At 42.7% G+C, this 142014-nt stretch overlaps 10 protein-coding genes and 1 pseudogene across 20 annotated transcripts in view; 5 read left to right on the plus strand and 6 right to left on the minus strand.

The window, feature by feature from the left end:
- Positions 1-1641: 1641 nt before the first annotated feature.
- LOC118362376 (gap junction beta-4 protein-like) lies at positions 1642-5659 on the minus strand. The gene is made up of 2 exons (XM_035742655.2): positions 5456-5659; positions 1642-3486 (listed from the first exon to the last, which is right to left on the minus strand). Exon 2 carries the CDS (start codon positions 3358-3360, stop codon positions 2527-2529), a length of 834 nt encoding a protein of 277 aa, XP_035598548.1. The 5' UTR covers positions 3361-3486; positions 5456-5659; the 3' UTR covers positions 1642-2526.
- A 997-nt stretch (positions 5660-6656) lies between these two features.
- Positions 6657-13019, minus strand: LOC118362158 (peptidyl-prolyl cis-trans isomerase E-like; annotated as a pseudogene).
- Positions 13020-15359: 2340 nt separating this feature from the next.
- Positions 15360-29247, minus strand: LOC118362377 (polyadenylate-binding protein 4-like). Of its 2 annotated transcripts, none has more exons than XM_052486146.1 (14): positions 28605-29247; positions 22236-22429; positions 22019-22134; positions 20395-20534; positions 20142-20236; positions 19852-19989; positions 19600-19695; positions 19223-19492; positions 18920-19010; positions 18640-18765; positions 18442-18527; positions 16351-16441; positions 16025-16155; positions 15360-15928 (listed from the first exon to the last, which is right to left on the minus strand). In XM_052486146.1, the coding sequence occupies exons 1-14, from the start codon at positions 28768-28770 to the stop codon at positions 15827-15829; spliced, it is 1842 nt and encodes a 613-aa protein (XP_052342106.1). In that variant the 5' UTR covers positions 28771-29247; the 3' UTR covers positions 15360-15826. The 2 variants fall into 2 exon arrangements, with proteins under 2 accessions (XP_052342106.1, XP_035598549.1); XM_035742656.2 differs by having other exon boundaries at positions 18394-18527; positions 28605-29246.
- A 10781-nt stretch (positions 29248-40028) lies between these two features.
- tmem54a (transmembrane protein 54a) lies at positions 40029-56197 on the plus strand. Its single transcript, XM_035742659.2, has 6 exons — positions 40029-40228; positions 43098-43294; positions 43645-43704; positions 54350-54538; positions 54697-54840; positions 55212-56197. Exons 1-6 carry the CDS (start codon positions 40216-40218, stop codon positions 55329-55331), a joined length of 723 nt encoding a protein of 240 aa, XP_035598552.1. The 5' UTR covers positions 40029-40215; the 3' UTR covers positions 55332-56197.
- A 207-nt stretch (positions 56198-56404) lies between these two features.
- On the minus strand, positions 56405-65515 carry LOC118362379 (probable histone deacetylase 1-B). Its single transcript, XM_035742658.2, has 13 exons — positions 65347-65515; positions 63029-63141; positions 62783-62900; positions 62553-62627; positions 62249-62387; positions 61953-62094; positions 61670-61762; positions 61141-61390; positions 60650-60758; positions 60217-60347; positions 57107-57301; positions 56897-56948; positions 56405-56816 (listed from the first exon to the last, which is right to left on the minus strand). The coding sequence occupies exons 1-13, from the start codon at positions 65396-65398 to the stop codon at positions 56789-56791; spliced, it is 1497 nt and encodes a 498-aa protein (XP_035598551.1). The 5' UTR covers positions 65399-65515; the 3' UTR covers positions 56405-56788.
- Positions 65516-65764: 249 nt separating this feature from the next.
- Positions 65765-79482, minus strand: LOC118362378 (proto-oncogene tyrosine-protein kinase LCK-like). The gene is made up of 12 exons (XM_035742657.2): positions 79191-79482; positions 76327-76436; positions 74914-74974; positions 74712-74802; positions 74407-74508; positions 73965-74218; positions 73610-73762; positions 72035-72214; positions 69451-69527; positions 66946-67099; positions 66638-66769; positions 65765-66485 (listed from the first exon to the last, which is right to left on the minus strand). Exons 2-12 carry the CDS (start codon positions 76429-76431, stop codon positions 66280-66282), a joined length of 1515 nt encoding a protein of 504 aa, XP_035598550.1. The 5' UTR covers positions 76432-76436; positions 79191-79482; the 3' UTR covers positions 65765-66279.
- Positions 79483-92972: 13490 nt separating this feature from the next.
- Positions 92973-97442, minus strand: LOC118362381 (protein FAM167A-like). Its single transcript, XM_035742660.1, has 2 exons — positions 96964-97442; positions 92973-95440 (listed from the first exon to the last, which is right to left on the minus strand). The coding sequence occupies exons 1-2, from the start codon at positions 97282-97284 to the stop codon at positions 95177-95179; spliced, it is 585 nt and encodes a 194-aa protein (XP_035598553.1). The 5' UTR covers positions 97285-97442; the 3' UTR covers positions 92973-95176.
- Positions 97443-99156: 1714 nt separating this feature from the next.
- Positions 99157-105341, plus strand: zgc:154055 (uncharacterized protein LOC556036 homolog). 5 transcript variants are annotated; one of them, XM_035742662.2, is made up of 11 exons: positions 99157-99616; positions 99961-100044; positions 100527-100635; positions 100802-100927; positions 101767-101937; positions 102319-102536; positions 102703-102864; positions 103718-103859; positions 104073-104293; positions 104462-104613; positions 104818-105341. In XM_035742662.2, the coding sequence occupies exons 1-11, from the start codon at positions 99432-99434 to the stop codon at positions 104910-104912; spliced, it is 1665 nt and encodes a 554-aa protein (XP_035598555.1). In that variant the 5' UTR covers positions 99157-99431; the 3' UTR covers positions 104913-105341. The 5 variants fall into 5 exon arrangements, with proteins under 5 accessions (XP_035598555.1, XP_035598554.1, XP_035598559.1 ...); XM_035742661.2 differs by having other exon boundaries at positions 99158-99616; positions 101764-101937; XM_035742663.2 differs by having other exon boundaries at positions 99159-99616; positions 99961-100017; positions 101764-101937.
- Positions 105342-105433: 92 nt separating this feature from the next.
- On the plus strand, positions 105434-110938 carry LOC118362384 (L-threonine 3-dehydrogenase, mitochondrial-like). Its single transcript, XM_035742667.2, has 9 exons — positions 105434-105889; positions 106153-106360; positions 107110-107152; positions 107338-107408; positions 107797-107946; positions 108049-108221; positions 108546-108636; positions 108735-109004; positions 109301-110938. Exons 2-9 carry the CDS (start codon positions 106168-106170, stop codon positions 109444-109446), a joined length of 1137 nt encoding a protein of 378 aa, XP_035598560.1. The 5' UTR covers positions 105434-105889; positions 106153-106167; the 3' UTR covers positions 109447-110938.
- Positions 110939-111723: 785 nt separating this feature from the next.
- On the plus strand, positions 111724-125577 carry LOC118362385 (serine/arginine repetitive matrix protein 1-like). Of its 6 annotated transcripts, none has more exons than XM_035742668.2 (16): positions 111724-111936; positions 112901-112990; positions 113144-113266; positions 115273-115443; positions 115754-115836; positions 115946-116185; positions 116312-116614; positions 116746-116990; positions 117544-117624; positions 117733-117801; positions 117970-118111; positions 118216-118296; positions 118424-118912; positions 119011-119203; positions 119456-119641; positions 124466-125577. In XM_035742668.2, exons 1-16 carry the CDS (start codon positions 111916-111918, stop codon positions 124574-124576), a joined length of 2628 nt encoding a protein of 875 aa, XP_035598561.1. In that variant the 5' UTR covers positions 111724-111915; the 3' UTR covers positions 124577-125577. The 6 variants fall into 6 exon arrangements, with proteins under 6 accessions (XP_035598561.1, XP_035598562.1, XP_035598565.1 ...); XM_035742669.2 differs by having other exon boundaries at positions 111727-111936; positions 124473-125577; XM_035742672.2 differs by lacking the exons at positions 111724-111936; positions 112901-112990 and adding an exon at positions 113537-114718.
- Positions 125578-133041: 7464 nt separating this feature from the next.
- The window catches only part of LOC118362386 (chloride intracellular channel protein 4-like), a 27328-nt gene continuing 18355 nt past the window's right edge, over positions 133042-142014 (plus strand). The window contains exon 1 of the mRNA XM_035742674.2: positions 133042-133537. Within this exon, the coding sequence (XP_035598567.1) occupies positions 133469-133537 (69 nt within the window). The 5' untranslated portion in view covers positions 133042-133468. The remainder of the gene's footprint in view (positions 133538-142014) is intronic.

Genomic DNA, 142014 nt, shown 5'->3' on the forward strand with positions numbered 1-142014 from the left:
AAGACAGTCGTAAATAGGGCACGACAACACCTATTCCCCCTCAGGAGTCTGAAAAGATTTGGCATGGGTCCTCAGATCCTCAAAAGGTTCTACAGCTGCACCATCGAGAGCATGTCACTGGTTGCATCACTGCATGGTATGGTAACTGCTCGGCCTCCGACCGCAAAGCACTACAGAGAGTAGTGCGTACGGCCCAGTACATCAGTGTGGAAAAGCTTCCTGCCATCCAGGACCTCTGCACCAGGCGATGTCAGAGGAAAGCCTTAAATTGTCAAAGACTCCAGTCACCCTAGTCATAGACTGTTCTCTCTGCTACCGCACGGCAAGCGGTCCCGGAGCGCCAAGTCTAGGTCCAAGAGGCTTCTAAACAGCTTTTACCCCCCCAAGCCATAAGACTCCTGAACATCCAATCAAATGGCTACCGATGCTATTTGCATTGCCCCTCTCCTCTTTTACACCGCTACAACTGTAATAACTCTACCTACATGTACAAATTACCTCAACTAACCAGTCAACTAACATTGACTCTGTACCGGTACCCCACTGTTTATAGTCTCGCTATTGTTATTTTACTGCTGCTTTTTAATGACTTATTTCTTATTCTTACCCAGATTTTTATTTTATTTTATTTTTTTAGCTGCATTGTTGGTTTAGTTTCTCGTAATTAAGCATTTCACTGTTGTATTCGGTGCATGTGATAAATACAATTGGATTTGATTTGAAATCTTCTACATGAGAGTAAAATGGGACTGTTTCCTTTTGAATTGATCCTTATCTAAGTCTCTGAACCAAGAAAAAGCATTTGAATACTATCTGTAATGAATTAACACAGGTGCCATCATAGAAAAATTTACTGTATAGGGGCATTTCTCTCACAATGAGTATGGTCTCTTGTTTGTATGTTAAAAATATTCCAAAACATGCATCCTGTTTCCAACAAGGTACTAAAGTAATATTGCAAAAAATGGGGCCAATCAATTCACTTTTTGTCCTGAATACAAAGTATTATGTTTGGGGCAAATCCAATGCAACACATTACTGAGTACCACTCAGCATTTTTTTCAATCATAGTGGGATCTGCATCATGTTATGGGTATGCTTGTAATCGTTAAGAACTGGGGAGTTTTTCAGGATAAAAAATAAATGGAATGGAATTAAGCACAGGCAAAATCCTAGAGGAAAACCTGGTTCAGTCTGCTTTCCACCAGACACTGAGAGATGAATTCACCTTTCAGCAGGACAATAACCTAAAACACAAGACCAAATCTACACTTGAGTTGCTTACCAAGAAGACAGTGAATGGTCCTGAGTTGCCTAGTTACAGTTTTTACCTAAATATACTTGAAAATCTGTGACAAGACCTGAATGTGGTTTGTTTAGCAATGATCAATGACTCATTTGACAGAGCTTGAATAATTTTGAAAAGAATAATGGACAAATGTTGCACAATCAAGGTGTGGAAAGCTCTTAGAGACTTATCCAGAAAGACTTGCTGCCATAGCTGCTTCTACAAAGTATTGAATCAGGGGTGTGAATACTTCTGTAAATTGAATATTTCTGTATTTAATTGTCAATGAATTTGGTAAAATTTCTAAAAACATGTTTTCACTGTCATTATGAGGTATTATGTGTAGATGGGTGAAAGATAAAAATATTTAATACATTTTGAATTCAGGTTGTAACACAACACAATATGAACCAAGAAAAAGTGTATGAACTCATTCTGAAGACACTAAATATCCCCAAATATGTTTACATCCATGTATTTTGAGATACACAGTTTCCTCAACAGCTTACAGAAACCCACTAAAATCATCATCTCTACTGGCTTTATGCAGAGTGTATGTATTTTAGAATATACAATGTAATAAACATAAACACAGAATAGCCTACTAATTTTTCAAGCCATGTTTGTGCATATCTAATGGACTAACATCAGTATGACCAGAAAAATACTCTCAAAGTCCATAGAAGAAATTGCATATTTTTAATTGTCTGAAAATACTTTGCTCTTTGCTTCATCTTTTTCACAACAAAGCCTGATGCAGTCTCTGCCATTCGTAATGAAGGATGAGACAGGGAAAACAACTTCTCGAGGGCATAAGAACAGCAGTGGTATGGGCACAGTGTGGCAATGGTTGAGTCCTTTCATAAAAAATAGCACTGGTAAAGTTGTGAGGTGTGGTAGACAGCAAACAAATAACACAAGAATACATTACATTTCCCAGCCCTAGCGTGAAACTTTCCTCTGTAAATGATGGATATTTTATTTAAAGTGACTAATTCATTTGTTTAATTACCCGGTCAATGACAGAATGGTAGGTAAAAAATGTATCCAGGAATGTCAAGAGCCATCCAGTTCCATTGTACCTCAGGCAATGAGAAGACAGTCTTGAATGGCAGTGAGGTACTCTCTAGCCCAGTGAGGGCCTGAAGAGAAATGGAAGATATTTCCCATTGCCTCCATACTCATGTCTTCTTTGCATTCTCTCATTCAGTCTCTAATGTCTTTATCCAGTCTTTACCTCAGGCATACACGACAACGCTATAAGATGGGACTGAGGTATCCTTGCTGGGTAGCTTTATTGAGGGCAGCTTTAATGAGTTGGACTGCATTCCATTCTTGCCACCAACCACCAGGGAGGTAGCCATGGCCATCTGGCGTGGCTGAATGGTGGAGGAGGGTGAGTTCTTGTGCATAATACGGGTGAAGACCTCTTTACAGCGTTTCCCGACCAGGTACAGGATCTCCAAGAAGGAGAGCAGGATACAAGCCAGACTGGTGACCACCATGAAGATGGTGAAGATCCGCTTCTCAGTGGGGCGAGCAATGAAGCAGTCCACCTTGTTGGGACAGGGCTTCTGCTCACACTTGATGAGGGAGGGGAAGTCATAGCCCTCGTAGATATGGTAGATTAAATACACAAAGGTGGCGTCCACAGCTATCTTGAAGACCAGGGTCAGGACGTAGGTCCACCACAGCCCCCCGCGCTTCTTACCGGTGTTCATGTAGATTTTCTGGCAGCCCTCACCGTATTTTAGTGTGTGTTTACGCTCACGTTCATCTCTGTAGGCTACGTGCATTACCACCAGGAGAGAGGGACATGTGACGAAGATGAGCTGCAGGGCCCACAGGCGGACGTGGGACACAGGGAAGAAGTGGTCGTAACAGACGTTGTGGCAGCCAGGCTGGGCCGTGTTGCACGTGAAGTCTTTTTGCTCATCGCCCCACACCTTCTCGGCTGCCACGACAAACACCATGACCCTGAAGAGGAAGACAACAGACAGCCACACGCGGCCGAACGCCGTGGAGTACTTGTTCACCCCACTGAGGAGGCTCTGGAGGAATGCCCAGTTCATTGTGAGACTGACTCACAATCTACCTCCCTGACCAAAGTTATTACGGAATAATTAGTGCGAGAAACTATTTCAACTGTTGGTTGAGATCTCAGGTAAAATTCTGGAGTGTTCTTCACTTTCAGCGATCTTTAGAAAAAGAGAGAGGAAGTGGAGAAAAGATTAGGCCTTTGAGTATGAGTGAACAAAAGGATGCAAACAACTGGTGTCACCTGTTTTCCCAAGTGTAAAAAGTAATTCCCAACCAAATAACTGGTAGCTATTTTCACACTTGCGGTCTTCTTTTAAAATTAAATTGAATGATAAAGTTAATATATTAAGGATGATAAAAGCCCCCATGTCCTAAAAACACATGACAGGATTTCTGTTGATTAGCAAGTTACAGTGCCTTCAGAAAGTATTTACACCCCTTGACCTTTTCAAAATGTGTTGTGTTACAAAGTGGGAATAAAATGGATTTAATTGTCATTTTTTGTCAATGATCTACACAATATACACAATAATGTCATTTATAAACAAAACAGAGTCAATACATGTTAGAATCATTTTTAGCAGTGATTACAACTGTGAGTTTCTGGATAAGTCTCTAAGACTTTTCCATACCTGGATTGTGCAACATTTGCCCTAAACAAACATTTTCAGGTCTTGCCATAGATTTTCAAGCATATTTAAGTCCAAACTGTAACTCGAAAACTCACAAACAATCACTGTATTTTTGGTAAGCAACTCAAGTGTAGATTTGGCATTATTACTTTAGTGTCTGAGTCTACCACTGAGGAAGTACAGTTCCCGCTCAGCCCAGTCAAAACTGTTCGCTGCTCTGGCCCCCCAATGGTGGAACAAACTCCCTCACGACGCCAGGACAGCGGAGTCAATCACCACCTCCCGGAGACACCTGAAACCCCACCTCTTTAAGGAATACCTAGGATAGGATAAAGTAATCCTTCCCACCCACCCCCCCCCCCTTAAAAGATTTAGATGCACTATTGTAAAGTGGCTGTTCCACTGGATGTCATAAGGTGAATGCACCAATTTGTAAGTCGCTCTGGATAAGAGCGTCTGCTAAATGACTTAAATGTAATGTATGTAAATGTGTCTTGTTGCAAACATAATGCATATTTTTTATATTTTTATTCTGTAAATGCTTCCTTCCTTTCACTCTGTCAATTAAGTTAGTATTGTGCAGTAACTATAATGTTTTTGATCCATCCTCAGTTTTCTATCACAGCCAAACTCAAAATTACAATTGGCCTCAGGGTGAAATCTCTGAAGGGTTTCCTTCATCTCTGATAACTGAGTTAGGAAGGACGCCTGTATCTTTGTAGTGACTGGGTGTATTGATACACCATCCAAAGTGTGATTAATAACTTCACCAGGCTCAAAGGGGTATTCAATGGATGTTTTCATTTTTACCCATATGCCAATAGTTGCCCTTTGAGAGGCATTTGTGGTTGAATCTGTGTTTGAAATCCACTGCTCAACTGAGGGACTTTACAGATACTTGTGTGTGTGTGGGGTACAGAGACGAGGTAGTCATTCAAAAATCATTATTATTGCACACAGAGTCCATGTTACTTATGTGACTTTAGCACATTTTTACTTGTGAACTTATTTGAGGCTTGCCATAAGAAAGGGGTTGAATACTTATAAACTCAAGACATTTCAGCTTTTCATTTTTTTTGTAATTTGTGAACTATCCTAAAAACATAATTCCACTTTGACATTATGGGGTATTGTGTGTAAGCCAATGACAAAACATCAATTGATTAAATGTTAAATTCAGCCTGTGACACAAAATGTGGAAAAAGTCTAGGGGTTTGAATACTTTCTGAAGACACGAACTATTGCATTCATAGTAGGCCTAAACATTAATACCGGACACATTTATGGTTTTTATAACACGGTTAGGCTGTGGAAACTCGTTTATTTCCTAATTTTTTATTCTAGTCAGTGCTCTGCGGAGAAAAATAGTCTCAAATGCAATCACTGCAATCCTCGAAAAAGAACCCAAACTTGATCTCTCGCAATCTTTATATAATAACCGTATAGTACAGCTATTGATTCTCAGGTGGGAATCTAAACAAATAAATGTACTTACACTTCAAAATGACTTTATATAGAAAGGATCATAAACTCCGCCGGGAAAGTTGCAGTTCGTATCGTAATGGAGACACATAGATTTTCATCTGTAGGGCGCAGTAAAACCATGAAGATTTCCCAAGGGAATTTACATAACGACGTTACCGTACAACGTTCCATTTATCCAGGTGTGGCTCGTGAACGAACCATCGAGCGGAGTGTTTTCGCCGGTCAATTAAATGTTATTCAGAGTGGAGCGGCTGGTCATAGGCATTATTTCAGACCGTTAGTCAAAAATATCGAGTTTTTTTTTTTTTTCATTGAAGACCCATAAACTTAAATTATTGAATATATAATGCAACCTCTTAGAAATGTTGGGGTACATTTCTAGAGGAAATGTAAGTATTTGTATTCACTATACAGTCCTATACTGTATCAACGAAGAAAACGTTTTATTTACAATTTGGAAAAGGTGACATTGATACAGCAGTTGTTTATGTTTATTATAAAACAAGTGTTTATTGTAATATTTGCATCACAGAGAAGGTGGGAAGAACAGGGAGAATCCATGTACAGGAGATGAGTCATGGACATGTGTAGTACATGATAAAAACTGAGCAGTTTACCATTCTTCAGTCTGACACTGCATATTTTTTTACACATACAGTAACACACTCAGCGACAACAGTCACTCTTCTGTGCTTCAAGTTAAACATAGTCTCCACAGTCTGAAATGATCACTTTCTGCTTGGTCTTGCCTTCTTTTGTTCCTTGTGCGTGTGGTGACAGACAACATGACATGAGTCTTGGTACACAACTTCTTGACAGTCTGTAACAACCTATAGGACCCTACTTCCCCTCCATGGGAGAATCTCAATTGCTTACTCCTCGCATCCCCTCTCATAGTCTCCTTCTCAAAACCCATTGGAGGAGAAAGTTAAAAGGGTAGGGACCTCTGGCTTTCTCATCCAATGGGTTTGAGAAGGAGACGAGGAGAGGACACGAAGAGTATGCATTTGAGATCTTCCCCAGCATGTCCATCCCCTCTTACAGTGCCTTGCGAAAGTATTCGGCCCCCTTGAACTTTGCGACCTTTTACCACATTTCAGGCTTCAAACATAAAGATACAAAATTTTATTTTTTTGTGAAGAATCAACAACAAGTGGGACACAATCATGAAGTGGAACGACATTTATTGGATATTTCAAACTTTTTTAACAAATCAAAAACTGAAGAATTGAGAGTGCAAAATTATTCAGCCCCTTTACTTTCAGTGCAGCAAACTCTCTCCAGAAGTTCAGTGAGGATCTCTGAATGATCCAATGTTGACCTAAATGACTAATGATGATAAATACAATCCACCTGTGTGTAATCAAGTCTCCGTATAAATGCACCTGCAGAGAACATCATGAAGAACAAGGAACACACCAGGCAGGTCCGAGATACTGTTGTGAAGAAGTTTAAAGCCGGATTTGGATAGAAAAAGATTTCCCAAGCTTTAAACATCCCAAGGAGCACTGTGCAAGCGATAATATTGAAATGGAAGGAGTATCAGACCACTGCAAATCTACCAGGACCTGGCCGTCACCTCTAAACTTTCAGCTCATACAAGGAGAAGACTGATCAGAGATGCAGCCAAGAGGCCCATGATCACTCTGGATGAACTGCAGAGATCTACAGCTGAGGTGGGACACTCTGTCCATAGGACAACAATCAGTCGTATATTGCACAAATCTGGCCTTTATGGAAGAGTGGCAAGAAGAAAGCCATTTCTTAAAGATATCCATAAAAATTGTCGTTTAAAGTTTGCCACAAGCCACTTGGGAGACACACCAAACATGTGGAAGAAGGTGCTCTGGTCAAAATTGAACTTTTTGGCAACAATGTTTGGCGTAAAAGCAACACAGCTCATCACCCTGAACGCACCATCCCCACTGTCAAACATGGTGGTGGCAGCATCATGGTTTGGGCCTGCTTTTCTTCAGCAGGGACAGGGAAGATGGTTCAAATTGATGGGAAGATGGATGGAGCCAAATACAGGACCATTCTGGAAGAAAACCTGATGGAGTCTGCAAAAGACCTGAGACTGGGACGGAGATTTGTCTTCCAACAAGACAATGATCCAAAACATAAAGCAAAATCTACAATTGAATGGTTAAAAAATAAACATATCCAGGTGTTAGAATGGCCAAGTCAAAGTCCAGACCTGAATCAAATGCTGCTGTTCACAAATGCTCTCCATCCAACCTCACTGAGCTCGAGCTGTTTTGCAAGGAGGAATGGGAAAACATTTTATTCTCTCGATGTGCAAAACTGATAGAGACATACACCAAGCGACTTACAGCTGTAATCGCAGCAAAAGGTGGCGCTACAAAGTATTAACTTAAGGGGGCTGAATAATTTTGCACGCCCCATTTTTCAGTTTTTGTTTTGTTAAAAAAGTTTGAAATATCCAATAAATGTCGTTCCACTTCATGATTGTGTCCCACTTGTTGTTGATTCTTCACAAAAAAATACAGTTTTATATCTTTATGTTTGAAGCCTGAAATGTGGCAAAAGGTTGCAAAGTTCAAGGGGGCCGAATACTTTCGCAAGGCACTGTACCTCCATGGCTTTTGCCACCTCCATGCCCTCCATCAACCCTCCAAACACCACATGTTTGTTATCCAGCCAATCCGTTTTGTCACAGGTGATGAAGAACTGAGAGCCGTTGCTGTTTGCTCCAGAGTTAGCCATGGAGAGCTGACCTATTACACACGAGAGAGAGGTGCATTTATCCTCATGTGATCAGAAACTATACTCATTCAAATCTGCATATTTTATTTTTATTTCACCTTTATTTAACCAGGTAGGCTAGTTGAGAACAAGTTCTCATTTGCAACTGCGACCTGGCCAAGATAAAGCAAAGCAGTTCGACACATACAACAGAGTTACACATGGAATAAACAAATAATAATACAGTTGAAAAAGTCTATATACAGTATGTGCACTGAGGTAGGATAAGGGAGGTAAGGCAATAAATAGGCCATGGTGGCGAAGTAATTACAATATAGCAATTAAACACTGAAATGGTAGATGTGCAGTATATATATATGCAGTGGGGCAAAAAAAAAGTATTTAGTCAGCCACCAATTGTGCAAGTTCTCCCACTTAAAAAGATGAGGCCTGTAATTTTCATCATAGGTACACTTCAACTATGACAGACAAAATGAAGAAAAAAATCCAGAAAATCACATTGTAGGATTTTTAATGAATTTATTTGCAAATTATGGTAGCGAATAAGTATTTGGTCAATATCAAAAGTTTCTCAATACTTTGTTATATACCCTTTGTTGGCAATGACAGAGGTCAAACGTTTTCTTTAAGTCTTCACAAGGTTTTCACACACTGTTGCTGGTATTTTGGCCCATTTCTCCATGTAGATCTCCTCTAGAGCAGTGATGTTTTGGGGTTGTCGCTGGGCAACACGGACATTCAACTCCCTCCAAAGATTTTCTATGGGGTTGAGATCTGGAGACTGGCTAGGCCACTCCAGGACCTTGAAATGCTTCTTACGAAGCCACTCCTTCATTGCCAGGGCGGTGTGTTTGGGATCATTGTCATGCTGAAAGACCCAACCACGTTTAATCTTCAATGCCCTTGCTGATGGAAGGAGGTTTTCACTCAAAATCTCATGATACAGGGCCCCATTCATACTTTCCTTTACACGGATCAGTCGTCCTGGTCCCTTTGCAGAAAAACAGCCCCAAAGCATGATGTTTCCACCCCCATGCTTCACAGTAGGTATGGTGTCCTTTGGATGCAACTCAGCATTCTTTGTCCTCCAAACACGACGAGTTTACTTTTTACCAAAAAGTTATATTTTGGTTTCATCTGACCATATGACATTCTCCCAATCTTCTTCTGGATCATCCAAATGCTCTCTAGCAAACTTCAGAAGGGCCTGGACATGTACTGGCTTAAGCAGGGGGACACGTCTGGCACTGCAGGATTTGAGTCCCTGGCGGCGTAGTGTGTTACTGATGGTAGGCTTTGTTACTTTGGTTCCAGCTCTCTGCAGGTCATTCACTAGGTCCCCCCGTGTGGTTCTGGGATTTTTGCTCACCGTTCTTGTGATAATTTTGACCCCACGGGGTGAGATCTTGCGTGGAGCCCCAGATTGAGGGAGATTATCAGTGGTCTTGTATGTCTTCCATTTCCTAATAATTGCTCCCACAGTTGATTTCTTCAAACCAAGCTACTTACCTATTGCAGATTCAGTCTTCCCAGCCTGGTGCAGGTCTACAATTTTGTTTCTGGTGTCCTTTGACAGCTCTTTGGTCTTGGCCATAGTGGAGTTTGGAGTGTGACTGTTTGAGGTTGTGGACAGGTGTCTTTTATACTGATAACAAGTTCAAATAGGTGCCATTAAAACAGGTAACGAGTAGAGGACAAAGGAGCCTCTTAAAGAAGTTACAGGTCTGTGAGAGCCAGAAATCTTGCTTGTTTGTAGGTGACCAAATACTTATTTTCCACCATAATTTGCAAATAAATTCATTAAAAATCCTACAATGTGATTTTCTGGATTTTTCCCCCTCATTTTGTCTGTCATAGTTGAAGTGTACCTATGATGAAAATTACAGGCCTCTCATCTTTTTAAGTGGGAGAACTTGCACAATTGGTGGCTGACTAAATACTTTTCCCCCCCACTGTACCTGCTGGAGCAGGTGCTACGTGTGGGTGCTGCTATGGTGACCAGTGAGCTGAGATAAGGCGGGGCTTTACCTAGCAGAGACTTGTAGATGACCTGGAGCCAGTGGGTTTGGCAACGAGTATGAATCGAGGGCCAGCCAATGAGAGCGTACAGGTCGCAGTGGTGGGTAGTATATGGGGCTTTGGTGACGAAACGGATGGCACTGTGATAGACTGCATCCAATTTGTTGAGTAGAGAGTTGGAGGTTATTTGTAAATGACATGGTCGAGGTCGAGGATCGGTAGGATGGTCAGTTTTACGAGGGTATGTTAGGCAGCATGAGTGAAGGATGCTTTGTTGTGAAATAGGAAACCGATTCTAGATTTAATTTTGGATTGGAGATGCTTAATGTGAGTTTACTGTCTAACCAGGTATTTGTAGTTGTCCACATATTCTAAGTCAGAACTGTCCAGAGTAGTGATGTTGGACGGGTGGGTAGGTGCGGACAGCGATCGGTTAAAGAGCATGCATTTAGTTTTACTTGCATTTCAGAGCAATATGGCAATGCACTTCCTCACCACTCTACACATTCATTCACAGACAGACATATTTACAGCTGTACAGGGACATGTCTCACCTGCAGCAGTGTGTTTGAGGACAAAGTTCACATCGTCAAACTTTCACCCGTAGATGGACTTGCCCCCAGTGCCATTGTGGTTGGTGAAATCTCCTCCCTGACACATGAACTGTGGGATGACACGGTGGAAACAGCTGCCTTTGAAGCCAACGCCCTTCTCATGTGTGCACAAGCAGAGGAAGTTCTCTACGGGAGATGTCAGGGCAGAGTAGTAGATTTTAAGGGATGCTGCTTCTATTTAACAGGCATGAAAAACTGCAGACTAGAGAAACTTAATTGGCTGAATCTTTCCAGCTTTACATATGATCTCTTTTGATACAGTCCAAATATTCCTCTAATGACAGGGTTCTATTTTCAAAAATGTCCCTGATACATTATAACAAGGAGGAACATGGATACCTGCGGTCATTGGAGCAATGTCTGCTCGGAGCAGGAAGCGCAGTCTCCCTGCTGGCTTATTGCCAATCTTGATGTCCATGTAAACCTGGGGGTTTGTTCTGCCCTTCTTGGCTGGGGGCTCGTTCTGCAATCAATGATAATATATTATTGTGGCAGGCTTTTTTACAATATAAGATGTTATTACACAATGTTCTACACTCACAGAGACAGACAGGAACACACACACAACTTGCATCTGCTGTTGTTGATTTGTCTGATTCTCCAGTGGACTCTGTCACCTCAGCCTCTTCGGCAGTCGTTCCCGAGAACTTTTCAGCCAATCATCATTTGACCAAACTGAGGAAATGGCATAAAGTTAGGGGTTTTATCACATCTATGGGGTTTCATTATAGGTCAAAGCCATAGGGCAGTTGAAGTATTTATAGAGAGACTAATGCATATCACTCACCTGGACGAGAAGAGCCCTCTTTGATCCTCATAGGTTTGGCGATGTTGACCCGAATGGTTCTTCAAAAGAACTCTGACTCATTCTGTCAATAAAACAGAGGGAAAACCTGCATGAAAGAGAATGGTTCAAACCACACCTTTGAAAAATGAGAGTCACTGTCTCAGAGTACATAGTACAAAAACAGGGGATAATGCAAAGGTCTATAAGTTAAACCAGACTGACTTTAGAAGCAGACAGTGTTTCACTCACCATGTTATCAATAGCAGCAGAAGAGGGATGAAATAATCACAGCAAATCAAATTGTATTAGTCACATACGCCGAATACAACCGGTGTAGACCTTACAGTGAAATGATTACTATCGAGCCCCTAACCAACAATGCAGTTTAAAAAAAATACAGATAAGAATAAGAAATAAAAATAACAAGTGATTAAAGAGCAGCAGTAAAATAACAATAGCAAGACTATATACAGAGTCAATGTGCAGGGGCACTGGTTAGTGGAGGTAATATGTACATGTAGGTAGAGTTAAAGTGACGATGCATAGATGATAACAACAGAGTAGCAGCAGTGTAAAAAAAAGAGGGGGAGAGGGCAATGCAAATAGTCTGGGTAGCCATTTGATTAGATGTTCAGGAGTCTTATGGCTTGGGGGTAGAAGCCGTTTAGAAGCCTCTTAGACCTAGACTTGGCACTGCAGTACCGCTTGCTGTGCAGTAGCAGAGAGAAAAGTCTGACTAGGGTGGCTGGAGCAAAACATTACAGCACAATCATTCTTGTGAGCATTTCACTGTAAGGTTCAACTGTTGTATTCGGTGCAAGTGACAAATAACATTTGATTTGATAGCCAATGACCACCCACCACAACCACTAGATAGATGGCGGTCCATGCTGAACCCTGAGCCATTACAATACACACACATTTGTTTGCTGGCCATATCCAACATAATATGGCATATTTGATTAGAGGTTGATTAAACTTACTTCAGCCAATTCAAATTCAATGAAGGCAATCCTCTGTGCTTCTCTGCAAAGCAAACAATATAGGGTGCATTCGTAAATTAACTCTGGCCATCTACTTCGATTTCAGAACACTCGTCTGAGCGTGCCAGAGCACAGAATAATGGATGAAATTACAAACAACACCCATTGAATATGGCCGGTGTCAGTAAACGTTGGCAAAACACACAATTAAATTGCCAGCAGCAGTTAGTCATCAACGCTCTGGATAACATGAAAACTGCCTAACCAGCTCTGCTTGGGCGGTAAAAATGGTCAGTGAGGTGTTCTTATTTGTGTCTGTAAATATCTAAGTCGCTAAGTAAACTATCCAACGTTAGCTTGGATGCCGTTGTGAGGTCTGAACGCCCGGATCAACCCTCCTCCGCCAAAGCTTCCAGTGTGCACTCTGAAAGTTTAGAGAGCGAAACGCTCTGAATTTACGAACGGACAATCTGACATCGCTCTAGATTAATATACACCCAGAGCGCACTCCAGATTGAATTTATGAACACACTCATGAGACATAAACTTCTGCTCTGACGTTAAGGTTTTCATCTTCAGTAGCAGCTAACTCTGGCTAAATAGCCAGGCAGGATGGATGCGTTTCTTTTCACTGTTGCGCTTTACGTTTATGCAAAACACTGAATGGTGAAGGTATTTCCTCTCACCCGTTTCATAGTCTATTGGAATCTGAATATAAGTGATATCCCTCCCGCATGCAGCACATTTTCGTCCACCTGTGTAAACACATATACAGTCACGTTAGCTAGCTAGTCAATCAAGGTAGTACATGATCAGCTAAACTAAACGGTTTCTTAAGTGTCGTTGACTTCGTATTAAAACAATGAATGGGGGCTTTAGCTACAACAACCAATAAGTTGCTTAACGTAAGGGGATTCGATCTAGCAACCTTTCGGTTACTGGCCCAACGCTCTAACTAGGCTACCTGCCGCACCAACCATTCAGTCACAGCCTGCCCACTGCCTGATAGTCAGCAGCGTTTCACAGTGAAATGTATATTTTTCAAGAGAGATGCCATGGCAGCCTTAGTGTAATTTAGCAGTAGCCACCCGCGTTTCGGGAAAATCACGAACCATTGACCCCTGCAAAACTAGTGATTGGTCCATTTACAACCAAAGCGCACTTTCTTCTGTGGATTTTATATGGCGGTAGGCAACCAACTTTAAAGGTACATCACCGCCACCGACTGGACTGTTAACCAGAGACAGGGAAGGTCTAATAACCCTACCCATTAATTCTAGTCTCATTAAAAACGAACTACACAATTCACTTAAACTTAGCTCTGGAATACCATTACTCCTTATTAAATCGAATGACAATCTCTCCCTTTCCCTCCCATTGAATAGTGCTGGCACTGAAATATGACATGTTCCACAGTTTCCATCTCCTCTTGACAGTGATCACACTTCCCAGTTGGATGATTTCCTAACCATTTCAATGTGCTGTTGAGCTTTGTGTGTCAGTCTCAGCCTTGTGATTACACTTTCTTCCCTTATCGCTTGACCCGAGGACATCCCTGTCCCCACTTTTTCCTGAATTGTATACAGGGGTCTTCCCTTTCCCTCCCTGTTCCACAACTCTTGACATTTGTTTTTAATCACAGTTCTTATTAACCCCTTGGCTTCTGAATTTACTGATTGACATTTCCATGTCAACATTAGGATGTTTGAGAGCCTGCTTGGCGAGAACATTCACCTCCTCATTCTCCTCTATATGAGTGGGTACCCAGAGGAACCTCACGAATACCCCCATCTGTCTCAACCTAAACCCGGCACTGAAAAATCTCAAAATACATTGTCTGCTCTGTGATACATTACATTTACATTACATTGATACAAATTAATTTAAGCTAATCAGTGCTGAACATGAGACAATGACTACCCCTGTCTGGCCTCACCTCCCCCACCCACTCTGTAGCCATGAGTATGGCCAGGAACACCTTTGTGTATACAGATAAATTACCCGTTGCTCTTTTTGTCACAGCCATCAGGAACACTAAAAGCTGCACCTGTGTTCCCCGTTTTAGGGTCCTTAGATTCATCAGTGAATATATTCAAGAAAGCATAGTACTGAGTTCTTAAATGTTTACTGAATCTACCCTTTCCTCACCAGCTCTTACCCTTTCAAGCAACCCTAGGTCTAACATTGGCTGAGGGAGAAACCAAGGTGGGATACCAAAGCCTGCCACACTGGTGATCCACTTTTGAGCTCTGGAGCCACCCAGTCTTGCCATTTAAAAATGCTGGTTTAGGCATAACCAGGGGTGTAATCATTATTCTAAATAGTTGTGAAACGTTCTGTTTTGCAACTAAAACAAGCTTTTCTATTGGACAGATTCAGGTACTGTAGGTCCCTCCCTGTCTGCTGAACCTGTCCAATAGAAATTCTAGTATTCATTGCAAAATGTACTGTTTAGCATGATTACACCCCAGTGACACTCCACCAAGCTGGAATCATATGGCTTCGTCAACTCATCAAAATTGTCATTTTTTTGTCACAGTTGGGTAGTTGGTATAATAGTGGTCTCAGTCCTCAATTCCCAAATTATATTTACTTTATGCTCCCTAGTCTGCGAAGGTAGCTAGTTTAATGTACCATGATCCTTTGGTTTTGTGAAATGAATTAATAATTTGACCAAAATTGAATATTTTTTCAAACGCTTCACTTGAGCAATGCAATGTGTAGACACTATGGGGCTAAGGTAGTATGCAAACTATAGTGGAAAAGAAAAAACAGACAATGTGGTAAACTTGATATATTAATCCCTTTATTGAGAATAACATACCAAACGTCCCATAACATGATGGGATAGAGGAATCCAATTTTTCAAATCATTAAACAAAACTTTCAAACAAAGAACTAAGAGCAAAGCTCATTTTCCTTATAGAAAAAGGTTCTGTCCTGGCCACAAAATAAAGGGACTTAGAATAAGTCCATTACTTTTGGTAAAGTTTAAAATTGTTACACAACTAGAAAAATTAAGTAGTGTAATATTTTGTTTATTAATGCTCAAGTACGTTAAAATGTATTCTTTATAACCTTGTTTTTTTTACATTTTTTTGCATAGGATTTTGTAGAAGACCCAGGCATTTGCGACCAATGTAGTAATCTCTACCCGTCTTTTCCCAGTTGCCTGTGTAAAAAAAAAGCAGAACAAGCATAGGATGAGAAATATTATTATTTTTAAACATTTAGTAAGCGGTCTTTACACATCAGGAGGTAGTGGCAGCAGCAGCTGTAGTGATGACTCCCACTTTCTGTGTGGCATCCTTCTTTGCCTGGTGGGCCTGGAGCACGGCAACAGCCTCCTCCACCTGCACAAACACACAGTGAAGTAGGAGACCGTCAGAGATTTGGACAAAACTATGACTCCTAGATCCCTTCTTATGATCTTAACCTGTTGCTGGTACCTTGGAGCGCAAGGATTCGTTGGACTCCAGCATGTGCAGCAGCTCAGAGTTGTCGATCTCAAGCAGCATTCCAGTGATCTTCCCTGCCAAGCTGGGGTGCATGGGCTGGATCAGGGGAAACAGGCGCTCCCCTGAGAGAGAGAGAGAGAGAGAGAGAGAGAGAGAGAGAGAGAGATGGAAGGTTAAGAATGGTTCTCACAGGTAAAATGATACTGTATAATTGCACCTTGTTGCATTGATGTTCAAAATCCCTCCAAAGGGTCTAGACTCTAGAACTTCCAAGGAACAATATGACACACCGCCAATCTGTTCCAGCACTCACTCACCAAGCATCTGCTTCTGCTCCTGAGGCGGTGCAGCAGCCAGCACAGAGGCTGTGAGAGGCTCCTGACCCTGCACATCTACAGCTAGTTGAGACTGAGAATAGAAAGACAGGCCACAAAGAGTTTAAAAACAGGGCAGGGATGAATATACAGTACCAGTCAAATGTTTGGACACACCTACTCATTCAAGGATTTTTCTTTATTTTTTACAATGTAGAATAATAGTGAAGACATCAAAACTATGAAATAACACATATGGAATCATGTCGTACCCAAGAAAGTGTTGTAAAATGTATGTTGTTTTTGTTTAGAGATTCTTCAAAGTAGCCGCCTTTGATGAATTAAACATAAACAAACATAAAATAGATTCAGATTTGTTGAACACTTGTTACTACATGATTACTTGTGTTATTAGTTTGTCTTCACTATTATTCTACAATGTAGAAAGTAGTAAAAATATAGAAAAAACCCTTGAATGAGTAGGTGTCCAAAATGTTGACTTGTATTACGTATGCATGTATGTATACAGTTGATGTCAGAAGTTTACATACACCGTAGCCAAATACATTTAAACACAGTTTTTCACAATTCCAGACATTTAATCCTAGTAAAAATTCCATCTTGGGTCAGTTAGGATCACCACTTTATTTTAAGAATGTGAAATGTCAGAATAATAGTAGAGAATGACTTCAGCTTTCATCACATTGCCAGTGAGTCAGAAGTTTACATACACTCAATTAGTATTTGGTAGCATTGCCTTTGTTTATCTTGGGTCAAACATTTCTGATAGCCTCCCACAATAAATTGGGTGAATTTTGGCCCATTCCAACTGATAGAGCTGGTGTAACGGAGACGGGTTTGTAGGCCTCCTTGCTTGTACACGCTTTTTCAGTTCTGCCATCTATTTTGTGGAGCACCCCCACAACATGATGCTGCCACCCCCATGCTTCACGGTTGGGATGGTGTTCTTTGGCTTGCAAGCCTCCCCCTTTTTCCTCCAAACATAACAATGGTCATTATGGCCAAACAGTTCTATTTTTGTTTCATCAGACCAGAGAACATTTCTCCAAAAAGTACGATATTCATCCCCATGTGCAGTTGCAAACAGTAGTCTGGCTGTTTTATGGCGGTTTTGGAGCAGTGGCTTCTTCCTTGCCGATCGGCCTTTCAGGTTTCGATATAGGACTCGTTTTACTGTGGATATAGATACTTTGTACCCGTTTCCTCCAGCATCTTCACAAGGTCCTTTGCTGTTGTTCTGGGATTGATTTGCACTTTTCGGATCAAGGTACGTTAATCTCTAGGAGACAGAACGAGTCTCCTTCCTGAGCGCTATGACAGCTGCGTGGTCCTATGGTGTTTATACTTTAGTACCATTGTTTGTACAGATGAGTGTGGTACCTTCAGGTGTTTGGAAATTGCTCCCAAGGATTTTTTTTCTGAGGTCTTGGCTGATTTATTTTGAGTTTCCCGTGATATCAAGCAAAGAAGCACTGAGTTTGAAGGTAGGCCTTGAAATACAGCCACAAGTACACCTTCAATTGTCTCAAATTATATAAATTAGCCTATCAGAAGCGTCTAAAGCCATGACATCATTTCCTGGAATTTTCCAAGATGTTTAAAGGCACAGTCAACTTAGTGCATGTACATTTCTGACCCACTGGAATTGTGATACAGTGAATAATAAGTGAAATAATCTGTCTAAACAATTGTTGGAAAAATTACTTGTCATGCACGTAGTAGATGTCCTAACCGACTTGCCAAAACTATTGTTTGTGAAGACATTTGTGAAGTGGCTGAAAAACTAGTTTTAATGACTCCAACCTAAGTGCATGTAAACTTCCGACTTCTACTGTATATGTTAAATGTGTTGTTTTACAGGGTCAGCCATGGTAATACGGCACCTCTGGAGAAAATTAGGGTTAAGTGCCTCGCTCAAGGAGACTTTTCACCTTGTCGGCTCGGGTATTTGAACCAGCATCCTTTCGGTTACTGGCCTTACGCTCTAACCGCTAAGCTACCTATCGCCAGGTTAGTGAGTTTTACCTGCTGTGAGGCGATGGGGTGCACCACCTGGGGGTTAGTGTTGCGTACGTTTGTGGTGTACTTGTAGGACGTCATGGCACGAGGGGCAGGGACTCCCATGGAGGGATGAGGACCCATGGCCTGGCCAGCAATTCCTAATGGTAGGGATTAAACAAAGTATGTATGAGCCAAGCATATGAAGTTTGATGAGGTATTATTTCGACAATGTCAATTGTAATCAGAAGTACTGAGGCAATCCAGACTTACCAATTCTCTGAGCTCCAGAAGGCCCCATGCTTCGGGGGCCCTGAGCGCTAGCATTGGGAGTCAGGTTTCTCGGGTTGGCACGTGGACCAGGCTGGCGCAGGGAGTTGGGCATTCCCTGGAACCCACCTAGGAAGGAAGGTGGAGGCAGGGTTATTATTAGACAGAAGTTAAAGTCCCCATAATACAGTATGTCACCAGGACATGTAGTACTTAAATAAACATTGCCTGGATATACAGCTCATGATAGATTGTCATTGTGTATGTCATCTCTAACCCTCACCTTGGCCTCTGCCACCCTGCTGCTGCCAGCGGGGGTTGTGCCTCATCTGGGCCAGCTGATTGGGTGCATAGTAGATGGTCCTGTTCTGGGCCTGATGTGCACACACACAAACACACGTTGCACAACATTTAAGTTCTCAATCTTACTCTACATTAAAAAAAAAAATACTGATTCTCACTGGCATTTGCACAGCAGTTTATCATATCAACTGGCAGAACCCTGACAGGGCTGTTGTGAAGGGCATTTCCAGTAAAGCACACAACCTTCAAACCCATTTGAACCCGCTCTCCTTTCAACACTAACCTGTGGCACTGCAGGCATGAAGTATCCGCTGGCGGGCTGGAACTGGTTGATGATGGCGTTAGCTGGCATGGCCCTCATGCCAGCGATGCGTTGCACATACTGGTTAGTGAGGTGGGCTTTGCGCTCTTCTTTGCGCTGAGCCAAGGCCACGTAGATTGGCTTGGAGCCCACGACGCGCCCATTCATCTCAGTCACAGCCTTGGTGGCCTCCTCAGGAGAGGAGAAGCAGACAAACCCAAAGCCCTTGGACCGCCCCTCCTCCAGCATCACCTGCATTGAGAGAAGTCAGTTGTGTTTTTCTGGATAACATACTCCAAATACAAAACTAAAAAGGGGTCATTGTTGTTGTACCACATTGACCTCTGCTAAACTCTCACCTTGGCACTGGTGATGGACCCGAATGGTGTAAACTCCTTTCGCAGTTTCTCGTCGTCAATGGTGTCGTCCAAGTTTTTAATGTAAAGGTTAACGCCCTGAAACCAGAAATACAGTCATGACCCACACACATACTCAGCCTGGCTTGTTGTCTAATGGGCGGGTACTATGAGACAATATGTCAGGTTGAATGATGGCATTTGTTTCTTATCAGTGTTCTATTAGACATAGTGGTGCCAGAGGAGGTGACTGACCTGGTAACGGCTGATCCTCTCCTGTTTCAACATCTCAAACTTTCTCCGTAGCTCTGTCTGCCGTTCCATCTTCTTCTGAGCACGCCCCACGAAGACGGTCTTCCCGTTGAACTCTAGACCGTTCATCTCCTCACATGCCTGAGTCGAGATTCATTCTTACAACCAGTGTATATGTAGTAAACCCATAAGTTAACAATGTGATGAGTGATTGTTTCAGTATTTTTCCAACAACCATGAAATCCCACCGACTTGTATTGACAACTGTTGTCATGTGGGTATAATATACCTACCTTGTTAGCGTCCTCGTGTTTCTCGTAACTCACAAAGCCAAAACCTCTGGATTTGCCACTGGGGTCAGCCATAACCCTCACACTGAGAGTTTTACCTGCAGGGAGGAAAAGGGAATAATTATGACTCCGGTATATTAGTTTGGAGAAAGGCAAGTTCATGTCTAGGTTCCTTGGGTGGATTTCAAGACTAATGTGAAAAACTAAGTGGCTCCACTAATGAGAAAACTCAGTATGAATCTGTGTCGCAGCTTACCGTATTGGTCAAACATTTCCTTTAGCTTGTCATCATTCATGTCGTCTCCAAAGTTCTTGATGTAGACGTTGGTGAACTCCTTTACTTTGGCCCCCAGTTCTGCCTCCCTCTCCTTCCGAGACTTGAATCGTCCAACGAACCTAAACACAGCGAGAGCAGCGACAACTCTTGTAAAACAGTCCTGAGCAGGAGGGAGAAAGGGACTGTGATCCATCTCTCATGTTTTTCATCTGAGATACATGTTTTCTGGCTTCAAGCTGGTGTTCCCAGCACTGACATTGAGGATGCCCAGACATGACTACTAAATCGAAGGAAGCACTTCGTACAACACAAGACCACATTGAGTCAGTCAAGGACCTCTCAGGAACAACATTGATCAACCTTCTTGCACGGTTTATGGCACCACAATCAGGAAAACAGAGCATTCATGCTATACACCCAGAACACAGCACACAAACAATGACATTTCCTGGTCCAAGACCTGAAGGATGGAGGGACAGAGGTTCATAAGGAGGAAAGCTGAGGATCAAACGAGCTTGTTGGATCATCTTCCTCACCTGAGACTTTACCTTGCTATGCAGACCTCTCCCAATCCGTGCTCCAGTATTGCATTCCTGCACTCGCTCCATCACTAAAACACACAAGCGTGGTTAGACACATACACACGCCAGGCAGGCAGGGTGGACAAACGTACAGACGGACATTCAGCTGACACGGGGTGTGAGGTGACCAGAGTGTGGACATGTTTTGTAAGTTTCAAAAAAGTAAGCGAGGTGGTAAAGTAAGCACTCCAGTAAGCACTGCAAAAAAAACATTCACTGTTAGTTGTGTAGTTCAACAAACCACACAGAAAGCCATGGTTTATGGGGACTGAGTGTGGGGTGTTATATCTATCTACAGGCCTTTTTGGTTCCAGGTAGAACCCTTTCCAGAGGGTTCTACATGGAACCCGAAAGGGTTCTACCTGGAACCGAAAAAAGGGTTCTCCTATACCTATGGGGATGGCCAAAGAACCCCTATTGAGTTCTCTCATTCACCTTCATCATCACCAGAAATGTTTTACTTCCCCCTTAACAAGTTGAATTGTTTTTTGCCTTGTCACAGTATAGGTAAACAGATGAGCTACTACAATCCTTATCAACATCCTAACTGCCCTTGATTGATCTTAACCAGGAGTTAAGATCAATTCCTATTCCTGGAGAGCTACCGTCCTGTAAGTTTTCACTCCAACCCTAATCTAGTGCACATTCTAATTACTAGATGATTGATAAGCTTGAATCAGGTTAGTTACAACTGGGATTGGAGTGAAAACCTACAAGAGGGTAGATCTCCAGGAACAGGGGCTGCGTTTCAAACTCATTAAAGACATACCCTCCTCCACTTACTCTCGCCTTATGCCCTTGGGGGAATCCCCGCAGCCATCTTTGTCATTGGTTCAAATGATTAACCAAGCAAGGGAAGTTGGCAACGTAAGCCCCTCAGCCCTTGTTTTTGATCGAGTTCACAAGTGTACAATTATGGTCACTCCGGGCCTGAAATTTCTCATAATTCAATTTGCCAAGAAAAGTCAGCCAAAACTTAAAACCAACATTCCCCACCCTCTCCTAGTTCATCAGACACTCACACCTTGCGATCGTTCAGAAGCATGCCGTTCATCTTCTCGATGGCGCGGTCAGCTGCGTCCTGCGTTTCAAAGTGCACAAACGCGTATCCCTTGGATCCATTCTCATCACATACAACCTGTTTGAGAAAAAAAATGTATGCCGTTTAAAAAATATTACATAGTAATAATGTGTATACATGGTCATACAGATGTCTGGCCGGAAACACTTCCATCTTACTTTGCAAGACAGGATGTTCCCAAAGGCAGAGAAGGTGTCATAGAGGGCCTTGTTATCAATGGTCTTGTCCAGGTTCTTGATGAACACGTTGCCCACCCCAGACTTCCTGAGTGAGGGATCTCGCTGTGACCACATGATTCTGATTGGCTTCCCTTTCACCACATCAAAGTTCATGGTGTCCAGGGCTCTCTCGGCTAGAGGGCAAGGGGAGAGGTCAGAGGGTAGAGTCAGGGTGTTAACTTACAACATTAAAAACATCTCAACCACTGGGTCCACTACACCATGTTGTTTATGCTATTTAGTGCCCACTTCGAATCATGGACACCAAATGTACGCCTCCCAATCATTCACTCCTTCAAATTGTGCCCTTGTGGACAAGACTAGAAGTTATTCCTGGTCATGTGGTCAGAAAAAAAACTACTGGCATCAGTTTAAGGCACATTGTTTTAAAGAACCCACGCTACTATTGGAGTGTCCTAACTACTAACTAGACCATGTGACTATTGAGTCTGAACCCCGCCTGCCACCACACTGACCAGCTGTTAGGGGAGGGCACACGGGCGCTCACAGACACATGTGGCCTGCAAGGCACTTCTGGTCCTAAGTCATCATTTATGCACACTCTCATAATGAATATAAACAATGGGATACATACTGTACATGTACGGTTATAATTCAAATGGGGCAAATGGCTCTTGAAAATGTGACATTCTTTAACAGGTTCTCTTTTAGAGGTTCTAATTAATACCAGCCACTATTCATTTTATTTGTCCAAACTACATTTGCTGCCAGTGTGATGTCACTTCGATTTACATTTCTAGATCTGCCGATCGTTATTTATGTTGTGCCAGTTCGCATTTTCCTGCTGCCTCTCTCATGTCCCCTCATGTCCATCTGGGCACACGTGCCAACCAGAGACCTCCCCTTTGTTCCAGTCACTCCACAGCAACACACACCCGGGCTTTAGAGCTAAACATGTCCGCTAAACAAACCAGAGACCTCCCCTTTGTTCCAGTCACTCCACAGCAACACACACCCGGGCTTTAGAGCTAAACATGTCCGCTAAACAAACCAGAGACCTCCCCTTTGTTCCAGTCACTCCACAGCAACACACACCCGGGCTTTAGAGCTAAACATCTCCGCTAAACAAACCAGAGACCTCCCCTTTGTTCCAGTCACTCCACAGCAACACACACCCGGGCTTTAGAGCTAAACATCTCCGCTAAACAAACCAGAGACCTCCCCTTTGTTCCAGTCACTCCACAGCAACACACACCCGGGCTTTAGAGCTAAACATGTCCGCTAAACAAAACAGAGCTCCCTTGCGTCTGTTGGCATCAGCAGTTAGCTGTGCAATTGTACTTCACACAAAACAGCTCAGAGATGGTGTGTGATGGTTTCTCATTGTATGTCAAGTTCTGGAAGGTTCCCATGGCCAACCTTGATGGAAAAAAAATGAGCATCATGTGGAGCTGGGATTGCTGAATCGATGAATAGCAGAAATAGATAAACACATCAAACAAGAGGTGAACTGAATGTAACACACAAAAAAACATTGAAGTGAACTTCACAGGTCAATGCGATATACTAGAAATGTATTTTGTCATAACTGAAAACTGGATATTTTATTCTAGGTGAGGCAGGTAGCAACCCTAATATATTCTGTCAAACATTACCCTTAAATTGAGACTTTATAGGGTTTTAGATATTATAGGCAGGGAATATTTAGGCTGCGTTAGAGATATTTAGAGAGGGGTCCTGAGAGTATGTGCTGGTGTGGAATGTGAGTTGACCATTATCTGCCTGCCATTGATGGGAGACACATTCAACAAGAATGTTGAGATGATCAACACCAGGTCTTGAGACTTAAATGCAGCGGTGACATGCTGAAAGTGGAGATGGTCAGCCAAAGTGACTTCAGACACATGAAGGAAGACTACTCTTCTCAAATGCACTGAACAAAAATAGGAAAACACAACCATTTCAAAGATGTTACTGAGTTACAGTTCATATAAAAAGGAAATACCTGAACTGAATTAATTGAAATCAATTCACTAGGCCCTAAATCTATGGATTTCACTTGACTGGGAATACAGGGATCTGTTGGCACCATTTGCCTCCCACACATCTCCTTTGCATAGAGTTGATCAGGCTGTTGATTGTGGCCTGTGGAATGTTGTCCCACTCTCCTCTTCAATGGCTGTGTGAAGTTCCTGGATATTGGTGAGAACTGGAAGATTGTCTTACTCGTCAATTCAGAGCATCCCAAACATGCAGGCCATGGAAGAACTGGGACATTAAGCTCCCAGGAATTGTGTACAGATCCTTGTGACAAGGGGCCATGCATTATCATGCTGAAACATGAGGTGAATGAATGGCACGACAATAGGCCTCAGCATCTCGTCATGGTATCTCTGTTCATTCAAATTGCCATCGATAAAATGCAATTGTGTTCGTTGTCCATATCTTATGCCTGCCCATGCCATTGCCCCATGGTGGAGGTGGGTTTCTCTGTTCACAATGTTGACATCAGCAAACCACTCGCCCACACATGCTGTCTGCCATCTGCCCAGTACAGTTGAAACCAGGATTAAGCCATGAAGAACACACTTCCTCAGCGTGCCAGTGGCCACCGAAGGTGAGCATTTGCCCACTGAAGTCGGTTACAACGCCAAACAGCAGTCAGGTCAAGACCCTGCTAAGGATGACGAACATGTAGATGAGCTTCCCTGAGACAGTTCCTGACAGTTTCTGCTGAAATTCTTCAGTTGTGCAAACCCACAGTTTCATCAGATGCCCGAGTGACTGGTCTCAGATGATCCCGCAGGTGAAGAAGCCAGATGTGGAGGTCCTGAGCTGGCGTGGTGAGGCCGGGTTGGACGTACTGCCGAATTTTCCAAAATGACATTGAAGACAGCTTATGGTAGAGCAATTAACATTAAATTCTCTGGCAACAGCTCTGATGGACATTCCTGCAGTGATCTTGCCAATTGCACGCTCCCTTTACATCGAGACGTCTGTGGCAATGTGTTGTGTGACAAATCAGAAAATTGTAGAGTGGCCTTTAACTGTGGATGGATTATTTTAGCAAATGAGAAATTCTCCCTAACAGACATAAACAAACTTGTGCACAAAATCTTAAAGAAATAAGCTTTTTGTGTGTATGGAACATTTTTGGGATCTTTTATTTCAGCTCATGGAACATGGGAACATGTGGCGTTTATATTTTTGTTCAGTGTATGTGGTAGTAGTTGTACTAGAAGTTTACTTCCTGACATGATGCTAGGTTGAAGATGACAAAGGTTAAAAGCCAACTCATGCTTGACCCAACAATGTAGTCGGAGACTTCGTCTGGAGAGTGTGACGGCATAACGAAGCCCCGGGAGGCATGCAGAGGTCAAATCATGCGCCGTACCGCATCGCCCCTCTCAAATGTTCAAACAATACGGAGAGCTCCGTATTGTTGATCTCAGGTGGGGGCGGGTGGTCTTGTATAAACAAACTCACTTCCTTGACAACTTACTTTACAATAGCTCTGCTCAGCGCAAGAAGTATGAAAGCCCTGACGTATGCATCACAGTAAACGCTGTACGGCCACTTCAGACGTCAAATTGACCATGCCTTTAAAATAACGGGATTCTAATATCCCATAACTCTTTGCAACAATGGGACTAGCTATGCTAGTTAGCAATGGTGCTGGTAACAGGTTTGTGATGTTGTCTAAACCTGTATATTCACAACCTAGACATGACGTTATATTGTGTTTGTGATCAAAATACAACCTCCAGGTAATATTGCCATGGGGTTCTCTCTACACTGGCTCAGACAAGTGATGGCAGGTGCAAAATGAAAACATCCCAAACTGCATAAACAGTCGGCAGACACAGACACCTTCATAGAACACAAATTATAGCTCAATCTTGCCAGGTCACACTCACCAACAAATACAGCATTCTACTGTAGATGATAACTCTACATTGGATAATGAGAAGAGTGATTGTTGAATCAAGTGGTATATCAAAGCATGAAATTCTGTTGTATTTCAGACTTTCAGCCACAGGATTGGGGCTTGGACTGACTGCAAATGCTGGAAATTCCTCAAGTGTGCACCCTTGTATGGCGTAAATTGGGAGTGGATTTGGGAAAGAAATTGTAAGCCCCTAAAACATGAGTAAAACATTACAGATCCACATGTAGAGAACAACATGGAGATGTGAATTACATGACCCTTCAACAATTACTCAAGAAATCCAACCATAAATAGGTGTTACATCCCAGAGAAAAGTTTCTGCTTCTACAAATACATTCCTGCTATCTATTCAGACTTATTATTTTCAGATGACATAACACAATCCAAAGAAAGCAGAGAAATGCACAAGTTAATGTTCAGATGTGCCTTTTCTTCCTCTCTGTGTGTGTGTAAGGCAGCAGGGGAGGCGATGGGAATTAATTTCACTGCAGAACAGTTTCCTGGTGGCCCTTTAAATAGGAGCTGAAATGGGTCACTTTGGGTTCCAGCGTTTCCCAAACTCAGTCCTCGAGACCCCAAGGGGTGCACATTTTGGTTTTTGCCCCAACACTACAAAGCTGATTCAAATTATCAAAACTTGATGATAAGTTGATTTGAATCAGCTGTGTAGTGCCAGGGCAAAAGCCAAAACGTGGGATCCTGAGGACAGAGTTTGTGAAACCCTGGGTTAGGCAGTGTGGAGCAGTACTCTGGAGCAAAACTGTAGCGCCACTTATTCAAAGGTAAATGCAGAACAGCCTGGCTACAACATGTACAAAGCAGGAGTCTTGGAGCAGATTCTGGTCAATCCTCCAACACTGTCAGATAGAAGTGGGCCATCATTGCTATATGGGTCAAGAGATACTATTCCAAATGTGTACTTCTCCACTCAACGGAGTTGGTCCATGCAAGGCAAAAAGTCGTTTTGAGAGTCTGTACAGTATGCTTTAGTAGACTGACTGTGCCATGCATGGTTCTGAGCAAGTTTACTTGAGTCCAAAGTGAGGGAAACATTTATCCTCTCCCATTAATTTTGTTAATTGCAGAGTTGGGGCTTAGCCTACACCTCTTAGATTGCCTTTGTATTGGTATGTTTGCACTAGGTAGTGGAGTCTGGAGGTAACAACAGAGCTCTATATAGGTAAAATAGGTGTGAATTATGTAGATATGATCAGAAGTCTGTGGACACCTGCTCATTGAAAATCTTATTCCAAAATCATGGGTATCAATACAGAGTTGGTCCCCGCTTTGCTGCTATAACAGCCTCCACTCTTCTGGGAAGGCTATCCACAAGATGTTGGAACATTGCTGCGGGGACTTGCTTCCATTCAGCCACAAGAGCATTAGTGAGTTTGGGTACTGATGTTAGGGGATTAGGCCTGGCTCGCAGTGTGCGTTCCAATTCACCCCAAAGCTGTTCGATGGGGTTGAGGTCAGGGCTCTGCGTAGGCCAGTTAAGTTCTTCCACGCCGATCTCAGCAAACCATTTCTGTATGGACCTCATTTTGTGCACGGGAGCATTGTCATGCTTAAACAGGAAAGGGCCTTCCCCAAACTTGCCACAAAGTTGGAAGCTTTAAGATTTCCCCTCACTGGAACTAAGGGGCCTAGCCTGAACCATGAAAACAGCCCCAGGCCATTATTCCTCCTCCACCAAACTTTACAGTTGGCACTACGCATTAGGGCAGGTAGCGTTCTCCTTGAACGGGACTTGGAATTGCACATGGGGATCTTAGGCTTGTGTGCTGTTGCTCGACAAAGGAAACCCATTTCATGAAGCTCCCGACAAACAATTATTGTGCCGACGTTGCTTCCAGAGGCAGGTTGGAACTCTGTAGTGAGTATTACAACCGGGGACCTGTTGTGAGCTTGTGTGGCCTACCACTTCGCGTATGAGACGTTGATGTTCCTAGACTATCCACTTCACAATAACAGCACTTAAGTTCACTGGGGCAGCTCTAGCAGGGCAGAAATTCACTAACTTGTTGAAAAGGTGGCATCCTATGACGGTGCCATGTTGAAAGTCACTGAGCTCTTCAGTAAGGCCAGTCTCTACTGCCAATATTTGTCTATGGACATTGCATGGCAGTGTGTTCGATTTTATACACCTTTCAGCAACGGGTATGGCTCAAATAGCCGAATCCACTAATTTGATGGGTTGTCTAAACCTTGGTATATATTGTGTACTTTCTAACGGGAAATCATAATTGATACACATTAAAAGCTAGATGTGCTTTACATTGTATCCTCTTAGACAGATGCACAGAATAACACGGACAACATGCTCAAATCAAAGATCAAATCAACTCTTCACCATAATGCAAACAAACACCGATTTTGAGGCATGCTTTTTTTCTTACCGTCCGTGGGTTGCGAGAAATTCACATAGGCATAACCCAGAGAGCGTCGGGTGATCATATCACGACATACTCGAATAGACAGCACTGGTCCAGCTGGGCTGAATTTCTCATACAGCATAGCTTCAGTGATATCAGGGTGCAGGTCGCCAACATATAGAGAAGCCATTGGACAACTCCCCTCATTCGCTGTGTTTATTTCTTGAAGTGCAAAAAAAAGTATGAATTATTCCCTCGCGTTAGCCACGAGAATTGTTAAGAATTGTTCGCCGGGGCAAAATCTGTGCGTAATGAGCCTAAGACGCTCTTCCAAAATGTGACTTGACCTAAAAGTATTCCACGACTCGCTGACGAGAAAAGAAAAGAGACAGCTAAAACAGAATGGAATTTCGGCGTATTCTCCTGAAAATTCGATTTGTCCTAAACGTCGGTTTAAGCCCGAGGCCCCCAAATTATTAACCCCCCAAATAATGTTTTGCGATTTAAAATATTTTTTAGATTACGACAGCTACTTATTTTATTTTTATTTTATGATTTTTTTTTTTTTTTTATATTTTAAAAGTTGTTAAAGAACGGTGAGTTACACTCACGGTTGTTTTGTTGCTGGGGAAAAGAGACTGCGTGGGAAAAGCATGGGCACTATATAGACAGTGCAGTGCGCAGAAGAAATAGACAGGGTCAAACTTGTGATAGGAAAAAAACTGAGCATGCGTTGTAAAAGGGAGCGCGGCGGGTGTTCCGTCACAACTACTCAACACAAATCCCTACAGCGACATCTGGGAGTGACCACAGCTTTTTGCCATTGACCAGGTTTATTAAACCCCCCCAAAAATCAGTACGACGTGTGTAGGGTAACATGGGGTAAAACTACCCACCTAAGATCAATTGCTGAAAAAAAGTTAGGATATTTTTAACATTTTATTTTTAGGTGGATGATGGTCATGCTTATGGTAACAAACTATGATGGAAAATGGCTGCAGTTAACAAAACATTTTTTAAATAAAATGTCATTTTTATGTAAGGAACATTTGATTAGTTGAGGACGATTTATTTGGTCAAGTGTGATTATATCTACAACAACAACAAAAAAATTATATATATTTACCTCATTGTTTTGATGGAATGACTTCAAACTGATGAAAACCCGGAATTACGGGTATTATCACACAGAGGGCGTCTCACCCTATTAGTGGTGGAAAAAGTACTCTGTTTTTATAATTCTACTTGAGTTAAAATTTCAAATTTCTACTTGAGTTAAAGTCTAAAAGTACTTGGTTTAAAATATACTTAGTGCATTCAGAAAGGATTCAGACACCTTGACCTTTTCCACATTTTGTTAATTAAGTTACATCCTTATTCTAAAATGGATTAAATAAATAAAAATCCTCAATCTACACACAATACCCAATAATAAAAGTGAAAACAGGTTTTTAGAAGTGTTTGGAACTGTAAAAAAAAAACAGAAATACCTTACAGTGCCTTGCGAAAGTATTCGGCCCCCTTGAACTTTGCGACCTTTTGCCACATTTCAGGCTTCAAACATAAAGATATAAAACTGTATTTTTTTGTGAAGAATCAACAACAAGTGGGACACAATCATGAAGTGGAACGACATTTATTGGATATTTCAAACTTTTTTAACATATCAAAAACTGAAAAATTGGGCGTGCAAAATTATTCAGCCCCCTTAAGTTAATACTTTGTAGCGCCACCTTTTGCTGCGATTACAGCTGTAAGTCGCTTGGGCTATGTCTCTATCAGTTTTGCACATCGAGAGACTGAATTTTTTTCCAATTCCTCGTTGCAAAACAGCTCGAGCTCAGTGAGGTTGGATGGAGAGCATTTGTGAACAGCAGTTTTCAGTTCTTTTCACAGATTCTCGATTGGATTCAGGTCTGGACTTTGACTTGGCCATTCTAACACATGGATATGTTTATTTTTGAACCATTCCATTGTAGATTTTGCTTTATGTTTTGGATCATTGTCTTGTTGGAAGACAAATCTCCATCCCAGTCTCAGGTCTTTTGCAGACTCCATCAGGTTTTCTTCCAGAATGGTCCTGTATTTGGCTCCATCCATCTTCCCATCAATTTGAACCATCTTCCCTGTCCCTGCTGAAGAAAAGCAGGCCCAAACCATGATGCTGCCACCACCATGTTTGACAGTGGGGATGGTGTGTTCAGGGTGATGAGCTGTGTTGCTTTTACACCAAACATAACGTTTTGCATTGTTGCCAAAAAGTTCAATTTTGGTTTCATCTGACCAGAGCACCTTCTTCCACATGTTTGGTGTGTCTCCAAGGTGGCTTGTGGCAAACTTTAAACAACACTTTTATGGATATCTTTAAGAAATGGCTTTCTTCTTGCCACTCTTCCATAAAGGCCAGATTTGTGCAATATACGACTGATTGTTGTCCTATGGACAGAGTGTCCCACCTCAGCTGTAGATCTCTGCAGTTCATCCAGAGTGATCATGGGCCCCTTGGCTGCATCTCTGATCAGTCTTCTCCTTGTATGAGCTGAAAGTTTAGAGGGACGGCCAGGTCTTGGTAGATTTGCAGTGGTCTGATACTCCTTCCATTTCAATATTATCGCTTGCACAGTGCTCCTTGGGATGTTTAAAGCTTGGGAAATCTTTTTGTTTCCAAATCCGGCTTTAAACTTCTTCACAACAGTATCTCGGACCTGCCTGGTGTGTTCCTTGTTCTTCATGATGCTCTCTGCGCTTTTAACGGACCTCTGAGACTATCACAGTGCAGGTGCATTTATACGGAGACTTGATTACACACAGGTGGATTGTATTTATCATCATTAGTCATTTAGGTCAACATTGGATCATTCAGAGATCCTCACTGAACTTCTGGAGAGAGTTTGCTGCACTGAAAGTAAAGGGGCTGAATAATTTTGCACGCCCAATTTTTCAGTTTTTGATTTGTTAAAAAAGTTTGAAATATCCAATAAATGTCATTCCACTTCATGATTGTGTCCCACTTGTTGTTGATTCTTCACAAAAAAATACAGTTTTATATCTTTATGTTTGAAGCCTGAAATGTGGCAAAAGGTCGCAAAGTTCAAGGGGGCCGAATACTTTCGCAAGGCACTGTAGGTATTCAGACCCTTTGCTATGGGACTCGAAATTGAGCTCAGGTGCATCCGGTTTCCATTGATTATCCTTGAAGATGTTTACACAACTTGATTGGAGTCCACCTGTGGTCAATTCAATTGATTGGATGTTATTTGGAAGGGCACATGCATGTTTATATAAGGTCCCACAGTTGACAGCGCATGTCAGAACAAAAACCAAGCCATGAGGTCGAAGGAATTGTCCGTAGAGCTCTGAGACACGATTGTGTCGAGGCACAGATCTGGGGAAGGGTACTAAAAAATGTCTGTAGCATTGCAGGTCCCCAAGAACATAGTGACCTCCATAATTTTTAAATGGAAGAAGTTTAGAACCACCAAGACTCTTCCTAGAGCTGGCTGCCCGGCTAAACTGAGAAATCGGGGGAGAAGGGCCTTGGTCAAGAGCCCAATGATCACTCGGACAGAGCTCCAGAGTTCCTCTGTGGAGATGGGAGAACCTTCCAGAAGGACAACCATCACTGCAGCACAACACCAATCAGGCCTATATGGTAGAGTGGCCAGACCATGAGAAAAGGCACATGACAGTCCACTGGAGTTTGCCAAAAGACACCTAAAGGACTCTCACAATTTATAAACAAGATCTTCTGGTCTGATGAAACTAAGATTGAACTCTGGCCTGAATGCCAAGTGTCACGTCTGGAGGAAACCTGGCACCATCCCTATGGTGAAGCATTATGGTGGCAGCATAATGCTGATTCACATCAATGCGCTATGTAGATATCAATAAGTTATATCTGTATCGCCGTAGACGACACCTGTCTTCCTTACCTCCGAGTGTTTATTCAAGTTGGATCATCTTAGGTTGCCTACAGCAGTCGCATCATTGGAAGACATAGTTTTCCCGCAATCCATCAAACACATTTGGTGTGTCATCATAGTGCTCTCTGACTTGTGGTCAGACTCGATCAGGTGGAACGAACTTGAACTTTCGCCTGTTTTCAATTATGATTTGAATGTCATTGAGAACAGAGAAGTGTCAAAAAAAATCTAACATCCTTTCTGAATTTCAAAGTAATCCTTGAAGTAATCTAGTTTTTCAAAAGTGTCTAATCTGATTACAATATTTTTGCTGGTAATATAACAGATTACAGTTACCATTATTTGCAATCCCTTACATGTAACGTAATACATGTCATCCGTTACACCCCAACCCTGACTGTGTGGATGTTTTTCAGCGGCAGGGACTGGGAGACTAGTCAGGATTGAGGGAAAGATGAACAGAGCAAAGTACAGAGAGATCCTTGATGAAAACCTGCTCCAGAGCCCTCAGGATCTCAGTCTGGGGCGAAGGTTCACCTTCCAACAGGACAATGACCCCAAGCACTCAGCCATGACAATGAAGGAGTGGCATCTCTGGAGAGACCTGAAAATAGCTGTGCAGCTATGAACCTGAACCTGATAGAGTTTGAGAGAATGGGAGAAACTCACCAAATACAGGTGTGCCAAGCGTCATACCCAAGAAGACTCGGCTGTAATCACTGCCAAAGATGCTTCAACAAAGTACTGATTAAAGGGTCTAAATAATTATGTAAATGTGTTATTTCAGTTTTATTTTTAATAAATTAGCAAAAATATCAACCTGTTTTTGCTTTGTCATTATGGCGTATTGTGTGTAGATTGATGAGGGGAAAAAATGAGTACATTTTAGAATAAGGCTGTAATGTAACAAAATGTGGAGAAAGTCGAGGGGTCGGAATACGATCTGAATGCACTGTATGTATATGCACAGCAGTGTTCTAGAATATTGGACTGTTGGCTTTCATACTTTTCAAAATTTCAGAGCAGATCAAGCAATTTCTCCAACTGTCAACACATTAAAATGAATAGAGGATGCGTACCGGTAGATGCATTGGTTGGGAATTGTGGGGAGGTGCTGGTTCAGGCTGTTTGTACCCTGCAGATGGTGGTCTCAGTGCCATGTAGCTACAATGGGATACTAGACTATTGCATCAGTGTCTTTGGACTATGATTTATGTAACCATAATGCTCACTCCACATTTCATTCTAAATGGCTAGGCTTGCTGCTTGCAATGTTTTTCAACTGTAAAAAAAAATGTATTTGCAGGACAAAGACTTAGAAGATTTAGAATGCCTGAAGTGCATCGCTTTGCTTTTCTGGTTAGCTAGCAAGTTTCACCATTCAATTATTTCAGATCTAGCCTACAGGAGTACAAGTTTCACCATTCAATTATTTCAGATCTAGCCTACAGGAGTACAAATTTCACCATTCAATTATTTCAGATCTAGCCTACAGGAGTACAAGTTTCACCATTCAATTATTTCAGATCTAGCCTACAGGAGTACAAGTTTCACCATTCAATTATTTCAGATCTAGCCTACAGGAGTACAAGTTTCACCATGGCACGGACTGCATACATTGGGACGTGAGAATTATTATAATATGTCAATTATAGAACTCTATAGGCTGGCTTTCTCAGGCTATAGGCGATCTGATACATGACACAGTTCGGTGTCATGTAAACCGTAACCAATGTATTCATGAGAATATTTGGCGTACATGGCTAATGGAAACTTCTATGATATCATGGTGGTCTGCAAACAAACGTTTGCATGTGCTCATACATAACAGCATGAACAGCATGTGCTCATACATAACCTAATCAGGTGTATAGCTTCCGTCCCTCTCCTCGCCCTTACCTGGGCTTGAACCAGGAACCCTCTACACACATCGACAACAGCCACCCTCGAAGCATCGTTACCCACCACTCCACAAAAGCCACGGCCCTTGCAGAGCAAGGTGAACAACTACTTCATGGTCTCAGAGTGAGTGACGTCACCGATTGATACGCTATTAGCTCGCACCCCGCTAACTAGCTAGCCATTTCACATCGGTTACACAGAATTAACCCGGTGTTCTCATTTAGGCTTACTTACCTTACTCCAGGACTCCATAGTCTCAGACTAACTAAGCCAAACTTAAGCCACGTTCATGAAAACTACTTAAATGCCCTAGTTTAACTAGTACACATTAAGGCCTACTCCTGACTTAATCTAAACCCTATCTGTGAAACCGGCCCGAAGTGTTTGTTGTCATTCAACAAGAGAAGACTAGTTTTCATGTAGATTTTTTATACTTGAGAAATACTGCACCAAACATCTTAGCTTGATGAAAGTTTGTGCGACTATGACCTCTGGAAAAATGTATAAATTAATGACAGATTACTTGATTTAGTAAGTGTTTCTATGTTGTTGCTACTGTGGGTCAAGAGAGACATACAACAGTAATATTATCGCTTTGTTCTAATTTTTCAAGCGAAAGTATTTTTGGGAGTATGAGAGAGGGGTGAGATAGTGAACATTTCGACTGTCAGGCGGACCGACAGCCCCGGAGACACCATTGGAAATGCACCAAGATCCAGGAATCTGAAGATTGAGCTGAGGAGGACGCTGCTCTCAGATGCAGAGTAGCCCACATTTTGCGAGCATGGAGAGGGTAGAGATAGTCAGACTAGTAAAGTGTGCTAAGGAACAGAAGCTGGGTATTGGAGAAAGGCCATCAGTTCTACCAGACAATACAGCTGATGAAGGTGCATGAACTTGGTGAACGGATAGACGTGGTTATGAGCAGTGAGGAAGAAGGTGAAGAGCCGAGTGCAGAGGGAAGATGCGTGTTGAGGAAGAATGGCACCAAGTACGAACTGTACTCTGCTGTCTCTGATGGCTCAGAAATGTAACCTGATGAGAATGAATTACCTGCAGTGGCAGGTGCGGTGAAGACCTCCGAGTCCAAACCTCGCCCCCTATGGTCATGCAAAGGATGATTCTGGCTCAGTGGAAGTGAAGTTCTTGGAGAAAGTGGATCCATGCCTTTTGGCTGACCCATATGTAGTATCAGGCTGGGTAGAAAATAATTTGAGTACTGTTAAATGAGTGAAGGTAACTCGAAGTGGACTGCCCAGAGGGAGCAGGCACATCGCGTCACGCACCTCAGAACAAGACCTGTGACTAGCTTTGCTCTCCGGAGCGTGGTGCCTTTGAAAGGAGTGATTATTGGGGTTGCGTTAAGTGTTGAGGTGGAGTAACTGAAATTGAAGATTCCCTGTATCTGTGACGCCCGCCGTTTGGTGCAACGCAGACCCGGTGGTGAGCATGGTGAAACTGAGAAGACACTGTCTGTCCTTTTTTGAGGTTTTGAAGCAGTCTTGTCAGTTAAGATTCTTATTTACAATGACGGCCTAGGAACAGTGGGTTAACTGCCTTGTTCAGGGGCAGAACGACAGATTTTTACTTTGTCAGCTCAGGGATTCGTTCTAGCAACCTTTCAGTTATTGGCCCAACGCTCTAACCACTAGGCTACCTGGCGACCCCACTAGGCTTCCTGTCACCCCTATATATATTGTATCCACTCATTAGTTACCTAAAATATAGATGTATGCATTATACAAACGTATGCTAATCCTTCGGGAGGGCTTTGAGGGAGATAAGAAAAAAGAGCCCTACTATCTTCTAAAAAAACCCTACCCCATCCCCTTCCAACATCAATAACCCTACACTTCTATATTTCCCTCTCTGCAACATACTTACACCAATATAACACATGCTCCACCGTTTCATCGACCCTGCAATTCAGACACATACCATTTACATGCTTGCCAACCAGATGTAATGACGAGTTCAATGTCCTAGGTGCAACCGAGCAAACAACACCTCTTCCTTCCTATTCTGACCTTTGAATCTCGGTCCACCAACATTTCTCTGGAGGGCATATAAATACCAGCCCTTGGTCTCAGTCCCATCTCTTCTGCCACACATCTATCAAAATTGCCCTGATCTTACATTTGGCCTCAGCTCCACCCAGTGGAGCATGAATATCAATTATATCTAGTTTTAAAGCCCCTTTGCCTATCTGGTCTACAATTATTTCACTCCCTTCCACACCCAGTCTCTCGATTCTCCTTAATAGTGTTAATGCTTGCAATAGTAGATCACTCCTATTAGATTTTCCAGAGGATAAACTACACAATACAGAAAGAGAATCTGAGCATAATACAATTCTGACAGGTTGAACGTCCTCCACCTACTGGAGGGCAACCACTATATTAACCGCCAATATTTCAACAGAGTACAGACAGTTAATCTGTTAGTCTTCTACATATCTGCACATAAAATTCAGGAATGTAAAAGCCTGCTCCTGTGCGCCCACAATCTGGGTCCTTGGATCCATCTGTGAAAAACTGTAAAAATGCATAAACTTCTACCAATGTCATTGTCAACCAGTTTCCCTATATCACTGACTTCTGACCAATCTTTTATTTTTTAATAGCTAGCCTTATTGTTTGGCTTGTTATTAGGCTATTATTACACAGGCAGCCCAATTATTTCTTCCACAAAATTGGTCTTTTGACCAATCACATTAGATATTTTCACATCAGCTCTTTTTCAGCAAAAAAAAAATCTAACTAAACTGTTTTTTCTCAATCTCTTCATTCAAAGACTCAATCATGGACACTCTTACTGACAGTTGTGGCTGCTTTGCGTGATGTATTGTTGTCTCTAATTTCTTGCCCTTTGTGCTGTTGTCTGTTCCCAATAATGTGTGTACCCTGTTTTGTGCTGCTACCTTGATGTGTTGCTACCACGTTGATGTCATGTTGTGTTGCTACCACGCTGTGTTGTCTTAAGTGTCTCTTTATGTAGTGTTGTCCCTCTTATCATGATGTATGTTTTGTCCTATATTTGTATATACTGTAAACGGCAGAATTCCAGCTGCATACCACCCTGCATACCACTGCTGGCTTGCTTCTGAAGCTAAGCAGGGTTGGTCCTGGTCAGTTCCTGGATGGGAGACCAGATGCTGCTGGAAGTGGTGTTGGAGGGCCAGTAGGATCCCAATGCCCCAGGGCAGTGATTGGGGACACTGCCCTGTGTAGGGTGCCGTCTTTTGGATGGGACCTTTAAACGGGTGTCCTGACTTTCTGAGGTCATTAAAGATCCCATGGCACTTATCGTAAGAGTAGGGGTGTTAACCCCGGTGTCCTGGTTAAATTCCCAATCTGGCCCTCAAACCATCACGGTCACCTAATAATCCCCAGTTTACAATTGGCCCATTCATCCCCCTCCTCTCCCCTGTGACATAGGTGTCTGGCTAGACTGCAAACTCTCCTTCCAGACTCATATCAAACATCTCCAATCCAAAATCAAATCTAGAGTCGGCTTTCTATTTCGGAACAAAGCCTCCTTCACTCACGCCACAAAACTTACCCTAGTAAAACTGACTATCCTACCGATCCTCAACTTCGGCGATGTCATCTACAAAATAGCTTCCAATACTCTACTCAGCAAACTGGATGCAGTTTATCACAGTGCCATCCATTTTGTTACTAAAGCACCTTATTCCACCCACCACTGCAACCTGTATGCTCTAGTGGGCTGGCCCTCGCTACATGTTCATCGCCAGACCCACTGGCTCCAGGTCATCTACAAGTCTATGCTAGGTAAAGCTCCACCTTATCTCAGTTCACTGGTCACGATGGCAACACCCACCCGTAGCACGCACTCCAGCAGGTGTATCTCACTGATCATCCCTAAAGCCAAAACCTCATTTGGCCGCCTTTCCTTCCAGTTCTCTGCTGCCTGCGACTGGAACGAATTGCAAAAATCTCTGAAGTTGGAGACTTTTATCTCCCTCACCAACTTTAAACATCTGCTATCAGAGCAGCTAACCGATCGCTGCAGCTGTGCATAGTCCATCGGTATATAGCCCACCCAATTTACCTACCTCATCCCCATACTGTTTTTTTTATTTACTTTTCTGCTCTTTTGCACACCAGTATCTCTACCTGCACATCATCATCTGATCATTTATCACGCCAGTGTTAATCTGCTAAATTGTAATTATTCACTCCTATGGCCTATTTATTGCCTACCTCCTCATGCCTTTTGCACAGAATGTATATAGATAATTTTTTTCTACTATGTTATTGACCTGTTTATTGTTTACTCCATGTGTAACTCTGTGTTGGTGTCTGTTCACACTGCTATTATTTTATTTATTTTTTATTTCACCTTTATTTAACCAGGTAGGCAAGTTGAGAACAAGTTCTCATTTACAATTGCGACCTGGCCAAGATAAAGCAAAGCAGTTCGACAGATGCAACGACACAGAGTTACACATGGAGTAAAACAAACATACAGTCAATAATACAGTATAAACAAGTCTATATACAATGTGAGCAAATGAGGTGAGAAGGGAGGTAAAGGCAAAAAAGGTCATGGTGGCAAAGTATATACAATATAGCAAGTAAAACACTGGAATGGTAGTTTTGCAATAGAAGAATGTGCAAAGTAGAAATAAAAATAATGGGGTGCAAAGGAGCAAAATAAATAAATAAATTAATTAAATACAGTTGGGAAAGAGGTAGTTGTTTGGGCTAAATTATAGGGGGGCTATGTACAGGTGCAGTAATCTGTGAGCTGCTCTGACAGTTGGTGCTTAAAGCTAGTGAGGGAGATAAGTGTTTCCAGTTTCAGAGATTTTTGTAGTTTGTTCCAGTCATTGGCAGCAGAGAACTGGAAGGATAGGCGGCCAAAGAAAGAATTGGTTTTGGGGGTGACTAGAGAGATATACCTGCTGGAGCGTGTGCTACAGGTGGGAGATGCTATGGTGACCAGCGAGCTGAGATAAGGGGGGACTTTACCTAGCAGGGTCTTGTAGATGACATGGAGCCAGTGGGTTTGGCGACGAGTATGAAGCGAGGGCCAGCCAACGAGAGCTATGCTTTATCTTGGCCAGGTCGCAGTTGCAAATGAGAACTTGTTCTCAACTAGACTACCTGGTTAAATAAAGGTGAAATTTAAAAAAAATTAAAAATATTCCCTAGATCGTTGCTGCAAATGAGAACGTGTTCTCAGTCAATTTACCTGGTAAAATAACGGATAAATACTTGTTTTTTACTTTTCTTTTTAATCCCAGCCTTTTGCCTTTTGGTAGGCCGTCATTGTAAATAAGAATGTGTCCTTGTGTTAACTGACTTGCCAAGTTAAATGAAGGTTAAATAAATCGGTCAAAAGACCAATTAGTGAAAAAATATCAAATCGAATTGTATTTCGTACAGTGTATTTCGTACACCTTACAGTGAAATGCGTACTTACAAGCTCTTAACCAATAACGCTTTAAGAAGTTAATAAAAAATAAAAATAAATAATAGATACGTTTTAAAAAATGGACTGCCTTACACTACTTGTTTACCCATATATGTGTAGGTAGGCTACGTCATTGGAAATACAGTACAAATTCCTTTCTGATCGGTTTTGAGAACTATTATTTCACAGGTAATAGCCAACTCGAGGCGGAGCGTAGCGTCCTCAAACTTGAAGCACGGGTTGGATTCCATGCAGGTGTGCGGAAAGAGAAGAGAACGAACAAAGCAGAAGCGGCGTTCGCTGTTTCAAGAGCCAAATGGCGATACAGAAATACCTTTAAAATGACTTGAGTGCAAACGGAATTCAACATGGGGAATTTAGGTGAGTTTACTTGTATTCATTGTACGGATGTGTAGTTTAAATGGAAGTGAATATACGTAGGCTACTTCAGAAGTGAGTTACTAATCTGAGCATTACTTTCTGGGTGGGGTCGGCATGCCGACGTTTTTTTGTTCTATTTTTTGTAGAGTGTCTGTCATCAAAGGAACTACCATGGGATGTCGTCGTTTCTAGCAATGTTGTTTCCAATATAATGCATAGGTCTACCTATGTAGTCTAACTATCTGGCTATCTGATTTAATATAGTAACATTAAACAGTATGAATAACAGAACGTGGGTCAATAACGTCATTTTACCAGTTTGGACAACGATTGCTCATTAGGCGGGCCTAAAGTAATAATATTGGTTGTGTATGCCTATTCGTAAACAATTGATGGATTAGTAGATGAGGAATAGTAGCGGATCGCAATATCATCACTTGCACTAAGGTGCAGGCCTGAATTGACCAATTGTATTTCGGTTTAGCTGGGTGAGAAGAGGCTGAACTTTAAACTACCTGGTTCAATTTGCTTCAGAGAAGGTAGCATAAAGTGAGTTATCTAGGCCCCTCTCTTTTATTTTCATAGACAGGGGCTGGTATCCTAATAGTCTTATACTTTGCATTGTTTAGCATACTCTATTTTCTTCTCAACAAATGCATAATTAACTTGCAGAGAATGGAAATTGGTCTTTATACTCACAACAGTTACCATTTCTGGTGTTGCCCTGGGTCAGATATGTTGATTCAGTTGTAATTACACTATACATTTCCTTGTTTTCAAACTGTCTGTAACCAGACTAGAAATGGGAGTGGGAGTCCCCGGTGCACAACTGAGCAAGAGGACAAGTACATTAGTGTCTAGTTTGAGAAACAGACGACTCCGGGATGCTGGCATTCTAGGCAGAGTTCCTCTGTCCAGTGTCTGTTCTTTTGCCCATCTTAATCTTTTCTTTTTATTGGCCAGTCTGAGATATGCCTTTTTCTTTGCAACTCTGCCTAGAAGGCCAGCATCCCGGAGTCATCGCTTCACTGTTGACTTTGAGACTGGTGTTTTGCTGGTACTATTTAATGCAGCTGACAGTTGAGGACTTGTGAGGCATCTGTTTCTCAAACTAGACACTAATGTACTTTTCCTCTTGCTCAGTTGTGCACCGGGGCCTCCCACTCTTTCTATTCTGGTTCGAGACAGTTTGTGCTGTTCTGTGAAGGGAGTAGTACACAGCGTTGTACGAGATCTTCAGTTTCTTGGTAATTTCTCACATAGAATAGCCTTCACTTCTCAGAACAAGAATAGACTGAGTTTCAGAATCAAGTACTTTGTTTCTGGCCATTTTGAGCCTGTAATCAAAACCACTAGTGCTGATGCTCCAGATATTCAACTAGTCTAAAGAAGGCAGTTTTATTGCTTCTTTAATTAGAACAACAGTTTTCAGCTGTGCTAACATGAATGCAAAAGGTTTTTCTAATGGACAATTAGCCTTTTAAAATGATACAGTTGGATTAGCGAACACAACGTGCCATTGGAACACAGGAGTGATGGTTGCTGATAATGGGCCTCTGTACACCTATGTAGATATTCCATTAAAAATCAGTCGTTTGCAGCTACATTAGTGATTTTACAACATTGACAATGTCTACACTGTATTTCTGATCAATTTTATGTTATTTTAATAGACAAAAAATTAGCTTTTCTTTCAAGAACAAGGACATTTCTAAGTGACCTTAAACTTTTGAACGGCAGTGTATTCAAAAGTATGTGGACACCTCTTCAAATTTGTGGATTTGGTTATTTCAGCCACACCTGTTGACATAAATATAAAATTGAGCACACAGCCATGCTATCTCCATAGACAAACATTGGCAGTAGAATGGCCTTATTGAAAAGCTTTGACTTTCAACATGGCACCGTCATAGGATGCCATCTTTCCAACAAGTCAGTTCGTCTCATTTCTGCCCTGCTAGAGCTGCCCCGGTCAACTGTAAGTGCTGTTATTGTGAAGTGGAAACATCTAGGAGCAACAACTGCTCAGCCACAAAGTGGTATGCCACACAAGGTCACGGAACGGGACTGCCAAGTGCTAAACCGCGTAAAAATTACCTGTCCTTGGTTGCAACACTCAATACACTTCCAAACTGCCTCTGGAAGCAACGTCAGCACAAGAACTGTTCGCCGGGAGCTTCATGAAATGGGTTTCCATGACAGTGAAGCTGCACACAAGCCTAAGATCACCATGCGCAACGGCAAGCGTCGGATGGAGTGGTGTAAAGCTCACCTCTATTGGAATAATGGTTTGGGCTAGGCCCCTTAGTTCCAGTGAAGAGAAATCTTAACACTACATTATACAATGACATTCTAGACGATTCTGTGCTTCCAACTTTGTGGCAACAGTTTGGGGAAGGCCCTTTCCTGTTAGCGCATGACAATACCCCCATGCACAAAGCGAGCTCCATACAGAAATGGCTTGTTGAGATCGGTGTGGAAGAACTTGACTAGCATGCACAGAGCCCTGACCTCAACTCCATCAAACACCTTTGAGATTAATTGGAACGCTGACTGCGAGCCAGGCCTAATCCCCTAACATCAGTGCCGACCTCACTTGAATGCTCTTGTGGCTGAATGGAAGCAAGTCCCCGCAGCAATGTTCAAACATCTAGTGGAAAGCCTTCCCAGAAGAGTGGAGGCTGTTATAGCAGCAAAGGGGGAAGAACTCTATATTGATGCACATGGTTTTGCAACGAGATGTTCGACAAGCAGGTGTCCACATACTTTGGGTAATGTAGTGTACATTGAAGTCAGTGTTTACTGTTTACCCACAGATTATCTACAGTGATGAAAGATATTGAAGCAATGTTTCTATCCTCTGCTCCAGGTGTGTGCTGTGCAGACCTGAAGGACAACAAGACCCTTATGAAAATGGGCCTAGGACTGGTGCTGGTGGGACACGTCAACTTCTTGCTGGGAGCGCTGGTACACGGCGTTGTGCTCAGGCACATCAACGTGCATGTTCAAGCCAGGGTCATGGGGTATGCCATCTACATCATCATCGCCCTGGTGGCAGGGCTCGTGGTGAGTGACTGGAGGCTGGCACAGATAATAAAAGCACTGATCATCAGCAGCCAAACTATTCCCTGTGTTGTCCTTACATTGTGTATTGCTCATTTGAGCAGTATATTGTGTTTTGGTTTTCTTTAATCAAGTTATGATTCTTGTTTTGTATAATTTTGTAAAGGTTGTGACCTTTTGGTGACATTCTGGTAACTTTATCATGTGACCTGATAGTAGTAGTATCTCCGTTTGTGGTCCTTTGGTAGACTGGAGCCATTTTAGTTAGTGAATTGTTGGTTGTACCATTCTAGCCTGTGGGCCAATAGGAACAGTGTATTAGCTAACATGTGACTTGACTTCTGTGTCTTCAGGGAATCATAGCTGGAATAGTAGCCATTGTCCTATCCAAAAACCTGAAAAACAGGATTCTGGTAAATATTGCTTCATTCTCTCCTACAGTAGTTTCTTTCTCCACCTATCAGGAACTAGGCAAAATACTGTTGTGTGTTTGTATTTGTCAGAACTTGCCCTTGTGTCTGGGCACGTTTTAGTATCCTCTGGTTCTTTATCTATGTGTGTGGGTGAGTTAAACCCATATTCAAAAATGTATTGGGTGCCATGTACATTCAAATAAAGGCAGGCATTATCAATACACATGCAAAAATGGAACCCACCCTCCATACGCACACATCATTTGTAACTTGTCAGCCAAGTCAAACAATATATACTGTATAGGCATAATATACACATTTACACTGTTTTGTTGCACTACAAAGTGGGATTTAACTATACTTTTATCATTGATCTACACAAAATGCTCCATAATATCAAAGTGAATAAAATCTGCAAATGTGATAAATTCAATACCTAAAATATATAGTCACTGCATAAGTATTCACCCCCTTGGTTTAGGCAAGCCTAAATTAGTTCAGAACTAAACTTTGGCTTAACAAATCACAAGTTGTATGGACTCACTCTGTGAAATAATAGGGGTTGACATGATTTTTGAATGATTACCCCTTCCTCTGTCCCCCATACATTCATTTGTAAGCACAGCTTCGACGACAAAGAGCAGGGAGCTTTTTTGAAAGCCTCAAAAATAAGGGCAGTGACTAGTAGATGGGTAACAATAACAAATCAGACATTTTAGCATAGTCATGTTAATAATTATGCTGTGGATGATGTATTAAACCACACATGCATCAAAGATGCAGTCCTCCTTCTGAACTAAGCCTTAGGACAGCAAGGAAACTGCTAGGGGATGTCCCCATGAGGCCATTACTGATTTTAAAACGGCCATTGGCTGTGATGGGAGAACTGAGGATGATTCAACGACACTGTAGTGACTACAATAATGATAAAATAATACAAATATTGAGAAAATATGCATATGTATTCAACAAGGCACTAAAGTAATACTGCAAAAAAACATGTCAAAGGTACTTTTTGGCCTAAACGCAACACCTTATATTTGTGACAAATACAACACATCATTGAGTAATTGCCTCATCTTCAAGCATTGTGGTAGCTGCATTGTGATATGGGTATGCTTGACATCTGCCAAGACTGGGGAGCTGTTCAGGGTGAAAAGAAACAGGATGGTGCGACGCACAGGCAAAATCCAAGAGGAAAACATGGTTGTCTACTTTGCACCAGACACTGGGAGAGGAATTCACCTTTCAGCAGGACAATAACCTACAACACAAAGCCAAATCTACACTGGAGTTGCTTAGGAGACAAGTGAATGTTCCTGAGTGGATAAGTTAGTTTTGACTTAAGTTTGCTTAACTCTATGGCAACACTTGAAACTTGCTGTGTAGCCATTGACCCAACACCTAGACAGCGCTTGAAGAATTTTGAAAAGAATGGCCAAATATTATAGCGAATAAGACACAGCTGTAATTTCTAACATGTTTTGAAGTGAATAATTATCTAATCAAGGTATATTAGAGTTTTCATTTTCATTAATCTTTAAATATAATACATTTTCTTCCACTTTGACAGTATTTTGTATAGATCATAGACAAAGGACAATTGTAACACAATAAGATGTAAGGAAATCCAAGGGGGTGTAGACTTTACAGTATATAGGCGCTGTACAGTGTGTCTATATATAAAATTGTGCTGAACTGCACCATGTGTAGCCACTTATTTTACTATCCAATAATATTGGTATATACACCTAGTACATCCTAGTCTACATGTCACGTGAGCTTTTTTGATGTTGGTAAATACGTTATGTGACAAAGTATATGGACACCTGCTCATCAAACATCTCATTCCAAAATCATGGGCATTAATATGGAGTTGCCCCCCTTGCTGCTATAACAACCTTCATTCTTCTGGGAAGGCATTCCACTAGATGTTGGAAGATTAATGTTGGGACATGCTTCTATTCAGCCACACGCATTGATATAGGGCGTTCAAATTCTTCCCAAAGGTTTTCGATGGGGTTGCGGTCAGGGCTCTGCAGGCCAGTCAAGTTCTTCCGCATGGATCTTGACAAACCATTTCTGTATAACTCGCTTTGTGCATGGGGGTTTGTCATGCTGAAACTGTTGCCACAAAGTTGCAAGCACAGAATCGTCTAGAATGTCATTGTATGCTGTAGCATTAAGATTTCCCTTCACTGGAACTAAGGGGTCTAGCCCAAACCATGAAAAACATTGCCACATCATTATTCCTCCTCCACCAAACTTTATAGTTGGCACTACGCCGTCGGGCAGGTACCGTTCTCCTGGCATCCGCCAAACCCACATTTGTCCGTCGGACTGCCAGATGGTGAAGCATGATTCATCACTCCAGAGAACGTGTTTCCACTGATCGAGAGTTAAATGGCGGTGAGCTTTACACCACTCCAGCCGATATTTGGCATTGCGCATAATCTTAGACTTGTGTGCAGCTTCTCTGCATTGGAACCCCATTTTATGAAGCTCCCGACGAACAGTTCCTGTGCTGACGTTTCTTCCAGAGGCAGTTTGGAACTGTGTAGTGAATGTTGCAACGGGTGTTGCTTAAATAGCAGAATCAACAAATTTTGAAGGGGTGTCCATGTGCTTTTGTTTGTGTGTGTGTATATATATATATATATATATATATATATATATACTGCTCAAAAAAATAAAGGGACCACTTAAACAACACAATGTAAGTCCAAGTCAATCACACTTCTGTGAAATCAAACTGTCCACTTAGGAAGCAACACTGATTGACAATAAATGTCACATGCTGTTGTGCGACTGGAATAGACAACAGGTGGAAATTATAGGCAATTAGAAAGACACCCCCAATAAAGGAGTGGTTCTGCAGGTGGTGACCAAAGACCACTTCTCAGTTCCTATGCTTCCTGGCTGATGTTATGGTCACTTTTGAATGCTGGCGGTGCTTTCACTCTAGTGGTAGCATGAGACTGAGTCTACAACCCACACAAGTGGCTCAGGTAGTGCTGCTCATCCAGGATGGCACATCAATGCAAGCTGTGGCAAGAAGGTTTGCTGTGTCTGTCAGCTTAGTGTCCAGAGCATGGAGGTGCTACCAGAAGACAGGCCAGTACATCAGGAGACGTGGAGGAGGCCGTTCGAGGGCAACAACCCAGCAGCAGGACCGCTACCTCCGCCTTTGTGCAAGGAGGAGCAGGAGGAGCACTGCCAGAACCCTGCAAAATGACCTCCAGCAGGCAACAAATGTGCATGTCTGCTCAAACGGTCAGAAACAAACTCTATGAGGGCCCGACGTCCACAGGTGGGGGTTGTGCTTACAGCCCAACACCGTGCAGGACGTTTGGCATTTGCCAGAGAACACCAAGTTTGGCAAATTCGCCACTGGTGCCCTGTGCTCTTCACAGATGAAAGCAGGTTCACACTGAGCACATGTGACAGTCTGGAGACGCCGTGGAGAACGTTCTGCTGCCTGCAACATCCTCCAGCATGACCGGTTTAGCGGTGGGTCAGTCATGGTGTGGGGTGGCATTTCTTTGGGGAGCCGCACAGCCCTCCATGTGCTCGCCAGAGGTAGCCTGACTGCCATTAGGTACCGAGATGAGATCCTCAGACCCCGGTTAGCCCTGGGTTCCTCCTAATGCAAGACAATGCTAGACCTCATGTGGCTGGAGTGTGTCAGCAGTTCCTGCAAGAGGAAGGCATTGATGCTATGGACTGGCCCGTTCCCCAGACCTGAATCCAATTGAGCACATCTGGGACATCATGTCTCGCTCCATCCACCAACTCCACATTGCACCACAGACTGTCCAGGAGTTGGCGGATGCTTTAGTCCAGGTCTGGGAGGAGATCCCTCAGGAGACCATCCCATCCGCCACCTCATCAGGAGCATGCCCAGGCGTTGTAGGGAGGTCATACAGGCACATGGAGGCCACACACACTACTGAGTCTCATTTGGACATGTTTTAAGGAAATTACATCAAAGTTGGATCAGCCTGTAGTGTGGTTTTCCACTTGAATTTTGAGTGTGACTCCAAATCCAGACCTCCATGGGTTGATTCAATTTGATTTCCATTGATCATTTGTGTGTGATTTTGTTGTCCGCACATTCAACTATGTAAAGAAAAAAGTATTTAAGAATATTTCATTCATTCAGATCTAGGATGTTATTTTAGTGTTCCCTTTATTTTAATTTTATTTTTTTGAGCAGTGTGTTTGTGTATATATATCAAATACTTGTTCTCCCCACTGTGTGTGTGTGTGTGTGTGTACACACACACACACACACACACAGTGGGGAGAAGTATTTGATACACTGTCGATTTTGCAGGTTTCCTACTTACAAAGCATCTAGAGGTCTGTAATGTTTATCATAGGTACACTTCAACTGTGAGAGACGGTAACTAAAGCGAAAATCCAGAAAATCACATTGTATTATTTTTAAGTAATCAATTTGCATTTTATTGCATTTTTTTATTTTTTATTTTTATTTCACCTTTATTTAACCAGGTAGGCTAGTTGAGAACAAGTTCTCATTTGCAACTGCGACCTGGCCAAGATAAAGCATAGCAGTGTGAACAGACAACACAGAGTTACACATGGAGTAAACAATTTAGCAAGTCAATAACACAGTAGAAAAAAATGGGCAGTCTATATACAATGTGTGCAAAAGGCATGAGGAGGTAGGCGAATAATACAATTTTGCAGATTAACACTGGTGATAAATGATCAGATGGGCATGTACAGGTAGAGATATTGGTGTGCAAAAGAGCAGAAAAGTAAATAAATAAAAACAGTATAAAAACAGTATGGGAATGAGGTAGGTGAAAAGGGTGAGCTATTTACCAATAGACTATGTACAGCTGCAGCGATCGGTTAGCTCGGATAGCTGATGTTTGAAGTTGGTGAGGGAGATAAAAGTCTCCAACTTCAGCGATTTTGCAATTCGTTCCAGTCACAGGCAGCAGAGTACTGGAACGAAAGGCGGCCAAATGAGGTGTTGGCTTTAGGGATGATCAGTGAGATACACCTGCTGGAGCGCGTGCTACGGATGGGTGTTGCCATCGTGACCAGTGAACTGAGATAAGGCGGAGCTTTACCTAGCATGGACTTGTAGATGACCTGGAGCCAGTGGGTCTGGCGACGAATATGTAGTGAGGGCCAGCCGACTAGAGCATACAAGTCGCAGTGGTGGGTGGTATAAGGTGCTTTAGTGACAAAACGGATGGCACTGTGATAGACTGCATCCAGTTTGCTGAGTAGAGTGTTGGAAGCCATTTTGTAGATGACATCGCCGAAGTCGAGGATCGGTAGGATAGTCAGTTTTACTAGGGTAAGCTTGGCAGCGTGAGTGAAGGAGGCTTTGTTGCGGAATAGAAAGCCGACTCTGGATTTGATTTTTGATTGGAGATGTTTGATGTGAGTCTGGAAGGAGAGTTTGCAGTCTAGCCAGACACCTAGGTACTTATAGATGTCCACATATTCAAGGTTGGAACCATCCAGGGTGGTGATGCAGTCGGGCATGCGGGTGCAGGCAGCGATCGGTTGAAAACATGCATTTGGTTTTACTCGTTTAGGAGCAGTTGGAGGCCACGGAAGGAGTGCTGTATGGCATTGAAGCTCGTTTGAGGTTGGATAGCACAGTGTCCAATGACGGGCCGAAAGTATATAGAATGGTGTCGTCTGCGTAGAGGTGGATCAGGGAATCGCCCGCAGCAAGAGCAACATCATTGATATATACAGAGAAAAGAGTCGGCCCGAGAATTGAACCCTGTGGCACCCCCATAGAGACTGCCAGAGGACCGGACAGCATGCCCTCCGATTTGACACACTGAACTCTGTCTGCAAAGCATTGGTGAACCAGGCAAGGCAGTCATCCGAAAAACCGAGGCTGTTGAGTCTGCCGATAAGAATTTGGTGATTGACAGAGTCGAAAGCCTTGGCGAGGTCGATGAAGACGGCTGCACAGTACTGTCTTTTATCGATGGCGGTTATGATATCATTTAGTACCTTGAGTGTGGCTGAGGTGCACCCGTGACCGGCTCGGAAACCAGATTGCACAGCGGAGAAGGTACGGTGGGATTGAGATGGTCAGTGACCTGTTTGTTGACTTGGCTTTCAAAGACCTTAGATAGGCAGGGCAGGATGGATATAGGTCTATAGCAGTTTGGGTCCAGGGTGTCTCCCCCTTTGAAGAGGGGGATGACTGCGGCAGCTTTCCAATCCTTGGGGATCTCAGACGATATGAAAGAGAGGTTGAACAGGCTGGTAATAGGGGTTGCGACAATGGCGGCAGATAGTTTCAGAAATAGCGGGTCCAGATTATCAAGCCCAGCTGATTTGTACGGGTCCAGGTTTTGCAGCTCTTTCAGAACATCTGCTATCTGGATTTGGGTAAAGGAGAACCTGGAGAGGCTTGGGTGAGGAACTACGGGGGGCGGAGCTGTTGGCCGAGGTTGGAGTAGCCAGGCGGAAGGCATGGCCAGCCGTTGAGAAGTGCTTATTGAAGTTTTCGATAATCATGGATTTATCGGTGGAGACCGTGTTTCCTAGCCTCAGTGCAGTGGGCAGCTGGGAGGAGGTGCTCTTGTTCTCCATGGACTTCACAGTGTCCCAGAACTTTTTTGGAGTTGGAGTTACAGGATGCAAACTTCTGCCTGAAGAAGCTGGCCTTAGCTTTCCTGACTGACTGCGTGTGGTTCCTGACTTCCCTGAACAGTTGCATATCACGGGGGCTATTCGATGCTATTGCAGTCCGCCACAGGATGTTTTTGTGCTGGTCGAGGGCAGTCAGGTCTGGAGTGAACCAAGGGCTGTATCTGTTCTTGGTTCTGCATTTTTGAACGGAGCATGCTTATCTAAAATGGTGAGGAAGTTACTTTTAAAGAATGACCAGGCATCCTCAACTGACGGGATGAGGTCAATGTCCTTCCAGGATACACGGGCCAGGTCGATTAGAAAGGCCTGCTCACAGAAGTGTTTTAGGGAGCGTTTGACAGTGATGAGGGTGGTCGTTTGACTGCGGCTCCGTGGCGGATACAGGCGATGAGGCAGTGATCGCTGAGATCCTGGTTGAAGACAGCGGAGGTATATTTGGAGGGCCAGTTGGTCAGGATGACGTCTATGAGGGTGCCCTTGTTTACAGAGTTAGGGTTGTACCTGGTGGGTTCCTTGATGATTTGAGTGAGATTGAGGGCATCTAGCTTAGATTGTAGGACTGCCGGGGTGTTAAGCATATCCCAGTTTAGGTCACCTAACAGAACAAACTCTGAAGCTAGATGAGGGCGATCAATTCACAAATGGTGTCCAGGCGCAGCTGGGAGCTGACGGGGGTCGGTAGCAGGCGGCAACAGTGATAGACTTGTTTCTGGAGAGAGTAATTTTCAAAATTAGTAGTTCAAACTGTTTGGGTATGGACCTGGAAAGTATGACATTACTTTGCAGGCTATCTCTGCAGTAGACTGCGACTCCGCCCCCTTTGGCAGTTCTATCTTGACGGAAGATGTTATAGTTGGGTATGGAAATCTCTGAATTTTTGGTGGCCTTCCTGAGCCAGGATTCAGACACGGCAAGGACATCAGGGTTAGCAGAGTGTGCTAAAGCAGTGAGTAAAACAAACTTAGGGAGGAGGCTTCTGATGTTGACATGCATAAAACCAAGACTTTTTCGATCACAGAAGTCAACAAATGAGGGTACCTGGGGGCATGCAGGGCCTGGGTTTACCTCCACATCACCCGCGGAACAGAGAAGGAGTAGTATGAGGGTGCGGCTAAAGGCTATCAAAACTGGTCGCCTAGAGCGTTGGGGGCAGAGGATAAGAGGAGCAGGTTTCTGGGCATGGTAGAATATATTCAGGGCATAATGCGCAGACAGGGTATAAGTAAGGTGACATAAGTATTTCATCACCTACCAACCAGTAAGAATTCCGGCTCTCACAGACCTGTTAGTTTTTCTTTAAGAATCCCGCCTGTTCTCCACTCATTACCTGTATAAAAGACACCTGTCCACACACTCAATCAAACAGACTCCAACCTCTCCACAATGGCCAAGACCAGAGAGCTGTGTAAGGACATCAGGGATAAAATTGTAGACCTGCACAAGGCTGGGAGGGGCAACAGGACAATAGGCAAGCAGCTTGGTGAGAAGGCAACAACTGGTAGCGCAATTATTAGAAAATGGAAGAAGTTCAAGATGACGATCAATCACCCTCAGTCTGGGGCTCCATGCAAGATCTCACCTTGTGGGGCATCAATGATCATGAGGAAGGTGAGGGATCAGCCCAGAAATACACTGCAGGACCTGGTCAATGACCTGAAGAGAGCTGGGACCACAGTCTGAAAGAACCATTAGTAACACTACGCCGTCATGGATTAAAATCCTGCAGCGCACGCAAGGTCCCCCTGCTCAAGCCAGCACATGTTCAGGCCCGTCTATCTGGCTATCTGGATGATCCAGAGGAGGAATGGGAGATGGTCATGTGGTCTGATGAGACAAAAATAGAGCTTTTTGGTCTAAACTCCACTCACCGTGTTTGGAGGAAGAAGGATGAGTACAACCCCAAGAACAACATCCCAACCGTGAAGCATGGAGGTGGAAACATCATTCTTTGGGGATGCTTTTCTGCAAGGGGGACAGGACGACTGCAGCGTCTTGAGGGGATGGGGCCATGTATCGCGAGATCTTGGCCAACAACCTCCTTCCCTCAGTAAGAGCATTGAAGATGAGTCGTGGCTGGGTCTTCCAGCATGACTATGACCCGAAACATACAGCCAGGGCAACTAAGGAGTGGCTCTGTAAGAAGCATCTCAATGTCCTGGAGTGGCCTAGCCAGTCTCCAGACCTGAACCCAATAGAAAATCTTTGGAGGGAGCTGAACATCCGTATTGCCCAGCGACAGCCCCGAAACCTGAAGGATCTGCAATGACTTTATTTAACTTATGTGACTTCTGAAGGTAATTGGTTGCAACAGATCTTATTTAGGGGCTTTCATAGCAAAGAGGGGTGAATACATATTAGAGTTAATCGGAATGGCCGATTTTTAAAAGGTTTTTTATTTATTTATTTATTTTTAATTCGGGCCGATTTCAAGTTTCATAACAATCTATTTTTGGTCGCCGATTTACAATAAAAAAAAATATATATTTTTATTTATTTAAATGTTTTATACCTTCTTTTTTTCACTAGGCAAGTCAGTTAAGAACACATTCTTATTTTCAATGACTGCCTAGGAACGGTGGGTTAACTGCCTCGTTCAGGGGCAGAACGACAGATTTTCACCTTGTCAACTCGAGGGATCCAATCTTGCAAATTTACAGTTATCTAGTCCAACACAATAACGACCTGCCTCTCGTTGCACTCCACAAGGAGACTGCCTGTTACACGAATGCAGTAAGCCAAGGTAAGTTGCCAGCTAGCATTAAACTTATCTTATAAAAAACAATCGATCATAATCACTTAACTACACATGGTTGATGATATTAATAGATATTATCTAGCGTGTCCTGCATTGCATATAATCTGACTGAGCATGCAAGCATGCAAGTATTTAAGTATCTGACTGAGCGGTGGTAGGCAGAAGCAGGAGCGTCAACATTCATTCAAACAGCACTTTCGTGCGTTTTGCCAGTGAGCTCTTCGTTGTGCGTCAAACATTGCACTGTTTATGACTTCAAGGCTATCGACTCCAGAGAAATGGCTGGCTAGTTAGCGTGCGCTAATAGCGTTTCAAATGTCACTCGCTCTGAGCCTTCTAGTAGTTTTTTCCCCTTGCTCTGCATGGGTAACGCTGCTTCGATGGTGGCTGTTGTTGCTGGTTCGAGCCCAGGGAGGAGCGAGGAGAGGGACAGAAGCTATAGTGTTACACTGGCAATATGAAAGTGCCTATAAGAACATCCAATAGTCAAAGGTTAATGAAATACAAATGGTATAGAGGGAAATGGTCCTATAATTCCTATAATAACCTAAAACGTCTTAACTAGGAATATTAAACTCATGTTAAAAGGAACCACCAGCTTTCATGTTCTCATGTTCTGAGCAAGCAAGTGCACATATTGCACTTTTACTTCTCCAACACTTTGTTTTTGCATTATTTTACTTGAGGCTAAATGGATTTTTATTGGTGTATTGTCAAAATAAGTTAATTCAGTATTGTTGTAATTGTGATTATTATAAATAAAAATTGGCCGTTTTTTTTTATTTAAATTTTTTTAAATTTTATTTATTTATTTTTTAATCGGTATCGGCTTTTTTTGGTCCTCCAATCGGTATCGGCGTTAAATCATCGGTCAACCTCTAATACATATGCACGCACTACTTTTCCATTTTTGAAGTTCACTTCACCAATTTAGAACATTTTGTATGTCCATTTACATGAAATCCCCCCCAAAAATCCTTTTAAATTACAGGTTGTAAATGCAACAAATTAGGAAAAACACCAAGGGGGATGAATACCGTTGCAAGGCACTATGTATTCCCCTAACCCTACCGCCCCTAATTGGAGTAAACTAATAGACTTCAACACTTAAGCTTCTACTTCCAGTTTTTACATTTTACGGAGACTATTTTACATTAGTTGTTTTTAGTCCCACCCTTCAGCTCCACTCAAACCCTCACAAGCTTTTTTGTTTATTGCCCCTTGCAGATGTGGGCGCTGTTGGTGGTCAGTTTAGTGTCAGGCCTTCTGGCAATCGCCTCCACTGTGGGGTTAACCATTTCCATGGTTAAGGCCATTATGAGTGGAGGTCGGGGCCTGCTGAAGAATTGCAAATTCCCTGACGCGATTGGCTACTCCAGTGTCAATGAGTGCCCCTTTGACCCCACAAGGATCTATGTAAGTATTTATCAAAAGCTATTAATGACATGCACTTGTTTTTTAACTTCAAATGCACACAACAGTAGAATTTAATATTAAGATAATTTTAAGAATTGAGGTTGTTTGTTTACATATACTCCTACAAGCCCGTACTAACACACCTTTGTTCTCCCTAGGAAACGACTATTATTCTGTGGGTTCCTCTCATTCTGATGTGTGTGGTGGAAGTGGTGTTCTCAGGCCGCTGTTTTGCTGTCTGCACCTCATTCCTCCGCCTCTGTACGTGCAGAAGACGAAGGAAGATTGTCAATGGCAGAAGGGTAAGTTAACTACACTTACGATGAGTTAGCTTGTTTGAGACCTGAAGATTTGTATTAGCTCTCAGATGTAAAGCGCTGAACCCTAGGTGTGGGCTTGTTTTATATACAGCTCTCTGGTGTGGGCTAATGCAGCCTTGAGGTGCCTGGATGACATTTGATCAAATCCAGGTTGCAAAGTCCTGTCTTCACTTACAAACGGCAATGCTAAACGTTTCACTGACCGTGTGCATATTCATTATGCCTGTTATGTTGCAAAACATTTCTCAAACAAAACAGGGGGTACCTACCTGAATTTGTCCAATAGAAAAACTTTGCTCTTAAGGTTTCATAACTAATGTGTGTGGATCATGTTTTAAACCCCTTTGTTGCAGGTGCGCATTCAGACTCCAGGTGAAATGTTACCGGTGTCGCCTTCTCCTGAGTCAGAGCCGGCAGAGCAACATGAACTGCTGAAGCCTGACTCACCGACCAAGAGGAGTGAATGGGTCTGAACTAATCCATCTGCACTGACTGTTCAGGACCCATGGTTCCTGTATGTTGACTGGAGGAAGTAGTGCTATTGAATGACTAGCCAAATTTGAGGTTCTTGTCACATGATTACCGTTTCTTGAAAGGAATATGTTCAAGACTAACCTTGATGTCACTGCAAATATTGTTTACTTAACCTGTTTCCCCTGCCATGGAAAAGGAGTAGGGTTGCAAAGGGTGGGTATATTACTGTCGAGGTTTACCAGAACTTTATCACATGACATCTAGTGGTCTTTTAAGTACTTCAGATGATCACAGGTAAATTACGAATAAAGTTTTTTTTAAAGTTGTAAAACAAGCTTAGTGAATACAATTTGAGGGTTTCAACATGAAATCACTTTGTAAATGTTTTGGCACATGGAAAGTCATATTGGAGCAGTTGCAGAGTTAATTGAAGATAATGCAATTGTTGATTAGTTCTCCATTAATTAGGCTATTTCCTCTTGAACATATGTTCTATACACTAGAAATTAATGTACATGATGGGACAGAATACACTAAATTAATCAAGGAGCAACTGAAGATGTTCTGGACTAAACAATTCAATGCATTCGTAGTATATAGCTGTAGATTTTCATAGCATTGGTTTCTTAATGTGTGGCCCTTCATATTTGTAAGCACTACCGGGAAGACATCTTCAATTTCATGTTTGCAGAATAAAATCAGTGAATGTGTCATGACATTTTTGCTTGGCTTAAAGGAATGTGCCCGTACCAAAATATAATTGCTGAACATCAATCCAGGAACGCTGATTTCATTGAAATTGGGTCCGAAATAGTCATTGGAACTAAACAATGACCTGTTTAAAAATAAACACATGAAGTATAAATGGAAGTCATTGGATTATTTCTGTTTTATCACATACTGTAGGCCTGGTGTAGTATTCAGGTTAATTCTATCCTCCGGACAATATTGCTCAGAGTAGCTTTAGCCGGTAACACAGAATGAATACATCTTTAAGAAGTGGACTTCATGTCATGCTTCAACTATGTTTCCAAAGACACAGGACAACAGCGGGACAAAATACAAAAGGGGGTACAAGAGATGTCAACATATTTATGATTTAAATTAAATCTGAAATTTATAAAATGCATAATATTTTGTGCCAGGCCTTTAATATACTGTAGACAACATTTGTTTGGGTAAGGGGAGCAGTATTGATAGGATAAATCTAAATGGGCTTAAAGCATACAAAAACAGCAGTACTTATAAAAATTGCAACATTAAGTATTCTAGAAAATACATGTTTAACCCATTTCAATCTGGAGGGGTGGGATTTTCCCTTGCAGCAGCCAGTAAAGGTGACTGGTCTGGCAAACAGGACTTCTCAACAGGGCCTGGTTTCCCAAAAGCGAAATAATCCATATCGTTATAACGAATTTAGCCTTCAGATGCTTTAAAAAAGATGGCTAGGAGCTCCTCACGGTGTCTTGGACTCCTCTTTTGGCCTGTTGAACAGAGGGAAAATGACTTCAAACACATTGACTATCGGATATTCCCGAAACATTTAAAATGAATGTTTTCTAACCCCTTTGTTGTGTCCATTTTCTCCTCCTCTGGCACCTTTTCTTCTTTAACTTCTATCATAACAAAGAAGCAACAAACAATTATCCTCAATGTACAATGGGACATGGTATAGAACTTAATGTTTATGAGGCTTCAAAATGTTAGATGACTGCAGTTGTGCACCACACAAAAAGCATGAGCATTCCACACGAATGAGAATTGATTGAGATACCTTTCTTGTCATCAGCTTTCTTGTCATCGCCTGCTTTCTTCTCTTCTCCCTCTTTTTCTTTGTCTTCTTCAGTCTTTGTTCTCTTGGCTTTCTTGAAGCTCGCAGCATTTCTCCGTCCGCCCCCTTGACCCTCAGCCTCGTCCTCAGAGTCTGAGAACTCCTCGTCACACGCTATCCTCTTGTCGTGGGCGCGAACTGCACAAGAGGACATGAGCATCTCAGACAATGATTTGCGTGGCGGGGGCATATAGAAGGTATATTTCTCATATGTTAATTCTGAGAAAAAGTAGGCATGCCAATGGTGCAAAGATTGTGTTACCAAGAGACGCATGTGTTGTGGCTGTGTTTGTCAGGTTTTAAAACTTGTAGGCTTGTAGCAGCAGATACCCTAGAGGATAGAGTGTTGTACCAGTAACCAAAAGGTTGCTGGTTTGAATACCCGAGACAAAGGTGAACAAAAATCTGTGTCCTTGAGTAAGGCACTTAAACCCTAATTTGCTCCAGGAGCACTGTACTACTATTGCTGACCCTGTAAAACATTTCACTGCACTTTGTGCATTCAGGAAGCAGACCCCTGGAATTTTTCCACATTTTGTTATGTTACAGCCTTATTCTAAAATGGAGTAAATCGTTTGTTATTATAGAGGGGAAAGTAAAAACAGGTTTTAAGCAAATGTATCACATTTACTAAGTATTCAGACCCTTTACTCAGTACTTTGTTGAAGCACTTTTGGCAGTGATTACAGCCTCAAGTCATCTTGGGTATGACACTACAAGCTTGGCACAACTGTATTTGGGGAGATTCTCAAATTCTTCTCTGCACATCCTCTCAAGCTGTCAGGTTGGATGGGGAGCGTTGCTGCACAGCTATTTTCCGGTCTCTCCAGAGATGTTTGATCGGATTCAGGTCGGGGCTCTGGCTGGGCCACTCAAGGACATTTAGACTGGCCCCGAAACCACTCATGCGTTGTCTTGGCTGTGTGCTTTGGGTCGTGGTCTGTTCGGAAGGTGAACCTTCACCCCAGTCTGAGGTCCTGAGTACTCTGGAGCAGGTTGTCATCAAGGAGCTCTCTGTACTTTGCTCACTTCATTTTCCCTTCGATCATTTACTACCGTAATTTCCGGACTACTTTATTCCCACGCTTTGAACCTCGCGGTTTATACAATGACGCGGCTAATTTATGGATTTTTCCCGCTTTCACAAGATTCATGCCGCCAAAAAACTGAGCACCATCACATAATGTGACGTAAATGGAGCGCGCTCCAACTTCCCATCGTTCTGATTACGGTAGTAATTTTGTCACCCTAATCATGGCAAAGACACGGAGAAATGCATATGATGCAGCTTTCAAGTTGAAGGCGATCGATCTGGCTGTTGGAAAAGGAAATAGAGCTGCTGCACGGGAGCTTGGCCTTAATGAGTCGATGATAAGACGTTGGAAAGCAGCGTGAGGAACTGTCTCAGTGCAAAAAGACAACAGCTTTCAGAGGGAAGAAAAGCAGATAGCCCAAAGTATTTGCAGCCACTCGACATCAGTGTAAATCTTGCATTTAAGGTGGCGCTCCTTGTTCAGTGGGAGTCTTGGATGACAAGTGGGGAGAAATCCTTCACTAAAACGGGCCGCATGCGAAGAGCAACTTATGGTCAAGTCTGCCAGTGGGTCCTGACAGCGTGGAGCATTGTCAAAAAATCCACTATCATCAACGGGTTTCGAAAGGCTGGACTGCTGCGTGTTGAAGGGGCAGCATGAGCTCAGCGGGGTATTTGCCTCCGGATGAAAGTGACGAGAGCGACAATGAAAACGATCCAACATCGGATGAAGCAATTCTGAGGCTATTCAACTCCGACACCGAAGGAGATGGCTTCAGTGGTTTCAGTGCACAGGAGGAGGAAGATAGTGACCAATGACTTTCTTGGTAGGCCACTGTTTCATTTTTGTTACAAGCCGTGTTTCGTTTAAAGGCTGTGTAAAGTTCATTTGTTTCAATGTACCGGTAGGCACCTGCGGCTTATTTATGCACAAAATACATATTTTTTAATAATTCAGTGGGTGCGGTTTATATTCAGGTGCGCTTAATAGTCCAGCAATTACGGTAGTCTCCTAGTCCCTGCCTCTGAAATACGTCCCCACAGCATGATGCTGCCACAACCATGCTTCACAATAGGGATGGTGCCAGGTTTCCTCCAGACGTGACACTTGGCATTCAGGCCAATCTTGGTTTCATCAGACCAGAGAATATTGTTTCTCATGGTCTGAGAGTCTTTAGGTGCCTTTTGGCTAACTTCGAGCAGGCTGTTGTGCCTTTTACTGAGGAGTGGCTTCTGTCTGGCCACTCTACCACAAAGGCCTGATTGGTGGAGTGCTGCAGAGATGGTTGTCCTTCTGGAAGTTTATCCCAGCTTTATAGAGGAACTCTGGAGCCATGTCAGTGTGACCATCGGGTTCTTGGTCACTTCCCTGACCAAGGTCCTTCTCCCCCGATTGCTTAATTTGGTCAGGTGGCCAGCTCTAGAAAGTGTCTTGGTCGTTCTAAATTTCTTCCATTTAAGAATGATGGAGGCCACTGTGTTCTTGGGGACCTTCAATGCTGCAGACATTTTTGGTACCCTTCCCCAGATCTGTGCATCGACACAATCTTCTGTCAGAGCTCTACGTACAATTCCGTCAACCTCATGGCTTGGTTTTTGCTCTGACATGCACTGTCAACTGTGGGGCCTTATATAGACGTGTGTGCCTTCCTAAACCATGTACAATCAATTGGATTTGCCATAGGTGGACTCCAATCAAATTGTAGAAACATCAAAGATTATCAATGGAAACAGGATGCACCCTAAGCTCAATTTCGAGTCTTATAGCCAAGGTTCCGAATATGTTATTAAGGCATGTTTATTTTTTATACATGTTAAAACATTTCCAAAAACCTGTTTTCACCGTGTCATTATGGGGTATTGTGTGTAGATTGAGGGGGAAAAAATATAATCAATATTAGAACAAGGCTGTAATGTAACAAAATGTGGAAAAGGTTAAGGGGTCTGAATACTTTCCAATTGCACTGTATTTGACCCCCCCATTGTCAGCTGGGTCTAAACATTTGGACAGGGGACTTACTGGATATCCGTTTGTTAGGGTCTTCCTCCTCCTCGTCTCCACTGTCCTCCTGCACGGCGTCTTCTGGGATGGCCTGCATCTGGACCCCCGGGGCGTGGGGCAGCATTCGTAGGTTCTCAAACAGACGCTGCCTGAATGGACACATACAAGTGAGATGCATTAACCTACGTGACATCACTTCAACTAACAGTGGCAAAAATACCATCAAATATACACGCGGCAAGGATAATATGTATAACAAGTGCCGTAATATGACATATGTGGTATCTGAAATTACCTTGTCAATAACTAGCTTACATAACGGTTATTGTTTATGACCCAAATCTAAAAACATTACTTCATTATGACTAATAGTATGATTGTGAACAAAAATATTGTTCTAATTATGTACAGTAGGTATAAAGAGCACAACAAAGTGTGGTCAACAACTCACTTGATCTTCTCCAGGTAGTCGTTGGTGTTCTGGTTGGTCATGTTGGAGGGACTGATGTGCAGTTTGAAGTCTGGCCCAAAGTACTCAAAGTAATCATTGTATGGAAGCTCTGTGGAGATAAATTCATGTTATCAACACAGTGACATACATCTACTGTAGTGGAATCTATCCTAAAACACTCATGCCCCTCTCGGACCTGTCAAATACTACTGTAAACATAGTAACGCTAGAAAGTAAAAGTACATAAATCAACAGTGCAGCAGGATGGCTCTAATAAAAAATGTGAGCTGGAGCACAGCCAGAGAAAAGTATTTAGTGTAGAGGTGCTAATGGCAAATAAACTATAACGTTACACTTTTTTAAGAAGTCTCACACTATATATAAACTCCCAGTAATTTATTGGGTAAAACCCCAAAACTGCTGCCTTCAGGGCCCCTCAAAAATGTGTGTGCAACCATTTATTTTTTATAGCTTGCAGCAGGAGAGCTCACCGTTTGGTATGGAGCTGTCTAGGGCCACGGCTGTCTCATAGGTCCAGCAGCGGGCCACGTTCCGGATGGTATAGCCTCCACCACCCAGCATCAGCAGGGGCAGGTTGAAGCTCTTCATGTACTCCACACACTTAGCATGGCCTTTGATGGTGAGGTTAAAGCAGCCAAGCCTGTCTCCCGAGAGAGAGTCAGCTCCACACTGAAGAACCACTGCACTAGGCTGGTACATCTCCATCACTTTAGTCATGATCTGCGCACACACACAGACATAAATTAACATTTTAGTCATTTAGCCGAAACACTTACCCAGAACGGCACAGTTGAATGCATTCAGTTGTACAACTGACTAGGTATCCCCCCTTCCCTTTCAGATGCTTCTGAAAGCTGGTTCCACCATTGGGTTAGCAGGACAGAGAAGAGCTTGGTTGGCTAAATGGAAAGTAGAATGTAGTCTATCTACACTTGGGTCTGTTTGAGTTACAGGGAGGAGAGATTAAATACAGCCAAGATAAGAAGTTAGTATACTTACAGGCTTGAATATGGCTTCGTAAGACTCGTCATCTATCCCATCTCTCAGAGGGTAATTCACAGCATAGTACTTGCCTTTCCCTGCGCCAATATCCTTGAGAAATAAAAAAGCAGACTCAGTCAACTACAAATGTGGACACAAGCTCTGACCAACAAAGCAATTATGAAACTACAATCACCAGGCCGTGAAGTTTTCTAAGTATGAATTAAATCTATCCTTTGGACATCATTTAATAAACAATGCCACCAAATTGCATCCCCCGATGATGACATGACAGCCTCACCCTCAGGTCTCCAGTGCCGGGGAAGTACTCTCCGTACTTGTGGAAGGACACGGTCATGACCCGGTCTGTGGTGTAGAACGCTTCCTCCACTCCATCTCCATGGTGAATGTCAATGTCTATGTACAGAACTCTCTGGTGATATCTGGGGGAAGAGAAGATTTACCATCAACAGGTTGAATAAAAATCTCCTAAATAATATGGTGTACCAAAGTGAAGTTACTATTGAGATCCGTTAAGGTATATCATTCCCTACATTTCACAAACTCGATGAACTGCAGTGGAGAGGTTGTACTCACTTCAGTAACTCTAAAATGGCGAGCACAATGTCATTCACATAGCAGAAACCTGACGCCTCAGACTTCTTGGCGTGATGGAGACCTCCAGCCCAGTTAATAGCAATGTCTGTCTGCTGTTTGTTCAGCTTCACCGCTCCAGCTAAAACACAGGGGAAGAGAAGCCAATCAGAGAGCATGAAACTATGGCTACATTCTTGTAATGGACAGTCACAGAAGAGGCCAAGTAAGCCAGAGAATATTCCATCTATCCAGGCAAAATGTGTCTCACCTAAAAGAGTAGACCTACACCTGTATATTAACTTACCAACAGAGCCTCCTGTTGAGAGCTGGCAGAACTCAAACAGGCCATCAAACACAGGGCAATCCTCACCAACGTTAACTATATGAGAATTGCAGAAAATGTGTTATTCTCAAAAACATTAGGACAAAGCTGGCCTAGAGGCTTTTCAAAGTATTTATTTCTGACTTTTCATGGGCTACTGCTCAATTGTATAGGTATATTGAGACATGATGTCCTCTTTGCCTAAAACTCACATCTCTGCATCTGTTTGCTGTACTCCGACATGTTGTCAGGCCGGATGGAACGCAGGAACTTGATGTAGTCGTCACTGTGGTACTTGGTCATCTCCTCTCCACTGGCTTTGTGAGGTCGCTGAGACCGACAGGGAGAAGATCAGTTACTGAGACCTCACTACCTAGGTATTAACCTTTCAATTCAGAACTATTGAGTTTGCAGGATTTCTGCTGCTCTTATAAATAGTTCCAGGATTCTCAACATACGTATATCTCCATCTTTCTGTAGAGACCATAGTTCAGCAAGAGGTTGTGTGTCATGCGGATACGGTGTGGCTTCATGGGATGCCCCTGGCCATAGTAGTAATTCCCAACATCACCTTTGAAGGAAGAAAGTGGACATCAGCAGATGTCCAATGAATTAATCTTAGCTAATGGTTCTGTACAGCCTTTTATCTACTGTTGTACTTCATTTGATTATAAAAAATATATACAGTACCAGTCAAGTTTGGACAAACCTGCTCATACTTTTTTGCTATTTTCTACATTGTAGAATAATAGCGAAGACAACAGTATTAAATAACACATATGGAATCATGTAGTAACCAAAACAAGTTTAACAAATAAAAATATTTTATACTTGAGATTCTTTAAAGTAGCCACCCTTTGCCTGGATGACAGCTTTGCACACTATTAGCATTCTGTCAACCAACTTCATGAGGTAGTCATCTGGAATGAATTTCAATTAACAGGCGTGCCTTGTTAAGACATGAAGGTCAGTCAATCTGGAACATTTCTAGAACTTTGAAAGTTTCTTCATGTGCAGTCGTACAAGAGTTCAAGTAACAGACATATCAACATCAACTTTTCAGAGGAGACTGTGTGAATCAGGCCTCCATGGTCAAATTGCTGCAAAGAAACCACTTCCAAAGGACACCAATAAGAAGAAGTGACTAGCTTGGGCCAAGAAATACAACAATGGACATTAGACAGGTGGAAATTTGTCCTTTGGTCTGATGAGTCCAAATTTGAGATTTTTGGTCCCAACCGCTGTGTCTTTGTGAGACGCAGAGTAGGTAAACGGATGATCTCTACATGTGTGGTCCCACAGTGAAGCATGGAGGTGTGATGGTGTTTGCTGGTGACACTGTCAGTGATTTATTTAATATTCAAGGCACACTTAACCAGCATGGCTACCACAGCATTCTGCAGCAAAGCACCTCTCATCTGGTTTGCACTTAGTGGGGGTTATCATTTGTTTTTCAACAGGACAATGACAATGTAAGGGCTATTTGACAAAGAAGGAGAGTGATGGAGTGCTGCCTTAGATGACCTGGCCTCAACCCAATTGAGATGGTTTGGGATAAGTTGGATCACAGGGTGAAAGAGTGGAAGATAAGCAGCCAACAGGGACTCAGCATTTGTGGGAACTCCTTCAAGACTGTTAGAAAAGCATTCCAGGTGAAGCTGGTTGAGAGAATGCCAAGACTGTGCAAAGCTATCAAGGCAAAGGGTGGCTACTTTGAAGAATCTAAAATATAGTTTGAATTGTTTTACACTTTAGTTACTACATGATTCCATGTGTGTTATTTCATAGTTTGTGTCTTCACTAAAAACAAGTGTCCAAACCTTTGACTGGTCATGTTTTTTTTTTGTGTACTGTGTACTTGTTTTACATTTACTGTATTTATTGATAAACATCAGAATTTCACTGCACCCGCCATAACACCTGCTAAACGGTGTATGGACCGAAAGTGATTTGCAGTAACAAACCATTTTTCATTGATTGAAGAGATACTACCTAGAATTACGGCAGTCATATCTACTTGGGAACCAGCATGTCAAATTCATTCAAAAATTTTAATATTTTTTGTTGTTGCGTTTTAGCTAACCCCAACTCTTTTCCAAATCTTCATCTGCTACGTGTATTCTCCTAAAACTGCTATGAAAAGTCAATTCTGACAAAAGTTCTAGATGACCATTTTGGAAATGAGGCCTTTATCCAAAATCCATTAGTATCACTTTAGATGTAACAATTCTGACCAACGTATGCACATTTGAGGAGAATGGACGGTCACTAAGCAAGCAATCTGGCCAATGCAACGAAACGATGCATTTTTTTTGCAGAAAATCCCTATAAATCGAAAGGTTATTACGTCTAGGAAGTGAAATATGGTAGCTAGTAGCTAACGTTGTTAGCTTGCTAGTATAGCTAGCTAATGTAGCGCTAGCTTAGTGCTTTTGTGGAGTCCAATGCTTGCATAAGCTAATTAACGTTAGTTGGCTAACTAATCGGTTCTACCTTTGTACAAGCTAGCTACCAAGTTAACCGAAAATATACACTGTGGACAAGTAACGGAACTTGACGTGAATACACAATGGAGAATAATATTTGATAATAGTGAACATTTCTCAAAGACCAACGTACAGAATTTGGAAATGCCTCGCTCTTTCACAAAGCTAACGTTAGCTAGCTAGAGATGCTGCACGTTTGCACTAGCTAATTTGACCACAACAAATCTGACCATTTGCACCATTTTTAACATGGCACATTCTACTCGATGTATAACAAAATTAGTACATACCATCGTAATAGTAGCACACTTTTTTCTTTGTTCCTTGAGAACTCAGCGCCATTTTACATCACAGACGGGCGAAAAGCGGCAGCTGTACTTGAGAAAAGGGGTGTATTACTGTGTAGAACGTCACTTGAACCAATCAAGTGGTAGTTTACAATGTAGACACATTTATTTAACTAGGCAAGTCAGTTAAGAACAAACTCTTATTTCAATGACGGCCTAGGAACAGTGGGTTAACTGCCTATTCAGGGGCAGAACGACAGATTTGTTCGGGGGTTTGAACTTCAACATTCCGGTTACTAGTCCCAACGCTCTAACCACTAGGCTACACATCCCGCCACAACAAGGACGGTTTTGGATTTCAGGTAGGCATCTTTAAAATAAAATAAAAAAAAAAAAAAAAAAAAACTTTTGACACTTATTGTTAATGTTTACATTCCTTTTTATGTTTTACTTGACTTTTTATTGAATGAGCACCATTGACATTTCATATGAATTTCTTGTCAATGGCATTAACAGGTAAATGAACAGAGTAGACCTAACATTTGTGCTTTTGTAAGATACATCATGTCATCTTCCATTTATAGTCTTCAAACGCATAGCAAAATATACAAATAGATTATAGCAATATCTAAATAGTACAAAATGGAACAAATTACATGAAATGTCAAAGAAATTAGAGGATACAAAAGTACTGTGGTATCTTCCTTGAGCTCTCTAAAATGTTACACTAAATATGCTTTCATTGCATCCTTCTTCCAAAGTATTAGGTGTATTTCTGTCTGTCTACAGAGCCTAAGATTACAAAGTGTGTTTTGAAAGGAGATCCAGCAAGGTTCTCAGACAGACAGTATTAAAAGCATGTAAACTGGGATTATATCTCTGTGTTTTAACAGTTGGAGTTAATGTCCTCTCCTCTCCTCCCCATGTCTGTATGCCTTAGCAAGGCTGTTCTTGGTACTGCCTCTCTGTTGCTGTGAAGAAGTCCTCCAGAACGCTCCTCAGGTACTCAAAGGTTGGCCGATTCTCTGGGCTCTCATTCCAGCACAGGTTCATAATATTGTACAGACCTTCAGGGCAGTCCTCCGATCGGGGCATCCGGTAGCCTCGCTCCAGGTTCTGGATCACCTCTGGGTTACTCATGCCTGACAGTGAGAGAAGACAAGAGATGGGGATGCAGTCTGGCTGATAATATGGGAAAAGTGTTGTATTTTGGTGAACAAAATATGTCATTTTTGAGGATTACTTTATACAGGTGCTATTTGGAGAATGGTGTGGAGTATTCTTAGTCAAATACCTGGATATGGGATACGACCATACGTCACTATCTCTGTCAAGAGGATCCCAAAAGACCACACATCTGACTTGATGGAAAAGGTTCCGTAGTTTATAGCTTCAGGTGCTGTCCATTTAATGGGGAATTTGGCACCTGAAAAGTGAAATAGGTTTACTTTATGGTTATGTTCATTTCAATAGCACCCTATGCATTCTACATGAACACTTGGTGGGGCTATAGTACAGAGAGAGTTCCTGGCATAGCAGAAAGCACTTAGAACATTCAAGCACATTCATTTTTATAGTGTAAACTAAGGAAAGTCATCCTACCCTCTCTGGCTGTGTACTCGTTGTCCTCGATGAGTCTTGCAAGTCCAAAATCAGCAATCTTACAGATGAGCTCATCAGACACCAGGATGTTTGCTGCTCGGAGGTCCCGATGGATGTAGTTCTGTTCTTCAATGTAGGCCATTCCCTCAGCCACCTGCAGGAGGCAGTACAACATAAGGAAGGATTTCTTTTTTCACCTTAATTTACCACGTAGACTCGATGAGAACAAGTTCTCATTTACAACTGCGACCTGGCCAAGATAAAGCAAAGCAGTGGACCCAAACAACAACACAGAGTTACACATGGAATAACAAACATACAGTCAATAATACAATAGAAAAATGTTATATACAGTGTGTGCAAATGAGGTAGGATAAGGGAGGTAAGGCAATGAATAGGCCGTAGTGGCTAAATAATTACAATATAGCAATTCAATTAAACACTGGAGAGAATAATGTGCAGATGTTGAGTGTGCAAGTAGAGATACTGGGGTGCAAGGAGCAAAATAAATAACAGTATGGGGATGAGGCTTAAAGCTAGTGAGGGAGATATGAATCTCCAGCTTCAGTGATTTTTGCAGTTCGTTCCAGTCATTGGCAGCAGAGAACTGGAAGGAAAGGCGGCCGAAGGAGGAATTGGCTTTGGGGGATGATCAGTGAAATATACCTGCTGGAGCGTGTGCCACGGGTGGGTGCTGCTATAGTGAGCTGAGATAAGGCAGGGCTTTACCTGGCAAAGACTTATGAATACACTGTGTGTGTGTGTGTGTGTGTGTGTGTGTGTGTGTGTGTGTGTGTGTGTGTGTGTGTGTGTGTGTGTGTGTGTGTGTGTGTGTGTGTGTGTGTGTGTGTGTGTGTGTGTGTGTGTGTGTGTGTGTGTGTGTGTGTGTGTGTGTGTGTGTGTGTATTAGAGACAGACAGGGCAGAGGAAGATTCATTCCTGTGACAGGGAGGTTCCCACTTCCCCAGGTCAAATCTCTGTTCCTCACCTTGGTGCTCCCTCAGTTTTCACAGGCAGGTTATAATTGTGGCTGATCTAATCATATTTGTCTTTACCTTAAATTAATTGAATACAAGTAAAACCATAACATTTCCTGTTTGAGAAAAATTAGAATGATTATGAAACATATGATGGTTTGAGTTTGCAAGTATTTCTGTGGTAGCAAGGAGTGTGTTCTCACCGCCCCCTTCATGTACGTGTGTGTTTAGGCAGACATTGGTGCATATTTCAGACGTAATAATCTCACAGATAGGCATCATGGGGCCCGAGGTCCTTGAGAGAAAACAGAGAGGTGCGTGTGTTGTATGAACTTGACCTCATCATCATGCCCAAAAATGTCTACATTTTCACTCACTAGCTCTAGGGTTCATGTTGTTTCACTGTCTGTCACATAACACAAAAAAACCCACAGTATAACACAAAGTCTTCATCTTCAAGAAGCCCCGACCCTGACCTGGTAGTAACCCTAACCATAGCCCTAACTATCTTAGATGCCCCTCTGCCCTCACTTTCAGTTGATGTGAAGATTTTCTGGCTCTAAACAGGCAGCCCTGCTCTCAATAGCACGATACACTAGACAGAGTTTGCACTGTTGGGCCAGTCATTTCTTACAGGACTCATTTGAATTCTAAATCCAATTCCATGGCAGTTGGGTTCTTACTCACTACGCGCTCACAGCAACTTATGATGTTGAATGCCATCAGTGTTCTAGCTATTGCTCAGGAACGTTGTCTTTTTCCATAATACCTTCCATAGATTAGGCTCTTCCTCTGTAACAGGCGGCTTTGAAAGTACTCTGAGCTTGGCTAGTTGGCATCCCTGTAACCCCATCACACCTCCATGTGGCTCAATTTCCATTACTGTGAATGAGAGGTACATAATTGAACCCTGAAGAATGAACAGTGATGCTGAAATGTTGGTAAATACCCATGAAATTGCTGGGAGTATACATGGAGTGTGCGACTTTCTTTATTTTGATAGTTTATATTTTATTCACTGTTAGTCATCACCTCCACACAAACTATTATTCTGGGTGTGCGCCAGCTCGTGTTTTTTAATATAATTGAACCATAACATTATGTTAGTGTAGCCCAATTAAATTAGATGTCGGTGTAAGCAGATGTTCTCCCATCTTTGGCCCGATATTTGGCCGTCAAACTACTCCTAAGTAATTTGTCCTTATATGAGTGGCTCAAGCAGCGATACAGCTGCTTTCTTGATATAATGAAGTTCAAGGGGTGAGTAACACAGTGGTGGTGACACAGTTAGATTTGTGTCAATGTGTCTAGTCTTATGGTGTTATTGTTAATAAACCTTTACACAGGGGTCTCCATTGTTACAGTGAGATTAGTATAAGCCTCATAATAGCAAGGGCTGTTTCCTGTCGACGAGGATCATACAGAGAGAATAGAAAATGAAAGAGCGAATGGAGGGGATAGTGAGACAGAGTTTGGGAGACAGTGTATAGAGAGCTATTGAAATTGAAGTAAAGAGCAGGGGACTTGCCTGAGACGCCATATCTATGAGGGTGTTGATGGGTATTATGGATCCCTCGGACGTCTTGAGAAAATCTACAAGAGCGCCTGTAATAAAGTGTGATTCAGTTATTCAAATGACAGATATGGGTCTTTCTATAAACTAGGGTACCAGTGAATATTTCCTACATCGGACAACTTGTTACAGCTGTTGATAAGTCATTGATAATAATCAGCAGATTTTTTTCTTCATGTCATTACATTAAGACATAAGGGGATCATAGTTCAATTAGACATTGAACTTGAACCCTGTAAGAATCATGGATCTCGCTGTTGGACAGTTTGTTGTATAGAGATATCAGAAATGTAGTGTAGCTACATAACATTTAGTGTCTGTCTCCTTATGGTATTGCGTGAAAACTGTTTTCATGGGCACACAAATCCAAAATAATGTAGGCATTGCAAAATCGAGTGCATCTAACCAAAATAGCTACCATACCTTGATACTTAAAACCTAAATCGATACTGTCATTAATGTGGTTCTTCAGTAATTATGCATAATACTTGTTGAATGCCATTTGGTGTCCAATTGGTTAGTTACGCTGTGATATTTTCACACTTCATCATCTGATCCAGGAAGGAATTTTCCGATTGACAGTCAAGTGAGGAACAGCTGTTGTGATATGGGAAGCGATGCAACAACAGCCCAAGTGCTGGAAAAAAAGGTGTTTGTGAGGAATGTCCAGAATATATATTGTGCCTGGATCCACATTGAATCTAATATCCCGAGTGAATTGGGCTTAATCATCTGTTGTTGTCTGTTTCATTTACAGCAGGGTCTCGTTAGGTTTAACAGAGAAATCATCAAGGTAATGAGTTCATGTTTTCTAATGTTTTTGTACCTTGGATTGGACACCGGGTCTACTGTGAACACTTGTATAGGACAGACTATTGAGCAACACCCAACGCTATTCATGTCAGTTATTCTGGATAAAAGGACAACAAATGACATCATCTAGTGGGCTTATTCACAACATGATCTGTTAATGAAATAACATGACAAATACATTTTGTTTTCCATGTTACACCTGCAATTCTAAACAATACAAGTGGCTTGAATTAGCCTATTAAACATGAATTTGTACTGGAATAGGCCAAGCCTTGAAAATCAGACATTTCCTTACTTGGTGCTTGAAAAGTTATTGTAATTATTGTAGCCAATTTAGAAGTTCTCCTGCTCCCTTTTATAATTACCCGTGATTACATTTTTTATCCGTTTTTGTGAGCGATGTGGCTACTTTTGTTTGTTTCCCGTCACTTCATTTAAAGGGTGTTGCATGACTCTGTTGTGGTAAAACCAAGCGCGGTTATCATGAGGACGACACCTAATGTTGGTTTCAACTTGGTGTCCAATTCAAATCCATCCATAAAAAAATGACCTGTTTTTGGGTCACTGTCATTATAAAAAGTGATGATGAGATTCAAATGTTGAGATGAATTCTACCGCTATTCATGGGTTTATTATGTGTCTCTGTTGAGAGGATGGGAACATCACGCCTTCCTTTCTAGTGACAACAGAGGCAACAATTGTGTCTGTGAACACGTGAATCACAAACAAAGAGACAGTTTATAGAGGACTAATACAAAGGCCCGACATTCACTAGCTCAGAGCACTTGCATACTGAAGATGTTGATGCACGAGGAACAGTGTCTTCCAATGTGCTTTGTTATTGTCTATCGCAATGTAAGGCCTTCAAAAAGGCAACAACAAACTTTGAGGGCAATGTGAAAACATACAGGTGATATACTAACAGTAGTCAGAGGTTAAGACCGAGGCTACTGGAGAGAACATATTGGTATCAAAATATGTTGTTATTCTATGAAGTTACGTTTTCAGTCTCAGTCTGTGTGCAGTGCAGTGCACCTGTAACCATGGTGACATTTTTGTTAGTCTGGGTTTTGCTACCCTTTTACAGGCAGCCTCTCTTTGTTGTGTGAGGAGAGAAAGAGAGTAGTCACTGGACAGTGGCTGAAAGGCCTCGCCTGACTGGGGGATTATGGGGGTTGAAGGGGGTGGGGGGGGGTCTGTGTACTGACACAGGAATGGAGCCACGCGTCCATCGGGGTTGACACAGGTCCCATCACTGAACAATGAGACGGTGAATCACCACTCTCCTATTTGACATCACTTTTTTCCCGTCAGAACAGACTTCCCTTTGGTGTGTAGACATCAGAGGCCCCGGCTGGTCGATTTGATTATTTTAGTTTAAAAAAAAAAAATCTTTATTTAACCAGGAAAGTCAGTTAAGAACAATTTCTTATTTTCAATGACAGCCTGGGAACAGTGGGTTAACTGCCTGTTCAGGGGCAGAACAACAGATTTGTACCTTGTCAGCTCGGGGGTTTGAACTTGCAACCTTCCGGTTACTAGTCCAACACTCTAACCACTAGGCTACCCTGCCGCAGGCAAGTGCCGCAGGTTCATCAAAATAGAAGAACAGAACTGAAAAGAATAGGATCAAGGTTACCTATTGTATAGGGAGTTAGTCTTACCCTGAAAGGCGAGCATTGACCATTAGCCTAATAACAATGTAAACCTAGATAGTGACACCCACCGTTCTCCATGAACTCTGTGATGATGTAGATGGGCTCCTGGGTAACCACGGCGAAGAGGCGGACCAGGCGCGGGTGCTGCAGCTCCTTCATCAGGTTGGCCTCGGCCAGGAAAGCAGCCATGGACATGGTGCCCACCTTCAGGTTCTTAATGGCCACCTGTCTGTGGTTGTTGTACAGACCTGCAGCATAGAGGAAGGCCATTGGTGATACAGTAAATAAATATACAGTATATAGTAATACTACTATCACACTACAGTGTAATTATTCAGTAGTGTAGTATACGATGTGTAGGCCAGTTGAGTCAGTTGAGGACATGCAAGTTCACTATCGGTCACTCTCAACTAGTTGAGTTATATAACCTATGCTGTAATGGTGAGAATCAACTTGTTTTGTTATTGAAAGCATTCTTCTCTACATTTTATCTAAAACAAAAATGGTGATGAAGTTTTTTCCAATCTGACATGCATGGATAAACATTTAATCTGAAACAACAATCACCCCAATGATGTGGGTGTATTCAGTTGCTGCTGTTCGGATGAGGAAAGGAAAAACAATTATGTTGCCAAGATCGCATGCAGGAGGAAGTTGTTAATACAAAGTTCCATGGCAGGCTATTTTGAGGTCTGATACAGGGGGTTGTTTTGAATGTAGCATTGTGTTCACATACATGAAGATGGACGATAGGGAAATCTCCCGCTTCCATGGAAAGTAGTGTGGAGGGTTTAGATTATATTAAAATATATTCTCACCATCAAAACATTGGAGTTTTTTGTCTAATGTTTGATTTTAGGGTCACAATGTGAGGGGCAATAGTAAATATTGTAATATAGACACACATGTATGAACTAATATAGGCATGTGAAGAGCTTCCGAGAGACTTATCTACAGACTGGTTTTTGACTAGATCTTCAACCTAGAACGCTCACTGGCTCTTGCGTAATCCAACTGACACCTGACATCAATCCCAAGAGACTTTATACCAGCTCAAACAAGCCCTGCAGTCATGGCAGTATTTAGGAAATTACACACAATACAGAACTAAAGCCTAAACTAAAGCTGCTCTGGCAGACACAGAGAGAGACAGGCCCAAAGCCAGATTGAGCAACTGGTTGCTTTATATCTAGGGAATCGATGTAAACCAACACACTTATTTGTATTCTGAAAATGTCCACTGTGGTTGAATATAGCCTGAACAGTGGTGGAAAAAGTACCCAACTGTCATACTTGAGTAAAAGTAAAGATACCTTAAGAAAAGAGGACTCAAGTAAAAGTCACCCAGTAAAATACTACTTAAGTAAAAGTCTAAAAGTATTTGGTTTAAAATATACTTTCTTGTTTTTTAAATTTACGGAAAGTCAGGGACACACTCCAATATTCAGACATAATTTACAAACAAAGCATACGTGTTTAGTGAGTCTGCCAGATCAGAGGCAGTATGGATGACCAGGGATGTTCTGTTGATATGTGTGTGAATTTGACTATTCATGTCCTGCTAAGCATTCAAAATGTAACGAGTACCTTTGGGTGTCAAGGAAAATTTATGGAGTAAAAAGTACAATATTTCATTTACTCACCCATCCAGACTTCCCCAAACTGCCCGGCCCCGAGCCTGCGCTCCATCTTGAGGGACTCTCGGGGGATCTCCCATTCGTCCTGCCACCAGGGTTTCTGGGGCACACGGGACTGGCAGGGTTTCATCAACCGGGTGCACAGGCCATCCGCCTCACCTGCAGACACATACAACACAGGCAGAGTCAAAGGTCAAACAATGCCACCACATTTTAAAACAGATGAGTATGTGCACTATGGATGGTATGGTAATGGTTTTTGGTACCAAAGCTATATGTATTGTTTGGCTGATGTATTATTGTGTTCTGACTGGAGGCATCGCTCCAGGAGTTCAGACAGGATGTGAGTCATAGCACGTACGTGAGTGATGCTGGACCAGCTCTTTCAGGGAGTTGAAGGATATCTTTGCGGTGATGTAGAAACCACCAGTATCCAAGTTGCGGATTCGGTAGTGCTTGACCGTGTCTCCCGTGTTCGGATCAAATTCCCTGACAGACAAGGAGAAGGAGCCTTTGGTGGTCTCACTCTCTCTGACCATGAAGGAGCCCTGTGTGTTCCCCGGAGCTAGCAGGAGCCTCATGGCATCATTTCTGGAGAGGTTCTTGAAAAACCATCTGAAACACATGAAACAGGCGTAGAACTTCAACCAAAAACCACATCCCTTTCCCTTAACGGGTGTTGACTGTTGTGTATGGGGAGATGGTGTTGGGGTTGAGTAAGACACTGTTGGGGGATGTATGTTCTTCCTACGTGACTTAAAGTGAAATTAAATACAATTATTTGAGTTTCTGAATTGACTTACGTCTCCATCTCCATGGAGTTCAGGGGGGCCACAAAGTTGTATGGGATGAAGCCCTTCTGGCCTGTGATGAGCGACTCTGCCATGAACCACTCCGGGTCATCCCTAGACAGCACACAAAACAACAACACTTACATGAAAGTATAGCTGTTCTAACTAACACACACTATCTCACTATATCATACTTTCCAAGCCTTGGCAGTATGTCATGCTCCTTCAAACAACTACGCACTTTTGCATAACTACACAAATATACCACATCCTCTAAAAAGTAAATGGCATCATCACACATCCTCCACTATTCTTACTTATTGAGGATCTTCAGTTTGTCTCCCTTCTCAAATCCCAGGTCATCACTGTGGTTGGGTTCATAGCTGTATATGGCAACCACCAGGCTATCTGCACAACACAAAACCCGCATGGGTTAGGAAAACATAAACAGTAATGATCAGATTTGACCCACAAGAAGATGGCACATATTTACCCCCATATTCATGTATAAGAACATACCTGGTAGAGGGGAAGAGGGAGGCGTGAAATGAGAGGGGTATGGGATCAGTTGATCTGTGTACTGATAAGAGCAAAGCAGGTTAAGGTTCAGTAAAATAACCTAGGTTTCCACTTGAGAATTCAAAGATTGTCATTCAGTGTACGAACTATATGGAAGTTCAAGTTGTTATTTGCATGAGAACAGTAAATAGAAAAGTCTGGGGGGTTTCCACTTACAATTTAATTGATGGTAAAAAACAATTCCATTTTAACCAGATTAAGATTAAATTAAATTTAACAGGTTTTACGTAATGTTTACTTTGTGCCAACAAACTGGCTCACAACAAAATGGCATTCACATGTTCTCTTCTTCTGTATCTGTAATCTATAGTGCCTTCAGAAAGTATTCACACCACTTGATTTTTCCCACATTTTGTTGTGTTACATAATCTACATAAAATCTACACATTTTGTTTTGGTCAATAATCTACACAAAATACTCTGTAATGTCAAAGTGGAAGAAAAAATGTGAACATTTGTAAAGAATTCATAAAACATAAAACACTAACATATCTTGATTAGATAAGTATTCAACCCCCTGAGTCAATACGTGCTCGAATCACCTTTGGTAGCGATTACAGCTGTAAGTCTATCTGGGCAAGACCTTTCGATACCTGGATTGTGCAACATTTGCCCATTATTCTTGTCAAAATGCTTCATGCTCTGTCAGATTGGTTGTTCATCATTGGTAGACAACCATTTTCAGGTTTTGTCAAAGATTTTAAAGCAGATTTAAGTCATAACTGTAACTCAGCCACTCAGGAACATTCACTGTCTTCTTGGTAAGCAACTGCAGTGTAGATTTGGCCTTGTGTTTTAGGTTATTTTCCTGCTGAAAGGTGAATTAATCTCCCCGTGTCTGGAAGAAAGTGTACTGAACCAGGTTTTCCTCAAGGATGTTGCCTATGCTTAGCTCCATGCTGTTAATTTTTATCCTGAAAAACTCCCCAGTACTTAACGATTACAAGCATACCCATAACGTGATGCAGCCACCACTATGCTTGAAAATATGGAGAGTGGTACTCAGTAACCTGTTGTATTGGATTTGCCCCAAACATAACACTTTGTATTTGGGACAAAAAAGTTAATTGTTTTGGTAAAATAAATTCAGTTACCAAAAAAAAATCTAATTTTGTGAATGTTTACAGTCCAAATGAATTGCCCACACAAAAGCCAACTTTCCCCCAAATGATGTAAGTTGTCAATTCCCAAGCACTGACATGCACAACACCCTTTCAGGTAGACCATGGTTGCATAGGTAATATTCATTGATACCTCAATTAAATGCATATTGGGGATGTTTGTGTGTTTTCACATTCCACTCCAGTTACCCAGCCACGTCCAGACGCTATGCCGCCGTCGAAACACACTCACCAATTTAGCTGATTTGGGGGGAATCGGGCAGTTGCAGTGGTCACACACTTCGTCTAGGTTCTCTATCCAGTCATCATCATAATCTGAACTATAGTTGCATCCCATTTTACCTGGAACATAGACAAGTGTTTCTGTCAGTTTACATCACCACATAATAGAAGAGATTGATTGACAAAGTATAATAACAATTTTCGAATACCTGAGTTAAACAATATAGTTGCTTAGTGCCTCATACTTAGACTTGGTTCCCAAGAGACTTGGTGAACTAGATAGCTGTAGCTTATTATATTACCCTCTTAAAAGTAAAGAGTTGTTCAATTTCAGATCCCTTAAAATTTCAAATAAACAAAATCTTTAATAAGAAAAACTTTTTACCCAGAATGTCTTTTATTTGAACATTCATGTAAGCATCTAATATCCCTTAAGTCCCCAGCCCTGCACAAACAACTCAGGATGTCCTGATATGACTAAATCAGCAGAATGAAAAAATTAAGTAATAATCTCGGCCAGACCAAAAGGTGAAATGGATCAGGAGGTATTAAATATACATTCTTGTTTTTGTGTAGCTTCACATCAATACACAACAACCAGAGTGTAGCAGGATTTTTAAAAAATCCCCCATCGAAATACTACAACACATTGACATGTACACCTTCAGTGAACTGTATAGAGGCCTTGTCCAATAGTAATGTGATGAGGAACTGATCCATATACTGTGTAGTTTGCTGGGATATGATAGACTTAAGATGGTGACAGATGAAATGAAGAGATTTGCAAATAATATACACTATACTGTATATATTTCAGCCACACCTGTTGCTGACAGGTTTATAAAATCGAGCACACAACCATGCAATCTCCATAGGAAAACATAGTAGAATGGCCTTACTGAAGACCTCAGTGTCTTTCAACGTGGCACTGTCATAGGATGCCACCTTTCCAACAAGTCAGTTTGTCAAATTTCTGCCCGGCTAGAGCTGCCCCAATCAATTGTAAGTGCTGTTTTTGTGAAGTGGAAACATCTAGGAGCAACAACGACTGAGCCGCGAAGTGGTAGGCCAAACAAGCTGACAGAACAGGATCGCTGAAGCGCGTAGCGCGTAAAAACTTCTGTCCTCAGTGGAACACTCACTACCGAGTTTCAAACTGCCTCTGGAAGCAATGTCAGCACAATAACTGTTTGTCAGGGGCTTCATGAAATGGCTTTCCATGGCTTGCACAGAACTATGACCTTAACCCCATCAAACACCTTTGGGGTGAATTGGAACGCTGACTGCGAGCCAGGCCTAATACCCAACATCAGTGCCCGACCTTACTAATTCTCTTGTGGTTGAATGGAAGCAAGTCCCTGCAGCAATGTTCCAACATCTATTGGAAAGCCTTCCCAGAAGAGTGGAGGCTGTTATTGCAGCAATGGGGGGACCAACTCCATATCAATGCTCATGAATTTGCAATGAGAAGTTTGAGGAGCAGATGTCCACATACTTTTTTAGTGTAATTTAATGATACCTTTTTTGTTGAGACGCCAAATTACTAAGTGTTTCACAAGGTACATTTTGTGTTATAATTATTTTACTTCATTTCGGAATTAATCATAGTTTGGATTCTTTGATAGAAAATGTGATTATATGTAAAGTCACACTTATCCGGTGGTAAACCATGTGTGGCACGCTCTCAGTGCGGATGGAGTGCTCTACCCCTCAGCAGTACAGTATAACCCTGTGCTCTCAGGCCCGTTCTACACTCCTATCCCATTGTTCGGCTCATGTAACGGGGTCAGTGGGATAGTTGGAGTCGCCGCCTGTCCCAAGGGCACAAATCCGTGAGAAAATCTGACGGGTTGGGAAATGCCTGACCCCGGTAGCGATAGTCTACCCCTACACTGAGATGCTCAGGGACGGAATGGTGGAGGACGAGAGGGATTGTTTTTGGGTGACATCTCTTCTGCTTCTGTCTGGCAGCCTCTTACAGAAATAATTCTAAACAAAGTCAAAATGTTCCATTTGAAGGGATTCCCCTCTTGGTTTCGTATTTTAATCATATTCAGCTGCTGATGGACTGCCCTCCTCTCAAGGCCAAAGGCCAGATTGGTTTGTGTGACTCACAGTGTGCTGCCTTTGGTTTGTTGGCTTTATTATCATTACGTTGTGCTGCATTTGTCCAGACATTGTTTTTGATTCTGTCTGTTTCACCTCCACTCTCTGCGATGCTATGTGGTGTGATGGTCATACTGGACGTTGGACATTGGTCACACAGAGGTGGAGACTGGACACACTGCTCTTTAGGCTACCTAGTGGTACGACTAACCTGCATTGCTCTTCACAGAGGTGTATTCATGAATTACATCGACAAGATGGCCTTCCATAAGTACATCAACTGATCTGTCAGACTGCTCTGAAAATATGTTGTTGCTTTCATGAAATTATCACATTTTACATATGCATATTAGATACTCTATAGCTGTAATGATTTGCTATAAAGATGGATACTATATCACAAAGTCATTCTTGGTCACCAGATCCCTCCCTGACAAACAAAAACCCTAAACAATTGTGTGTCAACTTGTAATTAAAGCATAATAACCACAAGAATTGCGTTCACCAAACCAGATGTTTTAACTTAAATGACCAGTTTTCCCCTGTTGTTTTGTATGACCTTTTAAACCAAGCCAAATTTTGTTTTTTCAGTACAGTTAACATCTTCTCAATATTGAATATCGCCTAAACATTTCTGACTCTGCTCATTTACTGTAGAAGACAAGTCTATACATTGTGGTACAATCATCCTGATAAATTAAGCTTTCAATGGGAGAACACACCAATATAGATGAGTGCATTATATAGCACGTCAGGTTGAAGACGTACCTCATGGAACTTCCCCAATGTGTTCTTCAACAGGGTGTTAGCGATTTCACTGGTCTACAGCCAGAGCAGCTTTATCCATGATTTAGATATCTATATCTAGATATCTAGGATTTAGTAATCCTATCAAAAACAGCAACTAAGAATATAACACTACTTTTGGAGAGAACGTCAGAAACAATAGGATGTTGAGTGAGTTTTTCAGGCAGGGAGTTTTATATGTGAAGATCTCATCACTCACTCATGCATTGCCATCCAAACGTACACTCGCACACCCACACAGACACACACATATACACACGTGCACACACACCTCAGTGGGAGATATAGCAGCCCAAAGGGCTTCCTGTCGTTGAAAGGTTGAGGGTTGTTCTGCAGTGGCTCTGACAGGTGCTACCCATGCAGCTGTGTGTTACACAGGGAACATTAGGCTCCTCTGTAAATGGGTCAAGACAGTACCTCTCTCCTAGTGTGTGAATACTGGTGAATGCTCTATAATATTTATGACTGAAAATATGATGTATGATGTATAATGTATAAGTAATATCTATCTAGATGTAGCGTATATCAAGTTATCAAATTACTGTATTCTTGCTATGTAACTACTGTAAAAAAAGAAAAGTGGCATGTATGTAAAATGTGTGTATAATTTATTTTTGTCCTCCGAAGAGGGGGGTCCAATATCATTTTTAAAAGTACATAATAGATATTTGTAAATGTTCCATCGGTCACAATTATTTGTTTATTTTACCTTTATTTAACCAGGCAAGTCAGTTAAGAACAAATTCTTATTTACAATGATGGCCTACCCCGGCCAACCCCTAACCCGGATGACTCTGGGCCAATTGTGTGCCGCCCTATGGGACTCCCAATTACGGTTTGTTGTGATACAGCCTGGAATCAAACCAGGGTCTGTAGTGACTCTGCTAGCATTGAGATGCAGTGCCTTAGACCGCGGCGCCATTTGGGAATTGGGTAAGATCTTGGTAAATGAGAGTCTCAGGCAGTCGATAGACATTTTGATTCAGATCTTCTGTGTATCGCAATGAGACAGTTATTATGGGAAAATTTGTGTCATCAACATTTAGTTGCAATTGCCAAATGAGTCATTGGTCCCCAGTTCCTCTCTCTGGTCTCACTTCTGTGCCTCTGTGAGGGAACGTTGTCAACGCTGTGGACCACATAGCTCTTTGATGCAGTGGCAGGCTGCAACTTTAGACTCTAGAGCATGTACAGAAGTCAGCCCAAACATGTACAGGAAGTGCACTGAAATATGTGCAACTGTGACTGCCATGTGTGATTCTCACTTATTAAACCACTTAATTGAAGACTTTTTCTATTAATAAGAAGCATGAGTGTGTCTCAGAAAGTGTATTATGTATCCAGAAAACAATGTTTTATAGTTTTACTTTGTAAAAGGCACAGTGATGCCGAAACATTGGTGTTTTACCCAATACATTACTGGGAGTTTATAAACAGTGCATTCGGAAAGTATTCAGACCCCTTGACTTTTTCCTAATTTTATTACGCCTTATCTTAAAAAAAAAAAAAAATTAAATCCCTCATCAAACTACATGCAATACCCCAAAATGACAAAGCAAAAACAGTTTTTTAGAAATTTTTGAAAATATATATATACAAAAATAATAATGAAATATCATATTTACTGAAGTATTCATACACATTATTTACTATTTTACACCTGGGGTTGCTAAACATTATTTTTACCCATTTTATAAGATAATTACCGAAATGGAAAAAATCCAGGCATTTATAAATAACATCCAGTTTTACTTCATCAAATGCCTTTTAGAAATCAGCTATAAATACCATCCTGGCTTCTTATATGTTTCAGGATGTTCTATTATTTCTAGTAGTTGTCATATATTATCTCCAATGTATCGTCCATGTAAAAAACCTGTCTGGTCAGGATGAACAATACCTGGTAAAACCCTTTTAATTCTGATTGCTATGCATTTTGCTCGTATTTTTGCATCACAACATTGAAGTGTAAGAGGCCTCCAGTTTTTTAGATAGATGTCACGCCTTGGTCTTAGTATTTTGTGTTTTCTTTATTTATTTGGTCAGGCCAGGGTGTGACATGGGTTATTGTGGTGTGTGTTTCGTATTGGGATTTTAATAGGCATTGGGATTGCGGCTGAGTAGGGGTGTCTAGCATAGGCTTGGCTGCCTGAGGCGGTTCTCAATCAGAGTCAGGTGATTCTCGTTGTCTCTGATTGTGAACCATATTTAGGTAGCCTAGGTTTCACTGTGTGTTTCGTGGGTGATTGTTCCTGTCTCTGTGTTTGTTGTCACAAGATAGGCTGTATAGGTTTTCGCGTTTCGTTTGTTGTTTTGTATATTATTGTTATTTCATGTATCGTTCAAATTATCATTAAAGAACATGAGTAACCACCACGCCACATTTTGGTCCGCTTCTCTTCCAACAGACGAACGCCGTTACAATAGACTGGGTCTTTATATCTGCCATCTGGGTCTTGTTTTAATAATAGAGAAATCAGACCTTCCTGCTGAGTACCTGACAGACTACCATTTCTATAGGAGTAGTTAAAACAATCTAACAATGGAGCTTTTAGTATATCAAATAATACTTGATATACCCCTACCGTTATGCTATTAAGCCCTGGAGTTTTCCAAACTGAAAGGATTTAATAGCCTCAAAGTTATTCCTCTGTTATTTGGCCTTCGCACTGATTTTTCTGTACATTTGTTAATTTTCTAATTTTTACATTATTTGAATATAATTCCTTACCATAATCTTCATTCAGTGGGAAAGATGAGACTGAAAAGAGAACATCTGCCTAAAATAATTAGCTTCCTCTTTTAAAATATCATTCAGAGAATCATAGATGACTCCGTCTTCAGTAACGAGTTTCTGACAATTATTTTTGTTAGCATTCCTGTATTGGAGATTCAGGAAGAATTTTGTGCATTTTTCTCCATATTCCATCCAGTTTGCTTTATTTTTGTAATAGATTACATTAGATTGTTCTTGAATAAGTTCCTCAAGTTCTTTTTGTTTTTCTTCTAACTTAATTTGTATCTCTGTATTATTGTTTTTATTGCTATCTACCTGTACTATTAGTTCATGGATTTCCCTTGTTAGTCTTGCCTCTTTAGCCAGAAACTGCTTTTTTATTATTGAGGAATATTGAATTGAATGACCACTGAAGGTACATTTATCCCAAACAATAAGGGAATTTGCTGAACCTTTATTTTATTGGAAAAATTCATTTATAAATTATTTTGTCTTAGTTAAAAATAAGTTGTCCTCCAGTAAACTTTGATTACATTTCCAAATATCCCTGTCCATGTGGAAAATCAATAAGAGTTATGTGAATGCCAATTAGATGATGATCTGATCGCTTTCTGTCTCCTATTAAAACTTTTTTGACCTTTGATGCAAGAGAGAAAAAGACAAGAAAGTAGTCAAGACGACTAGCTTGATTAAGTATATCTCACTAGGTCAGGGTTTTTTAGTCTCCGAATATCCACTATTTCTTATGTGTCCATATATGTGATTTCCTTAAGGGCACGGTAATGATAGTTGGAAGAGTGATTACCTTTACGGTCCATTGAGGTACTTAACACTCTGTTATAGTCTCCTACCATAATAATTAGATCATTTGTTGTCTGTAAGTTCAACAAATTGGTTTAAATGTTTTCGAAGAAGTGTGGATCATCCTGATTTGGACCATATAGATTCATGAGCCAAATCTCTTTTTCATCCACTTTCATATTTAAAAGGATCCACCTTCCTTGCGAATCATTCCTGACTATTAAAAAAATTCAGATAAAAATATTTGTTAATTAATATCATCACACCATTTGAGTTCCTTTGTCCGTGACAGAAAATTATTTCACCACCCCATTCCTTTTTCCACGCAACTTCATCTAAGGATGTAGAGTGAGTTTCCTGTAAACAGTATATGTTATATTCCATTTCTAATAAGCCATGTACAGTGTAGCCTAGTGGTTAGAGTGTTGGACTAGTAACAGAAAGGTTGCAAGTTTAAATCCCCGAGCTGACAAGGTACAAATCTGTCGTTCTGCCCCTGAACAACCCACTGTTCCTAGGCCATCATTTGAAAATAAGAATTTGTTCTTAACTGACTTGCCTAGTAAAATAAAAAAAGGTTGATCTTCTTTTTTTATGATCTGCTAAACCGTTACAATTACAACTGGCTATACTTATTTCACCCCTTACCATAACTAGATACTATTCTCAGTCTAAATGTACCATTATTAGTGTTTTTAAAGTTACTGGCATCAGAGGAATTACGAAGGTCAAAACTAGACCTTTCAAATGTCTGATATTTAGAATTCAAGAAATTGGTTCTAGCAATATTTGTTTTATTCCCTTGCCTTTTTGCCTGTCTATGCCACAGATGTTAGAAAATTGAGACAACATATGTGTCTAGCAAATCTGAGTATGTTTATGTGTATGATATTGGATGTGATATAGTGAGAGGGTGTACAATGTCTGTATAAGAGTAAGACTATAATGTGTGATGTCCAAATAAATAATAACTCTGCCAATTTGCATGGTTGAGTTTCTGTGTGTAACATGTAGTGCATATAGCCTTAACATTCATGATGATAATTGTAATCCATATCATATCACCATCATAGTTGCATCATAATTACCTTTAACATCATTGAAAAACACATCCCAGCATTTCCATAGCAATTGACGTTTCACATGATCATGAAAGAGACCTTGCATTACTCTAGACGGCTTCACTACAGTACAAATGTATTCCATACAATATGTTATTATTCCCAATGTCCCTATTCTGATATCTTCCCCTTGCTTGTTGTAAACGTATATAAACTTGTAGACAAATACATAAAAAATATAGACAAACAATAATCACATTAAATTATAAAACAGTTCTCGACAATAGAGGGAGAGAAGAGAAGAGAAAAGAGAGAGAGTGAGAGAAGAGAGCGAGGTCAGGTGTGTGTGTGTAACGGTTTTCGTCTTCCTCTTCTGAGGAGGAGTAGGAAGGATCGGACCAATGTGCAGCATGGTAAGTGTCCATAATATAATTTTAATGAAATATAACTGAACACAGAAAACAAAAGAATAAGAGAATAAATGGAAACCGACACAGTCCCGTATGGCGCAAACACTGACACGGAAAATAATCACCCACAACCAACATTGGGAAAACAGGCTACCTAAGTATGATTCTCAATCAGAGACAACGATCGACAGCTGCCTCTGATTGAGAACCCTAACAGCGGGCCCGAATAGACGGGAGACTCCGGCAGCGCCGGACAGGCATGAGACTCTGGCAGCACCGTAGTGAAGGGCGACTCCGGCAGCGCCGTAGTGAAGGCGACTCCGGCAGTACCGTAGTGAAGGGTAGCTCTGACAGCGCCGGACTGACGGGCGGCTCTGGCAGCTCTTGACTGATGGACGGCTCTGTCAGCTCCTGACTGACGGGCGGCTCTGGCAGCGCCTGACAGACGGGCGGCTCTGGCAGCTCCTGACAGATGGGCGGCTCTGGGAGATCAGGACAGACGGGCGGCTCTGGCCTGGAGAGAGAACCTGGAGGGAGGAGACGGAGAGACAGCCTGGTGCGTGGGGCTGCCAAAGGACCCACCAGGCTGGGGAGACCTACAGGAGGCCTGGTGCGTGGAGGAGGCACCGGATGGACCGGGCTGTGGGAGAGCACTGAAGCTCTGGTGCGCAGCCTTGGCACCACTCCTCCAGGCTGGATGACCACTTTAGCCCGGACCTTCCAGAATGCAGGCACAGGTTGAACTGAGCTGTGGGTGAGCACTATATACATACTACTCGCACCTCTCCCTTAGGCACAATGCCCACATTCGCCCGGCATGAGCGGAGCTCAAGCATAGGACGCACTGCACCCTCCCAGCGCATGGAACATAATCACCCACAACCAAAATGGGGAAAACAGGCTACCTAAGTATGATTCTCTATCAGAGACAATGATCGACAGCTGCCTCTGATTGAGAACCATACCAGGCCAAACACAGAAATACAACATAGAAAAAAGAACAGACTACCCACCCCAACTCACGCCCTGACCAAACTAACACAAAGACATAAAAAAGGAACTAAGGTCAGAACTTGACAGTGTGTGTATGTATAAGTCCGTATGTGTAAGCAAGCATGTAATTGAGTATGTGTGTGTTCATATCCATTTTATAATATTCAGATAGTTTTTACAGTTCCCATACCTTCTTTTTTTTCGTAACCTGAAGTCCCTGTAGAATTTAGTACAGCCACGGTGTAATGGAGCTGTCTCGGGAATAGCTGTCCATCAATAAAGAGTTTGTCCACAATCAAGAGGAATATTGGGACACGGACACAGAAAGGTCGATTTCTGAGAAGGAATGGAGGGTAAAAAAGAGGAAGAAGATGTCTAACAGAATGAGGCTTTGAATTTCAGGAAGAGGGCAATAAAAATGGAGATGTGGTATGGAAGAAGATTGGTGTCAAGTGCAAAACAGAGTAAACCCTGCACCCGACCTAGTTTTGTAGGGGAAATGGAAGTGAATGAGGGCGAGTTAAGTGAGGTGAAAGGTGTGGTGGAGAGCTCAGAGCCTGAGCCTGGCAGCAATGGACATGATAAAGAAGAATCTGGTCCAGTAGTAGTCCTTTTTGAGTTTTGAATCCTAACATGACTTTGTCGGGTAAGACTGATTCAAAACTCAAAAATGACTGACAGTGACTCCTCTGTTTCACCACACTCACCACCGGGTCTGCGTCACACCAAACAGCGGGCATCACAAACTCCAGGAATCTTCAACTTCAATTACTCCACCTCCACACTTAACTATATAAATCACTCCTTTCAATGGTGCCCTGTTCCTAAGAGCAAAGCAGGTAACAGTTATCCTGATATCAGTTATCCTGTTTGAGCTTTTTGCAGAATCCACTGCTCTGTTTCAGGTGCAACGTTTATGGTCATGCCGCAGCAGTTTGTAGGAGGGAGATCCCAAGATGTGGGAAGAGTGCAGCAGGGCATGGGATAAAGGATTGTGTAATTTCGGTGGATAATTTTGTGTGTGTCATCTGTAGGGGTGCCCATGTTGCTGGAGATCAGAAGTGTCCGGTGCGAGAGGCAGGTTGAGGTGGCTAGAGTCAGAGTTGTGAAGAAAGTGCCGTATGCTGTGGTAGTGAAGAAAGTAGAGGAAGATGGGTCAAGGGGGAGGGATCCTGGGAGGATCCCTGTGAGTAGTAGATCTGTGTCAGCATAGAGGGAGAGGTCAACGAGTGATATATGCTTCAGTAAGGTTGGTTTCTTAGCGTTCATAGCAATCACAGAAAATAGATGTGGTGGCATCTGCAGAGAAGTATTTGGGTATACAAGATTTGACAGTGTGTGTTGAGTGGTGGTGTCCCATCCTCCCAGGCCGTTGGCATGGTGCAGGAGTAGATAGGATCCAAGTAGTGCAATGGGGTAGTGGGTTTTTAATTGAGTGTAGGGTTAGTTGGAAGGGTGTTTTCTTTTTCCCCCATTTTGTATCACAAAGTATAATGGATTTATATTATAGTCCAGTTTGGGAAGGTAATGCAACATATTGGATGACAACCTCCATTAAACTCCAAAGAAGAAGAAGAAGAAGCAAAATGATCTTCACCAGGCTTCCCGTTTTCAGGAAGCCTGGTTTGCAAAAAGGCTAATTCAGTGTAAACGTCTAATCAGATAAGTAATGTTGGTATCATAAACATAATCCAATACCTGCAGGTAGTCTAAGGTTTTAATGAATTTCTTTTGAAGTGCATTTTAGTGAACTGATTAACCCTTACACAGAACTCTGAGGGAACCTCTTTAGGAGAAGCACATGCCACACATTTCTGTCTTTATGTCTCAACTATCCCCATATAAATACAATTCTGCAGGCACAGAACATAATCTATTGTAAGGCCCTCTCCTTGGTGAAGTGATTATGTGGAATCTCATGACATTCACAGTGACTGCAGCTACAATGAGTGAAAACTATTGACGGAAAATGAAAAAACTATTCAGCAATTAGCATCTGTCTAAGCCAGGGGGATTCCTCTTCTCTTTTCTACTACTACAGATTATTGTCACTTATTCGTAACGTGGGTTTGAAATCACGTCTCTTGCGCAGGCTCATTGTGATAACTATCTAGGTGCAGTAAAACCCATTTTCCAACCCTGTCACTTCAGTGCTTTTCTCTATGATACATGTGTTATCTGGCTGCTGATGAGTGGATGAGCTTACCGCTATTCTCAAAACTAAACAATGCTTTGTGCTATGCTTTTTGTTTCCCGTAAGCTTCCTGATCTGCTCCATTAAATCATAGGGGTAGTAAGCTACTGTCACCCTATCTTTGTTTTACTGAAAATGTACGGTATGTATCATTTTTTAATGTCTGGTTAAAATAGTAATATTACATAGTCTTATGTATTATTTGTCAGTAAGACCAGTGGGCTGGCCTGCAGTTTGCAATATTAAACTTTACATTGAGTTGTGTGGTGTTCGCATTTTATTGCACACAACCATCACGTGTAGATAATGCCACCAACATATTTTCCCTAAGGGGACAATAATGTCAGTAAACACTACAATATTTCACAAGCTGCACTGTGAGACTATTCTATGTATCGTAACTAATCTACAGACATAGGCAGAAATGACATTTGTCTTCCCTACAGACACTGTCACGACTTCTGCCGAAGTCGTTGCCTCTCCTTGTTCGGGCGGTGCTCGGCGTTCGACGTCACCGGTCTTCTAGCCATCATTGATCCTTTTTTCATTTTCCATTGGTTTTGTCTTGTCTTCCCACACACCTGTTTTCAATCCCATTCATTACCTGTTGTGTATTTAACCCTCTGTTTCCCCTCATGTCTTTGTCAGAGATTGATTTGTTGTCAGTGTAGTGTGATTGTTTGTATAGTTGCGCGTCGGGTCTTCGTACCCATGTTTTGTTTGTTTGTACATTTATTGTTATGGAGCATACTCTTGGAACTTTATTAAAAGACTCCATATTTACACTCCATTTGACTCTCCTGTGCCTGACTTCCCTGCCACCTTTTACACCTATGCATGACAGAATCTCTGACCAATATATATGAAGTCAGCAGGAGAAGACACTATACCCATGGACCTGGAGGAACGCGTTCATGAACAAGCGAGGGAGCTTGACTGTATCAGCTCCGTCATGGAGCACATTGTCCAGAAAATGGATCGCTGGGAGAGACAGGGAGTTTCTCCAGCGCCACCACCACCACAACCGGAATCTCCCGTGAACGTTTTTTCCTCTCCGGAATCGAGGATCCATTTATCCCTACCCACGGGATACAACGGAGATACTGCCGGCTGCCAGGGTTTCCTCCTCAAGCTAAACTTATATCTAGCCACGGCCTCCCCAGTACCATCTGACCGTGAGAAGAGTTACGCCCTCGTCTCATGCCTCACTGGGAAAGCCCTGGAATGGGCCAGCGCTGTGTGTAGAAGGGAGGATGCGGCGTTGGACCATTTTGAGGAGTTCACCCGCCAATTCCGGATAGTATTCGATCACCCACCTGAAGGCAAAGCAGCGGGTGAGCTCCTCTATCATCTGAGGCAGGAGACGAGGAGTCCACAGGATTTTGCTTTGGAGTTTAGGACCTTGGCTGCCAGCGCTGGATGGAGCGACAGGGCCCTGATCGACCATTACCGTTGTAGTCTACGCGAGGACGTCCGTCGGGAGCTGGCCTGTAGAGACACCACCCTCACCTTCGACCAGCTGGTGGACATGTCCATCAAGCTGGACAACATGCTGGCTACTCGTGGACGTCTAGATCGGGGTCTGGTTGTTCCATACTCCCGCACCCTCTCTCCCGAACCTATGGATTTGGGAGGGATGGTGCGCAGGGAGACCGGAGGGGGTTCCCGCTCGAGCACCATTCATGGTCGCAGAGGGCACACTGCTGGTCGGTGCCGGGTTGGTTCCTCTGGGAATAGAGAGGGCAGGCAGGCCATTCTGGCGTCACCCCAGGTGAGTAGGCACCATTCTCATCCAGAGCCCTCTGCTGCACTAATGTTTGTCTCTGTCTCTTTTCCTGATTTTTCACTGCATTCCCATATAAGGCACTAGTTGATTCAGGTGCGGCTGGGAATTTCATTAATGAAAGTCTAGCTCATAGTTTAGGGATCCCTATTGTTCCTGTGGATATGCCTATCCCTATTCATGCCTTAGATAGTCGACCATTAGGGTCAGGGTTTATCAGGGAGGTTACCGCACCTTTGTGTATGATAACGCAGGAGGGTCACAAGGAGAAGATTAGTCTTTTCCTTATTGATTCTCCTGCGTATTCTGTGGTGCTTGGCCTACCCTGGTTAGTTTGTCATAACCCCACTGTTTCTTGGCCACAGAGGGCTCTCACGGGGTGGTCCCGAGAATGCTCAGGTAGGTGTTTAGGGGTTTCCGTTGGTGCTACTACGGTGGAAAGTCCAGACCAGGTCTCCACCGTGCGCATTCCCCCCGAATATGCCGATTTGGCTCTCGCCTTCTGTAAAAAGAAGGCAACTCAATTACCACCCCATCGACAGGGGGATTGTGCGATAGATCTCCTGGTAGACGCTGCATATCCCAAGAGTCACGTGTATCCCCTGTCGCAAGCTGAGACGGAGGCTATGGAGACATATGTCTCTGAATCCCTGCATCAGGGGTTCATTCAGCCATCCATTTCTCCTCGAGTTTCTTTTTTGTGAAGAAAAAGGATGGCGGTTTACGCCTGTGCATTGGGCACGTTTTTTCACAAAATTGGATCTCAGGAGTGCGTACAATCTGGTGCGTATTAGGAAGGGTGATGAGTGGAAGACGGCATTTAGCACTACCTCAGGTCATTATGAGTACCTGGTCATGCCATATGGGTTGATGAATGCTCCATCAGTTTTCCAATCATTTGTAGATGAGATCTTCAGCGACCTGCACGGGCAGGGTGTAGTGGTGTATATCGATGATATTCTGATATACTCTGCTACACGCGCCGAGCATGTGTCCCTGGTGCGCAGGGTGCTTGGTCGCCTGTTGGAGCATGATCTATATGTCAAGGCTGAGAAATGCTTGTTTTTCCAACAATCCATCTCTTTCCTAGGTTATCGGATTTCCACTTCAGGAGTGGAGATGGAGAGCGACCGCATTACAGCCGTGTGTAATTGGAAGACTCCAACCACGGTAAAGGAGTTGCAGCGTTTTTTGGGGGTTTTGGTCAGGTGGCAGCTCCCATTACCTCACTGCTAAAGGGGGGCTCGGTGCGCTTGCAGTGGTCGGCTGAGGCAAACAGGGCTTTTGAGCACCTGAAGACTCTGTTTACCTCGGTGCCTGTGCTGGCTCATCCGGATCCCTCTTTGCCATTCATAGTGGAGGTGGACGCATCCGAAGCTGGGATAGGAGCAGTGTTCTCTCAGCGTTCGGGTACGCCACTGAAGCTTCGCCCCTGTGCTTTCTTTTCGAAGAAGCTCAGCCCAGCGGAGCGAAACTATGATGTGGGGAACCGAGAGCTGTTAGCTGTCGTAGAAGCCTTGAAGGTGTGGAGGCATTGGCTTGAGGAGGCTAAACACCCTTTTCTCATCTGGACTGACCACCGCAATCTGGAGTACATCCGGCAGGGGAAGAGATTGAATCCTCGCCATGCAAGGTGGGCCATGTTTTTCACTCGTTTTGTGTTTACTCTTTCTTACAGACCAGGCTCCCAGAACGTTAAGGCAGACGCATTGTCTCGGCTGTATGACACAGAGGAGCGGTCCATGGATCCCACTCCCATACTCCCAGCTTCGTGTCTGATGGCGCCGGTAGTGTGGGAGCTGGACGCGGACATTGAGCGGGCGTCACGTGCAGAGCCTTCTCCCCCTGAGTGTCCAGCTGGTCGTCTGTACGTTCCGTCTGCTGTCCGCGACCGATTGATATATTGGGCTCACACGTCACCCTCCTCTGGTCATCCTGGGATAGGTCGGACGATGCGCTGTCTTGAAGGAAGGTACTGGTGGCCCACTTTAGCTAAGGATGTGAGGATTTATGTTTCTTCCTGTTCGGTGTGCGCCCAGTGCAAGGCTCCTAGACACCTGCCCAGAGGTAAGCTACAAACTCTACCCATTCCTCAACGGCCATGGTCGCACCTGTCGGTGGATTTTTTGACTGATCTTCCACCTTCACAGGGTTACACCACGATCCTGGTCATTGTGGATCGGTTTTCAAAGTCCTGTCGTCTCCTCCCTTTGCCCGGTCTCCCTACGGCCTTACAAACTGCAGAGGCCCTGTTTACACACGTTTTCCGGCACTATGGGGTGCCTGAGGATATAGTGTCTGATCGGGGTCCCCAGTTCACATCAAGGGTCTGGAAGGCGTTCATGGAGCGTCTGGGGATCTCTGTTAGTCTTACCTCAGGTTTTCACCCCAAGAGTAATGGGCAGGTGGAGAGAGTTAACCAGGATGTGGGTAGGTTTCTGCGGTCTTATTGCCAGGATCGGCCGGGGGAGTGGGCGAAGTTCGTGCCCTGGGCAGAGATGGCTCAGAACTCGCTACGTCACTCCTCCACTAACCTTACTCCCTTTCAATGTGTATTAGGGTATCAGCCGGTTCTGGCTCCTTGGCATCAGAGCCAGACCGAGGCCCCTGCGGTGGACAATTGGTTTCGGCACGCTGAGGAAACCTGGGAGGCAGCCCACGTCCACCTTCAGCGTGCCATGAGGCGCCAGAAAATTGGCGCAGACCGTCGCCGCAGTGAGGCCCCAGTGTTCGCACCAGGGGACAGGGTCTGGCTCTCGACCCGAAACCTGCCCATTCGCCTGCTCTGCCGGAAGCTGGGTCCGCGGTTTGTGGGGCCGTTTAAAGTCCTAAGGAGAGTGAACGAGGTATGTTATAGGTTACAACTACCCACTCATTACCGTATTAATCCCTCGTTCCATGTGTCTCTCCTCAGGCCGATGGTGGCTGGCCCGCTCCAGGAGGCTGAAGTGCGTGATGTTCCTCGGCCTCCTCTAGACATCGAGGGGGTTCCGGCGTACTCTGTTCGATCCATTTTGGATTCGAGACGTCGGGCGAGGCGCCTTCAGTACCTCGTGGACTGGGAGGGGTACGGGCCAGAGGAGAGATGCTGGGTTCCGGTGGAGGACGTGTTAGATCCTTCCATGTTATCAGAATTCCACCGTCTCCATCCGGATCGCCCTGCACCTCGCCCTCCGGGTCGTCCCCGAGGCCGGTGTCGACGCGCAGCTGGAGCCGCGCGTCGGGGGGGTACTGTCACGACTTCTGCCGAAGTCGTTGCCTCTCCTTGTTCCGGCGGTGCTCGGCGTTCGACGTCACCGGTCTTCTAGCCATCATTGATCCTTTTTTCATTTTCCATTGGTTTTGTCTTGTCTTCCCACACACCTGTTTTCAATCCCATTCATTACCTGTTGTGTATTTAACCCTCTGTTTCCCCTCATGTCTTTGTCAGAGATTGATTTGTTGTCAGTGTTGTGTGATTGTTTGTATAGGTGCGCGTCGGGTCTTCGTACCCATGTTTTCTTTGTTTGTACATTTATTGTTATGGAGCATACTCTTGGAACTTTATTAAAAGACTCCATATTTACACTCCATTTGACTCTCCTGTGCCTGACTTCCCTGCCACCTTTTACACCTATGCATGACAGACACACAATACAGTGTCACTATAGTTACTTGAGGGAGTTAAAGCTGCATGTATTTGATTGCAGACAAAGGAAATGAACTTGTGTAGGCCTTCCCTAGCCTGGAGGATAATTTAAAAAAATGCTGAAACAGTCAAGATATAACGTACTTAGGGCTATTAGTTTATTAACAGTGCATATGAGGGGAGTGAGGACATAGAAAACCATCTTAACTGTAGGGCAGTTGGTCTTTATGAAAAATGGAAACAGCATAGGTGAGAGACACAAGAAATAGAAGCCACATTACACAGGAAATGATATGAGGCTATCCAATGAAGGACCAGGCCTTAAGGTACTACCAGAGACCCTGTGTACCCTGTATTTATCCTGTCATTCATTACAATGGTTCCAATTGGCCTGGTTCTCTCTTTCTCCCTCTGTCTCACGTCATACATGAGGTAATCTCATAAACTAGTATATCACGTCTACTTCACACAGCTTGTATATGTACCCATTTTGTACAATAATTGATAACAACTCGACATGATTATGAACTCATCAATTTATACTTGTACCCCTTAAAGGCCCAGTGCAGTCAAAAATGTGAATTTTCTGTGTTTTAGTTATGTTTTCACACTATGAGGTTGGTATAATACTGTGAAATTGTGAAAATGATGACAACTGCCCTCATGGTGTAAGAACTGTTTGAAAAGACTTCCTGAGTGGCCTCATAGGATGGCGCACAATTGGCCCAGCGTCGTCCGGGTTAGGGGAGGGTTTGGCTGGTGGGGCTCTACCAATTGTTACTTAATTGTTAACCAAAATGTTTTTGGTATTGAGATTTTTAAAAATGGCTGCATTGGACCTTTAAGGGGTTTTCTGATCAATTAAGCCTATACCACATAATTTTAAAAAGATGAATGCCTGATGCAGTTGAAAGATGAAACTGTGCATTAATGGAATTTCAGGATGTGAAAGGTTACAGCTAAATGAGCACTCAGTGAGGTCACAGGTAATGACAGAGGTCATTTAACCAGTTCTCTAATGGATAGACAGACTGACAGACAAATTAAAAAAACATTATTTTCAATTTCAAGTTTGTTGCCTTTTTACATGTGAGTTAATAGCAAACAAAACAACTTTTAACAAGCATCTTGAAAGAACAGCTCTGTCTCCAATCATTTATATTTCCCTCATAGATTAAATGATAACCATAACATATTCCTGCATTATATAGGTGAAAACGCTGTACGTAAGGCACTTACAAATCTACATTTTGATGTATTACAAATTTGTAACAAAGTTTTAAACTTTTTAAGTTTTAAACTTTGTTGGGTAATATTCAGCAAACATTGATAAAAACCCACCAAATCCTGTTCAAAATGAACTCCCTCTTAATTTCCCCAAAGATACGTTCAGTTTCTCCTCCTATCTCTCTTCCTGAGAACAATATCTTTAAACACATCTAAACTCAACCCTGATAATCTGACACAACATTGTCAGATTGGACTGTGATCTGTCTTCATCTAATGGAAAACAAAATGCATGGAGTACATAGGACATAGCCTTCAATTATGTCATATCACTGAAGCCATGACCCCATGGAGGTCCTTGTTATTTTTGGTCCCTAAAGTGGTTAAACAATGCTGGAATGTGACCTCCAGCTTCCTGTGGACTGCTGTCTGGGACTCTGCCAACACAGAGGTGGGGGGCCTTCAACAGAGTTTGGGAACATGTCCCTAGTGATGTGACTAGTGTCTTATATATACTTGCTCCTGGGCTGGGGTTACAGTATGGAACTCAAGTTAGTGTGTGTTAGCGCTGTGATAGATTTTTCTTAATCTGAAGAAAGACAATTCCCCTTTGCAACTCTCAAGAGACATCTCTAGTTACAGTTGTGTTCACTATCATGGCAGTCTTATTCATTCTATCAGAGGGTCATCTTAACTATTGCTTTTGTACAGTGCAATATATCTGACACCATGCCGATCCAGACTCGCATCAGCTCCATCCCAGAACCACACCTCATCACTATCTTCCCTGTCTACTCTGTCCTATCAGTCAGCACCTTCCCTGAGGTACAGTAGAAAGGTGCTGCAATGGGATGGGTTTGTGTTTTGCCCTTACAGGGCTTTACTATGGAGGCCTATATCTATCTCTCTCAAGTCAGGGCTGGGGCACAAATCAAAGGAGTCATTTCCATTTCCTCCCACTTGGCTAATTACTGTCTGCACACTTTTCCAGCCATTCGTCTTCCCTCTCATGTCATAACAGAAACCTTTGCAGTGAAACACCCCTGATTACCCTGCGTAGATTAGACAGAGGTGTTAATTCAGCAAATCCATCCTCACAGGGTGGAATATGTTTTAACAGAGGGAGAAGCGTCGGAAGTTGATGTTCATCTTGGTGAGGCCAAGGTGTTTGAGGGGGGTGGAGAGGGCGAAGGCAGCCTTCATGGGGATGTCACAGAGCAGGTCAGACTCCTCACCACACTCCTTCAGCTCGTAGGTGGCGTCGTCCAGCATCTCCTTGTGGCGGTGACACACCTGCTCCACCTTCAGCCGGTGGATCTCCACACGCAGGCGGATCAGCTGCCGAGCCAGACGGTTGTCCTGGAAACGCATCTCCCTCTGAGGATGGCAGGCGGAAAGGAGAGAGATGAGAGAGAACGGTGAGAAATCAGTCATCAAATATAATATTCTAGCAATCGGACCCCAGGATTAGGTTTTTGCATATAGTGGGTGCTATTGATGTGTAATGATACTGACACAAGATCTATGTGAAAAAATACTTTGACTTTCTATTTGGGGATTTTTCAGCTCTGAAATGAACACAAGGTCCCTATTGTTTAAGCATGTTTGCATTATTTTGGATGCAAAGATAGCACAAAGTCATGCTCTAGTCAGATAAGCATTCAAGCAAAATTAAACAGTGAAAGCACAATTATTTCCCATAAATCTCTCCGTCACACAACAGTGGCATCTGGCACAGAGACTCTACGCTCTGGCACGTGTGCGTCATGAGGAAGCCAAACCAGTGTAACTACCTGGTAGTTACGTTTGCCAAATAGTTGCACTGCGTCTTATTCACACTGGTGGAAAAAGTACTAAAATGTCATACTTGAGTAAAAGTCTAAAAGTATCTGTTTTTTTTGTACTGAAGTACAGTGGTAGAAAAAGTATTCAATCGTAATACTTAAGTAAAAGTACAAAGTAAAAGTAAGTGCTATACACCCAATTCCTTATTTTAAGCAAACCAGGAGGCACGATTTTACTATAATTTTTAATTACGGACAGACATGGGCACACAAACACTCAGACATCATTTACAACCACAGTATTTGTGTTTAATGAGTCCGCCAGATCAGAGGCAGTTCTAACTGCTGTTGGTGGAAGAAGGTGAGGACCAAAGTGCAGCGTGGTAAGTGTTCATGATTATTTAATAGAACAGAACACTGAATGACAAAAACAACAAGAGAACTAAATTAAACCGAAACAGTTCTGTCTGGTGCAGACACAAAACAGAAAACAACTACCCACAAAACCCATGTGGGCAAGAGCTACCTAAGTATGGTTCTCAATCAGAGGCAACGATATACAGCTGTCCCTGATTGAGAACCATACCCGGCCAAAAACAAAGAAATACAAAAACATAGAAAAAGGAACATAGAATGCCCACGATGCCTAGTCACACCCTGACCTAACCAAAATAGAGAATAAAAGCTTCTCTATGGCCAGGGCGTGACAGCAGTAGGGATAACAAAGTGTTATATCGATAAGAGTGTCCTAATTTTGTCCTGGTTGAGCATTCTAAATGTAATAAGTACTTTTAGGTGTCACGGAAAATGTATGGAGTAAAAAGTACATTATTTTCTTTAGGAATGTAGGGGAGTAAAAGTAAAAGTTGTCGAAAATATAAATAGTAAAGTAAAGTACAGATACCCCCCAAAACGACTTAAGTAGTACTTTAAAGTATTTTTACTTAAGTACTTCACACCACTGCTTATTCATATGTACTATAATATTTTCGTTGTATTCTACATATCTAGGAAATGAAGAGATAGTGTAGCCTAATTAATTTCTAACATGTCCATGTACAAATAACCGTGTCAGAGTTGGAGAAAATTTCGGTATTCAAAAAAATGTGTGCTCACCAACTCTTTCCTAAGAAATTCCAACGCATCATTAATGGTATCGAAGCCACAGATGTTGCGGATGGTTAGATCTGAGTTCTCATCCCGAATAATTTCAGGCAAGAGCACATATTTCTCTGCAGTCTCTTGGCCATTTTTTGAATCATTCGGGTTCTCCTTCCATGGTTGGCTCTGCAAGCGCTCCTGCCATTCAAAGTATGATGGTCTGCGGGTTTGTAACTTTAGTTTTTCGGTAAGTGCTTTCACATTGTTCAAATCCTCAGCTTCTCCATCAGTATCTCCGTCGGGGTTATCATCACCTCCCAGCTCTTTAAAATCCATTGCAAGTGCTCTAGACGTTTAAAAAGGATCTCCGTAAAAAGACATTTCAGAGGCTGCAAAAAAGTTGGAATGAGTTATTCACAGAGCACGATGCCTCTTGAAGCACATGAAGTGTACTGTCACTGGGCTTGCCAGTTGTAGATTGGAGTGTACTGGTGATCCTTTATTTATAGAATGATAAGGAGAAGCGGAAGTGGCCTCCCATATCCATTATGGAGAAGAGGTGTAGTTCATGCAAGTAGCCTCCCTCATGTTATCCACCTGACCACACTAAGGTGAAATCAATAGTTTGCTGTGTCCACTTATGGCAGCACTCAGGTGCAGGTTCAAAGGTTTTGTATAATGTCCCCTCTAAATTCCTTAAACACTAAAATGGCAATGGGATGAAATTGATTTAGCCATATCTCTTAAACCTTTTATGTTAAAGACATGCTCCTGTATGTTAGCGACTAAAAAAGTATTTTTGAAAACTCCCGCTTTGGGCAGGATGTGTAGTTCATAAATGCATTATCGATGAGCAGACTTACTGTCTTACCTCAATTAGCCACAAAATCCCTAGTTTGAAAGCAACTGTTATCTCGAAGCTGTTTTCCCTACATTTCCCACCACCTGGGCCAGCCCATAGCAATTCCAGTTCTAGGAAATTAGCTTCAGCCTCTCACATTTGAGTGAAAGCTAGTGAGAGGCCTGTCCAGTGTTATCCAATAAGGTAGCAGTGTGGGCCCAATGGCTCAGTGGAAACAGCATAGAGAGAAAGAGAGTGAGAGCAATGACCTGGTGCACATATCTGCACATATGTGACATAGTATGCCATTTTTGGGACTACTTTTGTATCCTGAGTGCTACTTTCAGAACTACTGGTTAAAAAGTATACAAAAGTACCTGAGAATCATTATAAGATGGCTCCTCGATACATTTAGGGTTTATATGGAATGTTTGTAATTAAAAGATGTTATTTGATTAGATTTGATCAGATAATACTGTGATGTAGCCATTCCATGTTTAATAGGGCAGGTACAGGTAGATATACACAAACACCATGTAATTAGTTCATGGTCTTCCTGACAGACAAACTCCTTAGAAATCGGGATTGGAATGTCTTAATTTGAGGCAATGCCTCCATCTAGTGTTAATTTTCGAACACACTTCTGGTCAATTGCCCAATAATGCCCAATAATGGGCTGGAAAGATGGATGGGATAGCAATATGCTGCATGTTTTAGACAATATGATGATATATATATTTTTTTTAAATCAAAGACTAGGTCACACACAGGAAATGTAGGTCACACACAGGAAATGAGAAGGGTATTGCTTTAGGTTAGTGACTTGAAGTTACTAGAGGCGCATCTACTTGGTTGGAAGCAGAGGCTACTAAATCAAATCAATGAGTGATGTAAACTAACTAGTCTGGTACGGTTCAACAACAGTTTGAAAGAGACAGAAATCAGTCAGCAGCTGATTTCAGTCAAAAAATCTAGCATGTGATTTTTATACATACTCAACTCCAATGGTCTAGTGGTGAGGTTTGCTGTCTTTAGATTGTCAGTTCTTCAGGCGCCAGCAGGTACCAGGGCCCTGTGGATACGCTATAATGACTGACTAGATGCAGACGATACCATTATCTTATCATGAACTGGGTATGAATATGAACCGAGTATGAATTGTATGAACTTTTTTAGGCAAGATTATCTACAAAATGCAAACCCAATATTAGGCTACACACTAATAGGCATTTTGAAATGAATTGCCCCTGTATAGATAGGATCTTTAACTATGTGTTCTCTCACCACTGCTTTCAGGAAACGCTCACTTCCTTCTTTTGTAACCACAAGATGTTTTCACATTTTAGGGGCTGGTTGGAAAGCAGCCAAGTATGGCTTAAAGAGGTGTCCCCACGGGAAGGGTGGGTTAATGAGAAAACGAAAGGAAATAAAACACTTCACCTAGCTGTAGTTACAGCAAGCTACAGTCAACATTTGGACCGTGTCACGCCCCTTTTCCATGGGACAAGAATACGTGGTTTAATTTCAATAATTCAGATAAGTAGCCTAAACAAGATCCAGAAAAGGAAAATAAACTGAATACTTTTTCTGGCGCGCGCGACTTGGATCTCCCGTCCGTTTCTTGTCATCGTGCGCTGATGCGATGGAGTTTTCAGAGCACATAAAGACGGCGAACGTTGAAGATGTCGTTCTGAGACGGCCGTTTCATCCACCGATGCAAGGAACGTTATGTGTCACTGGCCACCACCTGCTCTTCTCTAACAGAGATGGAGACAGCTCGCGGCTGGTCTTGTTACTTCTCAGAAACATCGATGCCATAGAGAAAAGGTAAACGGAGTGAGGGCAATACGTGGCCCCTTTTTCAACTTTCAACATTTAAAGTATTTAAATGTCATATTCAAAGGTGTAATGATGGACCATATAGCCTTATACAGAACTGCTGCCATATTGCCTTAACCCCATATTTCAATGTGCTGACAGCCAATTGTCACATTGGGGGAAACTAATAGTTACTAATAAAGTGTTTAACATGTTAACATTTTCCCAGCCTTCATCAGTCTGAATGTTGGGTCAGGGTGCCTGTGTAGCCTGTTAATAAACATGTCTCACTAACCCATCTTGCTGTCTCTCTCCCTCCATCCTTCTCGCTGTCTCTCTCCCTCCATGCCCAGTGTGGAAAACCTGTTGGGCTATTCCAGTCTCTTCTCTAGTACAGGCCAGAGTCAAAGGTTTGACATAAGTGTGACACGTTGCGTGTGAGTCTGTGTGTGTTTGTGCGTTTTGCAGTGTGCTGCTATCCAGTGTGCAGCACTGTGCGAAAATAACAGGATTCTGATTCTGATGCTGCATGAATAATAACCAATCCCACCTTCGCTCAAGCTCTGTCTCACATGCCATCTCTTTGAATCCTCTCCATATGCTTTGTGTCATGAACTGCGAAGAACCAAATGCAGGAATTTCAGTGCTCATTTACTACAGTTATGAATCTGGTTCAGACAGTACATTTGGGGGCGTAGTGCAGACAAAGATTTGATATGGAGGGGAAATGCAGGCCTCACATCCTTTCTCTGAGAGAATCTCCACTCCCACCAGCTGGTTGGGTTGGACTTGCTTTTTTGAATGTTTTTTTTTTGGAGGGGAGGCAGCCTAGATCATGGAACCCTGAGGGGGAGTGTTGAGGGTAATATGTGGGGTTGGACAGAAGCCCTATAATGATGTGTGTGTATTTCATATGAAGGCCTTCTGTGTCCTCTGGAACAATCACCCTCAAGTGTAAGGACCTGTGTGTTCTGCAGCTGGACATTCCAGGCATGGAGGAGTGCCTGAACATTGCCCGTTCCATTGAGGTACAGTAGCAGGGTGGTAGAATACACACAGGCTGTACATACATACCCAGCATGTAAAAACTAGTATTACAGTCATAAAGGTTAGACAACATTACAATTAGTGTTTTGCTTTTTGTTTTGACTAGTCAGTAACTTTTTGCCTCTTTCTCTTTCTCTCTCTCTCTAGTATCTCTCTTCTCTGGACATTGTGTCCGATATGTATCCATTCTTCTACAGACCGCTTAAACTCAGTCTGCAGGACCAGTGGGGCCTCTCATCGCCTGAAAAGAACTACGCTCAAATGGAGGAGCTAGTGAGTGCAGCACAAACACACACACACATATGTCCTGTTGTTTTAGAGTAAATGCAACAATCAGAGCTAATCATCACAAACATTAAGAGTATACAAAACATCCATGACATAGACTGACCAGGTGAATCCAGATGAACGCTATGATCCGTTATTGATGCCACTTATTAAATCCACTTCAATCAGTGTAGATGAAGGGGAGGAGACAGGTTAAAGAAGGATTTTTATGCCTTGAGACAATTGAGACATGGATTGTGTATGTGTGCCATTCAAGAGGGTGAATGGGCAAGACAAAAGATTTAAGTGCGTTTGAACGGGTTATGGTAGCAGGTGCCAGGCGCACCGGTTTGTGTCAAGAACTGTAACGCTGCTGGGTTTTTCACTGGGGATACCAAACGGAAGGGTCAAGATTCAGATAAATCAATCCTGCTGAGGCCGCAATACCAGCCCTGCAGCCGATTACATGTGGTTCCACTTACTGCATTATGACTGTGTAAACAATACATGTGAGAAACGACATGAATCCATGCTCATATATATATATATTAGTCAGCTTCCTGTGGAGCCCTTGTCATGGGGAATTTACACTAGTTCTAAAACACATAACCTGGGGATCGCTATGTCAAGAGACCCTATTAGAATCAAGATAGTGGGTGTAGGCACTGTTATAAGAAATCATACTATTTAAAACCAAAAAGGGTTCAATGGCTCGCTTCATATATGGCCCTCAAAAAGGTTATTTACACTGTAGAACTGCAAATCACCCTTATTTTTAGCAGTGACCAATATGTACCTATTGATCTGTGTTGTGTCTTCCTATCTTCTCTCCTTCTCTGCAGCAGGACAGGTGGAGACTGAGTCATGTGAACAAGGACTACTCTGTGTGTCCCTCCTACCCCCCTGCTGTTATTGTCCCTCACTCCATAGACGATGAGACATTGGTGAAGGTGGCCAAGTTCAGACAAGGGGGCCGCTTCCCTGTCCTCTGTTATTACCACAGGAAAAATGGCATGGTGAGATACGCATGGATCCACACATATGGACTTAGTCACACACACAAATACTTTTATGTCACTACAATGTACAGTAATTAATGTTGTTTGACATTAGATGTTTTTTTAAATAATGTTTTATTTATTTAAATAGGCAAGTCAGTTAAGAACAAATTCTTATTTTACAATAATGGCCTACCCCAGCCAAACCCTCCCCTAACCCGGACGACGCTGGCCCAATTGTGCGCCACCCTAAGGGACTCCCGATCACGGCCGGTTGTGATACAGCCTGGGATCAAACCAGGGTCTGTAGTGACGCTTCTAGCACTGAGATGCAGTGCCTTAGAACTCTGTGCCACTCGGGAACCCTTCTTTATCAAATAGCAAAATTGTGTTTCCCAGGTCATCATGCGCAGCAGCCAACCCCTGACAGGAGCCAATAGGAAGCGCTGCAGAGAGGATGAGCTCCTCCTCCAGGCGGTGATTCACGGCTCTGGGCTGGGTTACATCATTGATACCCGCTCCAACCAACAGGCTCAGCAGGCCAGGATGACAGGGGGCGGGTTTGAATCTAAATCTAGCTACAGTTGCTGGAAGAGACTGCATCGTCAACTGGAAAGGTGTCTGTCTGTGTGTTTGCCTGTTGTGTGTGAGTTTTTTTTCATTTGTTTGTGGTTACGTATGTCTAACCTAGTTGCCAGGGTGTTTCTGCTTTAACCAACCCCTTTTTTGGAGCTCTATGCCTGTTGACTGAATAGTTATATTTGTGTGTGTGTGTGTGTCCAGGGGGAAGGTGCTCCAGGAGAGTCTGATAAAGTTGGTGGAGGCTTGTGGGGATCACTCCCACAGTGTGGATCGCTGGCTCAGCAAGCTGGAGAACTCCAAATGGCTCTCTCACGTCCACACTGCCCTGGCCACAGCAGGCCTACTGGCAGAGTGTGTGGAGAGGTAGATGTGCACTCTACTCTCATAACCCTAAATGTAATGTTTTCAGAATGGGACGGTAGGTGGCCCAGTAGTTGGGGTGGTAGGTAGCCCAGTGGTTAGAGCGTTGGGCCAGTAACCGAAAGGTTGGGAGATCGAATCCCCGAGCAGACAAGGTAAAAAGCTGTCGTTTTGCCCCTAAACAAGGCAGTTAACCCACTGCTCCTAGGCCGTCATTGTAAATAAGAATTTGTTCTTAACTGACTTGCTTGGTTAAATGTTAAAATAATCGTACATCATCGTGTAACGGGCTGCTCCAAGATGCCGCCGAATGAGAAGACGAATATGGAGTGGGCTTTTAGTCCGACTCAGGAGATGTGCATACCATCCAGCGCTTCTGAGTATATTACTCACTAATGTTCAATCCCTGGACAATAAAGTAAACATGCTCAGGGCAAGGATCTTCTTCCAGAGAGACATCAGGGAGTTGTAACATACTCTTTCACGGAATCATTGCTCTTTCCGGATATAATGTCCCCGTCCATACGGCCAGCAGGGTTCTCGTGCGGACAGGAAGAAAGGACTCTCCGGGAAAAGGAAATGCTCTTGTGTATGTTTCATAATTAACTACTAGTGGTGTTTTGTTCTCCCGATCTGGAATACCACACTATCAAATGCCGATGGCATTGCATTCTGAAAGAATTCTTGAAAATTTGATTTGAACACTGCTGCATAGTGTTACACTGAGTCATAATGCGTGTTGTTTTGCTTTTTGTTTTTATTGCTGATGTGATGTTTTGTTTCCTGTATTGTGTAATGTCTTGTTTACGTGTAACATTGTTCTATGTTATGTAACCCTCTATGGTGCTCTGGCCAGGGATGGCCACTCTGTTCTAGTCCATGGCTCAGAGGGCACAGATGCCACCCTTCTGGTGAGCTCTTTGGCCCAGCTCATCCTGGACCCCAACACACGCACACTGGACGGCTTCCTGGGCCTCCTAGAGAGGGAGTGGCTACTGGTGAGACCCCTAAAATAGTCACACGCTACCTCCTTATGTTACAACTACCCTCATATACTGTAGATTGAGAGCTGGTAATGTGTACATTAGTCCAGTGTACATTCAATGGCTAACTAGCTATACTAGCTGAAGCTGTGTGTATGTTTTTATCTTAGTGTGTGTGTGCTATTTGATCTGTTGAGGTGTGTGTGTGTGTGTACTCCCTTTCCACAGGCAGGTCACCCGTTCCAGCAGCGCTGTGCCCACTCAGCCTACTCCCACGCCCGTCTGAGGCTGGAGGCTCCAGTGTTCGTGCTGCTGCTGGACTGTGTGTGGCAGCTGGCCCGACAGTTCCCTCTGGCCATGGGCTTTTCTGAGCCTCTGCTGCTGCGTCTGGCCATGGAGGTCTACTCCTCAGACTATGGCACATTCCTCTGCAACAGTGACCAGGAGAGGTGAGACATTCATGCTTTGTCCAGACTGTCCTTAAATCTACAGTCATTGTCTACGAGTTTAGTGTATCTGCACTAAATACACATCCGTCTGTCCATCTGTCTGTACCTTTCTCTTACTCTTCATCTCTCTCTCTCTCTCTCTCTCACTCTTTCTTTCGCTCTCATCAGGTGTGCTGCAGGGGTGAAGGAGAGAACCCACTGTCTGTTCCAGTTCCTCCTGAAGCCCAGTGAGAGGGAGCATTATTCTAACCCCCTGTATGAGCCCACTGAGCTGGCCATCTGGCCCTCCATTCAGCCACAGTCCCTGCAGCTCTGGAGAGGTGAGTTAGTAACACAGGCAGATCTGAGTCTGCTCTCCCTTACTGCAGCCCTCTGACATACAGTATGCTAAATGTTGTATGGGTGAATTTTAATATGTATTACATTAATTTCTTAATCGATGAGTAATAAGCAATTAAATGGTAGATCATGTAAATAAATAAATGTATTTACTACCAAGATTCCTCTGTCTGGATGTGTATCAGGTCTGTTCCTGCGTTGGACCCAACATGCTGTGCACCTAGAGAAGGCTCAGGAGGAGTTGCGGAACCTTGTCATTGAGTGCCGTGGGGCAAGTTGAAAACACTGATAAAGTGGGGTCGAAAAATACAGTGACACACTGGACTGATGGAACACACAGTGACACTCATCCTGGTTGATTGACTGTTGAGGAAGCGAACAGATAAATACTTTTTTTGTGAGACAATTATGCTCCTATGGACATGAATTAGATAGGTATTCATCCATCCCGAAGAATATCAAATTGCATCGCATACTGTGAAAGTTCCTCACTCTTAAATACTTTTCTCTCATGGTGACATGCATATATTTTGTATCTACCTTTTTTATAGCGTTTTCACTGCAAGTCCATTTAAAAAAAATAATGTATTGTGTATTTTTATTTTCTACCTACAAACACTTCACATTTTAGCATTGTTTTGAATAATTTGATACATGTCAAGGTACTCAATATGCAAACGTTTTATTAAAAGGAATGTAATTTATTGCATAGCTTATTTCTTGCCAACATTTATAGTGTGATGATCCACCCCAAGAACCCTGGGACTAATGTGATGTGCTTTTAAATGTAGCCTACCCCCCCCCACACACACACTCTGACGTAAGCCTCTACACTGCAGCCCTGTTCAACATTGCAACAATACAAATCCCCTGTGAGCAGGTAGTCAGCATGTTTGCCCACATGTTGGCCCTATAGCGTAGCAGGCTGGATATTGTAGTAATTTACAATTGAGTCGTGACCTCTCGCGTTCTTACATCATAACGAGGAAAACCACGTATCCCAGCATGACTTTCTTCAGCCATTTAGTTACCCAATGGATGCTCGGTGCGCTTATTCAGTGACCAATCGGGGGGTAGCCTAATCTTTTAATTCTAAGAGTTAAATACCACGAAAAACGTTTTATCAGCGCGATTTACATCAATTACTTTATTAGCCTAGTGTGGGAAGCGCTTGTGCGATCTGCAAAGCTTCATTTTGGTCAACAAGTGGTTGGCTCGATCAACAGAGACAGATTCCAGGTTTTTGTCAGCACACAGGTAAAATGTTTTCTATGAATTCTTCTGATACATAACGCGTGGTGTTCCAGTCAATACGAACACTATAAAGTTTATGTTTTAAATTAAACAACAATGTTACATAACTAACTTATTGGCCTAAACCTAACATGGTCAATTTACATAAATCCGTAGAGTGAATAGTGTCTATAACCTACGTGGTGTAATTTCCTACTGAAAAAGATTGATTTGACGGATGAAATTGATAACATAGCCTCTTGTCTTTGATCGAACTTTTTCCTCAGGGGCAGCAGCTCGACATGCTATCGGGTATGCGGGTCTGTGTGCCCTCCGCTGCAGCTCTATTCAGCTCGTTGTGCCATGGCTGTCGCAGCTGGGCACGTAGTTTGTCATTCCGGGGTTTTAGTTGGTCGCCCCGAAAGATCAGCCGGTGGAACAGTCAAGATTCCATTGACCTACCTCCTGCGGAGAACCCACGAATTCTCATCACAGGTTAAACCATTTTTAAAATTGTATTTAAAACAAATCTCAAATAGCAAATAACACTTTATGGACTATAGGCTATATATGCTTTATATGTGTTTATAATCTCCAACCGACACAGCCAGAAGATGACTGGCCACCCCTCAGATCCTGGTTCCTCTCTAGTTTCTTCCTAGGTTCCTGCTTTTCTATGGAGTTTTTCCTATCCACCGTGCTTCTATATCTGCATAGCTTGCTGTTTGGGGTTTTAGCCTGGGTTTCTGTTTAAGCACTTTGTGACATCTGCTGATGTAAAAATGGCTTTATAAATACATTTGATTTGTTTATGAAAATATAACCATTTGTTTAAATGTTTAACAGTAATGGCATGTTGTCAATCTCGTTTTTGTCATTTAGATTTGTGTTCACTGTTTAGTAAGTGGCAATCCTATTTTCCCTCACTACAATAGGCTGTGAGCAGACTGTGCTAGGGACAAAAAGGCCCCAGCGAGTGACCACTGGCAGAATAATAGCTTGAGGACAGTTTTTGTCTGTAGGCTACATAAAGCTTTGGTGAAAACAAAAAAAGGTCACAGCCTGGTTTGGAGCAGAATATGAAAAAACATCCAGACCAATTTTTTCTGATATTGTATACAAGAAACACATTTTCACCCATATATTCTCAATTTTGAGACCTTTTGAGCAAATACAAATTAACAATTGAGATTATGTGTTTTATTAATTCTGCATTGTATTATTTATTTTCTCTTCATGAAAAGGTGGCCTTGGACAGTTAGGTGTGGGGCTTGCAGAAATCCTGAGGTGAGAAAAAACTAAAGAGCAATCTTTTCTTCAAAGGGTAAGAGATATTGATAGCCTGAATCTTCCCCAGATTGTATAATTCTCATTTAACATCTACAAATAGATAGTTTGGATTCTGGGGTTCACTCCAGTTAAATTCAGGAATGAACTGAAATTGCAGAAATGAATTGAATATCAATGTGTAGGAAACAGTACGGAACAGAAAACGTTATCCTATCGGATATCAAGAAGCCTCCACCAGAAGTGTGCAGAAGTGGTACGTTTTCATTGTTGGACTGATCAACAATTCTCTCTTGATCTCTATACCATGCACATCTCCATACTGTGCTTATAATATCCTCTTATTTTCTGCATAAAAGAACATGTCTCCTACCTTAGGTTTCCTAAGCATTTCAACTCAAAATACGGATAATAAACTGTATTAAAAATTAAGTTCACTCTCTCGATATATATATCCAACAATGGGTAAACCTGAAATGTTGGTTTGGTTTACCCATTACAATTTTGGGAAAAAATATAGTGTACAACTTTCTTTATTTTTATACAGTTTGTTCTCTGTTAGTGAGCACCTTTACAAAATAACTAATCCTATTTTAGTCTCAAAGGCTTATCAAACTCTTTGTCGCTCTTCTCCTCTCCCTCAGGCCCGTTTGTGTATGCTGACGTGTTGGACTATAAGAACCTCAGAGAGTTGGTGGTGAATAACCGCATCACCTGGCTGGTGCATTACAGCGCTCTACTCAGTGTTGTGGGAGAGGCAAATGTGGCCCTGGCACGCAAGATCAATATCACAGGTCAGCTTTAGGATCACACACACACACACTACCACAGTATCCAGGGTACCACCCCTTTTGTATGTTTTTGTCTAAAGATTCTCTCTTTGCTGTGCTTTCTAGGGCTTCATAATGTGCTGGACCTGGCTCTAGAGAGCTGTTTACGTCTCTTTGTCCCCAGCACCATCGGAGCCTTTGGCCCTTCTTCTCCCCGTGACCCTGCACCTGACCTGTGTGTCCAGAGGCCTCGCACCATTTATGGGGTTTCCAAAGTGCATGGCGAACTGATGGGGGAGGTGTGACCTGTTATGTTCACACATACAAACATACATACTGTACATGCCCACACAAACAGTCGTAGATGCAGTCATAATGCAACGACATCGCTGTCTAATGTACACTCCTGCACGCATGCACACACACACACAACCTGCTGGTCCTCTCTTATAGACAGAGGAATCTAGAAAGAAAAGTGAGATCATTTGCCATTTATCTTTGTCAGAGAGAGTAAGTAAATTCATGAACACAGCAGATAGGGCAGATTAAGAAAAGTATGCTGCAGAAATATGCGTTTGCTGGTTATTTGCTGTACCTTCGATTGTGTTAAATCTCTCTATTAGTATCTTCATCACAAGTATGGACTGGACTTCCGCTGCCTACGCTATCCTGGCGTCATCTCAGCTAACACACAGCCTGGGGGAGGAACAACAGGTAACCCATATTTATAATTTAATCATTTATTAAAGTATTAATGTTACCATTATATGGATATATTCCAATACATTGTGTACATTTTTGCCCTCCCATAGACTATGCTGTCCAGATTTTTCACGATGCCCTCAGCACGGGTCACCACGAGTGCTATTTACGCGCTGACACGCGTCTGCCGATGATGCATGTTGGTGACTGCCACCGTGCGACTGTGGAGTTCATGCAGGCCCCGGAATGCCAACTGTCGCTGCGCACATACAACATCGATGCCATGAGTTTCACCCCTGAGGAAGTGGCCACGGAAATCCGCAAGCACCTGCCCCACCTCAAGGTCACCTATAACCCTGACTCTGTCCGCCAGACAATTGGTATGTTCATTGTTCAGCCTAATGGTGTGTCTGACATTCTGTGTCGTGTTATTGAACTTCAAGATGTATCATTTGAAATAAGCCATAGCAGAAGTATATGGAAAGTTTTCTCCTTCATAGTGTATAGAATAGATATAAATAAATACATTGTATTTTTCTAGTATTATTAAATATTGAAAGCCTTGCATGTTCATTTTTCACACGGTCACCAGTCATGAATGATCTATTATCTCATCATACAGTCTTAAGTTGTGATATGTAAAAACTCTTGACCTTGATTGTCCCCTGATGTGCAGCGGACAGCTGGCCGGTGAGGTTTGATGACTCCAACGCACGGAGAGATTGGGGCTGGAAGTCGACATATGGGCTTGAGGAGCTCGTCTCAGACATGCTGAGCTCCATCCGTAACAAGAGGACCAACGCCGGACTGCCAGTCAGCTAGCAGGTCCCGCCCACAGAGAGTGACTTACCAATCACTATTCCCTTAAGTCCGCTTCAGCCTGGGTCTGCCTATCACAACAGACCCTCTTTCCTTAGCATCATCTCCAAACCAGGACTCTTCTGTAAATCAGGATAACATTACACCAATAAACCAGGGACTATTTTCAAACCTGTCATCTTCAGCCAGAACCACTCAACTTTCCACAACAGTGGGCACTGACACCACAGACACACACACCCCCCCCCACACACACACACACACACACACACACACACACAAACACACACACACACACACACACACACACACACACACACACACACACACACACACACACACACACACACACACACACACACACACACACACACACACACACACATAAGTAAGAGGCAACAAGCACCCTCTCATAATAGCAGCTTTACTCTTTTCAGGGAACCATACTGTCAACCATTCTCTTATGTTGTGACTGTCTTCAGTTTCTGTTTTAAATGTGATAGAGAATTTTAATATCATAGCAGGTTTAACATAGGCCTTAAACGTCTGGGGGAAATAGGCTTCAGGCAAATTATTTTACATATAGTTAGTCATAACCCTACCTTCAGTTTCCAGTATCTCAAGGGGTTTAATTTACATTTTACATTTACAGTACGTCATTTAGCAGACAGTCTTATCCAGAGCGATTTACAGTTAGTGCATTCATCTTAACATAGCTAGGGGAGACAACCACATGTCATAGTAAGTACATTTTTCCTTAATAAAGAAGTTATCAGCAAAGTTAGTGCTAATAGGAAATGTTCCTCCTGGCCTGCTGTATTAGGGTAGTATAGAGGGCACAGTGATTTCCTTCCTGGCCTGCTGTATTAGGGTAGTATAGAGGGCACAGTGATTTCCTTCCTGGCCTGCTGTATTAGGGTAGTATAGAGGGCACAGTGATTTCCTTCCTTGCCTGCTGTATTAGGGTAGTATAGAGGGCACAGTGATTTCCTTCCTGGCCTGATGTATTAGGGTAGTATAGAGGGCACAGTGATTTCCTTCCTGGCCTGCTGTATTAGGGTAGTATAGAGGGCACAGTGATTTCCTTCCTGGCCTGCTGCGTTAGGGTAATATAGAGGGCACAGTGATTTCCTTCCTGGCCTGCTGTGTTAGGGTAATATAGAGGGCACAGTGATTTCCTTCCTGGCCTGCTGCGTTAGGGTAATATAGAGGGAACAGTGAAATGACACAGGAGCAGTGAGAGATACAGGGACAACTATCAGAAGAAATAGAAATTCCACAACGTTTACAAAAGGCCTGCCTTTACAACACAACTTCAGTACATTTTCAAACATCTCCACATTTCTTTACAGTCAGTGTGATTTTGGGTACCAAATAAATTCAGAATTGAAGCCTTATTTTTAATTGACAACTAATTAGAAATATATTTGTGAGTAATGAACAAAATTGCAGTGTACTTTTGATCATAAATTGAATAAATCTCTTAATTTGCTCATTCTGTTGTTTTGTTATTTGCTTTCAGGTTATTTATTATGGTAGTAGGCTAACTGGTGAACCTACTGTGTGTTACTGAACATAATATCTAGTCCTATATCATTCTGAAATACATATTAGGGTTTCATAAATCTATCAATAAGTTGGACTGAAATTCAAATAAATAATTTGTGCAAAAGATACATAGGCCTACAGTTGATTGAGAGCGAATGTTGCCTACAGTATCAGCAAATATTTGTATTACTAACTCAAGATAGACCAGAGTATGTCGTTTTCAATGGGAGCAAGTGAATCACAGTGGGAAAAACAAGCAAGGGGTGGACATAGCCAAGCATGAGCTACTGAGATCACATTGGCGCGTTTTAGCATATTTCCGTTGGGGAACGCCTACTCTGCGAAGTGCTCGTGTGCAATAACTCCATTCGCCCTTGCGCTCCTTCTAAACAACGCCATTTTTTTTACAACTTTGGCAAAGGTGAATTTTACAAAACACATTCCACTCAGTTTGTTACAGATTTTAGTTTTGGAAACAAAACTGTATGGAAATCAAATGTTTAATCGATGAGAAAATTTGCAGAATGTCGGCCCACATTCATCTCGCTCCACGTTATTCCACTACCGGGCTTCCTCTCAACCTCATATTTGGTAGTGAGCGGTAACTCTAACCGGATGCCTCACATTTATACATCCGGTTAAAGATATGGTTCATTGTTCTATATATGGTATCAGGCTGCAACATATACATACTATTCACGACAAAATGTATGATAATTAAATTAAGTTGGCAACAGTAACTAAAAGAAGATAAGTAAAACTCTTGACAGCAACAAAAAAAAAACGATTTCGTCATCGTCCATTCACTTCTTCCGTTCTGCTGTAAAGGAGGAGTTCTGTCGCGTGTTGTATGCTGGGGTTTGGTAGTACGTATTTCGCCAGACTCCGCTATCAACCGCTTTTACATCTTTCTCGGCTAATAACATGGACGCGGGATTCTTCCGCGTAAGATATTTACAATGTTACTATTAATTGTTGAGTGGTGTTACAAATGTATAGATATTCCTTTGGGTTTGTAAATATGTGCCATTATAGACAGACGAGCTCGTGCGCCATTCCGCTGCAATGGGAAGCTAATGTAAAGATGGCGGCTGCATTAAACTAGCTAGATATATTTATATTTTGCGTAGGTTGTGTTTTTACATTTCAAACTATGTTCATTACTGATGTACAGTAACTATAGGTGATAACTAGCTACATGTGTTATCTAGTATTAGACTTGTAGGTTGAAAAATTGGTTTGGCTTATTCTAACCAGACAAGAGGCGGGGCATGTCTACTCGGGCCTCAGCTCACATCGAGATTAGCACAACTATACTGAACAAAAATATAAACGCAACATGTAACAATTTCAAAGATTTGACTGAGTTACTGTTCCTATAAGGAAATCGGTCTATTTAAATAAAATCAACCGTTTCACATGACTGGGCAGGGGTGCAGCCATGGTTGGGCCTTGGGGGGCATAGGCCCAGCCAATCAGAATTGTTTTTCCCCCCCACAAAATGGCTTCATTACAGACAGAAATACTTGTCAGCATGTAATGATCACGCTGTTTTATCATCTTGATATGCCACATCTGTCAGGTGGTGTGTATGGACCATTTCTGTTTGTTTTTTTTCAGCTCATGAAACATGGGACCTATATTTTTGTTCAGTGTAGTTTGCAGGCTAGCAACATAAACCCACATTTATCTCCATAACAAGGGTTTTGATTAGCTAGGTACTTATTTTTCACTTAAGTCTTGTTTCAAAAGTTTCATCGAGCTTACATTATGTTTCACCATGTTGTGACATAGGTAGCTAGTTTCTGCTAAAGGGACAAGTACAAATAAAGAACCAACATTTTATAACCAAAATAGTTAATATAGCTAGTAGTTATGTAAACTGTTGTTTATTACTTGTCTCATACAGGGCACAAGTGCAGAACAGGACAATCGCTTCAGCAACAAGCAGAAGAAACTTCTAAAGCAACTGAAATTTGCAGAATGTCTTGAAAAGAAGGTATGATAAACACTGCTTTTAGCACATCTTCTAATTGAATGCTCAGTGTTCCCACAACTAATTATATGGTATTGGCAGTAGCTTCTGTATAGCCAGATTTTTTTTTAAATTGTGGAATGGGTTTAAGTTAGTAATTAATTATTCCTTCCCTAGGTGGATATGACCAAGGTGAACCTGGAAGTCATCAAACCTTGGATCACTCAGCGAGTGACGGAGATCCTGGGGTTCGAGGATGATGTCGTCATAGAATTCATATTTAACCAGCTAGAAGAAAAGGTAATACTATTGACTCAAATTCCTTCCTTTTCTTGTACATGCATCAGATGTTGGTTATATAAACTTAATGAGGAAAAGATAGATTGATGTAACAAAGTGTATTGCTTAGAAAAAACGCAATATAAATGACGATGGGGAAAGAGCTACCACCGGTGTCCAGTGTAAAGGAAAAATGGATCATTTGAATGACACAAAGTTGTTGCTGTGATATGTGACAAAGTGCCTTTGTGCCACAGTTTTCTAATGATGATGTGATTTATGATTCAAAAGGCCTGAACCAATATGGATGTTATACCTTGCATCAGAAGTATAGCACCAACACCTTATTAGCTCTCTGCTGAGCCCAAAGTGTCACTGAGCCCAACTCCCTGATGCAGTGTGTGGTTTGAGGTGAGTTATGGTCAGGGATCAACATGCTAGTGATAGAAACAATTGGACAATGCCATGCCATTTTCTCCATATACCTTTGAATTGCGCCCCTAGTTTGTCTTTTATATCTCCTCTGTATCCTATCTTTGGAGTGTGTTAAAGTTGAGAGGATACAGTGAAATTGTTAGGCCATCGATCCCCATTTTATTTGTGTACAGTATAATGACATCTGTAGTATCTTCTTTCTGGGCTGTCGGAAAAACGGTGCTTTTAAAATTATCCATTGCAATTCACATGGACCCTATTCTGCATAAATTCTAAGTTGCATCAGTGTACTTGTTGTTCAAGTTTTCCCTCCAGGTTGTTACATTTCATTGCCCCTCAATTTAGGAAGTCCAATTGCATGGTTCAAATTATACTTGTGTATTATAATTGCCTTCATTTTCCCCCCACTTAAGTAGCATTTGGCCTATAAAACATGACTTCAAGGGGAAATTTGATATAATACACTGGATGAAACATTGGATGTAGAAAAAGGAAATGTATAACTCTACTGATAATAATTAATCAACTCATTTTTATGAATGGTGCATGACTCACAGCAATCCTCGGATGATTTTTATTCATACTCATATGTTGTTGGAATCTCGTAAAGGTACTATCTGTTTTAGTGAACTTAGCCTAATACTGGGAGGGAAAATACAACTACGCCTTACCAATTTTTGTTTCTGTGCATTTTTTTTTTTTTTTTTTTTTTTTTTAAAGAGAGAAATTAAGCTAAATGCTATAACATCACAGTAATGATAAAAGGCCTTATTAGTCATTCTTATTTAGATAAAAGGGTATCCAACTTTCATTCTTGACTTAGATGTTGAAATAAAACCCCTTTTTAAATGTCTTGTGCACTCATTATTGCTTGTTCGTCTCTTGCAATTTAGATAAATGATATAACAATAAACTGAAGGTGGTTGAGTCTCAAGCAGTAGGGAGGCGGAAGCAAGCCAAGGGAGCGTCTCTTTCTGCAGGAGACACGGGCGCTCCATACCCACTGATCCCGCGGGACACACTGAAGACACCGGGACTGTACTTGCAGTTTTGGGTTTTGATGCACTCTGTTTTGTGGATATCTGTTCATCTCTCAAAGAATAGACTGGGGAGGCTGAGAACAACAGGACAGAAATGCTAGTTATTTATGATCAAGAGTATTGACAGTAATGGTGATGGGTGGGATAGTTAAATATTAGATTATATTTTATGATGGTTAAGTCAGCCTTGATGCATGCAGTGGGTGTCCTTTACATGGATGATGTAGCACTTATGTCTCCCCTCAGCTATTCTCAGTTTTGGGTTTCAATTACCAAACTAATGGGGTGGAGATAAGGAATCACAGCCTCAAGTCAACAAAAGTTTGTTAGGTTGCAATGACCGTCTGCTTTGGGGCCCAGGGGTCATATACTGTAGCTATTGTCTTTTGTTATGAAGATGGCTGCCATTATTTAGCAGGCAGGTGTAGCTTAGTGAGGAAACAAAGGGGAAGGCAGTTGTCTGAGTGAGACCCCCCCTTCTCGCTCTCGCGAGTTCTCCCTCCATGTTAAATTGGTGTGTTGTTTTTCTCTCCCCCTTGGTGTGTGTTGCAGCACCCGGACAGTAAGATGATGCAGATCAACCTGACGGGCTTCCTGAATGGGAAGAATGCCAGAGAGTTTATGAGGGACCTGTGGCCTCTGCTGCTCAGTGCCCAGGACAACATTGCCGGTATCCCCTCTGCCTTCCTGGAGCAGAAGAAAGAGGAGATCAAACAGAGACAGGTAAGCAACCAGACACAATCTCACAATCACCACATTGGTGTCACGCACGTGTTTTATGGCTTTGGCCTAGCATGTTGTCTGTGGAACACTGGTCACGTTAATAATATTAACATATAATAGTTTTACTAATTTTACGTGTATATACTGTGTTTTACTCGATGCCACTCCAACATTGCTCCATTCTTTTACTTTTAGATTTGAGTTTTGGGTACTATTGCACTGTTGGAGCTAGGAACACAAGAGTTTCGCTTCACCCGCAATATCATCTGATAAATATGTGTATGTGACCAATAAGATTTATTTGTTGCAGATTGAGCAGGAGAAGCTTGCCTCTCTGAAGAAGATTGATGAGAAGGAAAACAAAGATAACAGAGAAAGGGAGAGCCCCAGAAGGTGGGAGAAAATCACATTAAGTAAAATCCCTTGAAGTCAATGTCCATCAAAATATTTAAGGTTGGTTCGTGTAGCATTTGTTCTTATCACATTTGTTGTTGTCGTACAGGAGGAAGTCAAGGTCACAGTCTCCACGGCGACGGTCTCCAGTGAAGAGAGAGAGAAAGCGGAGTCACTCCCGCTCCCCGAGGCGTAAGCCCAGTCCCAGCAGCTCCCCTCCACCAACAGCCCCAGCCATCACCCTGGTCAGTGTTACATTGCCCCAGGGCACTGAGGAGCCCCAGCCAGAGCCAGACACCTCTGAGAGCGCCGTACCTGAGCCAGTCATTCAGGAGGCCTCTTCCACCAGGTAAGATGCTGGTTTGGGCACCGACTATTATCTGGCAATATTCAGGGATGTGATTTTTCCTGATTTGGTAGTTCCAGCTTTTTAAAATATTTTAATCTAATTTGTGGTATGTTTTTCATTTTCAAGTGATTTGGTGAAGCCGCACACTGTGGTTGTGGTACCTGACTCTGTGATGAAGGTCAAAGAACCCTCCCCAGGAAAGGCTTCTAAAAAGGAGAGGCCCAAGCCCAGGGAGAAGGAGGGCAGGAGGGACAGGCCCCGCCACCGCTCTCGCTCCCATTCCCGCAGACGACCTAAATCGCGGTCCAGATCTTACTCCCCACGCCGGAGGCCGAGCCCCAGGAGACGGATGTCCCCTCGTCGTAGGAGCCCCCCCAGACGTGGCCCCCCAGGCCCCAGACACAGGCGCAGTCGCTCCCCTGTCCGCAGGTGAGTAGAGGGCCATGCAAGTGTAGCAGAGTGCAGAAGTGTCCATTACTGAAGCTGTCATTAACTAGCCAACTTACCAAACAGCATGTAAACCTGCATTGTGGTTGATTTGCGCTTTGTTTGTCCAATAGGCGGCGCTCTCGCTCCCCATCATCCTCTGGGAGCAACTCCTCCGCGGCTCGCTCACCTCAGAAGGCCATGAAGAGAACGTCAACCACACCTCCTAGGAAACAGCCCCGCGGCCACGCAGCTGATCCCTCCCTCAGCCCCTCCAGGAGAAGAGCCCCCAATGGTAGCCCCCCTGGGAAGGCCCGACGCTCTGCCTCCCCTCGGGCTAGAAAGGGCCGGTCCTCAGCCTCCCCGTCCAGATCAGCTGGTATGTTGGTTTTCCATTCTAAATAGAGCTACATATGCCACCTTCTCATCCCTGCTCTAATGTACATAAAGTACTATCGGAGTTTACAAAGGGCTGTAATGAACTTGGCCCATCATCCCTATCGAACTCCCTCACCATCTCAGATGTGGGACTCCCTCACCTTGCCAGTGACATCATGTTACATGATCAGTCTCGGAGTGTGATACACATATACCGTTCGTCTAAAAAAAATCAACCAGGGGTGGCTATGTCTATACAGCCAGCAGATGCCTGTTGAACTCAGTGACCTGGAAACACATTTTTTATTATCTCAAATCCCTGGATTACTTGATTCCTAGGCAGGCCTGGTTACAGAAGTATGACACTTGAAGTCCTTGGCGGGGGCTTAATGGCAGGCCGTGACTAATGGAAACTACTGAATCATAAACCTCTTTTCGGGCTGCTGAAACCAGAATGTATCGGTCCTACCACTGGTGTTATACAAGCATGTGTATTTGTGAATGAATCTTTCTGGAAAGACTTCGTGCCCTTTAAACGTCTTATTGATTTTTAGGTTCAAAGAAGAAACCAGGATCAAGGAATGATTCACTGTCTCCTGTTCCAAAACCCAGGCATTCTGAGGCATCGGAATCAGGTGAGTCTGCCTTTTAGCGTTTGTCTGTGTGGTGTGATGCACAAGGGTGTGGGTGGGTCTTTGTGTTTTCTCAAGCAGTGAATGGAGTCTCACTGCTTTGCTTTTCAGAGGGGGCTACCGCAGATCCTGTGCAGCAGCGACGTCAGTACCGCAGGCAGAATCGGGAGACGTCTTCAGGTTATAATTGTTTTTATTTGTCCCTCACCCCATCTTTTTTGCTAGCCGTTTGGTTTTGCACCCTCATCTCGTGGGTCTTGAAGTTGTGCCCAAATCCCCATCTGGGTGTTTTTCCTTTTATTGCTACTGGGAAATGACGTGTGCTGTCTACTTTTGGATTGGTTACAGATACTGGATCATCCTCCTCATCAGAGGACGAGGGGTCCAAGAGGCCGGGCGGAGGGTCAGCGGCGAGGAATGGGAATGTCAGGAGGCGGCGCAGTCGTTCCCCCTCCTCCCCCAGGAGACGACACAGGGACGGCTCCCCCAGGTCAGCTATAGACGGTTTCTCCTATCCCTCTCAATGTCATGATTAAAGTTGAGGTTTTGCCCACATCATGCGTTCCTCATTTAAATGTTTGCTTTCCTGTACAGAAAAAGGCGCTCCCCCTCTCCTGGAGGACGCCGATCTCCCCCACGCCGTCGCAGATCTCCCTCTCCTCCTCCGAGACGCAGGTAAAAAACTTTTGCTATTCTTATTTTTTCCCCTCAGATTCCCTCCGTACTGAGCATTGTCCAAAATTGTGTACCACACCTGAGATTCAAATAATAACTTTGCTCGTATGTCCTCCTGTTCCCCCAGGTCTCCCTCTCCACCTCCTCGCAGACGCTCCCCCTCCCCCAGACGGTACTCTCCCCCCATCCAGCGGCGCTACAGCCCTACTCCCCTGGGCCCACAGAAGAGAAGGCTATCGGGGTCTCCCCCTCCCAAATGCCTTTCCCCGATGCCCAAGCGCCGTCCCTCCAGGTCCCCGAAGCGCAGGAGTCCCCCTCCCCAAAAGAGACGCACACCTCCCCTCCCCACCTCTCCCCCCCGACACAGGAGGAGCCCCATGCTCCCATCCAACCGGCCAGGCCGGGGCACGCGCTCCCCCCCTGCTGTTCACAGTAACCGCCTCTCCCCCTCCCCTGCCAACCGTGGCCGGGCCATGCGTGGGTCTGCTAGTCCTCAGGGGCGCTTTGACTCCTCGGGCACCTCTCCACCTGGCCAGAGGCGCCAGGTGTCCCCCTCACACAGCAACAGGGCAATCCGCAGGGTGTCCCGGACACCAGAGCCCCGCAAGAACCAGAGGTAAGCAGCTTTTAATTGGTCCAAAGCGGGTGCAACAACTCATACCACTATTTTTAGATTTATTTTCCAGGTATCACATTTTTTTCTGTCCCTATCAGAGCCTCTCAAAGCCCTCAGCCTATGAGGAGAGCGTCATCAAGGTCACCGTCTGGTTCTCCTAAACCAGGAGCCTTGAAGCGGCCGGCCCCAGCCTCAGGCTTCCCCTCATCGGGCTGCTCGGCCAGTGGCTCGCCATCAGCCCCTCTGGCCAAGAAGGCCAGCAGCGGCTCTGGCAGCCCTTCTCCAAACAAGGTGAGTTTAAAGCTGCTGTCTGTTAATAGTACAACGTGAGATTTAAAAATGTTTGACTCAACTAAGTGGCTAGTTGGGGAAGCGTTCTCATGTGCGTAATAGCTGGTGTGTGTATTTGTTTACTAATACTATGCTGACTTGACGTGGTCGACGGTAAAATAGTTTAACCAATGACGTGCGTCATCACACCCTCTTCTTGGCCCAACTACCAATTAAATACTTAGTCACTCTGCTTTGTCCTCTCCATCTCAGAATTCAGACACTGAGGCTGGAGGAAAGAAGAACAAAAAACATAAGAAGGAGAAGAAACATAAGAAGGACAAGAAGCACAAGAAACACAAGAAACACAAGAAAGAGAAGAGTGGAGTGCTGGTGGCTGCTGGGGATGGCCAGGAGAACCTGGGGATGGGAGAGGATGTAGACTCCGACCATAAAAAGGTGAAGTCTACTCTTCTGATTTACTGAGGGGGTTTAGCCAGCTTCACATATCAGCTCCACTGTTTCTAAGTAGGGGTGGGCAATGAGGACATTTTATTTTTTCAAATTTGACAGTATTTATTTTTTCCTATAATAATGACACTAGAGCGGCAACAAATACATTGTAAGTGGGTTTTAATGTCTGTCTCCATTCTGATTGTTTGATGTTAAATCAAACTTGAATTAGGGCGGGGCAGTAAGATCTAAAAAATGTTCCCTAACAATTTACATCTAGATGTTTTCTCAATTACCTTTGTTGTACAATTTTAAAGGTCAATACGCTGTATTTCAAGCAGTCAGCCTTCCACAACCATAGGACCCACGAATAAATGATTTTATCAAAATAGTTTAACCTGCCATTTTGCAGTAGTCACTGATCTGGCTTTTAAGTCTATGAAAATGCCCCTTTTGTTACTTATTTAACCAGAACAATTCATAGCCACTAATAATGACCAAGCTCTTGTAGCAGGCGAATGCATTATAGAAAATGAACACAGGTCTCATAAACAATCTGCCAAGCACAGGCCCATGTGCTGATGAGTAGCCAGCTAATGTTTATATTTCAATTCTAGCCAACTTGGATCTATTAACTAGCTATCAAGGTAGAACAGTTGAACTGCTAATCACTTTCCTGTCTATCTCCACCTGTTTGAACAGCATGCTAAACTGTTCACTTTGTTTTAATGTTGAAATCAAGTGGCATAGCTGGATAAGATGCTTATTTCACAGAAGGAGAACAAGTTGGTAATTCCTTATATAATTGCTTTTATGCTCATTTCAAATGGACTAAACAGACGAAACAGCTACCACATAACACTGTGGCTAAAATGCTGCTAGCGCTGACAAACGTTGCAATCTTCCAGGATCAATGTTCATTGATATTCCTGTTTTCAGTAGTGTCTTCTCCGCGCACAATTTGGGGAGTTGAGACATAAACAAGGTATCGTTATAATGGTTGTTATTTTCTTACAGTAATACAATGTTCAGTTTTTTAAAATTCTGTTGGAGCAAACCCAAATATTGATTTGGAACTGCTTGTCAGAAGAGGGCTCTGTTGTGGGTGGCATGGGCTTGGTTTGTGAGTTAGTGGGAATGTGCACATACAGAGGAGCGAGAGAGACTAGACTAAAAAGACGGGACGAGCATTCATAGAAAAGTCTGACTGCATTTAAAGCTCTTGCTAGCAAGTTGGCCATTCTCAGCTGTTAAACTTACTGGCGGTAATAATTGCCATAATTTTCATATTTTCATCTGTTTCATCTGTGGTTATTACATTTAATAAATCATACATTAATATACCATTTGTAGAAAGGTAAAGTAAAAATACAAACTGGTCTGTCCATCAGTACCGGTGTGTGTGTATATACAGTACCAGTCAAAAGTTTGGACACCTATTCATTCAAGGGTTTGCTTTATTTTTACTATTTTCTACATATTAGATTAATAGCGAAGACATCCAGACTATGAAATAACACATGGAATCAAAAGTTACTACAAATCAAAATGTTATTTGAGATTCTTTAAGCCACCCTTTACCTTGATGACGGCTTTGCACACTCTTGGCATTCTCTCAACTAGCTTCACCTGGAATGCTTTTCTAACAGTCTCGTTCCCACATATGCTGAGCACTTATTGGAATCTTTTCCTTCACTGCGGTCCAACTCATCCCAAACCATCTCAATTAGGTTGAGGCCAGGTCATCTGATGCAGCACCATCACTCTCCTTGGTCAAATATCCCTTACACAGCTATACAGCCTGGAGGTGCTGGGGTAGCCATGCTAGTTAAGTGTGCCTTGAATTCTAAATAAATCACTGATAGTGTCACCAGCTAAGCACCATCACACCACATCCACGCTTCACCGTGGGAACCGCACATGCAGAGATCATCCGTTCACCTACTCTGCGTCTCACAAAGACATGGCGGTTGGAATGTAAAATCTCATTTGAATATATCAGACCAAAGGACAGATTTCCATCAGTCTAATATCCATTGCTGGTGTTTCTTGGCCCAGGCAAGTCTCGTCTTATTATTGTTGTCCTTTTAGTAGTGGTTTCTTTGCAGCAATTTGACCACGAAGGCCTGATTTTCCCGAAGTCTCTGAACGGTTGATGTCTGTTACTTGAACTCTTTGAAGCATTTATTTCGGCTGTGTTAGGTTCTTATTTTTCAGAGTAAATAACCCACGGACACTAGAGAAGCTTTAACCAAGTTGATTCTTCCCAAGGGTTCTGTACAGCTGAAATCAGACAGCAAAACATTTCAGACATGACAATTTATATACATCCTACTTAAACTGTAAGGAGGAGTGTCTTATGGCTCCACAGGAAAGGTAACCAGATACCAACCCTGATTACTCCCTTAAGGGGAACTGACCTCACCCCTCACCTCCTAATCCACAGATATCCATCTGTCTTCCCTATATCAACACATCGCTCTCCTCCATCAAACACATTCCAAAGCTTTCTGGCCATTTACAAACTCTTTCTTTTCAAGGCGTTGTCTCTATCATTTATTTAATATCTCAATGTTTAGCCGATTCCAACAGCTGAAATTTGAGGCTGGTAACTCTAATGAACTTATGTGCTGCAGGGAATTCTGGGTCTTCCTTTCCTGTGGCGGTCCTCGTCAGCCAGTTTCATAACGCTTGATAGTTTTTACGACTGCACTTGAAGAAACTTTCAAAGTACTCGGAATCTTCCGTGTTGACTGACCTTCATGTCTTAAAGTAATGGACAGTTTCTCTTTGCTTATTTGAGCTGTTCTTGACATGGACTTGGTATTTTACCAAATAGTGCTTCTTTATACCACCCCTACCATGTCACAACACAACTGATTGGCTCAAACGCATTAAGAAGAACATTTCACAAATGAACTCTTTAACAAGGCACACCTGTTAATTGAAATGCATTCCAGGTGACTACCTCATGGAGCTGGTTGAGAAAATGCCAAGAGTGTGCAAAGCTGTAGTCAAGGCGAAGTGTCCCTGCTTTGAAGAATCTCGCATCAAATATATTTTGATTTGTTGAACACTTTTTGGTTACTAAACTGAGCAAGAAAAGAAATGTCCTCTCACTATCAACTGCATTTATTTTCAGGAAACTTAACATGTGGAAATATTTGTATAGACATAAGATTCAACAACTGAGACATTAACTGAACAAGTTCCACAGACATGTGACTAACAGAAATGGAATGTGTCCCTGAACAAAGGGGAGTCGAAAGTAAGTCAGTATCTGGTGTTACCACCAGCTGCATTAAGTACTGCAGTGCATCTCCTCATGGAGTGCATCAGATTTGCTGGTTCTTGCTGTGAGATATTACCCCACTCTTCCACCAAGGCACCTGCAAGTTTCTGGGGGGAATGGCCCTAGCCCTCACCCTCTGATCCAACAAGTCCCAGATGTGCTCAATGGGATTGAGATCTGGGCTCTTCACTGGCCATGGCAGAACAGACATTCCTGTCTTGCACAGAACGAGCAGTATGGCTGGTGGCATTGTCACGCTGGAGGGTCATGTCAGGATGGGCCTGCGGGCAGGTTGCCACATGGAGGAGGATGTCTTCCCTGTAACGCACAGCGTTGAGATTGCTTGCAATGACAACGAGCTCAGTCCGATGATGCTGTGACACACCGCCCCAGACTATGACGGACCCTCCAAATCGATCCCACTACCGAGTACAGGCCTCGGCGTAACGCTCATTCCTTTGGCGATGAATGTGAATCCGACCATCACCCCTGGTGAGACAACTGTAACTCCTCAGTGAAGAGTACTTTTTGCCAGTCTTGTCTGTTCCAGCGATGGTGGGTTTGTGCCCAAAGGCGATGTCTGGTGAGGACCTGCCTGACAATAAGCCCACAGTTCAGCCTCTCTCAGCCTATTGCGGACAGTCTGAGCACTGATGGAGGGATTGTGTGTTCCTGGTGCAATTTGGGCAGTTGTTGTTGCCATCTTGTACCTGTCCAGCAGGTGTGATTTTCGAATGTACCGATCCTGTGCCGTTGTTACACGATCAACTGTCCGTCCTTTCTCCCTGTAGCGCTGTCTTAGGCGTCTCTCAGTACGGACATTGCAATTTATTGCCCTGGCCACATCTGCAGTCCTCATGCCTCCTTGCAGCATGATTAAGGCACGTTTACGCGGATGAGCAGGGACCCTGGGCATCTTTCTTTTGGTGTTTTTCAGAGTCAGTAGAAAGGCCTCTTTAGTGTCCTAGGTTTTCATAACTGTGACCTTAATTGACTACCATCTGTAAGCTGTTAGTGTCTTAACGACCATTCCACAGGTGCATGTTCATTAATTGTTCATGGTTCATTGAACAAGCATGGGAAACGGTGTTTAAACCCTTTACAATGAAGCTCTGAAGTTATTTTGATCTTTACAAATTATCTTTGAAAGACGGTCTTGAAAAGGGGATTTTCCTTTTTTTTGCTGAGTTTACATGATTCCATGTGTTATTTTATAGTTGTGAAGTCTTCACTATTTTTCTACAGTGGAAAATAGTACAAAATAAAGAACCCTTGAAAAAGGTTTTCTAAAACTTGACTAGTACTGTAGTAAATAAGGTTTACCGCCCAGCCCTACATCTAAGCATCACATTTATTTAAATCAAAATGAACAAATTAGACATGGTTGTAGAAGTTGAATGGTGCACTGCTATCATTTATTGCATGTCATCAGCTAATGTTTTTCTTTATTCTATTACTTTGACGCATCCTGCTGCATGACCACACCTACCTTGCAATGTAACCGAAATATGATATAATTAATGCTACCTTTCTTTAAGGAATCAGACAGTGAAGTAGAAGAGCGTCTGGACGACCTGGAGAAGCACCTGCGAGAGAAGGCACTGCGTTCCATGAGGAAAGCTGGAAAGCTGTCCCCGCCACTGTCTTGAAGCCCGGCCACACCCCTCCCTCAATCTTCCATACACTTTATTTTATTTGTCTTTAACCTGATTCAGCTTTAGAATGTACAAAAGTTTTATTCTTTAGTTTTGTTTTTACAGTTTTGCTCATCTATTGATGGATGTTTTTTATCAAGTGCTTGAATTGTCACACGCGATCTTCTAATTTAATTTTTTTCCCATATCTTTGACCCAAAATGTGTTATTGCTTATATCCAAACTGTAGAAGTATCTTTGTTTGATCCCTCAATTTTCAAGATGGGATCATAGTGGGGAATTCTTTAATTATGAAGCTTGCATTATACAAGCTTCTACGTCTCTCGTTCTACAACATACAAAATATTCAACTGTGGTAATTTAGGATTGCATGTGCAGCCAGCGAGTCTCTCCTCTGATGTGCATGAAATGGACTGTAAACTAAAGCAAATGCACAGATTAAATCTGTCCCTTTTGTCAGCAGGCATTGTATGGTGCGGGAATGCTGTTTTCTCTCTAAAATGGATAACAGTTGGATTTTCCCTTTTTATCTACTAGAGGTATTTGACATTGCAGTAAATTCTGGCTTTGAAAAAGTCACATTTAATAAGAACTAGACTGACCTTTCTTTTTCTGACCTCACCAGAGAGCAGGGGTTTGATTTCCCACATGGGTTGATATGCAGTCATACTTTGAGTTCACGCTGGTCCACTCTTTTGCATTAAGCCGTTCATTGCTGTGGAAGTGCTATTTGACTTGTATTTAAACTCCTGCATTTGTCATCCTTTCAAAATTAAAATATGTTTTATATAAAAATCGAATTTTATAAACATGAAAGTTAATTGTGCAGCATCAAACTTGTAAAAAGGGCACTGTACCATAGTGATGTCCATTGCAAATATTCCTGCACCACACTATGTACAGTGCCTTCGGAAAGTATTCAGACCCCTTGACTTTATCCACATTTTGTTACAGCACAGCCTTATTCTGAAATGGATAAAAACATTTTAATTCCTCGTCAGTCTACAGTTTGTCGGAAGTTTCCATACACTAGCCGAAATGCATTTAAACTCAGTTTTTACAATTCCTGACATTTAATCCTGGTAACAATTTCCTGTTTTAGGTCAATTAGGATCACCACTTTTATTTGTAATGTGGAATGTCAGAATAATAGTAGACGGATTATTTATTTCAGCTTTTCTTTCATCACGTTCCCAGTGGGTCAAGTTTACATACTCAATTAGTATTTGGTAGCATTGCCTTTTAAATAGTTTAACTTGGGTTAAAGGTTTCAAGTAGCCTTCCACAAGTTTCCCACAATAAGTTGGGTGAATTTTGACCCATTCCTCCTGACAGAGCTGGTGTAACTGAGTCAGGTTTGTAGGCCTCCTTGCTCGCACACGCTTTTTCAGTTTTGCCTACAAATTTTCTATAGGATTTTGAGGTCAGGGCTTTGATGTCCACTCCAATACCTTGACTTGTTCCTTAAGCCATTTTAAGTATGCTTTGGGTCATTGTCCATTTGGAAGACCCATTTGCAACCCAAGCTTTAATTTCCTATCTGATGTCTTGATGTTGCTTCAATATATCCACAATTTTTCTGCCTCATGATGCCATCTATTTTTGTGAAGAGCACCATTCCCTCCTGCAGCAAAGCAGCCCCACATCATGATGCAGCCCCCCCGTTCTTCATGGTTGGGATGTTCTTCGGCTTGCAAGCTTCCCCCTTTTTCCTCCAAACATAAAGATGGTTATTATGGCCAAACAGTTCTGTTTGTTTCATCAGACCAGAGGATATTTCTCCAAAAAGTATGATCTTTGTCCCCATGTGCAGTTGCAAACCACAGTCTGGCTTTTTTTTAATGGCGGTTTTGGAGCAGTGGCTTCTTCCTTGCTGAGCGGCCTTTCAGTTTGTCGATATAGGACTCATTTTACTGCAGATTTAGATACTTTTGTACCCGTTTCCTCCAGCATCTTCACAAGGTCCTTTGCTGCTGTTCTCGGATTGATTTGCACTTTTTGCACCAAAGTACGTTTATCTCTAGGAGACAGAACACGTCTCCTTCCTGACCGGTATTACGGCTGCGTGGTCCCATGGTATTTATACTTGCGCACTATTGTTTTGGAAATTGCTCCCAAGGATGAACCATACTTGTTGAGGTCTTGGCTGATTTATTTAGATTTTCCCATGATATCATGCAGAGGCACTGAGTTTGAAGGTAGGCCTTGAAATACACCTCCAATTGACTCAAATTATGCCAATTATCATCAGAAGCCATGACATTTTCTGGAATTTTACAAGCTGTTTAAAGGCACTGTCAACTTTGTGTAAGGAAACTTCTGACCCGCTGGAATTGTGAAATAATCTCTAAACAATTGTTGGGAAAATTACGTGTCATCCACAAAGTAGATGTCCTAACCGACTTGCCAAAACTATAGTTTGTTAACGAGACATTTGTGGAATGGTTGAAAAACAAGTTTTAATGGCTCTAACCTAAGTGTATGTCAACGTCTGACTTCTGCTGTACACACTATACCCTATAATACCCTATAACCAAGCGAAATGAGGTTTTTAGGAATATTTGCTAATTAAGTATTTAACATACCTTACGTATTCAGATCCTTTATGAGATTTGAAATTGTGCTCATGTACATCCTTTTTCCATTGATTATTTATATTTCTACAACTTGATTGGAGTCCACCTGTAGTAAATTCAATTGTTTGGACATGATTTGGAAAGGCACACACCTGTCTATATAAGGTCCCACAGTTGACAGCGCATATCAGAGCAAAAACCAAGCCATGACATCAAAGGAATTGTCCATACAGCTCCAAGACACGATTGTTTTGAGGCACAGATCTGGGGAAGGGTACCAAAAAAATATCGCAGGTCCCCAAGGACACAGTGGCCATCATCATTCATAAATATAAGAAGTTTGGAACCACCAAGACTCTTCCTAGAGCTGGCCGCCCGGCCAAATTGAGAAATTGGGGGAGAAGGGCCTTGGTCAGGGAGGTGACCAAGAACCCGATGGTCACTGACGGAGCTCTAGATTTCCTCTGTGGTGATGGGAGAACCTTCCAGAAGGACAACCATCTCTGCAGTACTCCACCATTCAGGCCTTTATGGTAGAGTGGCCAGACGGAAGCCACTCGTCAGTAAGAGGCACACGACAGCCTGCTTGGAATTTGTGAAAAGGCACCTAAAGGACTGATTGTGCTGTGGGGGAGACTAGTCGGGATTGAGGAATAGATGAACGGAGCCAAGTACAGAGAGATTCTTGACACATCTGCTCCAGAGCCCTCAGGACTTGAGTGGCCCAGCCAGAGCCCAGACTTGAGTGGCCCAGCCAGAGCCCAGACTTGAACCCGATCGAGAGTCTTTGGAGAAACCTGAAAATAGCTGTGCAGAGACGCTCCCCATCCAACCTGACAGAATTGAGAGGATCTGCAGAGAAGAATGGGAGAAACTCCCAAATAAAGGTGTGCCAAGCTTGTAGCAATCATACCCAAGAAGACTCGAGGCTGTAATTGTAAAATTAAGTACTGAGTAAAGGGTCTGAATACTTGTAAATGTTATATTTGCAAACGTGTCTAAAAAAAACTTGTTTTTGCTTTTTCATTATGGGGTATTGTGTGTAGATGAATGAGGAAAATAACAATTTAATAAAGTTTAGAATAAGGCTGTAATGTAAGAAATTGTGGAAAAAGTCAAAGGGTCTGAGAACTTCAGAATGCACTGTGTTAGTAATAACAACCTGTCCTTTATTGTCTTGTATGGTGATGTTGTTGGGATACCAGATTTGGGGCCTATGGGACCAGCTGCTCTAGATGACTGATTACTAGGTGGAAAGCACCTGCAAGTAAGGCTAGCGGGCAGATGCATTGAATGGCTTTACATTCATATTTTTATTAGGCAAGGCAGTTAAGATCAAATTCTTATTTACAATGACGGCCTACCAAAAGGCAAAGGGCTCTTGCAGGGACGGGAGTATAAAATATAGGACAAAACACATGACAGGAGAGACACCACAACACTACATAAAGAGAGTCCTAAGACAACATAGCATGGTAGCAACACCACATGAAAACAACATGGCGGAAACACATGGTACAAACATTATTGGGCACATAACGAGGTAGTATGTAGTAATTTGGGTGTGTTTTTCTTGCATATCCCAACTCCCCATTAGACACGTACAGGGAGAGGGTTCACCATTGGGGTTAAGTGCCTTGCTGAAGTGCACAGCTCCTGGATTCGAACCAGCGACCCAATGTGCTAACCTCAAGGCTACTGGTCCATTAGTCCTCAGGGGCACTTTGGCACCTCCCCACCCGGCCAGAGGCGTCCCACTCACACAGCAACAGGGCAATCCGTCCTGTGAGGGTTTTACATTTACTGAAGAACAACCTATTGTCTTTACGGTTCATGCTTTTGTTGTAACACCTGCTCCAGAGGCGGGCCGACACCAGCCGTGTGTGCACATTTAGCAGGGTGCTACATCAGCGTCGTTGCCATTGGCAACATGCAGAGGCGAGTCAAAACAAGGTCTGGATGGTTGAGCCGGCTCCACAGTCGTTGAGATTGCTTTATGATCCCTGCTTTTCATGAACGATTTGAATATGCTTGTGTATCTCTTTATCTATTTTCCGTGGGCTATCCCATCCAAACTAGCATACTAATTTGAAGGCACTGTACAGACCATGAGATAGATATGTTATTTGTTTGATTGTCTGTTCCACAGCCATATAATTTTAAAAAGCCAGTTAATTAATAGTTTGGCTAAAATAAAATTGAAAGATATTTGCTGTGATGCACAGATTACTTTGTAGTGCCCTTTTATCTCATCTGCCAGCTATCACTAATGACAACATCTGTCAGAAGAATTTAAACAATGGACTGAAAATAGTCCATCCTGAAGTTTTTGATATATAATGTACTAGTGAAGGTCTTGTGAAGTTTTTAAAGTAACTAAACAACAACCTGTTCTCTTTAAGGTTAATAATTGTGTTGTAACACCAGCTCCAGAGGCGGGCCGACGCAGGCTGTGTGTCTGCTGAACAAGCTGCTACATCAGTGTTGTTGCCACGGGCAACATGCAGAGAGGCCAGTCAAAAAACAAGGTCTCAAAGGGGGAGTTGAGCCAGCTCCACAGTCTCGTTGAGATTTCTGTATGAAAAAAATTGAATATGAACGATTTGAATATGCTTGGGTATCTCTGTCAATTTTCCGTAGGCTATCTTAACCAAACTAGTCATACTGTTTTGGAGGCACTATACAGATTATGAGATAAATATACTGAACAAAGATATGAACACAACATGCAACAATTTCAAAGATTTTACTGAGTTACAGTTCATAAAAGTAAATCAGTCAATTGAAATAAATGAATTAGGCCCTAATCTATTGATTTCACATGACTGGGAATACAGATACCTAAAAAAAAACACAAAAAAACAGTCAGTATCTGGTGTGACCACCATTTGCCTCATGAAGCACGACACATCTCCTTCACGTTAAGTTGGTCAGGTTGTTGATTGTGGCCTGCGGAATGTTGTCCCACCTCTTCAATGGCTGTGCGAAGATGCTGGATATTGGCAGGAACTGGAATACGCTGTTGAACACGTCGATCCAGAGCATCCCAAACATGCTCAATGGGTGACACTGGTGAGTATGCAAGCCACTGGGACATTTTTAGCTTCCAGGAATTGTATACAGATCCTTGCGACATGGGGCCGTGCATTACAATGCTGAAACATGAGAATGGCGATGGTGGCGGATGAATGGTACGACATTGGGCCTCAGGACCTCGTCACGGTATCTCTGTGCATTCAAATTGCCATCAATAAAATGCAATTGTGTTCGTTGTCCTAAGCTTATGCCTGCCCATACCATAACCCCACCGCCACCATGGGGCACTCTGTTCATGACGTTGACAGCAAACCGCTCGCCCACACGATGCAACACAACGTGGTCTGATGTTGTGAGGCCGGTTGGACGTACTACCAAATTCTCTAAAACAAAGTTTGAGGCTGCTTTTGGTAGAGAAATTAACATTAAATTCTCTGGCAACAGCTCTGGCGGACATTCCTGCAGTCAGCATGGCAATTGCACGCTCCCTCAAAACTTGAAACATCTGTGGCATTGTGTTGTGTGACAACTGCACATTTTAGAGTGGCATTGTATTGTCTCCAGCAAAGGTATATCTGTATAATGATCATGATGTTTAATCAACTTCTTGATATGCCACACCTGTCAGGTGTATGAGTTATCTTGGCAAATGATAAATGCTCACTAACAGGGATGCAAACAAATTTGAGAGAAATAAGCTTTTTGTGCGAATAGAAAAATCCTGGCATCTTAGTAGCTCAGTAGCTCTACCATCAGACGGTGTCAGGGGGGAAGTGATAACATGATCTATGACCTCTCCACTGGTGACATGGCAGTATGTGTGTCTCCTGTAGACGGGGGATGGGGGGGTGGCTGACTGGGGTCTCATATTATGCCGGTGGGCCTCCCTGGACATTCTGTGACTTCGGCATGAGTCATCCTCTCCAACGGACCGACATCTGTGTGTTTGTGTGCATACACATGTCAATCCATGTCTCTGTGTTGATGTTATTGTCCCCAGCACAAGGTGCACCTGTGTAATGAACATGCTGTTTAACCAGCTTCTTGATATGCCACACCTGTCAGGTGGATTATCTTGGCAAAGGAGAAATGCTCACTAACAGGGATGAAAACAAATTTGTGCACAACATTTGAGAGATAAGCTTTTTGTGCAAATAAAGAAATTCTTGGAATCTTTTATTTCAGCTCATGAAACACAGGACCAACACTTTACCTGTTGCGTTCATATTTTTTTTCAGTGTATGTTATTTGATTGTCTATTCCATAGCCATATAATTTTTAAAAGTTAGTTAGTAGTTTGGCTGAAAGCAAATCACATGTTTTGTATCAACATTTTTGGGAATCATGGACAGCACATTGTAATTGCAATAACATTATATGAAGGCTATAATTTATTCTGTTTTGTTCTGCAAGCCCAGGCAATACAAGTGGTGCAAGCTTAGCTGCAGGAAACAGTTTTGGGGTGGGGGTGCTGAGGGGATGCAGATTTCTATATAGGTCTGCAAATAAAGGACTAGCAAAGGCCCAGTGCACCACTTTTGTGAAAAAAATGTAATTAAATGCATTTGTGTGTTTACCAGCATTTGTAACTTGAGTCTGATAATTATCTGTACAAAACAGTTGATCTGTTAATACTTTTGGAATATAAAAATATATTTTTATAATACTTTGCAAATGCAACTTATTTCTATGTGAAAACTGAAATGGTCTATTCATTTATTTTCCATTTTAGTAGATGCTCTTATCCAGAGCAACTTACAGCGGTGAGTGCATACCTTTTCGTACTGGTCCCCCATGGGAATCAAACCCACAACCCTAGCATTGCAAACACCATGCTCTACCAACTGAGCCACATCATCACAAACCACTTAATGTCTCAATGTACTCAATTACTGTATTGGTCATTATTTTTCTTCATGGTGATGGAAAGTCTACGGGTACAAAACCTAGATGACCAGCTGGTGTACAATGCAGTAATTTACATTGTGTTTCTTAAGAATGGTAAATTAATACTTCACAAAAAGTGGTTGTCTTCCATGTTATTCCATTCGAATGATAATCACAGAGAAAGGGACAGGGCAACAACTCTTACAATTCCAACTATTGAATCTAGCAGGATACTGTTCTTAATTATAAAATGGGTGGTTCGAGCCCTAAATGCTGATTGGCTGACAGCAGTGGTATATTTAAGCAATAATATACAACGGCTAAAGACTGTTCATATGCGTGACGCAACACAGAGTGCCTGGACACAGCCCTTAGCCATGGTATCCCCGAGGTGCCTTATTGCTGTTATGAACAGGCTTCCAACGTAATTAGAGCAGTAAAAATAAACATTTTGTCATACCCGTGATATACGGTCTGTTATAAACTGGGTGGGTCGAGCCCTGAATGCTGATTGGCTGACAGTGGTGGTATATCAGACTGTATATCACAGGTATGACAAAACATTTATTTTTACTGCTCTAATTATGTTGGTAACCAGTTTAGAATAGCAATAAGGCACCTCAGGGGGTTTTGGTATATGGCCAGTATACCACAGCTAAAGGCTGTATCCAGGCACTCTGCGTTGCGTCATCCATAAGAACAACCCTCATCCGTGGTATATTGGCCATATACCACACCCTTGCCAAAGCATAAATGCTGAACAAAATTGCTTGGCTACAGTTGTTTAGATTGGTCTGCTAATACTAGTAAAGGCCCAGTGCACTACTTTTGTGATTAAAAAAATGTTTTGGTTTATTGCAAGCACCCTCAGCACCCCTGCTTCCCGCGGCTGTGGATTCAAGGCTCTGCACTTGGCCCAAAGGCGCATGCCGCACAGAGAGCGCAGCAGGCATCCTTCCTCCATCAAGACTCCTCTCTGAAACCCTGCCCACATTTGTATTGTTTGCTCTGCAGAGAACATCACGCCTTTAAATATTCTTCCCTCCCGTCCTCCTCTCTTCATCCTACTCCAGCACTCAAGCAATCAAAAAGACTGAAGAGTCAACGGGATCAACGATCGCTGAACACCGAGGAAAGCGGTCAGTTTTGTAGACTGGATGCACCAATAGCACATTGCTATATTCGTGGTCGACTTTCTCCTCCCAGCACCTCAGCACTCTTGTGTGAGAATTGCAGCGATTGTCCAGCTGGTCACTAGCCTTGGAAAAGCTGTTATCCGAATACTGCGCGGAAAGAGGGTGGCGAAGAAGAGCGAGTAGGCTGAAGATACAAGTTTGTTGGAAAATAATATATATTTCATTTGGAACATTTTTAAGTTTAGTTCACAATGTCTCTGTCTGTACCCCATAATGGAATCAAGGCGGATAACGAACCCGTTATCGAGCTCTTTGTGAAGGTACGTCCCTGAATAGATTGTCTAGTAGCAGGCTCTCTTTCGGCCGTCGCATTCGGCATTGGGAAAAGTTTAGTTTGTTAATGATCAATATTCTTCTGAATAATAAGTTAGCATAATTATTATTAAGCCTAAATTGACAAATATATTTTGTAGTTTGTGGATTTATCAGTAGAAAAATACATACTTTTATTTATTGGAGTGCGTAGGACAGTTACAAAAGTGGGCTGTCCTTATTTATGTACCATTTGGTTTTAGTTATATTGCTGCCATTTGCTTGCAAAAACGGTTGCCTGGAGAAGCGTAGTTTACTGTACATAGGTCTACACAAGTCAACGAGTCTTGCAAATAACATGGTGATAAGTTTGCCCAAGCGTTTTAAGATTTGTCACAATTTCAGTAGGTTCATGTTTTTTTTTGAGAAACTTCCCAATGTGTGTGCCATGTGGTTTTATGTCAGACGTGTAGGGCGGATACCACGGCCCTTTCTCCCATCATAAGAGGGAGAGGAAGAAAAAAGCATCTCCCCTTTCAAGTGTGTCTTGATTTGGTACACATTTTTTATGTATAAGCTTGAATTGTAAATGTAATTGAAAGTTCAGAAATAGCCCTTAAATCAGCGGAACATTGTTGCATTCAATCAATCGATAAACCATACATTGTAGCACGGTTTGGTCGCATTGTGGTCAAAATAATTGCTGCCCTAGACTTAAATACAGGATTCCGGTCGTGGGATATCTGCGAGCTTAGTTGTTATTTTGTCATGTCGAGGCATACTTGAAAGGGGGATGAAACTTGTGATATTTGTCAATTGGAGAGAGAATGAATATCTATACAACTACTGTCATATGTTTGTTATTAGGTCCTGCTTAGGCTGATAGTGATGGTGGTGTGGTGCAAATAAATGCAACAAAACAGACTTCCCCTCCTTAAGTTTATAAGAAGTCGGAGAGTAAACTTCTGAAATTTACACAGGAAAGGGAAAGAAGCATTTGGCTCCCACAATATTCTCCCTCACCAAGTCTGCCAGAATGAGGATACCTCCCCCTTCTTAGTTGGCATACATTAGCGATGAAGTAATACAGCTTGTAGTGTATGTGAGGAAGCTCTTTGAACTTGCATTTCGATCAATCTAAAGTTACTAATTTAAAAAAAGGTATATGAACTAGACTAGAAAGTTCTGGACATCAGACTGATATCTGACTTTGAATAGGACTGAAATATTTTATAAACTCCCATTAACCCTGTTTGTGATCTGTAAATGCTTTTAATTTTCTTCTGCTAGTTGCTTGGCAGAGCGGGAAACGAGCAAACGAGCGGGAGAGGGAAAACAGGACGAGGGGGTGTGACCCCGGGGGAATGGAGGGGTGAGAGGGTTTGGGGGCCTGAATTCAATTAGGGGGAAAACGTCAGAGGCAATTTGCCTGCAAACAAGCTTTAATGGTGATGTAAACTCACTGCCCCCCTCCAAGCAGTGTTTCACTAGTGATTATGATCATCACTGGTTATGATGCTGCTGACAGTGAGATCTTGATACATGTGTCTCTTTTCGGCATGAAATGGGTGAATGGCAATAGACAGACTCACGATCTGTCAGATCGTTAACGTTTTGTAATATGACTGCAGTTATGGCCGACACAGGATCTGGCAGTCTGCCTTATTCATCGGCCTGTGTGAGAAAGGAGACAGAGACAGCACTAGACCTAATTGTTATCACAGATTGGTCAAAAACTCTTTGCCCAGTTCTGTTAGGTGCTTGGGTTCAGTAGACAGATGGGATCTCTCTCTTTCTCTCTCTTTATCCTCCTTTGTTCTCATCTACTGACACAGAGGTGATCTTCAGCATCCAGGAGAGAGGCCTTTGTTGAGGGAGGATGAGTGTTTTGTATTGATAATGCTGGACTGTTTGCCTTTGGCCACTGGGCTTTCACTGCATAACAGAAGACAGGGTGGTGTTAGCGACAGCCAGCTACGGCTAGCTAGCTACCTCAGAGTGAGCCACCCCTCGCATTCAGGAGCAGTTACATCATCCCTGGTGACGCCACACATGAGGCTACAACCACTCTCCCGCACCTCTCCCTCTGTTACTGTGTTGTGTGATCTTTCTCTGCTGCACTTGTGTACACAAGATCTTCCCCCATTGTCCAGGTGTGTGAAACATAGTAAACTAAAATCCAAATGCTAATTTGAGTGTCCGGGATTTTCTCCTTACACTGTTTACTGTTGGTTTAGCCAGGAGTCTATGGACATTGTTTGGATTGTAGAAGTGAGTTCAGACCTCAAGGCTTTATTGATGCGGAATTGCAGAATTAACCTGACATCAATTTAACCCTTGATCCCCTGCAGATTAATTATTGTTTTACAGTAGGCCTACACATACAAGGAGCAGTAGTTCTAGCTGGCATGTTGAGGAGTGTGAATTCTAAATAAATGGTGTTAATCTCAGTTGGCTCTTGATTCCTCCTCATAGCAGTCAAATAGGTAGTTAGTAATGTCTGCCATATGTTTGCTCATATGAGACAGTTGGTTTGCAAACTGTAATTGGGATATCTGGCCAAGAGAAAGTTGAACTATACATGGTTATGCAGAATGATACCCAGCCTGAGATTTTAATGAAGGCTTGAAGACTCCATTGGTGTCATTTTGATGGCTCAAATCCCATCTGACCCCTACTGTACCCATCCAGCCCTACCACACCTCAGGCTGAATCATCCCTCCTGACTACCCTCTCTGGAAGTGTGGTCACTTTTCCTTGATGACTCATATTATCTCGAGACTCAGGGCATCAGCCATTTATAGGCAGACAAATGCACAATGGCCACTCAATCACCCAGCACCCATATACCTTAGTTACTGAATGAAACATGAAGCAATACAGATGACTCCACAGATGAAACCAGAAATGACATGCTTTCAATCTTTAGTTTGTATGTTACCTTTGTATGCTGTCTCTCTGCCAGCAAGTTTGCCAAGGGCAAGGCTATTTCATGCTGGGATAAAGGCACAACTCCACCGCCTATCAATAATGACAACAGTGACAATAAACATCGGAAGTAATCTACTATGTCCCTGTCTGTGTTATGTGCTGCTGGAGAGAGTCACACGGACACCATGGCAACAGAGCCCAATAATGTACCATTCACTGCTTTTTAAAGAACACCTGCAGGGATGTCTTCCCAGAATAACATCCTGAAGGTCAGCACACTTCTCCCTCAGTCTCAGACCAGAGAGATGTCACAGAAAGAGCTGCTCATGTCCTGCACTTCTCTCCCAGTACTGTCTACGTGTCTATATGTCTCTGTATTTGTAAAAATCTAAATAACTTCACAGATCTTCATTGTAAAGGGTTTAAACACTGTTTCCCATGCTTGTTCAATGAACCATGAACAATTAATGAACATGCACCTGTGGAATGGTCGTTAAGACACTAACAGCTTACAGATGGTAGTCATTTAAGGTCACAGTTATGAAAACCTAGGACACTAAAGAGGCATTTCTACTGACTCTGAAAAACACCAAAAGAAAGATGCCCAGGGTCCCTGCTCATCCGTGTGAACGTGCCTTAGTCATGCTGCAAGGAGGCATGAGGACTGCAGATGTGGCCAGGGCAATAAATTGCAATGTCCGTACAGGGAGACAGGACGGACAGCTGATCGTCCTCGCAGTGACAGACCACGTGTAACAACACCTGCACAGGATCGGTACATCCGAACATCACACCTGCGGGGCAGGTACAGGATGGCAACAGCAACTGCCCGAGTTACACCAGGAACGCACAATCCCTCCATCAGTGCTCAGACTGTACGCAATAGGCTGAGAGAGGCAGGACTGAGGGATTATAGGCTTGTTGTAAGGCAGGTCCTCACCAAACATCACCGGCAATAACGTTGCCTATGGGCACAAACCCACCGTCGCTGGACCAGACAGGACTGGCAAGAAGTGCTCTTCACTGACGAGTCACGGTTTTGTCTCATCGGGGGTGATGGTCGGATTCGTTTATCGTCGAAGGAATGAGCGTTACACCGAGGCCTGTACTCTGGAGCGGGATCGATTTGGAGGTGGAGGGTTTGTCATGGTCTGGGGCAGTGTGTCACAGCATCATCGGACTGAGCATGTTGTCATTGCAGGCAATCTCAACGCTGTGCGTTACAGGGAAGACATCCTCCTCCCTTATGTGGTACCCTTCCTGCAGGCTCATCCTGACATGACCCTCCAGCATGACAATGCCAACAGCCATACTGCTCATTCTGTGTGTGATTTCATGCAAGACATGAATATCAGTGTTCTACCATGGCCAGCAAAGAGCCCAGATCTCAATCCCATTGAGCACGTCTGGGACCTGTTGGATCGGAGGGTGAGGGCTAGGGCCATTTCCCCCAGAAATGTCCGGAAACTTGCAGGGAGCTTGGTGGAAGAGTGACGGTAACATCTCACAGCAAGAATTGGCAAATCTGGTGCAGTCCATGAGGGGCAGATGCACTGCAGTACTTAATGCAGCTGGTGGCCACACCAGATATTGACTGTTACTTTTGATTTTGACCCCCCCTTTGTTAAGGGACACATTGTTCAATTTCTGTTAGTCACATGTCTGTGGAACTTGTTCAGTTTATGTCTCAGTTGTTGAATCTTGTTATGTTCATACAAACATTTACACATGTTAAGTTTGCTGAAAATTAACGCAGTTGACAGTGAGAGGACATTTCTTTTCTTGCTGAGTTTATTTGTATTTCTCATGGTTCCCCTTTAGCTGCTGCAAAAGCAGCAGATACTCTTCCTGGGGTCCAGCAAAATTAAGGCAGTTTATACAATTTTAAAAACATTACAATACATTCACAGATTTCACAACACACTGCGTGCCCTCAGGCCCCTACTCCACCACTAAAACGTATCTACAGTGCTAAATCCATGTGTATGTATAGTGTGTATGTTATCGTGTGTGTGTGTATGCATGGGGGTATGCATGTGTGTCCGAGCTGTGTGCTAGTAGTTTAGACAGACAGCTCGGTGCATTCAACATGTCAGTACCTCTCATAAATAAAAGTAGTGATGAAGTCAATCTCTCCTCCACTTTCAGCCAGGAGAGATTGACATGCATATTATTAATATTAGCTCTCTGTGTGCATCCAAGGGCCAGCCGTGCTGCCCTTTTCTGAGCCAATTGCAATTTTCCTAAGTCCTTTGTGTGGCACTTGACCACACGACTGAACCGTAGTCAAGGTGCGACAAAACTAGGGCCTGTAGGACCTGCCTTGTTGATGGTGTTGTTAAGGCAGATCATCACTTTATTATAGACAGACTTCTCACCATCGTAGCTACTAATGCATCAATATGTTTTGACCATGACAGTTTACAATCTAGAGTTACTCCAAGCAGTTTAGTCATCTCAACTTGCTCAATGGCAACATTTTTTAGTACGAGATTTTGTTGAGGTTTAGGGTTTGGTGAGTGTTTTGTTCCAAATACAATGTTTTTAGTTTTATAAATATTTAGGGCTAACTTGTTCCTTGCCACCCACTCTGAAACTAACTGCAGCCCTTTGTTGAGTGTTGCAGTCATTTCAGTCTCTGTAGTAGCTGACGTGTATAGTGTTGAGTCATTCTCATACATAGACACTATCTATGGCTTTACTCAAAGTCAGTGGCATGTCGTTAGTAAAAATGGATAAAAGCAAGGGGCCTGAACAGCTACCCTGGGGAATTCCTGACTCTAACTTGGTTATATTTGAGAGGCTTCCATTAAAGAACACCCTCTGTGTTCTGTTAGACAAGTAACTCTTTATCTACATTACAGTAGGGGGTGTAAAGCCATTACACATACATTTTTTTCTTCCAGCAGCAGACTATGATCGATAATGTCAAAAGCTGCCCTGAAGTCTAACAAGACAGCCCCCACAATCATTTTGTCATCAACTTCTCTCAGCCAATCATCAGTCATTTGTGTAAGTGCTGTGCTTGTTGAGTGTCCTTCCCTATAAGCATGCTAAAATTATGTTGTCAATTTGTTTACTGTTAAATAGCACATTGCATGTGACTCCATGTAATGTGAGATCTTCCATCAAAGGTTAATAATAGTTTGGCATGAGAATTATTAGGAACATATTTGAATAGCTTGAATATGTTTTGTTTAATCTTTGCCTCTGCTTAGTCATGTCATTATGTTGTAAGATCCAGTTAAAACACCATCAATAAACGGGACTGTTTTTTGGCCTCACAAGTATATTCTAGTATTAACTTGCCCTCAACCTTTTTTTCTGCATGTCAATCTTAATTTGCCCCTGAATCTTTCAGCGTAAAGACATTCTTTCTACCCCGGGGTGACAATTTGAAGCCAATTGAGAGTAGCCAGTTTTTATAGTCAAATCAATATAGCAGTTTATTCTCCCCAAGCACTATTGTACTGCTGCAGTCAGCAACATGAGTTAGGGGACAAAGATTAATGGTCTGTTGTTGTGTAGCGCTGCTGTTAACTGTGAGCGGTAGCTCTTCTCTGCACCATGGACTTGCTCCTCCAGCATCTGGGCTTCAAAATGCTTCATCATTGAAACTGTCAGGACTGGGCCTTGGCCAAATGGACCCAGCAATGTACCACAACACAAGATTAGGGGGATTTCTTATGATACTGTGTGTCTGTTTGCTCATGCCATCCTGTTCAGAGGAAAGGCTTGGTGCCTGTTGGGAGGAAGTTGCCATATAATCCTTCTGGTCCCAAGCAAGCCCTCTGCTAATGAGGCATTTCTCTTGTAGACCAATGACAGGAAACAAGATTGACTTAGAACAACAAGAAATGAGGGAGAATGATGGATAGGGAGTGAGAAAATGGAGAAGAGAGGGGGGAACATAGCAAAGTGTTTAGGATGTGTTGGGAAAGGGCAGGCAACAATTCAGACAGAAATACAACTTTATAGATCAGATTTAAACAAGTTTACAAATAGACATGGCCTCTGACATCTTTAGCTCTCTGTTACATCTACTTCGCTAAGAGGGTGCTCGAGTTCTCAACCTCAGAAATGAGGGGAATCTACCCTCGGGGCAGGCAGTGTAACCCAATCTGTCACTACCCGATCCCCTCTGCTCATGTTTCACATGCTGCCTGCATCCTCACAGCAACACACTAGTAAAATGAACAACAGTGAGCCATGCCTAGTGTAGATAACCCTTAGTGAGCTATCCAAACAGAGAGTAGAGTAGCAAGGGACCAACCGGACCCATCCCTCCAACTCCCTCCTTCTCTCTATCCACATCAATTTCTCTGTCATTTAAAACCATGTTTGGTTTTCAGTGTCAGTGGGTGAACTGTTCTAGCCACTAGGTCCATAGTATGGTAATTATACAATTTACCATATACTTCTACACCTTTCACAATCATGTGGATGGGCTACTCAAGTCAACCACTTACAGTACTTGGTATTGTTTCTGTAAGAATGAGCTCATAAGCTTTGGGACATCTTTGTGTGTGTGCCAGACTCTGGATGAGAATGAAACGCTACAGTAGGTGAAAGGTGGGTTGTCTGGTGTTCTGGCCAGTTGCACCAAATGCTTAAAATGAGCAATGAGGCTAGTGTTTGTTTGTGTGTCCATGGTGCAAGCTTAGCTGCCATGTCAAACTGGCTAACCCCCATAGTACAATGTTTGAGCCAAAGGGTGGTTCTTTAAAGTGGTCTAGACTAGCCATCTTTTCAGGGAACCACCATATTTTGTATTGATGTTGCCTCTATCATATGCAGTGGAGGCTGCTGATGGAAGGTTGGCTCATAATAATGGCCGGAATGGAGTGAATGGAATGGTATCAAACACAGTGTTTTCATCTGTTTTATACCACGCCATTCCAGCCATTATTATGAACCATCCTCCCCTCCCCAGCCTCCACTAATGTTGAAGAATACATGTAGTGTTTTAATGATGTGTGTGTACAGAGTGAGTGGGACTGGGATGGTCGGTGAGGAATGCAGTGTGTGTCTCGGAGTCATCTGTCTGGGGTCTGTTATTTTGTTAGGCGGTGGAGAGTCACAGCACAGCCTGACCTCAGTGTTTGTGTTGGAACAAACTCTTTAAACGACAGTCACAGGGAGATGAGCAGAACGGTTTCATCTTCACGTCTCCTGCACGTGTCTCTCTCTTTTTCTCCCTCCCCTGTTTCTGTCTTATTCTTTGCTTCTTACTTTACTTACTTTGAGTCATGTTTCACTCCTGACTTTCAGTTGTAATTTCATACTGTGTTATTATTCTTAACCTGGAGAGAGTAATGGGTCATATTACTGATAACTCAGTCAGCTAAATTTGATCCCTCTACACCCCTCAGTCAGTGTCCCAATTAACCTTTCATGTTGCAAACCTAACCTCCACTACCTCTGTAGGCCTGTCTGTCTGGGAGACGTTAGGTTCTGTCTGGGAGATGTTTGGTTTCCACTCCATGACGTCCACATGATTCAGAGGCACACCAGGGTGTGTTGCATTTCCTTCCCGTAGGGTCTGACTCCTCCA

Source organism: Oncorhynchus keta, chromosome 29 (assembly GCF_023373465.1).
Source record: "Oncorhynchus keta strain PuntledgeMale-10-30-2019 chromosome 29, Oket_V2, whole genome shotgun sequence".
Lineage (NCBI taxonomy): Eukaryota > Metazoa > Chordata > Actinopteri > Salmoniformes > Salmonidae > Oncorhynchus > Oncorhynchus keta.

Excerpts from the sequence above, each read along its gene's own strand:
- LOC118362376 (XM_035742655.2), bottom strand. The coding sequence starts at position 3,360 with ATGAACTGGGCATTCCTCCAGAGCCTCCTCAGTGGGGTGAACAAGTAC.
- LOC118362377 (XM_035742656.2), bottom strand. The coding sequence starts at position 28,770 with ATGGCTTCTCTATATGTTGGCGACCTGCACCCTGATATCACTGAAGCT. Across the intron at positions 19,696-19,851 it reads AGAGGATCAGCCGTTACCAG|GGCGTTAACCTTTACATTAA; the intron begins GTCAGTCACCTC and ends TTCTGGTTTCAG. Across the intron at positions 16,442-18,393 it reads ACCCCATCGCCTCACAGCAG|TCTCAACTAGCTGTAGATGT; the intron begins GTAAAACTCACT and ends TTCTATTCTCAG.
- tmem54a (XM_035742659.2), top strand. Across the intron at positions 43,295-43,644 it reads CCCTGGTGGCAGGGCTCGTG|GGAATCATAGCTGGAATAGT; the intron begins GTGAGTGACTGG and ends CTGTGTCTTCAG. Across the intron at positions 43,705-54,349 it reads ACCTGAAAAACAGGATTCTG|ATGTGGGCGCTGTTGGTGGT; the intron begins GTAAATATTGCT and ends TGCCCCTTGCAG.
- LOC118362379 (XM_035742658.2), bottom strand. The coding sequence starts at position 65,398 with ATGGCGCTGAGTTCTCAAGGAACAAAGAAAAAAGTGTGCTACTATTAC. Across the intron at positions 62,388-62,552 it reads CTCAACAGGAGGCTCTGTTG|CTGGAGCGGTGAAGCTGAAC; the intron begins GTAAGTTAATAT and ends CCTGTGTTTTAG. Across the intron at positions 56,949-57,106 it reads GAAAGCTGATGACAAGAAAG|AAGTTAAAGAAGAAAAGGTG; the intron begins GTATCTCAATCA and ends TTGTTATGATAG.
- LOC118362378 (XM_035742657.2), bottom strand. The coding sequence starts at position 76,431 with ATGGGATGCAACTATAGTTCAGATTATGATGATGACTGGATAGAGAAC. Across the intron at positions 69,528-72,034 it reads CACAGAGTTCATGGAGAACG|GCGCTCTTGTAGATTTTCTC; the intron begins GTGGGTGTCACT and ends ACTTTATTACAG. Across the intron at positions 66,486-66,637 it reads TGGTCGTATCCCATATCCAG|GCATGAGTAACCCAGAGGTG; the intron begins GTATTTGACTAA and ends TCTCACTGTCAG.
- LOC118362381 (XM_035742660.1), bottom strand. The coding sequence starts at position 97,284 with ATGGATTTTAAAGAGCTGGGAGGTGATGATAACCCCGACGGAGATACT. Across the intron at positions 95,441-96,963 it reads AATTTCTTAGGAAAGAGTTG|AGGGAGATGCGTTTCCAGGA; the intron begins GTGAGCACACAT and ends TGCCATCCTCAG.
- zgc:154055 (XM_035742661.2), top strand. The coding sequence starts at position 99,432 with ATGGAGTTTTCAGAGCACATAAAGACGGCGAACGTTGAAGATGTCGTT. Across the intron at positions 103,860-104,072 it reads TAGAGAGGGAGTGGCTACTG|GCAGGTCACCCGTTCCAGCA; the intron begins GTGAGACCCCTA and ends CCCTTTCCACAG. Across the intron at positions 104,294-104,461 it reads TGCAACAGTGACCAGGAGAG|GTGTGCTGCAGGGGTGAAGG; the intron begins GTGAGACATTCA and ends CGCTCTCATCAG.
- LOC118362384 (XM_035742667.2), top strand. The coding sequence starts at position 106,168 with ATGCTATCGGGTATGCGGGTCTGTGTGCCCTCCGCTGCAGCTCTATTC. Across the intron at positions 107,947-108,048 it reads ACGCAAGATCAATATCACAG|GGCTTCATAATGTGCTGGAC; the intron begins GTCAGCTTTAGG and ends TGTGCTTTCTAG. Across the intron at positions 108,637-108,734 it reads GCCTGGGGGAGGAACAACAG|ACTATGCTGTCCAGATTTTT; the intron begins GTAACCCATATT and ends GCCCTCCCATAG.
- LOC118362385 (XM_035742668.2), top strand. The coding sequence starts at position 111,916 with ATGGACGCGGGATTCTTCCGC. Across the intron at positions 116,615-116,745 it reads AGTCGCTCCCCTGTCCGCAG|GCGGCGCTCTCGCTCCCCAT; the intron begins GTGAGTAGAGGG and ends TTTGTCCAATAG. Across the intron at positions 119,204-119,455 it reads GCAGCCCTTCTCCAAACAAG|AATTCAGACACTGAGGCTGG; the intron begins GTGAGTTTAAAG and ends TCTCCATCTCAG.